We start from the raw sequence: 144179 nt of genomic DNA on the forward strand, positions 1-144179 counted from the left end.
TGGGGTGAGCACACCGCTGGCACAGGTAACTGGTTGTTTTCTTTAGTCAGCAGTTACAGCTTTTGTAGCTGCTGACTTATTTCTCTTCACAGCCCGGAGCTCCTCTTTATTTTCTGACTTAACTTTCCATATTTTGGCTGAGCAGAGAACAGTTTTCTGCCTCTATGGTCACTAAATGTGGTCCAGAAAGAGATCTGGGGGCAGTGACAAGCTGTGTGCTGCTAAATGCATCCACACAACACAAAATGGCCCCTGCTCTGCCCTGTGTGACAGGTCCTCTTTAATCACGTGTCTGCAGCATTCCCCACATGGGATGGAAGTATAACCATCTCTCGGGTGGATGTGTCCTTTAATATCACACGTTCAATGTTTTATTCCAGTCACACAGTCAGGAAATAGATTCGTCTGTTCTCCACACAGAGCTGTGGCAGCCATTTTGTAGACGAGACCTACATCCAGCCTATCGCTTCAACAGGAACGCGAGCTCTAAACCCTGCTGAAGCGGGCTGACTGAACGCTGCGGAACAAAATGGCTGCCGCCGCTTTTCCCTGTGAGCCTTGTAAGCGCACGTCTCGTCAATGAGCGGCACCGGGCCGCCGTAGCACGCCAGGCCCGCAGCCTTTCCACCGGTCTGCTCGTAGCGCGGGCCCGTCGCGGCTCTTCCTCCCGCTCATTGTCTGCGATAGTAAACACAGGGAGCGCGCACGTCACGCAAGCTTCACAGGAAGCCCGCGTAATAAGAGGGAAAAAAAATCCCCGGAAAAAGATGGACATGTGCCTCAGCCAATCAGAGGCGCCCGACGAACTAGCCGCCGCCAATAGCAGCGCGGAACGGGGGCGGACCTTCCGTACGTGTCGACGCGTCACGTCCCCCGTACTGGCCGCAAGCCCCACCTTTTGTGTTTCCCCGCACCGTCAATCAAAATAGGAAAAAAAAAACGCGCCTGGTTCTCTCCGTCCGCAGCGCGCCTGTGATTATTATACTCTAATCATGTCACGCGTCTAATAAAGCCACCGCGGCCTGCGCAGCCCTGCCCGGGCCTGTTGGCTTTTTTCCCTCTCTCTCTCCTTGGGGATTGTGTTCCTTTAATCCTGCCACAAACACAATGACTGGTACGTAAAAGGCGCCCGCCCGCGAGCCGGCGGAGGAAAACACAGCAGTACGACCGGGAGCGGAGTGTGTGTGTGAGTGTGAGAGAGGGAGAGAGCGGGGAGGGGGAAGGCTGTGAGGAGGGAGGGGAAGCCGGAGTCCGGGCGGAGAGGAGGGGGAAGCCCCAGCAATGGCGCTGACGGTGTCGTGTTTGTCTCTTTTGTCCCCTCAGCGCCCGAGCAGCCCGTCAAGAGAGAGGAAATGGCCGCCATGGAGGTGGACGGGCAGAGCGAGTATTTGCAGCACGGCAACAGCAGCGATGACAGCGAGCAAGGCGGCGGCCAGGTAAGAGCTAGGCCGCAGGCTCCGGGCCTAGGCCTCCTTCCTTCCTCCTCCGTCCTTCCGGGGCAGCGCGGAGTAGGCCGGAGCGGTGACGGGCGGGGGGTACAGGGGGGTCCCGGGCACAAAAATAAAAAGGCCACATGAAGCGTCCTTCCTGTGTCAGCCCCGGACTAACGGCCACCCACTTCTCTCCATGTGAACCCGCCCATTGTGGGTAGGACGCTCCGCCGTCAGCGCTCGTTCGGCTGGGAGCTGCGGGGATCGGCGGAGGGTGGCGGCGGTGCCGATGGCGGAGCGGTAAGTGATGAGCCGGGGCTGGATCGTAGACAACCCCCCTAGGGGGAGGGAGGGCAGATGTCCTCCTGAACCCCCCACCTCCTCCCCGGCTCACCCATCCCACCGCTCCTCCTCCCTGGTGGCCGGCTCTGGAGGGGGGTCACACTGCCAGGCCTGTGGGACTGCAAGGCCCAGCGTGCCTTTATTAGGTCTGCGGCAGGCGGGACAGGCCGAGGATTGAGGGTTTCTGGCAGCTGCAGAGCCCCAGGATGTCTGCCTCCGGGGATTGAATATCCGATCACTTGTGCCCATCTCTGCCCCCCCCCCCCCATCAGTCACTGTGCCCATCTCTGCCCCCCCCCCCCCGGGCAGTCACTGTGCCCATCTCTGCCCCCCCGGGCAGTCACTGTGCCCACCCCCCCCATCAGTCACTGTGCCCATCTCTGCCCCCCCCCATCAGTCACTGTGCCCATCTCTGCCCCCCCCCCATCAGTCACTGTGCCCATCTCTGCCCCCCCCCGGGCAGTCACTGTGCCCACCCCCCCCATCAGTCACTGTGCCCATCTCCCCCCCCCCCCATCAGTCACTGTGCCCATCTCTGCCCCCCCCCATCAGTCACTGTGCCCATCTCTGCCCCCCCCCCGGGCAGTCACTGTGCCCATCCCCCCATCAGTCACTGTGCCCATCTCCCTCCCCCCCATCAGTCACTGTGCCCATCTCTGCCCCCCCATCAGTCACTGTGCCCATCTCTGCCCCCCCCCCCCCCGGGCAGTCACTGTGCCCATCCCCCCCATCAGTCACTGTGCCCATCTCTGCCCCCCCCGGGCAGTCACTGTGCCCATCCCCCCCATCAGTCACTGTGCCCATCTCCCTCCCCCCCCCATCAGTCACTGTGCCCATCGCCCCCCCCCCCCCATCAGTCACCGTGCCCATCTCCCCCCCCCATCAGTCACTGTGCCCATCTCTGCCTCCCACCCTCCCCCGCAGTCACTGTGCCCATCTGTCCCCCCCCCCCGCAGTCACTGTGCCCATCTCTGCCTCCCGCCCCCCCCATCAGTCACTGTGCCCATCTCTGCCTCCTGCCCCCCCATCAGTCACTGTGCCCATCTCCCCCCCCCCCCATCAGTCACTGTGCCCATCTCCCCCCCCCCCCCATCAGTCACTGTGCCCATCTCTGCCTCCCGCCCTCCCCCGCAGTCACTGTGCCCATCTCCCCCCCCCCCCCCCGCAGTCACTGTGCCCATCTCCCCCCCCCCCCATCAGTCACTGTGCCCATCTCTGCCTCCCGCCCTCCCCCGCAGTCACTGTGCCCATCTCCCCCCCCCCCCCCCCGCAGTCACTGTGCCCATCCCCCCCCATCATTTACTGTGCCCACCCCCCCCCATCAGTCACTGTGCCCATCTCTGCCTCCCGCCCTCAACAGTCACTGTGCCCATCTCCCCCCCCCCCTGCAGTCACTGTGCCCATCTCTGCCTCTTCCCCCCCCCACCCCAGCAGTCACTGTGCCCATCTCCCCCCCCCCCCCATCAGTCACTGTGCCCATCTCTGCCTCTCCCCCCCCCCCCCATCAGTCACTGTGCCCATCTCTGCCTCCCGTCCTCCCCCGCAGTCACTGTGCCCATCTCCCCCCCCCAATCAGTCACTGTGCCCATCTCTGCCTCCCACCCTCAACAGTCACTGTGCCCATCTCTGCCTCCCGCCCTCCCCCGCAGTCACTGTGCCCATCTCCCCCCCCCCCCCCCCGCAGTCACTGTGCCCATCTCTGCCTCTTCTCTCCCCCCCCCCTCAGCAGTCACTGTGCCCATCTCCCCCCCCTCAGCAGTCACTGTGCCCATCTCCCCCCCCCCCGAAGTCACTGTGCCCATCTCTGCCTCTTCTCTCCCCCCCCCTCAGCAGTCACTGTGCCCATCTCCCCCCCCCCCTCAGCAGTCACTGTGCCCATCCCCCCCCCCCTCAGCAGTCACTGTGCCCATCCCCCCCCTCAGCAGTCACTGTGCCCATCCCCCCCCCCCCTCAGCAGTCACTGTGCCCATCTCCCCCCCCCCCCCCCTCAGCAGTCACTGTGCCCATCTCCCCCCCCCCCCCCCCCAGCAGTCACTGTGCCCATCTCCCCCCCAGCAGTCACTGTGCCCATCTCCCCCCCATCAGTCACTGTGCCCATCTCCCCCCCATCAGTCACTGTGCCCATCTCCCCCCCATCAGTCACTGTGCCCATCTCTGCCTCCCGCCCTCAACAGTCACTGTGCCCATCTCCCCCCCCCCCGCAGTCACTGTGCCCATCTCTGCCTCTCCCCCCCCCCCCCTCCATCAGTCACTGTGCCCATCTCTGCCTCCCACCCTCCCCCTCAGTCACTGTGCCCATCTCTGCCTCTTCTCTCCCCCCCCCCCCTCAGCAGTCACTGTGCCCATCTCCCCCCCCCCCCCCCTCAGCAGTCACTGTGCCCATCTCCCCCCCCCCTGCAGTTACTGTGCCCATCTCCCCCCCCCCCAATCAGTCACTGCGCTCATCTCTGCCTCCCGCCCTCAACAGTCACTGTGCCCATCTCTGCCTCCCGCCCTCAACAGTCACTGTGCCCATCTCTGCCTCTTCCCCCCCCCCCCCATCAGTCACTGTGCCCACCCCCCCCCCATCAGTCATTGTGCCCATCTCTGCCTCCCGCCCTCAACAGTCACTGTGCCCATCTCCCCCCCCCCCCCCCCGCAGTCACTGTACCCGTCTCTGCCTCTTCCGCCCCCCCCCCCCCCAATCAGTCACTGTGCCCATCTTCCCCCCCCCCCATCAGTCACTGTGCTCATCTCTGCCTCCCGCCCTCAACAGTCACTGTGCCCATCTCTGCCTCCCGCCCTCAACAGTCACTGTGCCCATCTCCCCCCCCCCCCCCCCGCAGTCACTGTGCCCATCTCTCTCCCCCCCCCCCCCCCATCCGTCACTGTGCCCATCTCTGCCTCCCGCCCTCAACAATCACTGTGCCCATCTCCCCCCCCCCCCCCCCCCGCAGTCACTGTGCCCATCTCCCCCCCCCCCCCAGCAGTCACTGTGCCCATCTCTGCCTCTCCCCCCCCCCAGCAGTCACTGTGCCCATCTCTCCCCCTCCCCCCTCCCTCAGCAGTCACTGTGCCCATCTCTCCCCCCCCTCCCTCAGCAGTCATTGTGCCCATCTCTGCCTCCCGCCCTCAGCAGTCACTGTGCCCATCTCTCCCCCCCCCTCCCTCAGCAGTCACTGTGCCCATCTTTGCCTCCCCCCCCCCCCCCAGCAGTCACTGTGCCCATCTCTCCCCCTCCCCCCTCCCCCAGCAGTCACTGTGCCCATCTCCCCCCCCCCCCCCCCAGCAGTCACTGTGCCCATCTCTGCCCCCCCCCCCACAGTCATTGTGCCCATCTCTGCCTCTCACACCCAGCAGTCACCTGGCCCATCTCTGTAGGATGACTGTTGGGTGTCTCAACAGTCCACAGCTGCAGAGCCCCAGGCTGCCTGTCCCAGCTTCATAAAATGCCCAATTACTGCTGGCAGTCCTCAGTCGCTGTGCCCATAAGCCTTTTATTCAATCTGAGGCTCGGGGTGTCCAGTTGCTTTGTAAGCGTAAGGCATGTCACCCTACCCTGCTTCATGTGCCCATTGATAATAGAGGCCTGGTGCTCGGAGCAGGCCCACGCACCTGTGACTTCCAGGCTGAGGATTTCCATTGGATGCTTATGGGCCCACAGCTGCAGAGTCTCAGGGTGGTGTACCCTACCTTAGGGTATAAACACTTGATGGCCTTTACCACCCTTCAGTGACTGTACCCATAGGCCTTCTATGTAGTCTGATGCTCAAGGGGATGTCCAGCTGCTGTGTAAACAACCATAAGGCATGTCGCCCTACCCTGCTTCATGTACCCATTGACAGAGTAGGTCCATGTACCTTTGACTTCTAGGCTGAGGATGACTGTTGGGTGCCTCTGGGTCCACAACTGCAGAGCCCCAGGATGGCTGTCCCAGCTTCAGCGTATTGAACACCTAATGACCACTGGCACCCCTCAGTCACTGTGCCCATAGTCCTTGTATGCAGTCTAAGGCTCAGGGGATGTCCAGCTGTTGTATAACCATAAGGCATGTCACCCTACCCTGCTTCATGTACTAATTGATTATAGTAGGAGCCTGGTGCTCAGTGTAGACTCATGCACCTGTCACTTCCAAGCTGATGACTATTGAGCGCAGCTGCAGAGCCTCAGGATGCCTGTCCCTACCTCAGGGTGTAGAAGACTTGATGACGTGGCACCTCTTAGTCACTGTGCCCATAGTTATTCCTACAGATCTGCATGCAGTGTTAGGATGGCTGAGCCTGCAGCACTGTATGCCATGGCTTTCCATATGGCCATCTTCACGATTATATTAGGAGTCTGGTATTTAGGGTAGTGTCAGCTGAGGCCCAAGATTCCGTAACCCCCCCCCCCCCCCCCCCCCCGGCTGTGTATTGGCTTTGGATACCTACAGTACCACAAATGCAGAGCCCCAGTGTGTAGAACACCTGATATCCTCTGCCACCCTGAGTCACTGTGCCCATAGGCTTTGTTTTGCAGTCTGAAGCTTTGGATGCCCAGCTGCTGTGTCCATAAGGCATGTCACCCTCCCTTTCTCCATGTGCCTATTGAATATTATAGGAGCTTGGTGTGCAAAATAGGCTCACATACAGTGTCTGGAGGGCTGAGACTGCATAACTGTAAGGAATGGCTTTCCACATAGCCTTGCTTCATGATTATAGTATGGGCCTGGTTTTCAGGGTAGTGTCAGCTGAGACCCAAGATCTTGTGCCCCCCTCATAGGCCTTGAATGCAGTCTGAAGCTAGAGATGTCCAGCCGCTGTGTAATCATAAGGCATGTTTCCCTCCCTGATTTATGTGCCCATTGACAGAGTAGACCCATGCAACTGTGACTGGATGACTATTGGGTGCTTATGGGTCCACAGTTGCAGAGCCCCAGGATTGCCTGTCCCTGCCTCAGGGTATAGATCACTTGATGACCTCTGGCACCCTTCAGTCACTGTGCCCATTTGCCTCTCGTGCAATGTCCAGCTCCAATCATAATGTGCCCATTGCCTATAATAAGAATCTGGTCAGGGTAGTGCCAGCTGAGGCCTAAGCACCTTACTCTTCCTGGCTGTGGATGCTAATTGGGTGCTTTATAGTTCCACAGCTGCAGAGCCCCAGGGTGCCTGTGTTTCCCCCAGGTATAGAACACACGGTGACCGCTGGCAGTCATTGAGCCCATAGTCCAGTGATGGTGAACCTTGGCACCCCAGATGTTTTGGAACTACATTTCCCATGATGCTCATGCACTCTGAAGTATAATTGAGCATCATGGGAAATGTAGTTCCAAAACATCTGGGGTGCTTTGGTTCGCCATCACTGCCATAGTCCTTTCTGTTGCTCTGCATTCAATGTAGTTATGGCTGTGGCTGGAGAACTGAAAGGCATGGCTTGTGTCGCCTCACTTAATGTACCCCTTGACTAGTGGATGACCATTGGGTGCTTATAATTCCACAGCTGCAGAGGTCCACTATGGCTGTCCTGTCTCAGCATAAGGAACACCTGATGACCATTGGCACTCCAATGTCGCTGTGCGCATAGGCTGCCTTATTGAGCTGCATGCAGTGTAGGAACAGCTGAGACTGAGGCTGTCAAGCTGCTGTGGAACCATAATGGCTTGCCACACCGCCCTGCTTCATGTACTCCTTGATATTTATGGAGCTCATGTTATCTCATGTAGGAGCCTGGTATTGATTGTAGTGCCAGCTGGGACCAAAGCGCCTGTGACTCCCTGGCTGGCTGAGGTTGCCACGTTGGAAGCTTATGGTCTCAGAGCTGCAGGCTGTCTTAGTGTGTATAAAACAATTGTCTGCTCTTTGTGTCTGTATCTCTTGTAATTGCTGTTGACACCAGTTACAGTAACCATGACTGTAACTGGAACCAACTTTCCCATAGCTGTTTTACTAGGCATTTGAGGAACATCAAAAGCCCTTTAAACACCTGTTTAGTATGCCAATTTAAAAAGGGCCTTGTGTGCCCATTCAGTAACAGGGATAATATCAGCGCAAAAAGATATTTAAAATTCACATAAAGCAGCTGCACTCTCAGGTCAACAAACAACACCCGTGTAAAATCTATAACATAAAATAGAGCAGCGCTAGTAGACATAAACTAAACACAAGAATGAGACAAAATAAATATTTGGTATTGGAGAAAAATGTCCATGCAAAAGCCCGTGGAAAGAACAAGTGTCAAACACTCTCTCATGAAGGACAGACAGGTGCGCTTGTGCACTACCGACCACCACCATGCGAAATGGCCTCTCACCTCCAGAGCACTGATTGTAAGCATATATCAAACGGGCAATCACTGGACGATCATCCACAAATGTAAGGGAAGACAGCTCTACTCCACCGCACCTTAAGCTATATATGTCCCTGGATAAGGCTCTGGACTGCTGCTCCACTCAGGACCATGTAATGGGGAACATAAAAGCAGACAAGCCCATAGTGCAATACTGACATATACTTTATTTGCTAGGTGCACACAAAGACAGCCTCTTACTTTGTAGTTGTGTAAAAACGGCAATAGTGATCATAGCGGTGCTGGCGGGTCATACAGACAACCGCGCCAGACTTCCAGATAGTAGCAGGTGACGTCAACGGCTCCGCCTTCCCCCCGAACGCGTGTCGTCCTCCTAGGGGTGGAGACTTCTTCAGCGGTATGAACATGTTCATACCGCTGAAGAAGTCTCCACCCCTAGGAGGACGACACGCGTTCGGGGGGAAGGCGGAGCCGTTGACGTCACCTGCTACTATCTGGAAGTCTGGCGCGGTTGTCTGTATGACCCGCCAGCACCGCTATGATCACTATTGCCGTTTTTACACAACTACAAAGTAAGAGGCTGTCTTTGTGTGCACCTAGCAAATAAAGTATATGTCAGTATTGCACTATGGGCTTGTCTGCTTTTATGTTCCCCATTACATGGTCCTGAGTGGAGCAGCAGTCCAGAGCCTTATCCAGGGACATATATAGCTTAAGGTGCGGTGGAGTAGAGCTGTCTTCCCTTACATTTGTGGATGATCGTCCAGTGATTGCCCGTTTGATATATGCTTACAATCAGTGCTCTGGAGGTGAGAGGCCATTTCGCATGGTGGTGGTCGGTAGTGCACAAGCGCACCTGTCTGTCCTTCATGAGAGAGTGTTTGACACTTGTTCTTTCCACGGGCTTGTGTGCCCATTAATTATAGTAGGAGCTTGGTGTTCAGGGTGGTGCCAGCGGAGGCCTTAGCAGCCGTAATTCTCAAGTAGGCTGATGATGCCAGTTGGTGCTTATGGTTCCAGAGCTGTAGATTCCCTAGGATGCCTTTCCTTACCTCCAGAATGTAGAAGCCTCAGGCGCTGCACCCATAGGCCTTACTGTGGACCCCCATTTAGTACCCGCATGTAGTGTGGGAACATTAGAGGCTCCGGCTGCTGTGCAGTCAGCATGGCTTGCCAAACTGCTGTTTTATGTGCCCATGGAGTTTAGTAGAAGCTCGGTGTTCAGGGTAGTGCATTCTTAGGCCCAAACACCTGTGACTGCTTGAGGGTGACCACTGGGTGATTATGGTTCCACAGCTAAGATTTTTCTAGGTATCAATTAAAGCTGCCATTTTATGTCTTTCCCACTTGTAGTCACTGTCGGTGAGTTAAATCTGAAATATCTGCTTCCTGTTCCTCCTGGGTTTGGCGAGATCATAGGGTTTTATAGGCTAGCATAAATTCTGATACTAGCTGAAAGTGGATAGGTTTGGAGCAATAACCTTTTGAGTGTAGAGGGTTGAAATCGTACACCCTGCAGTCCAAACTGGGCCTTGGCTACATGCCTAAGTTGAAGTCATTTAAAGTGGCAGGTGCTAGATTCTCCGAACTTTAGATATTTAATGGACTTAAAGCTACCTGTGGGGTATGGCTGATGTAAATAGTTTAAAAGACCTTTAGATCCGGTCAAAAATGTAGCCCTGAATACCTGAAGGAACAGTTAGAAATTGTTCAGTTTATGTATCAGCTGTTGATGTGGCTGCAATGTTAGGGCAGCCAAGGTTTTGGGCGGTAGTGCTCTGGAACCTCAAGACATGGCATGTTTTATGTTTACATTGACTGTAGTGGGAGCCTGGTTCTCGGTGTAGTGCCAGCTATTTCTTAAAGAGGAATTTAAGTCTGTAGGGTGTTTTTTTTTTTTTTTCTCTTCTTACCTGGAAAGTAAAGGCATAATGTGCTAGTATGCATCGCATACTAGCACATTATGTGACCATCCAAACGAAGACCTCGTCCTCACTGCTGGAGGCCGCATCGATCTTCACCTGCCTTCCTTCTGGGTCTGCTGACCCCGGCTGTGCTACTGGCAGGAGCCGCGTGACGTCACTCCCGCGCCTGCGTACGGGAGCTGCCAGTCACTGCACAGGGCTCTGAACAAATGGCATGGGCGGCCATTCCTTCAGAGCGCATGCGCCGATGACGTCATCGCTGTATAAGTAAGTATCTCCTAAACGGTTTAGGAGATATTTACAGTACCTATAGGTAAGCCTTATTATAGGCTTACCTATAGGTACTAATATTATAGGGGGGTTTACTACCTCCTTAAGCAGCTGTGACTTCCTGGCTGTGGGTGACCATTGGCTGCAGTGCTCATGGGACTATAAGGCATGGCTTTCCATACCACCATGTTTTATGTGCCCTCTGATTTTAGTATGTGCTTGGTCATCATGGTAGTGCCTGCTGATGTTCAGGCACTTGTGGCTCCCCAGCTGTCTGTGCATGACCATGGGACACTTATAGCTCCACAGCTAGAGAACTGCAGGTTGCCTTGCATCTTAACACTGCTAAGGATATAATTAGTTGTCTGCCCTGTATATGTTCATGCAGATTGTGTTTAACCACTTCAGCTCTAGGGGGTTTTCTTCCTGACCAGGCCATTTTTTGCGATATGTAACTGCGTTGCTTTAACTGACAATTGCGCGGATGTGCGACGATGTACCCAAATAAAATTGATGCCGTTTTTTTTCCCCCACAAATAGATTTCTTTTGGTGGTATTTGATCACCTGTGCTGTTTTTTTTTTTTTTTGCGCTATGAACAAAAAAGAACCACAATTTTGAAAAGAAAACAATATTTTTTACTTTTTTGCTATATAACATACCCAATAAAAATTTTAAAAAAATCAAATTTTTTCATCAACTTAGGCCAATATTTATTCTGCTACATATTTTTGGTAAAAATCCTAGTAAGTCTATATTGATTGGTTTGCGCTAAGTTGGTCTACAAACTTTTTGAGATACTTTTATGGACTTTTTTATTGTTTTTACTAGTAATGGCAATCAGCGATTTTTAGCGGGACTGCGGCAGACAAATTTGACACCAAGTCACACTTGTTGGGATCAGTGCTAAAAAAAAAAAAAAAAAAAAATGCACCATTACTGTATAAAGGTCACTGGCAGGGAATGGGTTAACAGCAGTGGCGATCAAGGGGTTAAGTGTGGTCCTAGGGGGGGCTTTCTAACTGGTGGGGGATGGTTGCAGTGAAGGAAAAGAAAAATCTGAGCTGAAACACAAGATCTTTTACTCTGACAGAACCGCGGTCTGCCTTGTTTACATAAGCAGACTGCCGTTCTTTCATTCCTCTGCACGACCGGTGGGTCCTAGCGGCTGCCAGTCCCACTGATTGATTCCCTCAGTGTCCAATCACAGCGGGGGAGGCGCATGCGCCCCCTAATTACCTGCACAAAATCATGTACATGCATGAATTTGCGCAGCCGATCCTCCCTGCCGTAGTGTGTGTGTGTGTATATATCAACTCCAAGGTGAGGAATTTTGAACCAAAACTGATGTGTTCGTTGGCAGTGACATTTATTGTACCTGTTGGCATCCAGACTACAGTGAGGTGTCAGAGTGCTGGGTTGACTGTATAATATAAATGGTAAGAGTGACAATTTGTGAAAGGCTCCTTATATCCCAGAATTCTTTGCATGCAGGCCCATGCCTTGCCTCGTGTTTAAAGAAAGTGCTGTGTTGTCAAACAAAGTCATTGACACTGAACTTGACCGTGTTATTCCAGGACATATTGACTAAAGAATGCACAACACGTTAAAGTTGCAAGTGTTAAGCTGGCCGTACACTAGTATGGTAGATTTTCATACGAGCATTCATATGAAAAGTCTTATCAGTACATTAGATGACATGACAAGCGTTCACAAGTACTTCAAAAAACTTTTGTTTTCAACATTTGATTTTGGATTGAATTGACGTCCTCGAACAAAAACAAAATACACCTAGAAATCGATTTGTGTGAGACTTTTTTCATCCTGCTTCTAGTAGCAAGCAAAGGTCAATTTTCCCCAGTCATGATTAGAAAATTGAACAAATATTCTCAAAATTAAAAGTTCCAATGCTATTCTACTAGTGTATGGCAGGCTTAAAGTGTTCGTATACCCATAACAGTAAAAATCAGTCTGTATATGCAGTAAAGCATGCTTTTATGCTCACTGTGGAACCTAAGGGGTTAATCCTCTGCATTGTGTAAAAAAGGCTGTTTGATCCTGTCTTCTCCGATCCTCCCCTTCTTCCACAGTCCCCAATCTATCTCCTGATCGAACAGAGCATTGGGGGCACACTTCACATGCTCAGTTTGATGTGTATTGCTAAGAGTTTTTTTTTTGTGAGGGTGCATGTGATCAGCAAGCTCCGTGTGTCTGAATGACCTACGAACCCTGACATCCTTAGCGGCAGTTGGCTTGTATCTCTCAAACAACTACCATGGTACTGTGGTAGTTCATTAGGGGTATTGGCTTACCTTTACGAGCACACTGATACACTGATAGTGTGCAGGAGACCTGCATGGCATCAGCAATCTGCTGATTGCTGGTGCAATGCTTTCCAGGCTCCTGCAACAAAAAAATAAAAAAAATGCACTTTGTTTTTTTTTTTTTTTTAACCTGCAAAAACTACATTTTTTTTTTTTTTTTTTAAGTGAATTAATTCTGTTTGAGATTACAGCTGGTCTTTTAGGCCTTATTCACATGGCATCAGCTTGGGTCTGAGACCAGTGTGTGACACGTTTTACAAATATTTGCAGAGCTTTCTGTGAGGTTTATTAAAGCAGTAGTAAAGTCACTTGAAAAAAAAATGGCCCATTCTGACAAGATTTCCCTGCAAACAAAGCCCTCCAGTGCTGCACTTTTGTGGCTCCCCTTGATCCCCAGAACTTTCATCTTTGACCAATCTTCATTTTAGGTTCCTTGTCTTCGGCAACTTGAATGGCCACGCCCCCGGTAATGTCATTCATGCACATGGGAGTCGCATTGCTGCGGCACACATTGAGGTGCTGTAAATTTGGTCTGAGGCGCACATATCCTAAAAAGTTGTGTATTTAAACACATCCAAAATAAGTGCAAATAAAATATAAAAATTTATATTGATCCTTGTGTATAAAATGAAATTTTCAATGATTATGTGTAGATGTTCCTGTGAGTCAAAACACCCCGTGCCTGCTCTTCTCATGCACAGTGACAATCCATCACTAGGTGATGCTAATCAACATACGCTCGTCTCTTTACAGCCCAGGTAGGATCTGCATTCCTCCTCTGTAAACGAATGACTCCAGTCTTCCCGACTGAGGGTTACCACAAACTCCACTCCTATATAAAGTAAGGCAGAAACATAGTGTGCTCCATATTGACACTTTATTGAAACCCCAATAAAATAATACTTACAAAAGGTAAAAAATACACGTGCTTTTCTAGATCATATCTCCTGGCTCACAACCTCACACGGTGCAACTCCGTTGTGACATCACTCGCTCGACTCCTCCCCTAGACACATTGCGCCATGTGATTTGGCTTCTTCAGACTTGTGTTTTAATGTGCCCAAGACCAGATGTACAGTGAGAATGACATCTGTCACGAATGCTCCACCGATGCAGCCCTCCGATGTGGAAATCTGGTAAAAACTACATTAAAAAAAAAAAAAAAAAAAAAATGGCCAAGAGGACCCAAAGGCCTAGTGCATTACCTGAGATTTATGTGGAACAGACAGAAGCAAATGGGTACTCAAAAATGGAAGAAAGGAAGGCATTAAAAACATGACGCACAATCTGGTGCAGAAATCGCATGAAGAAACAAGCAATGCTGCGGTTGATATGCTGATGCGTTTCAGCGGCGCACTGCATTCCTCAGAGCTAAGCCAACGCTCAGGTCAGAGAGGGCGAGATTCCTGCACCAGATTGTGCTTCATGTTTTTAATGCCTTTCTTTTTTAAATTTTTGAGTACTCATTTGCTCCTGTTTTTATTCTACATAACCTCAGGTAACCAGGCGTTTGCACCCTCGTGTGTGCGTGTTTTTTTTTTTTTTTTTTTTTGTAGTTTAACATTCCCATACCTCAAACTAAAGAGCTTTTTAAAGGCTTTAACGCAGCTTGCAGAAAGCGTGCTGCACATGATCATCTTATACAAGCTAAAGCTGTGTGAACAAGGGCTATATGGTTTTCTAACTGTTGGAATAACATTCATTTTAATGTTCAAAGAAATCTGATGGGTTATTTATGGTGGATGATTAGATAAAGCTGAAATATAATCTGTTTTATATGGCATCCCACTGGTTATCAACTCCACCACTCATGTCCATGACATAAAAAAAAAATTTTGTGTTCTTATTTTAAAGCCAGTGGCATCACTGAGTCTTTGTGCTTCTTTAGGCAGAGCAGGCAGATCATGGTTGGTTGCAGGGCCTGGCAGGGTAATGTACATGGTTTTCCTAAAATATCACACCCCCCCCCCTGCCTCAATGCTCCCAAAGAACTTCAGCCCTGATTCGAGCAGCAAGCTGGTTCTTAGGAGTTATGAAAATGCCACATGCCTTAATTGGCTGGGTGCAGGCTGTATTTGAATGCGCACCATGCTAGATAACACCCACATGTGATTCTGATCCTCTACATTTGGAAGAACTTAAATCCAAAGTAAAAAAAAATATCTTGAAAAAGGGACATAAATTCCACATTTAATTATGCTACCAAAAGTAGTGTATTCTGTAAATTGCCTCCAGCAGTGCTCCTGTTTCTTCTTGCTGGAGGCTGCCATTTTGCTGAAGCCCAAGTCCCCTTGAACAGCAGTTAGGCCTGGTTGATACCATGTGCAGAGATATGAATTTTTCTGTAAAACCCATTGTTCTCTATGTTCACTGTTCTCTGGTCACACTACAACATTAGTATCACATGCAGATTTTTTTCTGCGCAGGAATCTGCAACATGTATTCAGTTGTCTGCACAGGGCACATAACTGATGTCAACATGAATAAAAACTCACTGAAATGCGCATGTAAACTGTTGTGAAACTGATATAAACTCCTGTCTCTGAAAATTAATCATGTTTGGCTTTCCCTTAAATTTTCATGCACGTATGGTGTGAACGAGCCCTTAATCAAAAAGCAGAACTAAACCCATTGATTTAAAGATATATTCACCTTTACAAAAAAAAATGCATTTTTTTTTTTCAGATAAAAATTATGCATTTCTTCTTCTTTCTTTGTAATGGACCTGTAAACATTGAACCCATGAGCAGCAGATCGTTGGTGTAATGCCATGTTCATGCAGACTGACTGTCTCTGTATCTCTGTGGCTGCACCCCTGTTACGGGCAGGCAGTTACCCTGTGACAGGAAAACATAATGAACTGCCACAGCGTTTAACAGCACCGCGGTAGTTCTTTGAGAACATTGAGGCTGCTGGGCCTTGTAGTTTTCCCATTCAGAGAACATTGTGAATGGATGATGCATATTGTGACATTTGGGGGGAGATGGAAGATCCCCACCAGCTGTCAGAACGGGGGAGCAAGGCAAGTGCGTCTGTAACATGTTCAACCCTAAATATGTGTGTAACCTGTTACAAAAGGTGAACTTATCTTTTTAAGTCCTGGTTCACTCTGAATGAGACTTTGAAATCGTGCTACTTCACTTGAAGCCGCAGGTCAGTGCAATTTTAGGTGCGAAGTGCCTGTCAGCTGTGTGACTTCATGCACAGATGTCTATGCAAGTCACACCTGAAATTGGAAAAAATAGTGCAGGAACCTTTTTTGCCAATTGGTGCCGCACCGATTTGTACGGTTCCATTGCTGAAAATAGGGTATGACTTGCAATTTGGAGTTGTCAAATCACATAAGTCGCAACGGTGTGACGGGTGATAACTGTTTGAAAAACAGATACATTCCTTTAATGCCGGGATTAACTGTCACATTTGCTTCTGTTTTTAACCAAACTGTCAAACCATCAAATGGCTGGTGTCATAACTGATCACATGTGCAGCACCATGGAAGTTGCAGATCAAACAGAAGCAGCTTCCTTGGCTGTAAAAGATAGGAGGGTTTAATTATGCTTCAGGGCTGGCAGCAGATTGGACTCTAAAATAGAGAGCAACTGAGCATGGGAAGAGCAGGGTGAGACAGAGTATTACTGGATTTTAAACAGTATAGACACTTTTTTTCTTTTACTGAAATGTTAGTTTTCTAATCTAACCAGAAATCAAGCAATACAAAAACGAAATGTGCACTTAAAATGGCAGTACACATAGTACAAATGTTGCTCCGACGTGCAAAGTAAGAGCGACAACAGTCTGATACTGTAATAGAATATAGGTAGTACATAACTTACAGATCATCAGTTTGTAAGAGTTGCATGGTCACCTAAGGCTTTGGGATCATATGTGTGGAAAAAGATGTCAAAGAAGAAATTGCATCCAGACTATCGAGGCAGTATTGTGCATTCAAAACCACTGATGTCTCCATGATTCCCTAACATACAAGATATAGGGGGGGGGGCCTGGCCAAAAAATGTAAAAATCCAATTTAGGCAGCCATGGCCTACCCTGTTCTGTTGGAGCCTACATGAGCTCAGCAAGGAGAGAGGAAAGTGTCTAAGGGCGAACTGCAAGGAAAACTGAGCGTGCTGGAGGGGGGCAGGGAAGAAAAGCGAGATGGGTACCCCAGGGGTTTAGTAAGCTGTATCACATGGTAGACACTTTTAAATGTTTTTCATAGATATGCTTGCAAAAAAGGTCAGCCTGAAGTGATCTAGCAGGATCTCATTTTCTGAGTAAAGGTCCATTTTATGCCAGGTTCACACAAGTCCGGTGCAAATTTCCCCTCCCTCCCATTTTCATTACAAATTTTCAAAGCAGTGATTTAGCTGCAATTTGGATACAGTTTAGATGCAAATTTCTGGAGCTGATGGCCACTGGCATTTTTAACAATAGCTGGGTAAGGAGCAGGCTGGGAAACTGGCTGCTGCATCCTTAACGGATAAGTCATCAACTGTCAGCGGGGTTCCCCACTGACCGCTGAACGTAAAAAAAAAAAAAAAAATACATTCCTGGCAATAAAGTTGTAACTAGAGTGGCATGGGAGGTTCCCCCCCAATCCATGCCAAAACCTTTTTTGGCCCAAAACTACATGTTATGGGTGTCAGCCAATAGGAATTGTGCATCCCTGAATAGAGGAGCCTTTACATCTGTGCACAGCTGGGGGGGATGAGGCTGTAAAGTTCAGTTATAACAATGGCATCTGTACATTGGAATTTTTAGTGAAGGTTAAATAGTTTGGACCAAAGCACTTTCCTTCACGAACATTTGCACATTTAGAATCCCTTTAACCCGTTTCCGCACAGCCTATACTAAAATGGCGGCTGGGCGGGACTGTGATTAGCTGTGGCCTGCCACAGCTAACCATGGTAGTAAATTTCATTCAGTAAAAATGGTTGCTTGTAACTGAAATTTACTGGTTCACACAGAGCTTGCCAGCACTGTGTTGGTGCTGCCGCATCACTTTCAAGCTGGGAGCCAGCTAAACAAAACCCGCACAAGCTGATGGCTGCCACTGCTGTGTGTGTGTGTGGGACCCAGTTGTTTACTCAATATGTTCATATTTCACCATTAAAGAAGTACAGCCAAAGCTCGTTTGGCTGTACTACTCCTGTGGGTCACAGGAATGCAGTTTGTTCTGCACTTCTGTGACCTGTTTTCAGCAGACAGTGGGCGGAGGTCACAGAGAGGGTTCAGGCCTCAGGAAAGATGGTGATCATATGGTCGGGATCTGCCTGGACTGGCACCCCAGCTGAGCCTCTCAGCGAGATGCTGAGAGCCTGAGCCAGCCTCTTCTGCCCACTCCACAGCCAAGCGCTGGGAGGGCAGAGCAGAGACTGGTGACTGAGAGCCACCAGCTCTCTGCTCACGGAGCTGTGAGAACCAAATAATGGGCCATGTTTTATTATTCGGTGTTAGCTGGCGGGAGACAGATGCTGCATTCAGGTAGGTAAGTATGATAAAAAAAAAAGAAAATAGATCCCATACTTTTGGAGAATGTTGCACAGAACAGAAATCCGTTTACAAGTTTCTGCTGATCTACTCGGAAGTGTATTGAACCTGGTTGCTAGGAGTAAAAACTGTTGGCCTCCGTATAGAACAACATAAGTTAATCTTGAGAAACACTCAACTTTAACATTGCAGCACGGTTTCCTTAATGGTAGCAGATTAATGATATTGCAGGTTTCTTGGCATTACTATGCAAAAAAAAAAAAAAAAATTTGAGCTGCATTTTGACCAGATGTTAACAAAAAAAAGGCACCTACTGAATGCTAATTGATGATGGAGGGCTTATGAATGTAGTCCTAATCTTTTCACTTGTAGTACTGGTTGATCATACATTTAAGCAAAGGAAAAGGGTAAGGGATCTTTCACACGACCGCTCCGTGTGAAAGCTCTGCTGCGGTCCTTTTTTTTTTTTCACGGAGCGGATGACATTTCTGTCATCCGCTCTGTATGCCCTTACATAATGTAAGTCTATGGCATTGCGGATGTCAGCGGGTGACACCGCTGACATCCCATTTTCCTTCCTTTCAGTTTTTTGAACGGATGAAAAAATAGGGTTCTGTTCCATTCCAAAAAACGGAACAGAACTGAAAGGAGGAAAATCGGATGTCAGCAGATGGTATTCCGCTGACATCCGCAGTGCCATTGACATTCATTATGTCCGCAAATCATCTGCAAAAAAATAGGATGATTTGCGGACAAGCGGAGCGGCCGTGTGAAAGAGCCCTAAAGTTTTAACAGAGGTGAATAGGTGAACAGCTGTTCTAGCAAAGCAGGAAGATATTGCCAAAAACAAGCAGCTGAAACACCGTAACGTTTCTAGGTGTGGTGAACAAGCAGCATTTCTGTAGTGAGCAAATTGGAATCTGGTATAGTGTCTACTTAAAGTGGAACTTCACTCTCCCAATTAACATTGATTTCTAATCCTCATGCTGCTAGTATTAGTAAGTAAATAGGAAATATATCATTTAGGTGTGTGGTGTTTTTTTTTTACATTCCTTTAGAGGGTAGAAGAGGGGTTTTCTCAGCTAAGCACATCCTCATGACTGCATTCCTGAGCTAAGGGCAGATGGATTCCAGGAAGTAAAGGCTAATTGAATCATTTGCCCTTACTCAAGAGGGATATGGGCAAAAATGTTAGGGGGTGTTTTTCAAAGTGATTTTTTTTTAAACAAAAATACGAGACATGGATAGATGGGGGAGTTTGCTTTGAATATTAAAAATGAATTAAATATTTCTCTTTCGTTCATTGACGGGGACAGCTCCTGATTTTTTTTATTTTTTTTTTTTCCTGTGAGATCTTCAATCAGCTGCCGGGCTGGATAATCTAGATCCAGTGGTCACCCCAGTCTGGCCAGCGAGCGCGCACAGACCTCAGCTCCACGCTAGGTCGGCCGCGACATAGCACCACTGGACGGGGGCTGGCCTGCAAGTTTACATGCATACGACCGGTCGCAGTGTTCCTCCTGGCTGAAAGCCCCCCCCATTTAGATAGAGGAGGTTCTGTCTGGAGCGGTGCCCGCCTGGTTCCTGGTATGGTGAGTAGCTGCCCCCCCCCAGAGGGTTTTGGGGGGAAGTGGGCCTCTCCTTGGGACGGTCAGACCCCCGGGTTCCCCTGCTTCCCATCAGGTGCCCCTCTTCATCTGGCCCCCCCATCCTACCCCCCCCCCCCAAGCCACATCTGCTAAGGCTGTGTGGGTGCTGCAGGTGCTTGTTTCTGCTGGGTGGGGAGTCTCGTGGGGTTCTCTCCCTCTCTACTGAGGATCAATTGGTTCTCTGTGGCTGGCAATTGGATGGGCTGCCATAATGGTGGGGGTTGTCCCTTAGCAGTGTTTACACTTTTTGAGGGGTCCCGGTGACTCATCCCCACAAAATCCCCTCTAAGGCTGCGGGCCCTCCGGGTCCCAACCATCCATCGATGCACTGCCAGCAGTGGTGGGGGGGGGGGGGGGGGCTTTCGGGTGACGGTCTAGCAAAAAGTGCCCCGCCTTCCCCTGCCTCATCTGTCTCATCAGCTGAGCCGGGGTACGAAGGAGTCCCTGATATGGTGGCTTCGCTCTCCAGCGCTTTGGCTGGGCAAATCCTTCCTCCCCTCGTATTGCAAAGTGATCACCACGGATGCCAGCCTGTCCAGCTGGGGAGGCATCCTCGGCAAAAATTCTGCTCAGGGGATCTGGACCATGGGTCCAGGAACTCCGAGCGATCAGACTGTGCCTGGACCATTGCATGGATTGTTTTCAGGGATGTCCAGTGCGCAATCAATCGGACAATGCCACGACCGTGGCTTATGTCAATCACCAAGGGGGCACAAAAAGTCTCTTGGCGGCTCTGGAAGTAGCCGGCATTCTAAGGTGTGCAGAACAGTTCGTTCCAGCCCTCCCTGCCGTACACATTCCCAGGGGTGGAAAACTGGCAGGCGGATTACCTCAGTCGGCAGGCGTTGGAGGAAGGGAAGTGATCCCTTCATCTGGAAGTGTCATCAGTTGTGTCCCTGGTAGGGCATCCCCGAGGTGGATCTGTTGGCATCTCGGCTCAACAGAAAGGTACAGAGGTTTGTGGCTTGGTCACAGGATCCTCTGGTGGACGCCGCCGACTGGTTGGTGGCCTCGTGGGGTCGGTACCGTGCGATTTTACGCCTTCCCTCCTCCTCAAGCTTCTGCCAAGACTTCTACGCAGGATCGAGGCAGAAGGAAGTCCGGTCATCTTAGTGGCTCCGGACTAGCCTCGCCAGGCTTTTTGCGCCGATCTGGTGCTGCTGGTCACCGACGTTCTTCGGAAGCTTCCTCTCAGGGAGCATTTGTTGTCCCATGGACCAATCTTCCATCCTGCTTTAGTCGCTGGCTTTGACGGCTTGGCTGTTGAACGACTGGTGCTGAAGGAAAAGGGTTTATCTGAGTCGGTGATTCCAATGCTTTTAAAAGCTAGGAAATCAACTTTTAGGAAGTTCTAACATCGTATGTGGAAGAAATACATTGCGTGGTTTTGTCCTCGATGGCTCTGATCTTGACCTTCCTTCAACAGGGGGGGGAGGAGGGTTGAACAGACATTGGCCTTGAGTATCAAGGGCCAGATATCAGCTTTGGTGGTCTTCTTCCAGCGATCCTTGGCCACACTCTCCCCGGAGCGTACCTTTCTTCAGGAGGTTCGACATTTGGTTCCTCCAGTGCGATCTTCGTTGTCGCCTTGGTACCTCAGTTTGGTGAGTTCGGTCCTCCCTTGCTTACGCGGTTTTAGAAGGATGCTTTTTTGGTGACTATCACCTCTGTGCGCAGGGTGTTGGAACTGGCGGCGTTATCCTGTCGTTCACCTTGGTGATTCACAGAGAAGGTGGTTCTTCGCCCCTGTCCATCGTTTTGCTCAAAGGTTGCCTCTGATTTTCATTTGAATGAAGACATTGCGTTGCCTTCCCTGGGTCCCAGGGCAAAACATCTGAAGGAAATTGGCTTGCATGCTTTGGATGTGGTTCAGGCAGTTACGGTGTACCTGGCAGCCACAGTCTTTTAGGAAGTCAGACTCACTATTTGTGCTCATGGATGAGCCTTGGAAAGGGTTGTCCGCTTCCTCTGCAACCATTTTCAGATGGATCAGACAGATGGTTATTCAGGCCTATTCCATCAGGGGTCAGGTTCCACATTTCCCTGTCAAGGAGCACTCTACTTGTGCACTAAGTGTCTCCTGGGCCTTTCAGGCGTCAGTAATGCAGGTTTGTTTGTAAGGCGGCTACCTGGTTGTCAGTGCACACTTTCAGAGAGTTCTATAAAGTGGATGTGTTGGCATCTGTGGATGCTTCTTTTGGCTGCAAGATTTTGCAGGCTGCTGTTTAGAGCACCTGATCCTCTTTGAGGGTGTATTGTTTTTTCAGGTGGGCTCCAGTTGTTTTTGGTGGAGCTCCTGTTGCCTGGTTGGCTACGGTTAAGACTTGGGAATTTTTTTTCCTCTTACCACCCCTCATGTTTAACACTGCTTTGGGATGTCCCAATGGTCCTGAAGATCAGGACTGTCTGTCAATGAACGAAAGAGAAAATGGGATTTTTGACTTACCGTAAAATCCATTTCTCTGATGTTCATTGGCGGACACAGCACCCACCCCTCCGTGGAGTTGTAATTCTTCTGACACTGCTTGTAACAAAACTGAGTACCTATAGCAGAGAGAGGGAGTATACCCCCTAGGACTGCCCATAGGCGTAGCCAGATTCTTTTTCTGCCTAGAGTCCTACTCCTGTAGGGGGCAGTATAACCCAATGGTCATGAAGATCCGGAACTTTTCCTGTCAATGAACATCTGAGAAATTGATTTTACAGTAAGTCAAAAATACAATTTGATTTGTGGTGCTCAGATGCAGTGATAAAAACTGCTTCTACTGGAGTTTTGTCTGTAGAAGCAGCCCTTTATTCTGTGTGTCCATGCACATTAGGACATCTAGGCTAGGCTCACATCTGTGTTTTGCAGTGTGCTTTGAGAGTTGCAGAAATGCATTACAGTCCATTTAACATGATTTCTTATGGGTCATGTTTACATACACTGATCCCCGCTGAGCAGGCAGGTGACAGCTCCCTCTCCGCTCTGTGTGCGGAGGGGGAGGTGCCAGAGCCCCGCTGCTCTCTATGGGGGAATCAGATGAGAGCGGGACCGCCTGTCTGCTCTCATCCGATCTGATCCTCGGACGGATGGAAAATAGGGTCTCCATCTGTCTGGATTTCACGGACAGGATCGGATGCGAATGGCAGCAGGTGTCAGCGGACATGTCTCTGCTTACACCCTCTGCCCCATAGGGATGCATGGAGGATCCGATCAGATCCTCCTAAAAAAAAAAAAAAAACTGTCAGGCGGATCTGATCGGATCGTTCGTGTGAAAGAGGCCTTACAGTGTGAGATGCATCCATGAAACAGAGGGGCTGGCAGTGTGTGTTCTTTTTTTTTTTAACTTCATAGAGTACGCTGGCAGGGCTGAGTGCAGGGGGGGGGGGGCTGTGTAATGTGCAGGGGGTCTCCCGGGAGTGCAGGAGGGCTGTGTAATGTGCAGGGGGTCTCCCGGGAGTGCAGGAGGGCTGTGTAATGTGCAGGGGGTCTCCCGGGAGTGCAGGAGGGCTTTGTAATGTGCAGGGGGTCTCCCGGGAGTGCAGGGAGGGCTGCGTAATGTGCAGGGGGTCTCCCGGGAGTGGGGGGGGGGGGGCTGTGTGATTAGGAGGGGGTCTCCTGGGAATGCAGAAGGGCTGTGTAATGTGCAGGGGGTCTCGTGGGATGTAAGGTGGGATTGTGGAATGTAAATGGGGCTGTGCCAATTTAGTATTTACTGTTGTAAATCAATACTGTTGTCTGCTGGGTTCAGACTTTGCTACATGCAAGGCGTGTCCTTGTTCATTTTTTTTTTTTTTAAGAGCAGATAACATAAAAATTGTTCTTCTGACTGCTTAAATTTTTTGATGAAAACCATGGGCAGTAATCATGATGCATCGCAGAATCGAATCATGACAGGATAATCGTAATCTCATCGTGAGACTAGAGAAGATGCGCACCCTTACCATGTATGGCTGGTTTTAGTGGAGGTGTCCATCTTGGGTGCAGGGCTCTTGCTTCCTCTGTTGGAGCCTCCAGCAAGAACCGTGCTATCACAATATCTCTCCAAATATCGCGAGACTGTAGGTATGAGTTTCTAGGAACCCTCACATGCCAGCAAGTGCACTTCTGTTTTAGGAGAAATTCCAGTCAAAAGGTAAATTTTTCAGGGTACTGCTTAGGCACAATTAACACATTTTAAAATGTCTGCTTTTTTATTTCTGTTCTATTTTTTATATACCATTGTATTGAAAATCTGCCATGTCTGCATCCTTTCTCTTTCACACCACACTGAAAAGTGAAATGAAAATCCACGTGCGTTTGCATGCGTTTTTATGCAATAAACACTTGGCTACCAGTGCTGTTCACAAATAGATGGTAGACAGGATTTTAAACGCACCACTGGCTACTATGTTCACTCAAGGATGTGCAATTTGTATCGCCTGACAACTGGGACATGCAGTTCCGGGGAACCGGGCAGGTGATTTCTTTCTACATTTTGCCCTGCTGTGGGCAAGCAGCAGGGCTTGTGCCGGTAAAGTGCCCCCACCCCCGCTATGTATCCCAGGCTCCACTTGCCCATCTGCAGGCCCAGTGTGGGATGCATCCATGAAACAGAGGGGCTGGCAGCCTGCTTTGCCTCTGAAACATTTCCAAAGTTTTCCCTGTCTTAGAAAATGGCATCACAAAGTCTGTGCCTCATCTCTCGCCACAACTATTGCATCCCTTTCCTCATTGGCATACTTCTAGACAGGCTGTCCATCCTTCAGTCTATCATAAATGCTGCTGTCTGAATTATTTACCTTACCACAGTTTAGAGCCCTGCGGTAGTTCATGGATTCCTCCTGTCGGTGTAAAACTGCCTGTACGATGAAAAGGCAGACCGCTTACGTTGACAGTCTGCAGGAGTCCTGCTGATTGCTGGTGCAACGTTTTCTAGGTCCCCAAAAAAAAAGTAAATGCACATTTTTTTTTTTTTTTTTTTTTTTTTAAAGTTGATCTTATCCTTTATTGGAACAGACACTGGAGCTTGATTTGGCTGCACAGCATGCACCAAGTGCTTCCGTAAAGGTAGCCTAAAAAAAAAATAAAAAAATTACCCCCCCCCCCCCTCTCTCGGCGCTGCCACCTCATGTTCTCACTCAGCAGATGTGCTTCTGCTGAGCATTGAGAGCCCGACACTCCCCTTTCCTGATGAACATCCAAGGTCTCGCCCTTCCCTGCTAGTCCCCAGGTGCAGTCCTGGAGACAGGCAGGTGGGATATAAACAGCAAAATGTTAAAAATATTAAAAGTTTAAGTCGCCGAAAAGTTCCTTTTTGTTTTTAAAAGCTTCAGACATTCCTAAAAGCACCTCCGTTTAAATATGGTTTTGAATTTCTTTTTATCAGGATAAGTAGATTGTCAGAAGGGACAAGTAGATTGGGACCCCGATTTTGTCCTTGGACAAGTTTGTTTTGTGTTTTGTTTTTTTTTTTTTTTTTTAAATTCCACACCCCTGTAGCTGAAATACATTTGTTCAGCTGTTGATGCACTTTCAGGAGGAAGTGATTCAATGGCTGCTCCAAAGCCGCTTGATCACCTTTGCAACCTGAAGGGTACTGCCCCTGCCATTTATCCTGGGCACTACTGATCCCCCCCCCCCCCCCCTGAATGAACATGGAAGCAACAGGTATATTCCCTATTAGCTTAAGTGAAAGGCAGGGAAACCCGACAGGGCCCCCCTCTGTGATAAAAATAAAGTTGAAAAAAGTTTTTTTATCGCTCAATCTAGCCTTCCCTCCCCCCCCCCCCCCCCAGTTTTGGTCAGTAGGGCTATGGCTTTGTAGTGAAGATTTATTCTAATTTGTTTTGACCTCGTTGTCCACCCCTCATGTTCTGTACTTTGGGTTTTTTCCAAGTCATGAAAATAAAGAATCTGTGTCCTGTGAAGTATGACCCAAAAATGACCCATGCACACACACCCATTACAAGGAGACAGAAAAAAAAAATGTCCCCAGTAAGCTCCTGAACAACCCCCCCCCCCACTTTCATCTGTTTTGGAATGAGGAGTGCATGTTCGCTGTGATCATGCGCATTGCAGTCCATAATCTCTGAAGCAAGTAAGGGTGGCTACGTTCCTACCTACAATAGAACCGTGGAGAACAAACATTTCACCCTCCCAACAGGAATTTGGGAAGATTTTAGATTTTTCTTCACTTTTTGTCCCAAAGTCAGTGGTCCCCAGAACCAGTAGTGAAATGAAATCTCCCCAGCACGAACACTGTGATAAAACCCAACAGAGACTAACCTTTCCACATTTTGTCCTAAGCTTTAACCAAAAGCATTGGCTTTATACCCTTTAGGAACTCTTGTTCAGATAATTGGGACTGTATTAAGTGGTCCACATAACTTCTCAATTATGTGAAGTAATTTTGCTGTATGAAAATTGGCAGGCATTCTAAGATTGGCCTTAGACATTAGTAAAACAAGTGGCGCAGTGCTCACAAAAAGTAGGATAGGAACTGCAATAGTTTTCATATATTGAATGTTGTTACAGTGGAAGTAGAGTATAATTGCAGTCTTAGGCTCGATTCACGTTGGTGCGATGGAGGACATTGCATGTGATTCGCACTGCTGAATTCAGCCATACAGATTGTATGGCTGAATTGCATCACATTAGTACCAAAGTCCTGCAGGACCCTTTTTTGGTCTGCACCAGAATCGGATCACATGGCTGTTCACACCGATGCGATCTGATTCCTGCCTGAATTGACAGTTCACCCTGCTACATGTGAACCGATCTGGGGGTGTCATCAACTTTGTATTGACACTACCAGCGGTTCGCATATGGCAGTGTGAACTGCCTGCAAGTTGGGTGCGATGCGGGAACCTGCAGTGGATTCGCAGGGTTTACTGCATTGCACCAATGTGAACCGAGCCTTAAAGCTTAACTCCAGCTTTTGTTCTACTTGGCTCAAACGAACCATGTCCCTCTCTAATGTAAAGCCGCAGGATGTGCTGTGCAAATTGTATGTAGCTGAGGCTACATACAGCATACCACACGGTTTAGAACCTTCCTGTCTCCTACTCCCAAACACAAAAGTCATTCATAGAAAGCCATGAATTTAAGCAATGAATACAAAGTTTCCTCTGATTGGCTGAGTCGGAGAGACTGGCTGATGTCACAACCTCTGACTCGGGGAAGCTTTGTATTCATTGCTTGAATACAACGCTTTCTCTGAATGGTTGAGTGCTGCTCAGATAGACTTTAATGTGCTCTGGGTATGAGACAGGAAGTCTCGTCTCGCACCGGAACACAGTTCAGTATGCTGTATGTTGCCTCAGCTACATACAGTTTATACAGTGCATCCAGTGGCCTCGCATGTTAGGTACAGCTTGGCCCAAATGAACTATGTAAAGTTTACCAAAAGCTGCACTTAAGCTTTTAAATATCACCTAATATATTTTTTTGCAAAGTTTCTTTTGCTAGTGAATATAAAAAATGAATTCAGTAAAACTTAAAATGGTAAGCCACTGTTAGCAAAAAATAAAGATGTGTGAAACTGTATTTCGGCTACCCATTAACAACCTCTTCTTCTTCTTTTTATTTATTTTTTTAATCTCCATTTACAGCTAAGCTAGAAAAGCCCCTAAATTTAAATTTTCCTAAAGGATTAGTGCATTTTAGCTAATGCATTTAAGTGCAGAGGAGAGATTTGGGGTCGTTTGGACCCCAGATCCCTCCATAAAGAGTACTGTATTTTCTGGCGTAGAAGACTACTTTTGAACCTCAAAAAAATCCCCCAATCTTATACGCCGAGTATAATATCTCCAAGGTAACCTAAGTAGAAGTATTACCGGTAGATGTAATCTCTCAAGACGCTGGCTGTGTGGGAATCCTGTACCAGTATACCATATGTACCGTAGCTTCGGCTACATACAGTATACCGCACTGAGCCAATCAGGGATTCTATTATTGAATGCAAAGCCTGCTCGGATTGGTGGAGTAACATCAACCCGCCTCTCTGACTCTGCCAATCCGAGCAGGCTTTGCATTCAATAATAGAATACATCGCTCACTGTGATTGGCTCGCGCGGTATACTGTATGTAGCCAAAGCTACGGTATACCGGTACAGGATTCCCGCACAGCCAGCGTTTTGAGATTACATCTACTGGTAATACTTAGGGTACCTTGGAGATATTATGAGAGATTACATGTATTACAGTACTTGGGGTACCTTGGAGATCTATGAGAAATCTGATGTTTTTCAATGGTGTTGCTTTGCTTCGGAAGGGGGGTAGTCTTATATGGCGAGTATAGCCCAAAACCTATGTTTTAACTTGAAAATTAGAGGGGTCGTCTTATACGCCGGAAAATACGGTACCTGTCACCGCCTATTACTGTCACAAGGGATGTTTACATTCCTTGTAACAGTAATAAAAGTGATCGAAAAAAAAAAAAATAAATAAATTTCAGAGCTCCCCGTCTCTCCTTGCTCATGCGCAAAAGCCAAATGCATACGTAAGTCGCACCCGCATATGTAAACTGTGTTCAAACCGCAAGTGAGGCATCGCCACCATCATTAGAGCGAGAGCAATAGATCTAGCTCAAGACCTCTTCTGTAACTCTAAACAGGTAACCGTTAACATTTTTTAGTGTCCCCTAAGGAGATTAAGTGCTGTTTGTCGCCATTCTACGAGTGTGCACAATTTTAAAGCATGACACGTTTGGGTATCTTTTTACTCGGCGTTAACTCTTTACTTTCTACAAAAAAATTGGCCAAATTTTCTATTTTTTATTTTTTTTTAATTTATGAAAGTGTATCTCTTTAAAAAAAAAATGGCATTTGAAAGACCGCTGCAAAAATGCCGCGTGACATAAATTATTGCAACGATCGCCATTTTATACTCTAGAGTCTGCTAAAAATATATATACATTTTGGGGGTTCTAAGTAATTTCCTAGCAAAAAGGCTGGAGGAGGGCACTATGATGTAATAGAAGGGTGGGGGGGTTCTTGACATCTATTGTAATGATGATGGGGAGTAAGGTGCATGCTACGGACAACTAGCCTTACAGATACAACCAGCCCTTTGAGGGCAATTATATAATGCTTATGTGGCCTGCGATGAAATAGAGTTTGACACTCATGGCATAAACAGTGAAATGATTACACTGGAGACGACAATTTTAAAATGTTTTCATACCAGATTCATACAGGATTTGCATTTTTTAATTGAATCCAGTTAGCAGAATGTATGACTCTTGATTGAAGAAGTTTACAACTAGACCTCATTGTGTAAATTTTTAGCACCCTTGGCCGGTATGTCACCAAGGCTTACTGTAGTAAACCTAGGTGTTGTGGACGCTTCAATTTCACCTCAAGCTCTTTTCAGGCTTCCTGCATCACTGATATGGAACTAGTTTGCAGATCAGGTGGCTCTGTTTGCTGCAAAATTATTCCAGGTCAGTGACTAAAATTATAGACCTCAAAACTGCTTAAATGCCAGACACCTAGCATTTTAATAAGGAGGTCAGCCAACATTTTCTCTCAGGATAAGTGTCTTGTTAAAACAGTTTGATTAAAATAGCCTTATGTTTCTTACCATGTTGAACCTTTTCTTTTCTTTTGTCTTCCTACAGACAGAGGATTTGTCATCTGTGCAGTTATCAGGGGGTCCAAATAGATGGGAAGTTTTGACTCCAGCTCAAGCTGCTTTAAAAGATGAAGCGGGAAATATTGTTCAGCTCCCAAGTGGTGCTACTGTAACTTCAAGCGGACAGTATGTGTTACCCATTCAGACTCTTCAAAATCAACATTTGTTTTCTGTAGCTGGGTCAGACACAGCTAATGGAACGCTGTCCAATGTTCAATATCAAGTCATACCACAGATTCAGACATCTGATGGTCAGCAAGTTCAACTTGGCTTTGCCACTTCTGATAATGGTGGGTTAGACCAAGAATCTGGTCAGATTCAGATTATTCCTGGAAACCATTCTGCTAGCCTTTTGTCATCAAATCAAAATATACTTACACAAGCTGGTCAACTTCAGCAGATTCAAGGAGTTACATATGGAGGCCAAACCCTTGGTTTGCCTGGTAACATCACTTTTGTTCCCATTAACAGTGTTGACCTAGATTCATTGGGTCTGTCTGGCGGCTCTGAAGCCATGACTGGTATTACAGCAGATGGACACTTGATAAGTGCAGGGCAAGCCATAGACAGCTCTGATACTTCTGAAAGGACTGCAGAGCAAGAGCATATTTCTCCTGATGCTGGTGATACAAACTCTGAAACAGATTTGTTTGTGCCAACTTCTTCGTCATCTCAGCTTCCTGTTACCATAGACAGCACAGGAATGCTCCAGCAGAGTGCAAATAGTTTGTCTGACAGTCCATCTGGGCATGTGCAAACATCTGATCTTCAGGGAAACTACATCCAGAGTTCTATTTCCGATGAGTCGCAGAATATTCAGGGCTCCACATCGCAACAAATGGTACAGCAGATCCAACTTCAAGATGGCCAGCAGACAACCAGTGAAGCCCAGCTTGTCCAGAGTATAGCACAGCAGGCAATACAAGCAGTGCAGGCTGGGGGTCAAGCCATATCATCACAAGCTCTGCAAAACCTTCAGTTGCAGCTTAACCCTGGAACTTTCCTTATTCAAGCCCAAACAGTGACTCCTTCTGGTCAGATTGCCTGGCAGACATTTCAAGTTCAAGGAGTTCAGAACTTGCAAAACTTGCAGATTCAGAATTCGTCTCCTCAACAAATAACTTTGACGCCTGTGCAGACACTTACACTTGGCCAAGTTGCTGGAGGAGGTACTCCAGTAAGTTTAAGTACTGGGCAGTTGCCAAACCTGCAGACTGTTACAGTAAACTCTGTTGACGGTGTAGGTATTCATTTGCAGCACGGGGATCACTCTGACAGCCCAACAGGTATGTCTCATTGTTCATTGCTCACCATTTGAGCACTGATAAGTATCTTTAGACTGCATTATTTTTTGTAAATATATTCGTATTGGGTAGTTTTCTGTGTTTATTGCCTTTAACTAAGAGTAGATTAATACTATAAACTACGTTTTAAAAAATATGTGCCTACATGGAAAGGTTTAAATTAAACCACTATGAAATTTTTTCAACTTTGAATCAAAAGTGCTCTTCTAGTAGCATGAAGAAAAACACACCCCACCTCCCCTAGATCACCTTGCACTCAACAGCACCATTATGTCTTCAGTTAACTGGGTGTTTACACAGCCCTGCAGTTTATTCATGGGCTGTGGAAGGGTGTTGCCTTTAGTTTCATAACAAATCTAAAGTAGAGTGGAAGGATTTCCATTTAACGTTTCAGTTTAGATGAATGTAAAGCTTTCGTTTTTGGTAAATGGCTTAATCTACTCCGATCTAATAGTTTATATCTCTTTGGGGACTCTGGTGAAATCTCTACACTTGAGGTAACCAGGCTATTCGCCATTACATGTGGGTTCCACTTTCTCTGTTTATACTTTTAAATGTGTTTTCTGCTATGGAGAATGCGGTGGGAGGAGAGTTGTCTAAAACCTAGAAATCCTAGTAAAGAGTAGGATTCTTAAGGCACACAACCTGCCTTCCCAGGGCTTTTTTCCTTCCAGCCACAGCGGATTTTCAGTAGGATGAAGATGGGTAAGTCCAGCACTCAAGGTAGTCCTTTAATGTAAATTTGTGGCAAGTGCAAGGTTTTGTGCCATTTCATGCAGTGTAAAACCTTTGTGCACTTTGCCATTCTGCCCCTTTTAACACAGGTTGATGTGGGTAATATAGAATTTTGGAAATACAGAGTTAGAATTTTCATAGAATTGCCCATTTAATTAAATTTCTCACTGCTGCGATTATTCAGTGACTTAATTTGGAGTATAGGCTAGATAAGTACACATCTATAATTTGCCTGGTGTTTTAAGTGAGAAGAACCGATCACAGTTGGTATACAAGAAGAAAATGCAAGAATTTGTGAAGTGTCACTCATTTTAAAGGATGGCATTTGCTACCCCTTAAAGCATTCCCTATATCTTGTCACAATTTAAAAAAGTAAAACTTGCATATTAAACACTGAAAATATAAAACTATTTAATAATCCTTCCCAAAATCCAGTGAGCTTCTAACTTCCTTTTTTGGTATGACCTGCCATTGAAATTCCAATCAGCATTCCCAGCTCTGCCTTGGCTCTCTACTGCTGGACTACAAATTGCCTATGTCGATAGGAATTGATCTTGGGTACTCTGGTGATTATTTCTCCTAGCTGCTGGTCCTGCAATAAGTTTACACGCTTGGCAATAACCTCACATGAACTAATACAAGCTGTTTCTCTCAACATGTGAAAGGTACTGGAAACACTAGAAGGTTTGGGGTTGGTATAGGGGCAAGGCTAAACAAATTCTTTAAACTGCCTAACCTCACATGCAGTTTTCTGTATGCTTTTTAATTAGTTATTAGGCATACTCAGGAGCTGTCAGACAACTAGGTAAATAAAAAAATAAAATAAAGGCTGAATATTCAGATTTTATCAGCCTAATTATGACTGTCTTTGCAGCTATTTACCTGATAGTCATATATGATCGTGTATGATCTCTGGGAGAAGAAATATTTAAATTATATATTTAATATTATTTATTATTTAAATTAGTGGCAATTTTAGAGGTTTTGTAGCTTGTGTAATGGACTTCAGAAACCGTTTAACCACTTTACCCCCGCTCACTAGAGCTCTACTGCGGCAAAGTGGTTCGATAACGTCTGGCGACGTAGACCTACGTCGCCAGACATTCCCCTCTCTCGGCGGCGTGCGCTTGCCGCCGGAGGCTCGCTCCCGCTGTATTCAGTCGCAGCGAGAGTCGGGCCAGGGGAGGAGCAGCGGCGATCGCCGCTGCTCTTCCCCTATCGTCGGGGAATCGAGTCTGGAGATCCGCCCGCTTGTGTAAACAAAGCGGGCGGATCTCCTAAGTGACAGGCAGTGTCAGATCGCATCTGTCCCTGTGTCACTCAGTCACCTCCCCCCACACATGTCAGTAAGCACCAGGCATACATTAACCCCTCCCTCTACAATAAAATTAACCTCTTCCCTGCCAGTGTCATTTTTACAGTAACGGTGCATATGTATAGCACTGATTACTGTAGTAATGTCACTGGTACCCCCAAAAGTGTCAAAATGTCAGTCAAGGGTCTGATCTGTCCGCCGCAATGTCACAGTCCCGCAAAAAAAATCGCAGATCGCCGCCATTACTCGTTAAAAAAAAAAAAAAAACACCAAAAACGACAAATCTTTCCCTTAGTTAGTAAACGCAATAACCTTTGCGCAAACCAATCAAAATACGCTTATTGCGTTTTTTTTTTTTTTTTTTACCAAAAATATGTAGCAGAAAACAAATTGGACTAAAATGATAAAAAAAAAATTAGATTTTTACATTTTTTTAATTGTCGCTCTTTTTTTGTTTATAGCGCAAAAAGTAAAAATCGCACAGGTGATCAAATACCACCAAAAGAAAGCTCTGTTTGTGGGGGAAAAAAGGACATAAATTTCGTTTGGGTACGGCGTTGCATGACCGCGCAATTGTCAGTTAAATTCACAGTGCCGAATCGCAAAAAGTGGCCCAGATGCAAGACAGCAAAATCCTCCGGTGGTAAAGTGGTTAAAGTGTTACTAAACCCACAACAGTAAAATCAGTCTGTATATGCCGTATACAAACAAGTAAAACTTTGGAGTAATGCACCTGTCCCCTGCGCTCTGAGTGGAGATTAGACATATGCCGGTTTTCGGTAATTCGATATATCGCGGTATTGCATAGCCACGGTATTGTTATTGTGGCATTTTTAAAATACCGAGTTTCTCTGTCAAGTCTGCCTGACTTGTGAATTGATACATTTCAGTGAGCTGGATGACTCATTCACTCACACAGCTAACCCCTTTCAGCATTAAGTCTCCTAACTATAAACAAAAATGATTACATTTGTATCTTTTCCTTCCCTCTGCCAGGGAGAAAGGAAGTTTAACCTCTTAAAGACTGGATCTTTTTCTGACACTTGTTGCTTGCAAGTTAAAATCAGTTTTTTTTTTGCTAGAAAAGTACTTAGAACCCCCAAACATTTTATATATTTTTTTAGCAGAGAACCTACAGAATAAAATGGCGATTGTTGTAATATTTTGTCACACTGTATTTGCGCAGCAGTCTTTCAAACGCAATGATTAGACTTTAATGAATAAAAAAAAAAAAAAAAACGAAACAGTAAAGTTATCCCAATTTTTTTTTTTTTTTTGTTACACAGAGAATCGTGAGAGAATCGTGATCTTTATTCCAAGCTAAAAAAATCGTGATTCTCATTTTGGCCAGAATCGTGCAGGTCTAATATATATATATATATATATATATATATATATATATATATATATATATATATATATATATATATATATATATATATATATATATATATATATATATATATATATACACATATATATATATATATATACACATACACACATACACACATACATACACACACACACACACACACACACAGCAGCCCACATTACATTATTATATAGCCATCAAGCAGTGTCTGGCCTACCTGGTGATGACTGGTCCTGGCGCTCTGATCCGATGGCCTGGTCTTTAAAGGGGCAAATCCTTGCCGTCCAGAAGTGGTTAAACCTGCAGGAGGACCGGTGTTTTTATCTATTAATGACTTTACTATTGCTTTAGGCCTGGTTCACATGTATGCGGGTTGGCGGTTCACATGTATGCGGGTTGGCGGTTCACATGTATGCGGGTTGGCGGCCCACATTTGCACAGGCATAGCAGCCCATTGATTTGAACGGGCTGCTATGCCCTCATTTTCCGCAGAAAAAAGGTGCATGCAGCATTTTTTTAAAATTCAGTGGCCTTGAAATCCATCCTGCTTTTGCACCATGCGACTTACCTGCAGTTCCTGCTCTGGCAAGCTTTCTGCATTTTTTGTATACATGGGCACTGCATTTAAAAATAAACAGTTTGCGTGTGCAGCAACGGCAGGTAAGTCGCATGGTGCAAAAGAAGGATGGATTTCATGGCCACTGCATTTTTTTAAATTCTGCATGCACCTTTTTTCAGCTGAAAACGCAGGCATAGCAGCTCAAGCCCATTCACATCAATGGGCTGCTATGCCTGTGCAAATGTGGGCCCCCAACCCGCATACATGTGAACCAGGCCTAAAGCAATAGTAAAGTCATTAATAGATAAAAACACCGGTCCTCCTGCAGGTTTAACCAATTAATGACTTTACTATTGCTTTAGGCCTGGTTCACATGTATGCGGGTTGGGGGCCCACATTTGCACAGGCATAGCAGCCCATTGATGTGAATGGGCTTGAGCTGCTATGCCTGCGTTTTCAGCTGAAAAAAGGTGCATGCAGAATTTAAAAAAATGCAGTGGCCATGAAATCCATCCTTCTTTTGCACCATGCGACTTACCTGCCGTTGCTGCACACGCAAACTGTTTTTAAATGCTGTGCCCACGTATACAAAAAATGCAGAAAGCTTGCCAGAGCAGGAACTGCAGGTAAGTCGCATGGTGCAAAAGCAGGATGGATTTCAAGGCCACTGAATTTTAAAAAAATGCTGCATGCACCTTTTTTCTGCGGAAAATGAGGGCATAGCAGCCCGTTCAAATCAATGGGCTGCTATGCCTGTGCAAATGTGGGCCGCCAACCCGCATACATGTGAAGCACCAACCCGCATACATGTGAACCAGGCCTAAAGCAATAGTAAAGTCATTTATAAACAACACCTCCTTCAGGTTTAACCACTTCTTGACCACAAGGATTTGCCCTCTTAATGACCAGGCCATTGGATCGGAGCCGAGCGCCAGGACCAGTTATCACCAGTTAGGCCAGACACTGCTTGATGACCTATTTTAGGCTTGGTTCACAGAGTCTGTACTGACTGACTATATAATAATGTGCATAAGTGAACCAAAGCCCCTAAATTCAGCAATGAAATTGAAGTGAGGTGGAAATTTAATAATTTAAATTTAATAATAGAATACCGTGATAATACCGTATACCGTGGCAAAACCTTAATCAATTAATCGCAGCATGAAAATCTGATACCGTCACAAGCCTAGTGGAGATGTTTGAGAACTATTGACACACCAAATCTGAAAAGCTTCGGCCTTGCAGCCCCTTTCAAGACCAGGGTAGTCTGGGACCACTAAAAACGACAAACAAACACAAGGGCGCACTGGCCTAGTGCATTATCCTTCAAGTTTATCAAAAACTCGTTTGAGTATTTTTATTCCATTATTTTAATAAAGGCATATCAGACAAAATATAGAGTCCCCAGCATCGAGATCAAGATTGGATCGTCCCCCAAAGCTGTATAGGCTTACGCTTTTCAAGGCATTGCTTCTTCAGAGGCTCTGAAGAAGAGGCGATGCCTCAAAACGCGTAAGCCTACACAGCAACGGGGGACAATCCAATCTTGATCTCGATGCTGAGGACTCTATATTTTGTCTGATATGCCTTTATCAAGAACTTGTGTATTTTTGTTCCATTATTTTAATAAACTTTTTAAGGATAATGCACTAGGCTGGTACGCCCTTGTGTGTGTTGTATATGCCGTAAAGCATGCTTGCTATACTCACTCTGTAACCTAAGGGGTTAATTCTCTGCATTGTGTAAAAAGGCAGTTTTTGATCCTGTTTCCTCTGATCCTCCCCTTCTTCCAGAGTCCCCAAACCATCTCTGGGTAGTACAGAGGCTAGGGGACAAGCTGCACATGCTCAGCTTGGTGTGTATTGCTAGTTTTTTTTTTTTTTTTTTTGGGAGAGTGCATGTGATCAGCACAGTGCCAATCGGCACTGTCCATACAGAGGGTCAGGGGAACTGCAGCCTCATAGGACAATCATGGGAGAATGAAAACTCCTCCCAACAAGCTTTAACCAGACACGGATAGAAGTCGCAAGACTGCTATATACTGCTGAGAAAAGCTATTTAGCAGTTTATATTTACTAAAATAATTGCATTTCCGTGTTCTGTGTACTGTGAGAGACCAAATATAGTGAATGCAGGCTCCTGGGTTTAGTAACACTTCAACCACTTTAGGACCGGAAAGTTTTACCCCCTTAATGACCAGTTTTCTGCGATACGACGCTGTTACTTTAACTGACAACTGCACAGTCATGTGATGTTGTACCCAAATAAAATTGATATCTTTTCTGCAGGCTACTAAGGGCAAGGAACCTCGTCGTAGATGTGGGCCTTCCTTCTCAGCTCATAAGAAGTTTTTTCGTCCCTCAGGGTCGACTGCAAGGGCTCGAAGCCTTTCAGGGCCTCTTCAGAAGGATCCAATCAAACCTGGTCTGGCAAGCCAAGATCGGGCTTCTCCATACCCCTGGATAAGGCTTCTTCAGCATGAAGGAATGCCCCCACCCGTATTTGGGGTGGTAGGACGTCTTAGCTGGCTGGTTTCCGGGTCTGTGGACTTCCCCGGTGCAAAACAAGTGGGTCCACAAAGTCATTCGGTCCGGCTACAAGATCGAGTTTCGCTTTTGTCCCCGGCAAGGTTTTTTCCTTCCAACTTGCACCTGTCCCCAGACCGCTTACAGGGTCTGTTTGGGGCGGTACAAGAGCTTTTTCCTTCAAAGGGTGATTGGCCCGGTTCCGACTTCGGAGCGTTTTCAGGTTTTTTACTCAAACCTGTTTACAGTTCCCAGAAAGGAAGGCAAAGTGCGTCCAATCCTGGTCCTCAAGGCGCTTAACTGCTTTGTGCGGGTGCAGAAGTTATGAATGGAATCCATTCAAACGGTGGTGGCATCCCTGCATCAGGGAGATTTCCTTGCCTCTATCGGTATTAGGGATGCCTACCTTCACATTCCAATATGTGCCAGTCACCAGCATTTTCTCCGCTTTGCTGTGGGAGAGGAGCATTATCAGTTTGTGGCGTTACCCTTTGGGCTCGCCTCTGCTCCTTGGGTCTTCACAAAAGTGTTAGTCCTGGTGCTAGCTTTGCTACGCCAATGAGGGATCGCTGTACTGGGCTGATTGGACGATCTCCTTCTGTGAGTGGAGTCTCTTTCTGTTCTTGTGGAAAACCTGGAGATCACAATACAAACTCTGTGGGAGTTCGGCTGGATTCTGAATCTTCAGAAGTCTGCTTTAAGCTGGACTATCTGGGCCTTACTCTGGACTCTGCCTTAACTGGAGTGATCCTTCCTCTGGACAAACTCCAATTCGCCTCCTGCTGTCCAACAGATTGTCGTCCCTCTGGACTTGCATGTGGGTGCTGGGCCTGATGGTGTCCACCTTTTTTGAGGCTGTTCCGTTTGCACAGTTCCATATGAGGTCCCTGCGAAGGGAGATTCTGACCAAATGGGACAAGATTCCGCAATCTCTGGACCATCAGATCCGGCTGAGTTGAGGAACGAGGGAGTCCTTGATATGGTGGCTTTGTTCTCCGGCGCTTCAGCTGGGAAAATTCTTCCTCCCCCTTGTATTGGTTAGTGGTCACCACAGATGCCAGCCTGTCCGGCTGGGGAGGCGTCCTCGGCAAGCATTCTGCTCAGGGGATCTGGACGCTGGAAGGGTCCAGACTACCGATCAATGTATTGAAACTGAGCGATCAGACTGTGTCTGGATCATTGGACAAATTGTCTTCAGGGTTGTCTAGTGCTCATTCAATTGGACAATGGCATGGCCGTGGCTGATGTCAAATCAGCAAGGGGGCACAAGAAGTGTTCTGGCGGCTCTGGAAGTAGCCGATAATCTAAGGTGGGCAGAGCGGTTTGTTCCAGCCCTCTCCGCCGTACACATTCCCGGGGTGGAAAATTGGCAGGCGGATTACCTCGGTCGGCAGGCGTTGGACTAAGGGGAGTGGTCCCTTCATCCAGAGGCATTTCATCAGCTGTGTCTCCGGTTGGCGTACCCCCGAGGTGGATCTGTTGGCTTGGTCCCAGGACAGATCCTTGGGGGGACCCTACTTTCCACACCTGCCCAATCTGAGTGCTCCCCATTTATCACCACCCTCTGGACTCTCTTGGAGCCAGTTCTCTATCCAGGCTCTCGCCCTATGGTTCATATCTATGTACCTTAGTTTGTACAGTAAGCCTTTGTGGGGAACTGTGTCGTATGCCTTTGCAAAGTCCAGATACACCACATCCACAGGCCTTCTTTTATGTAGATGGCAGCTCACTTCATCGTAGAAGGTTAATAGATTGGTCTGGCAAGAACGATTTTTCATGAATCCATGCTGATTACTACTAATACCGTTTTCATTACTAAAGTCTTGTGTATAGTCCCTTAACATCCCCTCCAAAATCTTGCAGACTACTGATGTTAGGCTGACAGGTCTATAGTTACCTGGGATATATCTCGGCCCTTTTTTAAATATTGGTACCCCGTTGGCTTTTTTTACAATCAGCTGGCACCATTCCTGTCTGTAGACTATCCGTAAAGATCAAGAATAAAGGTCTGGCTATCACCTGGCTGAGTTCTTTAAGAACCCTCTGGTGCAAGCCATCCGGTCCCGGTGATTTATGTTCAGTTTCTCTAGCTTAGTTCTAAGTATCTTCTGTTAACCATGGGGGTACTTCTTGAGGTGTATTTAATTTAGCATTACAAGCTGGGTTAGTATAGCCCCCAATTCTTTTGTGAAGACTGAAGAGAAATTATTTAGCACTTTCGCCTTCTCTGTCCTCTGTGGCCAGATTCCCTTCATCGTTTTTCTTACTATTTATATACTTAAAGAATTTCTTGGTTTTTTTTTAACTCTCCTCCGCTATGTCTCTCGTGTTCTATTTTAGCTGCCTTGATTTCGCCTTTACATTTCTTATTGCACTCTATACTGTTGAAAAGCTGCCAATGACCCCTCAGCCTTGTATTATTTGAATGCCTTTTTCTTTGGTATTAATATGCCGTTTTATGTTGAGTTTAGCCGCCCAGGGTTTGCTTTTGCTCTTTTAAACTTATTCCCCTTCGGAAAGCACTGGCCAATCCCTTTTAGTATGCTTTTGAAGCACTCCCATTTTTCCTCCATGTTCTTTATTCCTAGGGTTTTATCCCATTTGATATTTTCTAGCAAAGAGCGCAGTTTAGGGAAGTTTGCTCTTTTGATATTCAGTGTCCTTGTATTACCCTTGTGTTTCCTATTACTATGATTTATACTGAAACGAATTGACCTGTGGTCACTGTTTCCTAAGTTGCCCCGTATTTCTATATCAGTGATTAGGTCTGTATTATTGGTAATCAGTAGGTCAAGTACCGCATTGTTTCTTGTCGGTGCATTCACCATCTGACCCATGAAATTATCCTGCAAAACATTTAGGAACTGCCGAGCCTTGGATGACTGCGCGGCTCCTTCTGCCCAGTCTATATCTGGATAATTAAAGTCCCCTCATTTATAATTACATTTCCCATCCTTGCTTCCAATCCAATCTGTGAAAGGAGGTCCGCCTCCCTCTGGTTAGGGGGGCCTATAGCATGCGCCCAGTATTACTTTCCCCATAGTGCCTTCCCTTTGAAGTTCTACCCATAGTGATTCTACCTCCTCCTTTGCTCCATTATCGTCCCTGCTATTTTCTTTAACAGAAATTGGCCTTGAGTACCATCAAGGGTCAGGTGTCGGCTTTGGCGGTCTTCTTCCAACGACCTTTGGCCATACCCTGGTGCGTACCTTTCTTCATGGTGTCCGACATTTTGGTCCCTCCAGTGCGTTCTCCGTGTCCGCCTTGGGATCTCAATTTGGTGCTTTCAGCTCTACAGAAGGCTCCCTTTAAAATATTTGGGAGATTCCCCTGCTTACGCTATGCCAGAAGGTGGCCTTTTTGGTGGCTATCACCTCTGCGCGCAGGGTGTCGGAACTGGCGGCAGTAACCTGTCCACCTTGTTGTTTTACAGGAATAAGGTGATTCTTCGCCCCTGTCTGTCTTTCTTTCCAAAGGTGGTCTCTGATTCAGTTGAATGAAGACATTGTGTTGCCTTCCCAGGCCTAAACATCCGAAGGAAATTGCCTTGCATGCCTTGGATGTGGCCTGGGCAATTAGGGTGTATCTGGCACCTACGGAGTCTTTCAGGAAGTCGGACTGTCTATTTGGGCTCAAGGAAGGACCACGAAAAAGGTTTGTTCAGTTCCTCTGCGACCATTTCGCGATGGATCTGACAGACGGGGGTTCAGGCCTATTTCATCAGGGTTCAGGTTCCTCCTTTCCCTGTCAAAGCACACTCCACTCTGGTTCTTAGTGCCTCCTTGGTCTTCCGTCATCAGGCGTTGGTGATGCAGGTTTGCAAGGCGGCCACCTGGTCGTCGGTGCACACTTTTACAAAGTTTTATAAAGTGGATGTGTTGGCATGTGCGGATGCTTCCTTTTGGCTGCAAGGTTTTGCAGGCTGCTTTTTGAGAGGACCTGTCCTCTTTGAGGGTGTATTGTGTTTTTCAGATGGGCTCTGGTTGTTTGGTTGAGCCCCTGTTGCCTGTTTAGCCTTGGGAATTTTTTGGCTGTTCCCACCCCTCATGTTTAACACAGCTTTGGGACGTCCCAATGGTTATGAATACCAATGGTTATGAATTCATCAATGAACGAAAGAAAATGGGCTTTTTGACTTGCCATAAAATCCTTTTCTCTGATATTTATTGACGGACACAGCACCCACCCCTATGTGGAGTTTTTTTTTTTTTCTCCTGACACTGCTTGTAACAAAATTGAGTGGCTATAGCAGAGAGAGGGAGTATACCCCCTGGGACTGCTCATGGGTGTAGCCAGAATGTTCTGCCTAGCGTCCTACTCCTATAGGGGGCAATATAACCCAATGGTTATGAATACCGGGAGCTGTGTCCGTCAATGAACATCAGAGAAATGTATTTTACAGCAAGTCAAAACTTTTTTTTCTACCATGTCGATATTTAGAAATCTTTCGCCACTCCCTGTCTTTAGGGCTTTCCAGCATCAAGCATCCCAGGGTTGCAAAGCCACCACCTTGTCTTTGTGTTCACATGTTCTCTCGGTTTACCAGTTGGATATTTAGGCTTCAGCTGATGCGAGCTTTGGCCTTACGGTGCATTAGTCTTTCAAGTAAGCACAGAACTAAGCACAGAACTCTCCCCTTTCTTGTGGTCACTCCTTAATGGTTGCTAAAAAACTTTAAAGTCAAAATTCCCTGTTTTGCACTTGCTTTTAAAACCTTTATTTTTTTTTTTTTGTGAGGGATACATGTGTTTATGGTTATGCTTTCTGTACTGTTTTTTCTACAAAACTGAGGCCAGCCTACAGGTTTTTTTATTTTTTGCTAGTATATTATCCCTCCTGTAAGTGACAGTATGACCTAAAAGTGAAACGCTTCTTGTGTTCCTTAATAGACTTCAAAATTTTACAATACAAAAATACTAATTGTTGTCGACTTGGGGACAGAGTTTTTTTAGTACGTTCTTGGACATGTGGCCTATACTGCCACCTTCAGGAGGTTTGGACAGTGCCAAACAAACATTAAGTCAGCTTGCGTATAACCCCTCCAATTCAGCCTCGTGTCCCAGGAGGTTGGAAGCCTTTTTTTCATGTCTGCTATAGAACACGGTTTATGTATGTTATACATTTTTGGCATTTTTTCCTCTTCAATCAGGATACTGACATTGGCAATTTTTTCTTCATTCACTTCAATCAAGACTTTGAGGCTGGGTAGGCTGGGTTCACAATTGTACTATGTGGGAACCAGTGATGGTTCCAGCATCGCATGTTACTCGCAGGCAGTTCACACTGCCCTCTGTGAACCGCTGCGGGTGTCAATGTAGCGTTAATGACACCCCCAGATCGTTTCGCAGTGCGAACTGTGAAATAATCCAGGTAATGCATCGCTTGGATGTCGGCACCCATGCAATCAGTTTCCAGTGCAGACCCAAAAAAAAGTCCTGTAACATTTTGGTATGAATGCGCTGCTAATTCAGCCATGCGAACTGGCTGAATTTGCATTGCACAGACATCGTATGTGATCTGCACAGCAATGTGGTGCGAACCAAATGTGCTGTCTGTGTTCGCACCAGTGTGAACCCAGCCTGATTGCTCTGCTAGTTTCTTTTGGATCTGCCTTTTTTTTTTTTTTTTTTTATTCCTCAGCTAGCTTGTACCTAGACCCTGCTGGCCTGAAGATTGCGGGACCTGTCTAGAACGTGACCTTTAGGCACTGAGCTCCACATGTGGTGCTTTTCAGACCTTTTTTTTGCTGCAGAGCTCTCTCCAGGTCCATAGTCATAGCATTGCCTCTGTGTGACCCAGGCTCTGAAGACAAGCCTTGTGAATAAGCCCATGAATTGGTTGAAGATTGCCTGAAATGTGACCTTTGGGTACTTGCCTCTGCATTGTGCTGCTTTCCAGACCCTTGTGTACTGTGAGCTTTAGAGAGCTTTCTAGGCCCAGAGCTGTCAGGTTTTTGACTCACTTGTAAGTATGCCTGTGGTGAAGATAGTGCATTGCGAAAGTATTTGGCCCCCTTGAACTTTTCGACCTTTTGCCACATTTCAGGCTTCAAACTTAAAGATAAAAAACTAAATTTTTTTTGAAGAATCAACAAGTGGGACACAAACGAAATTTATTGGATATTTCAAACTTTAACAAAAAACTGAAAAATTGGGCTTGGAAAATTATTCAGTCCCCTTAAGTTAATACTTTGTAGCGCCACCTTTTGCTGCGATTACAGCTGTAAGTCGCTTGGGGTTATGTCTCTTATCAGTTTTGCACATCGAGAGACTGAAATTTTTGCCCATTCCTCCTTTCAAAACAGCTCGAGCTCAGTGAGGTTGGATGGAGAGCGTTTATGAACAGCAGTTTTCAGTTCTTTCCACAGATTCTCGATTGGATTCAGGTCTGGACTTTGACTTGGCCATTCTAACACCTGGATATGTTTATTTGTGAACCATTCCATTGTAGATTTTGCTTTGTTTTGGGTCATTGTCTTGTTGGAAGACAAATCTCCGTCCCAGTCTCAGCTCTTTTGCAGACTCCATAAGGTTTTCTTCCAGAATGGTCCTGTATTTGGCTCCATCCATCCTCCCATCAATTTTAACCATCTTCCCTGTCCCTGCTGAAGAAAAGCAGGCCCAAACCATGATGCTGCCACCACCATGTTTGACAGTGGGGATGGTGTGTTCAGAGTTATGAGCTGTGTTGCTTTTACGCAAAACCTAACGTTTTGCATTGTTGCCAAAAAGTTCGATTTTGGTTTCATCTGACCAGAGCACCTTCTTCCACATGTTTGGTGTGTCTCCCAGTATCTCGGACCTGCCTGGCATGTTCCTTGTTCTTCATGATGCTCTCTGCACTTTAAATGGACCTCTGAGACTATCACAGTGCAGGTGCATTTATACAGAGACTTGATTACACACAGGTGGATTCTATTTATCATCATTAGTCATTTAGGTCAACATTGGATCATTCAGAGATCCTCACTGAACTTCTGGAGAGAGTTTGCTGCCCTGAAAGTAAAGGGGCTGAATAATTTTGCACGCACAATTTTTCAGTGTTTTATTTTTTAGTTTGAAATATCCAATAAATTTCGTTCCACTTCATGATTGTGTCCCACTTGTTGTTGTTGTTTCTTCACAAAAAATTAGTTTTATATCTTTGTTTGAACCCTGAAATGTGGCAAAAGGTCAAAGTTCAAGGGGGCAGAATACTTTCGCAATGCATTGTACCTGGGAAGTTGCTTTCAAACAAGTAACTCTAAATTTTGTGTCTTCCAGACCTGGGGTACTACGTCAGTTAGCCACGGTATTCTTAGGCCCCTTTCACACAGGGGAGTCTGTCGGCGGACTTCTTTTTTTTTCGATCCCTGCTGAGCAGGCGGGTGGCTGCTCTGTCTCCGCGCTATGTGCGGAGACAGAGCTGTCAGGTCCCCACTGTTCTCTATAGGGGAATCGGATGGGATAGACCGTCGGTCCGTTCTCATCCGATCCGCTGGATGGATGGAAAATGGGGTTTACATCCGTCCAAATTTGACGGATCGGATGTCAGTGGACATGTCTCCACTGACATCCGATGCCCCATAGAGATGCATGGGGCATCCGTTCAGATCTGCCAAAAAAACGGACAGGTGGATCTGAACGGGTCCACCTGTGTGAAAGGGGCCTTAAGCTGCAGAGCCTTGGCATAGTCTCTATTGTATCTTAGTCTCTGAAGTCTCACTTTGAGTAATGCCTTCATGCATATGCATTTTAATTCCTCAGCATATCTTTTGGAGTGTCTATTTCCACCTTGTTGAATTGGCAGCTGTGAGTTACTTTGGTTTGTAACCTTAAGTCACTGAGAGCTGCATTCTAGTTTTGTTCTGTTGAGCTTTCCTGTTACCCAGTGGGTTACCTTTCTGGTTCTGATAAGGTTCGTTTATCTGACCTTGGGTGCCCTTGGGTGCTTCGTTACCTTGAGACGGTTGCATTTCCCACCCCTCATGTCTACACTGCTTTGGGACATCCCATTGGTGAAGACTATATGAGGGGCGGCGGCTGTCCGAGGACGTAAGAGAAAACTGAATTTTTGTAAAATCTTACCGTAAAATTCCTTTCTCTGAGTCCTCTGACAGTCGCCGCCCCCACCCCTCTTTTGGGGTTCATGGACTATCTACTGCTTGCTACCGAAATGAATTGGGAATGAGGCTAGCCGTGGGTATTGGACCAGAGGGACAGCCCCCTGTAGGTGTCTATGCAAAGTTTTGTGTTTTTAACAAAATCTGCTTACTCCTGTGGATAAGAGGTCAATACCCATTGGTGAAGACTATATGAGGGGCGGCGAATGTCAGAGGACTCAGAGAAAGGAATGTTACGGTAAGATTGTACAAAAATTCCGTTATCTCCCCAAATTATTGCCTTTTAAAGACCGCTGCGCAAATACCGTGTGGCCAGAAATATTGCAACAACTGCTATTTTATTCGCCAGAGTCTTTGCTAAAAATATATATAAAATGTTTCTAGCAAAAAATACTGATTATAACTTGTAAACATGTGTCAGAAATAGGCTTGGTACTTAAGTGGTTAAGGGTGTTCTAACTAGGCCTCCAGATTTTAACCATTTGATCTGCTTTTATGGACACCTCTTGTCTGTCCTCACTTCCCTTCCTAAAGGCCCGTACACACGTACCGATCGTCGGCCGAAAAGCGTCGGCCGACGACCGATCTGCCGATTGTAGGCTTGTTAGTATGATGCCTCCGACAGCCGTCAGCGCACATTCTGCCGACAAGAATCTGTCATGCAAGCATTAAAATTTTTGAATGCCGACACCAGAGCGGCCGATTGTTCGCCAGTCAGTACAGAATTCGGCCGACAGACCGCAGATTTGCAAGACTGGGCATGCTCAGAAAAGAAAAAACACAGGGAAAGTTAACCATTACATGACATCACTTCTACAGTCGGCTGTAGTCGGCGGACAAAATTCTTGTGCTGTCTTTGCACTTTTCAACAGACACTGACAGCCCGGGGACAAAAGACGGCCGATCGTTCGCCGACGATCGGTACGTGTGTACAGGGCTTTAAAGTCAAGAATTTGTATGTTAGACTTTTGCCTTACTACAATAGGTTTCGATAGTTGACTATCTTGGCTGTTGGTCCAAGTATTCCCATATTCAGTTACTTGTTCTCCCACACATTTTTTCTTGCGGATGTTTGGTTGCCCGCCTATAGTTAAGGCCCATCATTGCTTCATGTTCCAGTTTTCCCTTCAGTAACTGTGTGCTCTATTGCACTACCAAATTGATCCTTGCTATTTTCTTGGCAGTGATCTTTACCTTTTCTGTACTGATAGCTTCCTCTGTTGAAGGAAAAAAAAAATATTTGTACAAGTACCAAACTTTTTTTTTTTTTTTTTTTTTTTTTTTAGAGATGCTCTTTACTAACTCCTGCGATGGGGTTTACAGGAGAGCATATTCAGTGTATGTGTAGTGCAGTAATCTCTAGTTGTAATTATGCCTTCACAGCCCTTTGGATTTAAGTGCACTTGTTCTTCAAGGCATTTAGATCTCATAAAAGCATGTTACAAAATAAATATGCATCTCCCTTTTTTTTTTAAGTTTGCCTTATGTTTTCATTGTCGTTAATTACAGTGCTTCATAGTATAAAACAAGGCTATGCACAGATTAATTTGTAGATTACCACTTATAAGTCTGATTATGAGAAGCACATATATCAAACTGAAGTGCATTTTAATTTCCAATTAAGTGGACATTGTCATATTGGCTGACTTAAAAAAAAAAAAAAAATCCAGCCTTGAGATCGGAAGGCTTTTTCTGTAAGTGAAGGAGCAGAATGTACTGAATCACATTAGCCAATTGGAATCAAAGCCCCCTATCTGAGATAGCGTTAACAGATAAGAGGCTAATTCCAGGTCCACTTCAGGTGCTTACATACTTACACTGGTTGCAATTAAAGGAGATGTTTGTAGTTAAAAAGAGAAAATCAACTCTGTGTGGCAGCATCGTTCCTCGCCACCTCCAACCACTGAGCATTCAGTTCATGGTCTGCTCTGCGAAGAGTATGTTATGGGGCTTGGTCGTCTCTCCAATTAGCTGAACTCTATATATATATATAATTACCTTATTGCACAGCCATGAACATACATTTACAGTTCAAGCAGGAGCAGTTGGATTTTGTATGTCATTCCCATAAAGTCACAGCAACCCATGCCTTTTCTAGAAGCATCATAGTGGAACTTCACGCTCAATGAACATTGATTTTTAATCCTTATGCTTCTAGCATTAGTAAATGGATGGGAAAGTATATCCTATTTACTTGTGCTTAAAGGTGTTTTTTTTTTTTTTTTTACATTTCTTTAGTTACTTCCTGGTTTCCAGGTTTAAGCAAATTTGTTTTCTCAGCGAAGCACACCCTCCTGCCTGTGTGCCTCAGCTAAGGGCAGATATATTCCAGGAATTAAATGCTACAGGAATCCTCTGCCCTTACTCAAGATGGCCACAGCGAGATAAGGGAGGTGTTTTTTTAAAAAATGATTGGCAAACAAAGCATGGAGGCATAGAAGGATGGCGTGGTTTTGAATTCTAAAAATGAACTCAACAGCGTGTAGCACTATCACTGCAGGAGCTGCTTGGCTTTGCTCATAAAAGTCTAACCAGTTTTTGATAGCCTTTTTCTCTACTTCATATTTGTCTTTGGATTCTTCTGTCAACCGCAATGAAATTCCTCAGTAAATTACTTCACGAGTCTCTACATAGCCGTTATAATTTTCGGGTATGGCCAACGTCTCAACGGAGTCAGCGATGAGCGAGTCAGCACTGTCATCTGCTGGGATAGTCCCGTGCACTATGCGCTCATACTTGACATTCATTGTAGAGGAAGCACAGTCCCACTGATGCCCCTGCAACAAGTGACCCCAGCCCTTAAGGGTACAGGCTCTTGAAAACTGGAATCCAGTGACCCTGTAGTTATTAGGGTTTACACCATCAGTGTCGCCGGATAGGGCAGAATTCCCTCACCTGTTGTCAAGGAGCTCTACTGCAACTCATGAATTTGTGACCACATTCACCCAGTTCCTCATGGATACTGACTGCACAATGTCAAAATGTGTTCCAGCATCATCACCTGCAGAATCTAAGTGTGCCCCAGCACAGTATCCTGTGGAATCTTGCTCTGACCTTCCCTGAGGCCTTAGAAAAAGCTGGTTAACTGATTACTGTGACCTTCAAGGAGTTAGATTCCGTGTCCTAACAGTCTGTTTCTGAAGAAATTTTACATTTTTTTTTTTTTTCCAAGTTACAAACAATTTACTATTTACACCATTCCACAATCAAAAAATCCTATACCTTCTGCAATCTCCCCACTGCCTCCACGTGGTACCACTTTTTAAATCATCAAATTATCCCACGCAGACTGATATACAAAATATAGAATTTGGCTTACATAAACACAGTATCTCACAAAAGTGAGTACACCCCTCACATTTTTGTAAAAATGTATTGTATCTTTTCATGTGACAACACTGAAGAAATGACACTTTGCTACAATGTAGTGAGTGTACAGCTTGTATAACAGTGTAAATTTGCTGTCCCCTCAAAATAACTCAACACACAGCCATTCAGGTCTAAACTGCTGGCAACAAAAGTGAGTACACCTCTAAGTGTGAATGTGCAAATTGGGCCCAAAGTGTCAATATTTTGTGTGGCTACCATAATTTTACAGCACTGCCTTAACCCTCTTTGTTGCCAGCGGTTTAGACATAATTGACAATTTTATTGATATTTATATTAAGACATAATAAACAGGCAAAAAATTTGGGGGAGCATACCCATGTATTTCTAAAGCTGCTGCAGCTATGAACCAAAAGACATGTATATTAAAAAAGAATAGCGCGCAAATGCAAAAGAAATAACTACCAAATCTGAAGACAATCCATAAATAAAAATGGGGGTTTTTAATATACATGTCTTTTGGTTCATAGCTGCAGCAGCTTTAGAAATACATGGGTATGCTCCCCCAAATTTTTTGCCTGTTATGTATTCGGTCTGACCAGACTATCGAGGTTGAGCAACCCTCCCCACCCCCCCACACACACCTGTACTCAATCAGTGTCCACCATCAAGTGGATATAGGAGGAGTCCCCTGTAGTGCATTTGCACATCCTTCCCAGCAAGGAGTATTATCTCCAAGGGTTAGAAAGGCTGGATTCATCTCTTTTTCATGGATAGTGTAGGACCCACTGATAATGGGGTACTTTGACGCAGTAGTGGGCTTGAGCACGATATGGCCATATGGTTGGACCAAACCCCCATTTTTATTTATATATTAAGACATACAGAGAAAAAGAGAGGATGAAAGATAAAACACAAGTTTAGATAAAAGAGCAATGAAAACAGCTCTAGCAAACATGCTTCCAAAAACAAGAAATATCCAGATCTGCAATGTATAAGCATACAATATTGTATCAAAAAATCGAAGTCCATGGAGCAAAAACAAGCGTCTTAGGAAATAAAGTGCATAGCAGTCATATAGTTTAATAGGAGGAGCATGTATGGTCGCTGATAGCAGCCCTCATCCTAGAAACGAGGAGAAGTTGTAAACAAAGTTATTGAGGGAAAGTAAAGTAAAGAAGAGAAGAGTGAAAAAAAAGGGGGAGGGGAAAAGATGGGAGAAAAGGAAGAAGGGGGAGGGGTTTTAGAGTATTGGCCCAGCACTCTGGACTCCACGGAGGTCAACAATCCAAAACAGGGTGGCTCACCTCCCCTCACCACTTGCAGACACGGGGTCAGGGAAGGTCTGTCGCCAGCTGCCAAGGCTCCCAAATCACGTGGTGGCGCTCTATTTTATGTCAGACGTGCTGTTGTGGCCTCCTTTCTTTCTACGTCTCATTCTAGTATAGAGGTCCAACAGGGAGGGGGGGGGGGTGGGGGAGACTGGCCTTTCCAATGAAGCGCTATCAGGCACCTGGCAGTGGTCAAGATGCGGCTAGCTAGTTTTTTGGCTTTGCCAGACAGCCCAGGAGGTAGTAAGCTCAGGAGATACGTTTTAGGGTCGAGGGGCACATTTACTTCGAATAAGCAGTAAAGGTCTTGGACTGAGCGCCAATAATGTTGTAGAAGTGGGCAATGCCAGTAAATATGGAGCAATGTGCCCCGATCTCCATGACACCTCCAGCAACGATCTGAGGCTGAAGGATGTATGGCGTGCAAGCGAGTGGGTGTCTTATACCAGAAGAAGCATTTTATAGGAGTTTTCTTCATATAACGTGCACATGGAGCTTTTAGCTGCTCTGAACCATATCCTCTGCCACTGTGCAATAGAGAGTTCTTCTCCCAGGGCTCCGCTCCCACCTGAGCATGTAGGGGTTTTTATTCTGGGAGTCAATATGTCTCTTATTCAATAATTTGTATATATCTGACGTTAAGCCTTTCGGTGAGGGGCCCGATTAAAATTAGTCGTTCAAACGGAGATAGTTTAGAAAACTGAAGGCGCGGTGCGAAAGACAAAGCGTAATGCCTGACTTGTAAGTAACCAAAGAAAGCGCTATGGGGCAGGTCAAATTTTGTCCTGGATTTCGTCAAAAGAAAGCAGCACGTTTGTTACAGGATTCGCCAGGTGGCCGTAGTGAAATGGATTCCGTTGTAACCAGGGGGCGATCATATGATGGGTGAGGCTATCTGGCAGTTTTGGGTTAAAAAGAAAAGCTGTTAGTAATGAAACTTCTGATTGAAGGGAGGTGACCCAACGTGTCACACGCCAAATGTTGCGTACTAGAGCCATGGTATGTAGCAGGGATGTCAGCGTCCGAGTTCCGCAGCAAGTTATTGGGGTGAACCAGAGCTAACCATAGCTTGTCTATTTGCGTCCAACAATTCTATGCCGACAGGGTTACCCAAGAGGCGATGGCCTTGAGTTGGGTGGCATGATAATAGTGCTGGAGGGTAGGGAAACCCAGTCCCCCCTCACTTCTGGAGGCAGAGATCGTGGTGTGAGATACCCTATGTTGTTTATAGTGCTATGCAGAGCTCAAGATGTCCGCTTGAAGCCCCTTGAGCTGAGCCTGGGGAACAGGTATCGGTAGGGTCGAGAAGTGATACAAAATCTTAGGTAAGATTGTCATTTTTATCGTAGCTATGCGACCCAACAAGGAGATTGGGAGAAGTTTCCATTTAGTCAGAAGCTGAATAGACGCGAATAGGGGCTTGAAGTTGGCCTCATATAGCAATTCATAACTAATTGTGATTATTTATTCCGAGGTATTTAAGCGCAGCCGTTTTTCCAGGCATAAGGGAAAGTCCCTAACAGGTAGGGATGTAACGATATCGAAGATATCGCGATATCGTATCGTCGTGGTCGTCTCAATATCGTCGTGGTCGTGTCTCGATATCGTCGTGGTTGGGTTACAATATTAAAAGGACAGGTGTCCATCAAAAAGCAAGAGGAATGGACAGTCCCGCAGAACAAATCATTGTTAACTACATAGACCAGAGTTTAAGGATTTTTTTTACTGTTTTTTTTTTTTTCTTGCAATGTAGATATTTTGATCTTTCTGATGAAAAACGTGAACATAAGCTAAATGATAGGTCAGTGTTTTTTTTTTTAAAGGCTTTTTGACTGACTATTTTATTTAAGTTTAAGTTATGTTCCTAAATACCAGTTTTAAAAGGCTGCCTTTATTTGCCTTGCACATTTAAACCTGACTTAACTTGATCTTTGTTTGCACTTAAAGGGAATTGCCTATTGTTTGTTTAGAATTGTTCTAGCTGCTTCTTAACTTGAACATTGCACAGAAGAATCAGTTATGCAACCAAATATTACTATACAGAATATTGATGTTCCTGACTACAACTTGCACTTTAAAAGCACTATGTGATCAGTGTTTTATGTTGTCATGGATCCATAAATACAACAATAAATTGCCTGTTGACTGATAAAAGCAGAATAAATGTCGGTATTTTTTCGCTATTATCATCACAAACACTATCATGAGCTATTTAACAATACCATGAGCTTTTCCACAATATCGCAATAAATATCGTACCGTGAGGTCAATATCGAAATTGTATCGTACCGTGAGATTTTGATATCGTTACATCCCTACTAACAGGTGGTGGACCTCTTAGGGGGTTAAGTTAAGCAGTAGGGCCTCCGATTTAGCAGAGTTGACCTTGTAGTCAGACAAGGAGCCATATTCAGTAAGCAATTTATGTAAATTAGGGAGAGCAGTTCGTGGTTTCATCAGGGTGAGGAGGACATCGTCAGCAAACAGCAAGATCTTAAATTCTTTCCCTCTGACCATAACCCCCTGCACATTCAGGTTAGAACGAATGTGGACTGCAAAGGGTTCGATACACAGAGCAAAAAGCAATGGCGAGAACGGGCAGCCCTGACGCGTCCCGATTAAAATAGTGAAGGAAGTAGAGGATGCAAAGGGAGTCTTTATCGAAGCGGAGGGGTTAGCAATATAGGTGCCTAATAGTCCTAAGGGGCCCCGGAAGCCCAAATGCTCTAAAGTCTCAAACATGAATGGCTGGCTGAGCCTATGAAAAGCTTTTTCTGCGTCTAGGCTCAACAGGAGTGCTTCTACTTTTTGCCGATTAACTAGATCTGTGAGGTTTATGACTCTTATTGTATTATCGCCTGCTTGTCTACATGGAACAAAACCCACCTGGTCTTTATGTATCAGTGAGGAAAAGAACGTGTTCAAAGGGATGGAGAGTAGTTTTGTGAGGATTTTCAGGTCCGAGTTCAATAATGCGATGGGCCTATAATTACCGCACAATGTATGATCTTTGTCTCGCTTGGGTATCGGGGTCAGATGCGAAGACTGCATGTCTTGGGATCTCTTCACCATGCATGAAGCCATTATACAGCTGGGCCATGTGTGGGAGAAGAATTGGGAGGAAAGTTCTGTAATACTCATAAGGGAGGCCATCGGGGCCCGGGGACTTATGATTCGGAAGGAGTTTTAGTGTTCATCTTCTGTTATTGGAGAATTAAGACTGCAGAGCCGTGTGTGGTAACTTGGGGACCCCACTAAGTTTGAGATAGGAGCGGACACGGTTTTGGAAGTTTACGGATGGTGGCTGGTGTGGTATGGAGGGATCATTATAAAGGTTAGAATAGTAGTCCCACGAAATAGCGGAGCCATACAATCAGGGTGTGAGTGTAGGGCCCCTGCGCCATCCCGAAGAGCCCAAGGGGTTGTCGAATAAGTTTGCTCTCTAAGTTTGCATGCAAGCAGGGTATGGACTTTATTACCTTTTATTGTAATAAGTTTGACACAGCCACAATAGGGCTTTCTCGGTTTTGCCCACCTCAATATTCTTTAAAATGGCACTTAGCCGAACAATCTCCCTGAGCAAACGGAGCGAGGCAGAAGATGAGAGCGGAGACTCCAAGCCCCTCAATCTTCAGTCTGTTGTCTCAGTAGCTTAGCATTTTCTTCCCAGGCTGTGGAGGTGGCTATACAGTGGCAGATCTCTGTCTTATGAGCCTCCCAGATGTTGACCATGGAGCTATTTTCTGCAAAATATAGATTTAGGTGTTTCTCCAACTGCTCCCTGGTGGATTCATTTTTCAGCAAAAAATCGTTGAGCTGCCAGTGGCACCGCTTGACCTGCTTGGCATCCAAAGAAAGGTCAAGGACATCGGGGCATGATCCAACCAGGACATAGAGAGAACCGCCGCTTTCACAATTGCCCGAAGAGTCGGGGCGTTAACAAAAAGTAGTCTAGCCTTGTGTGAGTCCAAAAGGGTGAGAGTAGTGAGTATATTGGCGCTCCGCCGGGTGCATGACTCTCCACGCATCAAACAGGGCTTGCCTGCGTGTAAGTTGGCGAAATAATTGGGTTTGACGAGATAGTCGTGACGGTGAACGGGGGGAGGTAGTAGTTCTGTCCTTAGAAAGTGAAAAGATTTGGTGCCATTTTCGGGCGCAATCTTGGATGTGGGCGGGCCGCTTTGTATGGGCAGCGGCTATTTTTCCCTGTGCTTCTCCTAATCTTTATTATGGCAGCATTTTCTTGTGGCTCAGGGGGAGTTCATCCTCTAGTGATCTGAGGTCACTTCCTCCCAGTAGTTTCACTTTCTGCTGAACAGCGTGGAGAGCGGCTGCTTACCCTGTTTCTCTGGACACAGTAAGGGGGGTTTTATTCCTTTTGGACATTCTTCAGACACATTTAGCCTTTGTCAGTGGGTCTGCCTGCTAAAGGGGAACTCCAGCAGTGCGATTTGGCGGTGCAGGCCGCTAGCCTGCATTTAAAGGGCCAGTGTACCTTTTTTTTGTCCTTTTTTTAAAATGGATCCCCAGAGTGAAAATTTCCCCACTGATCTTGTGTGCATCCGGTTCATCCAGATCTCATTTCCTAGCATCCCTGTCTGCAGTCGTGGAAGCTCTGGCATCCAAAGTTGATCTTGTCATGTCACAAGTTCCTATTAAAAAAAAAAAAAAACTGCTGATGCCCTCTCAATCTTCTGAATCTGAGCCTGAAGTGGTTGCCATGGACACTGCCCTCCCTGAGGGTTCCCTGTCCTCACACTTGGACAGCGAGGAGGAGTCGTCCTCCGCTGCAGCGCGGGAACGCGCTTTGGTGGAAGCACTGATTCGCTTTGTCAGGGAGACTTTGCATATTGATGATGAGCCCACACAGTCAAAGCGGATTATCTTCGGCTCCCACAAAGCCCAGAAGTCGGGTCAGGTTTTCCCTTGCCCCGAGGAGTTTCACGAGACTGAACAAGCAATGGCGGCGCATTAAGCACATGCTGGTAGTGCCTAAGCGGTTTCAACGTCGCTACCCCTTTGCAGACGCAGTTTCCACTCGTTGGACTGGGTCACCTAAAGTGGACCACACTGTGTCCTGGTTGAATAAATCCACGGTGGTTCCCGTGGAGGACTCCCCGGTGTTTAAGGACCCGGTGGACAGGCGCCTGGAATATCTTTTACTCCACCAGCACCTGCTCGCTCCTCAATCCTGTGTTCGTTTCCGTGCTGGTCTCTCAGACGGTCACGGAATGGATTAAGGTGCTTAAGAGCAACCTGCTGGCTGAGTCGGTCCCCCCCAACTCTCATCAAGCTCATGGACCAAATGGCGCATGCCATGGTGTATCTGTGTGACACGGCCCTGGATGAGGCTCCCCTGGTCACGAGATTAAGGATTTTGCTAACCGCCGCATGATCTGGCTGAAGAGCTGGTCGGCGGACCAAACCTCTAAAGACCGTGTCTGATCTCCCCTTTTTGGGGGCAACGCCTTTTTGGTGACTCTTTGGATGAGATGATCAAGGGTCTCACAGGGGGTAAGAGTACTCTTCTGCCCCAGTCCGCGAAGGGCAAGGCGCTCCGCGCTAAGTGGGGGTCCCTCCTTTTAAGGCTCACCGGGGGTTTTTTTTGTGCCTCAGGCACAGGAAAAAGGAAAACTGTTCAAAGCCTCCGGCGAAAACAAACAAGAAGGCTTGGTCAGGTAAGCCTAAGGCCAGTCGGTACGGTGCTGTGGCCAAGTCTTCCTCCGCATGAAGGGACGCCCTCACCCGGCTCAGGGGTGGGGGGACGTCTGCGTTACTTTCAGGAACCCTGGACGTGTCTGATTCAAGACAAATGGGTTCACAAACTGATTCGTACAGGGTACAAGATTGAATTTCGATCTTGTCCAGCAGACCGGTTCTTTCCATCGAATCTCCGTCTGTCCCCGGATCGTTTAAGGGATCTCAAGGGGGCTGTGCATGATCTTCTAGCACAGGGCGTCGTTCCTCAGCGGGACTTGTTTCGAGGCTTCTACTCGAACCTGTTCAAGGTACCCAGGAAGGAGGGCAAAGTGCGTCCTATCCTGGACCTCAAATATCTGAACCATTATGTACGGGTGCAGAAGTTCCGGATGGAATCTGGACGTTGGTGGTGTCTTTAAATCAAGGGGATTTTCTGGCTTCCATCAATTTAACCACTTTAGCCCCGGAAGATTTGTCTGCTCAAAGACCAGGCCCTATTTTGCGATTCGGCACTGCGTGACTTTAACAGACAATTGCGCGGACGTGTGACACTGTACCCAAACGAAATTGACGTCCTTTTTTTCCCACAAACAGAGCTTTCTTTTGGTGGTATTTGATCACCTGTGCTTTTTTTTTTTTTTTTTTTCTTTTTTTTTTTTTGCGCTATAAACAAAAAAAGAGCGACAATTTCAAAACAAAATTTCACATTTTTTTAATATGAAATTCTCAAAAAAAAATGTAAAAATCTATTTTTTTTTAACATTTTAGGCCAATTTGTTTTCTGCTACATATTTTTGGTAAAAAAAATTCAATAAGCGTATTTTGATTGGTTTGCGCAAAAGTTATTTTGTTTTACTAACTACGGGAAAGATTTGTCATTTTTTTTGTTTTTTTTTTTTCTTTTAACTAGTAGTGGCGGCAATCTGTTTTTTTTTTTTTTTTTCGGGACTGCGACATTGTGGCGGACAGATCGGACCCATAACTGACATTTTTTACACTTTTGGAAGTACCAGTGACATTACTACAGTAATCAGTGCTATAAATATGCACTGTTACTGTAAAAATGACACTGGCAGTAAAGGGGTTAACTGTACTGGTGATCAAGGGGTTAAGTGTGTCCCTAGGGGCGTGATTCTTACTGTCAGGGGGTGTGGCTTGTGATGTATTCAGAGACATGCGATCCTATATAGCAGGATCACATAGCCTCTGTGATCACTTCAGTGAGAATGACAGACAGCTGTGTTTACATCAGCCGCCAGTCCTCTCACTGCAGAGGAAGATCGCAAGTGTCCGGCGGCCATCGGAGCCGCCGGTCACACACGCTGACACCCCCGCTGACGAGCGGGGGCTGGAGCGCGCCTCAGGCGGCTCGCGATTGCCCCCTAGCTCCTCCCAGGCTAGTGCCCTAGCTCCTCCCAGGCTAGTGCCGTACATGTACGGCACTTTGCCTGGAAGCGCCAGACTGCCGCCATACTACTGCGGCGGGCGGCAAGCAGTTAAAGAATGCGTACCTGCTCCTCCCTATCTACGAAGGTCACCAGATGTTTCTCCGCTTTGCAGTAGCGACCTGGTCGTCGGTACACACTTTTACAAAATTCTACAAGATTGACATATTGGCATCCTCAGATCCTTCCTTTGGCTGCAACTTTTTTCAGGCTGCTGTTTGCTGAAGAGACTTGTTTTTTCTCTTCCTGGGGTGAATTTTCATTTTGGGGCTAGCTCCTGTTGGTTGAGCTTCTATTGCCCTGTTGGCCACGTTTTTCTCTGGCCTTGATGGATCTTTACCCTTTTAGAGGTTGCGTTTCTTCCCACCCCTCATGCCTACACTGCTTTGGGACATCCCATTTGTGAGGATACTATGAAGTGACTGCATCTGTCAGTGGACGTAAGAGAAAATAGAATTTTTGGAAGAACTTACCGTAAAATTATTTTCGGAGTCCTCTGACAGACGCAGCCCCGCCCCTCTATTTTGGGTTGGTTGTCTTTTTCCTTCACTGCTTGCTTCAAAACTGATTAGTAAGCTGGATGTGTCTGGGGGTAATATCTAAGGGGACACCCCCTAAGGGTGTGTCTAGTGAAAAGTTTTTGTAAATGTTTTCACTGCCTAGTCTACTCCTGTAGGTGGCGCATTACCCATTTGTGAGGAAACTATGAAGTGGCTGCGTCTGTCAGAGGACTCAGAGAAAATTATTTTATGGCAAGTTCTTACAAAAATCGTATTTTTCCCTAAGGACCCCCCCCCCCACTACCCTCTTCTCTAGAGGGAATCCCTTACCTAGTCGGTTGACTGGGGCCTCTCACTACCATACAAATTTTCTGCTGCAGGAATATTTTGCATGGGACAGAATACACCTTGATGACTTTTTGGAACATGTCCACTTGGGGATAGGTGGTCATTCCTTGGCAGATCTACAGCCTCTTGAGGGTGCCTTCCCTTTTCTGTCCTTAATTGGGTAACGCTCCTTGAGATACTGCTCGCATTCCTGTCCCTTGTTCCACAGGAAGCAGCACCCCCACACCCCCATAATATTTACCTGAGCTCCCTCTCGATCCAGTGATGTGCATGAGAGCATTGGCCAATCACAGCCAAAGAGCCAATGAGGGGGGTGGGTCTGAGCTTTGTGTCTGAATGGAAATGCAGAGCAGGGGCTTTGGAGTACGCCTGCTTGGGTGCCCCCATTGTGGGGAACCCAAAAATAAAGGATAGGGGCAACTCATTTTTGCCTGTTTAATATATCACTTATAATTCCTCAATGTGTTTTAAGTTGTACGTTTTATTGGTAGTGATTGCACTTTGCTATTCCTTTCTTTTGTTTTGAAAAATGGGTATTGTAATGGTGTGAATGCTTATTGCTTGCCTTTTGTTTCTTACCAGCTATCCGGATTAAAGAGGAAGAGCCAGATCCAGAGGAATGGCAGCTTACTGGTGATTCTACTGTTAACACCAATGATTTAACCCATCTGAGAGTACAAGTTGTTGATGATGAACTTGACCAATCAAATCAAGAGGGAAAAAGGCTAAGAAGAGTAGCATGCACTTGTCCTAACTGCAAAGATGGAGCTGGAAGGTACTTGTCATATATAGATGGTACTTGTCATATTTAGGTTTTGTTCTCACTAAGGTGGTCGGGTTCTGACACCACTTTCATTCCAGCTGAGCACTTTGTGCAATAGAAGCAATTGCGTTTTAGATGTTTATCTTTTTTAACCTTGATCTTTTCTCCCTTTTAAACTGGTATGAAGGGAAACATCAGCAAGTACTTTCATGTTTTATGCAAAAAATAAAATGGTGTTGAGAACTAATATAAGAAGCTTAACCCTTTTACAGCTTCAGTCACAAGTATTAGTATAGTTTGAAGTATATAGTATCAAAGCCACAAGTGTTCGGTTTCTTTCAGCTGGCCCCTGGCTTTCTAATAAGCTAGCCACCCAATCACTTCTACATGAGTGAAGAGATAGTGCACCCCCAAAACTGAAAACTTTAGTTCACCCTAAAGGCTAAGTTCACCTTTTGGCAATAAATGCACATTTTTGGTGAAATAAAAAAGTTGCTTTATTTTCTTCCCCTACCTCCGGTATGGATTGACTGTTTTACAAGTTGCAGGGATTGTAAATAAACTACGAGAGCGCTCGTCGGCTGAAATTTCTGATGTAGCTTGTAGGCCTCTTTTCACAGATCGCTATGAATAACACAGCTGTGTGGGCTGTTTCCAAAATGACAGTGGGTGCGGAGAGAAGAACCCCCATCAGCTGTTATGGGGGGGGGGGTGTTCGGGTGTATGGGGGGGGGCAGGTCTGGAGCATATTACGTCCGAATTATGTGTGTAACCTGCTCTGGAAGGTTAATTTATCCTTTAGGGCTTGTTTACACTTGCTTGAAAACATGGCTTTGGACACGCTTTTTAAAGCTCTCTGAACGCCAGTCAAAGCACCTGTCGCTAAATAAAATGGTCAGCTTACAGTCCTGTTTATACCTTGCATTTGTTTATCTTCAAAAATTATACCTTGTCGCTTTAGTGGTGCTTTAACCGCTTGCCGACCGCTGCATTTACATTTACTGCGGCAGTCAGCCCCCTCCTGGGCAAAGCGATGTAGTACTAGGTCGCTCGCCCAGGAGCCTGCAGGGGGCGAGCGCGCTCTCCCGCTCGTTCACGGCCATCCCCGCGCGACTCACCGGTGGCTCTGATGTCCGCCGGTCACTCGCGATCTCCCGCTGGAGAGGGAGAAAGGCAGGCGGCTCATGTAAACAAAGCCGCCTGTCATTCTCCCTGCTATGTAGGATCGTATGTCTCTGTGGTTACATCAAAAGCCATGCCCCTTGACAGAAGCACGCCCCTAGGGACACACTTAACCCCTGGATCTCTAATAAAGTTAACCCCTTTCCTGCCAGTGTCCTTTTTACTGTAACAGTGCATATGTATAGCACTGATTACTGTAGTAATGTCACTGGTACTCCAAAAATGTTAGTCAGGGGTCCGATCTGTCCACCACAATGTCGCAGTCCCGCAAAAAAAATCGCAGATCGCCGCCATTACTAGTTTAAAAAAAAAGACATTGATCTTTCCCTTAGTTAACGCAATAACTTTTGCACAAACCCAATCAAAATACGCTTATTGCGATTTTGGTAAAAAAAAAAAAAAAAATGTAGCAGAAAACAAATTGGTCTAAAATGTTAAATTTTGATTTTAACATTTTATTTTTTGGGAATTTCCTATAAAAAAAAGTGAAAAATATTGTTGTTTTTTCAAAATTGACGTTCTTTTTTTGTTTATAGCACAAAAAATAAAAATCGCACAGGTGATCAAATACCACCAAAAGAAAGCCCTGTTTGTGGGGAAAAAAGGACGTCAATTTCCTGTGGGTACAGCGTGGCCTGACCGCGCAATTGTCCATTAAAGTCACACAATGCCGAATCGCAAAATAGACCCTGGTCTTTGAGCAGCCAAATCCTCCGGGGCTTAAGTGGTTAAAGCGGAGTTCCACCCATTTTTAATAGGTTGGATTACATACATGTATGTAATCCCCTTTAAAACGACTTTTACCAATGGAAACTTTTTTTTTTTTGCTAGTAAATACCTTAATTTCTGCTTTATTCCTCCTCTCCTGACTTCCGGGTCCGAACGGCGATGACGTCATTCGGCGATTCGCAGCGTGTGCTGGGATGTATTCCATTCCAGAAATCTTGCCGTATCACCCAGGAGCTGAGCTGTATTGTGTGTATTCAGGCCGTGACCTGCCCCGCCTCCGCCCCGCCTCCTCTCAGTGAGTTGTACTGTATGCATTGTATTCAGGAGGTGCTCTGCCCCGCCTCCTCTCAGTGAGCGAGGACTGAAAGCATTATATCCTCACTGAGCTCACTGAGAGGAGGCGGGGCAGAGCACCTCCTGAATACAGTGCATACAGTACAACTCACTGAGGAGAGGCGGGGCAGGTCACGGCCTGAATACACACAGTACAGCTCAGCTCCTGGGTGATACTGCGAGATTTCTGGAATGGAATACATCCCAGCACACATTGTGTATCGCCGAATGACGTCATCGCCGATCGGACCCGGAAGTGAGGAGAGGAGGAATAAAGCAGAAATTAAGGTATTTACTAGCAAAAAAAAAAAGGTTTCCATTGGTAAGTCGTTTTAAAGGGGATTACATAGATCTAAAGCTACGAAAATTGGTGGAACTCCACTTTTAAGCGTCTTCAAAGCATCCATAGAAGTCTGACCAAGCTCACTTGAAGCACCTAAAGCTTTTGAGGCATTTTTTCAGCTTTAGTCTCACTTTGTTTTGGAGCAATTGCAGGAATGAAATACCAACACACACAGGGCATCTGCCCAGGCTTCATTGAAGCTTCAAAAAAACACACAAAGCATGTTAAAGCGGTAGACGCTTTAAGGTTGGTTGAAGTCGAAGCAAGTGTAAATGAGCCCTTAAACACCTGTGAACCAAGAATGTGCAAAAAGACGAAGTGTGTAGATTGAACAACTTGGTTTTCTGCTTTTCTCTGCAATGCCTGAGCCCAGAGCCACACCAGCCATAGGAGTTGATCTATCACTGTATTAGGAACCTTTACCAACTAGTAGTGAATTGCAGAAGGAAGCAAATAGATAAGCAAATGGCAACCATTTGATGGTGTTGCTGTCCTGAGTGTCCCTTTTGTTCTGGCTTAATATTAAATGCTGTTTTATTTATCCACAGGTTTACTTTAAGAAAAAAAGTATTTTTAAATTACCTAGGATAAAAAAAATGTAAGACCTAAAAGAAAATTAGATTTTTGGTTTGTGAGGTTTTGTTTCACCGCTATAATCGTTAAATATTTAAATAGGTCAGGCATCACTAAATGGCGGACTGTGGGCCAAGTCCAGGACTGTGTCCATGTTCCCTCTAGCACCGCAGCAGTCACGTCATTTAGGATCTGCTTTTTTTTTTTTTCTCCCTCAGCTGCTGCCCGCTAGCTCTGTTGTCTTTACAGAGCTGACATCGGAGCAGCAGCACAGTGATGTACGAAGGGCAGGGGCTGGCTCAGTTAACTGCTTGATTTCTAAAACCGCCCTGCATTCTAGCAACCAATCAGTTAACTGGGGCAGGTCCCGCCCTCCATCCATCCCTTTGCTGCACTTCTGATGTCGGCTGCTGTGCCCTGTGTAAGGTATGACAGGGAAGAGGGCACTGCTGATGTAAAGGGGTAAAGGGGATGATAAAAAGAGGCAGGGCAGGAATCTGAAGAATATGAAGGGGGAATGGGGTTCTACAAAGGGGATGAGGACAGAAATGTGAAGGGGGCTGCAGACTGTGGTGTGAGGGTGGGGGGGGGGGGCTTGGGACTGCAGTGTGAAGGGAGGTGCTATAAAAAGGGTGAGGTCAGGAATGTGAAGGGGGGTGCTATAAAGAGGGGCGGGGACAGCTGTGTAAAGGGGGGTAGGACAGTTATGTGACGGGGGGTGCTATAAAGAGGGGGGTACAGGAATGTGAAGGATGGGTACTATAAAGGGGGCATGGACAGGAATGTCAAAAGGTGGGGTGGGGGGGGGGGGTGAAATGAAAGGGGCTGGGAACTGCCATTTAACCACTTTACCACCGGAGGATTTTGCTGTCTTACGTCTGGGCCACTTTTTGCGATTCGGCGCTGTGCGACTTTAACTGACAATTGCGCGGTCGAGCGACGCCGTACCCAAACGAAATTTACGTCCTTTTTTTTCCCCACAAACAGAGCTTTCTTTTGGTGGTATTTGATCACCTGTGCGATTTTTACTTTTTGCGCTATAAACAAAAAAAGAACCTTTATTTTGAAAAAATAACAATATTTTTAACATTTTTTTTTTATATGAAACCCCCCCCCCCCCCAAAAAAAAATGTAAAAATCAATATTTTTTTAAATTTTTGGCCAATTTGTTTTCTGCTACCTATGTTTGGTAAAAAAAATCACAATAGTATTTTGATTGGTTTGCGCAAAAGTTATTGCGTTTACTAACTAAGGGAAAGATTTCTGTCATTTTTAGTGTTTTTTTTTTTTTAACGCGTAATGGCGGCGATCTGCGTTTTTTTTTTTTTTTTTTTTTTTTTTTTTGCGGGACTGCGACATTGCGGCAGACAGATCGGACCCTTGACTGACATTTTTGACACTTTTGGGGGTACCAGTGACATTACTGCAGTAACCGGTGCTATATATATGCACTGTTACTGTAAAAATGACACTGGCAGGGAAGGGGTTAATTTTATTGGAGAGGGAGGGGTTAATGTATGCCTGGTGCTTACTAACGTGTGGGGGGGGGGGGGAGATGACTGAGTGACACAGGGACAGATCGCATGTTCAGCTATGCTGAACACTGCAATCTGTCACTCGTCACTGAGGAGATCCGCCCGCTCTGTTTACACAAGCGGGCGGATCTCCAAACTAGATTCCCCGACAATCGGGGAAGAGCAGTGGCGATCGCCGCCGCTCCTCCCCTGGCCCGACTCCCGCTGTGACTGAAAACAGCAGGAGCGAGCCTCGGGCGGGGCGCGCACGTGCCGCCCACAAGGGGCGGAGTCCAGCGACGTAGGTCTACGTCACTGGACGATAACGAGCCGCAGTAGCAGCAATGTGAGCAGACGGCAAGTGGTTAAAGTAGGGGGGGGGGCCGCAGACAAAAATGTGAAGGGGGGCTGAGGACTGTAATGTGAAGGTGGGTGCAGAGGGACTGAGAACACTGATGTAATAAAAAGGATAGTGATGTGACTAATGTCACATTACTGCGTAACGCGTGTAGGTGGCCCATTTATTTCAGTGGGCTGCCTTACAAGCAGAAACAGTAGTCCCTAGACTTTTTTTTTTTCTCTTTTAATTGCCCCATACCAAGCTGTATGGTACTGTGGCACCATGCGATGTTGCACTCTTAAAGATGCATCACGTTTGTCCATTGTGCAGAGGTGCCATTGAGAGCCAAACATATGATTCAGACCTCGGATGGAAGAAAATTTTACTGACCTTCATGAATTTTAATTCAATACCCCTGAAATAGGTGGTTAATTAAATGGCACAGAGTGTAACAGTAATTATAGCAGAAATCAGCGGAATTCCTTTCAAACAGTCCTTAAACAAATCTATTATTTTAGGGGTACAAACCTTGGGAAGAAAAAACAACACATTTGTCACATCCCTGGATGCGCAAAAGTCTATGGCAAGACCTCACACCTAAGAGCTCATCTTCGTTGGCATTCGGGAGAGCGTCCTTTTGTCTGTACCTGGATGTTTTGTGGAAAAAGGTTTACCCGAAGTGATGAGCTGCAGCGACACAGAAGAACACATACTGGTAAAGAGATCCTCTTCCCTTTTGATTTATTTATTTTGTGTATGTATGTATATATATATGTGTGTGTGTGTGTATATGTATATATGTATATATATATATATAATATATTTGCAAACATTTCAAACAAACCTCTTTCACTTTGTCGGCATTATAGGGTATTGTTTGTGGAATTTTGAATAAAGTAATGAATTTAATCCATTTTGGAATAAGGCTGTAACATTTTTGTAAATAGTTTTATTATATCTTTTCAAGTGACAACACTTAGGCTCCGTTCACATGTAGGTGTTTTGGGGTGGTTTTGGGGAGTTTTTCTGCTCTAGGATCAGCTCTCAAAATGCCCAACAAGACAAATCCTATTCATTTCAATGGCCCCTGTTCACATCTGAGCATTTTGACGCTGTGAGCAAAACGCCCAACGCTCAAAGTACATGAGCTTCTTTTTGGCAGATTACAGGCGTTTTCCACTGGTCTCTAATCAATCTAAAAACGCCTGTAAATCGCGGTAAAATCGCGGTAAAAAAACGCTACGCTCAGGTGTGAATGTAGCCTGAAGAAATTACACTCTGCTACAATGTAAAGTAGTGAGTGTACAGCTTGTATAACAGTGTAAATTTACTGTCCCTTCAAAATAACTCCACACAGAGCCATTAATGTCTGAACCGCTGGCAACAAAAGTGAGTACACCCCTAAGTTAAAAATGTCCAAATTGGGGTCGGAGGTCCTCCGTATTATCCAAAAATTTACAGACCACACCCTTATGCCCCATACACACGTGCAGATTATCTGCAGACTTTTGTCTGCAGACTTACCTTTTCTATGTAGTGCAAGGGCCTGCCGGATTGCATACAAATTGTAAGTGTTTAGGTTTGACCTCGTATTATATGGTTTTGGTGAGTCTGCAGACAATCTGCACGTGTGTATGGGGCATTACCCTGCAACCTGCCTTGTTCCTTCTTCACCACCACAGCTTCCCAAGGGCGTCCTATCGGAAGTCGATCTTGCCGATACTGCTGACAGCGGCCAAGAGCTGTATCCCTCTCTTATGGAAGCAATCCCGCCCTCCTACTGTGGCGATGTGGTTGCGTAAAGTGGCATTTATTAACGAGATGGAGGACTTGCTGGCGGCCGACCGGGGTACGAGAGAGGAGTTCCTCAAGCGTTGGTTTTACTGGCATGAGTTCAGCTCGACCACTGAATACCGGGACCTTGTAGCATAGCAGACTCGCTCACACTGGGTGGCCTTCTCCCCTGTTGAACCCCCCCCATGTCCTCTTTTCAAGTGTTTGTCCTGTCTTCCCTTCCCCCCTTTTCCGATGTGGCACTTCCTGCTCTTTGTTCTATCCCTCCTCTACTTGTTTTTTTCGTTTCTTTTTCTTCTTTCTTTTTTTTTTTTTTCTTTTCTCTTCTTTGAACAATTTCTCCCGCTCTTGTAAAGCATACATGACACTAAGACCTCTTGTGGTTTCTTGGATTGGTGACCCTGTCGGATACCCTCCGCACTCCGGTTTGCCGGCCATGTGATAGATGCCGGTAGGAGCGTGGGTCTATCTGGGGATCTACCGTCCTGAGACATACTTTGATGCATTGTGTATTCTCATTTCTCACATACGGCTATGTTTATATGATTTACGCCTCATGTTACGCTGTTCTCTTGTTACTCGGCTGTATTTCAATTCACTGCCTTTGTTGGCTTGTATGCCTTTATCTCCTCAATAAACATTGAATTTGAAAAAAAAAAAAAAATGTCCAAATTGGGCCCAGTGTCAATATTTTCCAGCACTGCTTTAACCCTCTTAGGCATGGAGTTCACCAGAGCTTCACAGTTTGCCACTGGAGTCCTCTTCTACTTCTCCATGACGATATCACGGAGCCGGTTGATGTTAGAGCTTACACTCCTCCAACTTCTGTTTTGAGGACGCCCCACAGATGCTCAATAGGGTTTAGGTCTGGAGACATGTTTGGCCAGTCCATCACGTTTACCCTCAGCTTCTTTAGCATGGAACTGGTCATCTTGGAGGTGTGTTTGGGGTCATTATCATGTTGGAATACTGCCCTGTGGCCCAGTCTCCTGAAGGGAGGGGATCATGCTCTGCTTCAGTATGTCACAGTACATGTTGGCATTCATTGTTCCCTAAATGAACTGTAACTCCCCAGTGTCGGCAGCACTCATGCAGCCCCAGACCCAGACACTCCCACCACCATGTTTGACTTGTCTTTGTACTCACCTGGTTGCCCCCAGACGCGCTTGACGCCATCTGAACCAAATAAGTTTGGTCTCATCAGACCACAGGACATGGTTCCAGTAATCCCATGTCCTTAGTCGTCTTGTCTTCCGCAAACTGTTTGCAGGCTTTCTTGTGCATCCTCTTTAGAAGAGGCTTACTTCTGGGAACGACAGCCGTGCATACCTAGCTGATGCAGTGTGCGGCGTATGGTTTGAGCACGGACAGGCTGAACTCCCATCCCTTCAACCTCTGCAGCAATGCTGGCAGCACTCCAAAGACAACCTCTGGATATGACGCTGAGCACGTGCACTCAACTTCTTTGGTCGACCATGGCGAGGCCTGTTTTGAGTGGAACCTGTCCTGTTAAACTGTCTTGGCCACCTTGCTGCAGCTCAGTTTTAGGGTCTTGGCAATCTTCTTAAAGCCCCGGCCATCTTTATGTAGAGCAACAATTCTTTTTTCCAATCCTCAGAGTTTTTTGCTATGAGATGCCATGTTGAAATTCCAGTGACCAGTGTGAGAGTGATTAAAACTAGGGATAGACCGATTTTCGGCAAGGCCAATATGTATTTTCCCCGATATATCGACATCGGCCCTGGAACTCGCAGTGCAGATATTTTTGTGACGTCATTCTGCCTTTTCAGGCCGCCTCCCTCGCCTTGGACAGCCTCGTCTGGAGTCGGGACTAGTCTCGCCGGAGTGTATTACTGCCATACACCCACCCACAGCAGCTCGGTGCCAGCCACCCACATCCACAGGCCCTGTGCCAGCCACCCACAGGCCCTGTGCCAGCCACCCACAGGCCCTGTGCCAGCCACCCACAGGCCCTGTACCAGCCAGCCGGCCGCCCCCAGGCCCTGTACCAGCCAGCCGGCCGCCCCCAGGCCCTGTACCAGCCAGCCGGCCGCCCCCAGGCCCTGTACCAGCCAGCCGGCCGCCCCCAGGCCCTGTACCAGCCAGCCGGCCGCCCCCAGGCCCTGTACCAGCCAGCCGGCCGCCCCCAGGCCCTGGGCCAGCCGGCCGCCCCCAGGCCCTGGGCCAGCCGGCCGCCCCCAGGCCCTGGGCCAGCCGCTCATTAAGCTTTAAACAAAAATTAACATGTTCAGTACCAGATTTGTGTCAAATTTTCTTTATTTTTCAAAACTTTAAATGTACAAAATATCGGCTGATACCGATACGTTGTGATCAAAATATCGGTATCGGCCCTGCCCCCCACCCAACTAGCAGGGCTTCCCCCTGCCCAGGTCGCCCTCACCTAGCAAACCCCCCCCGGGGTGCACGGCTGTTGTGATGCATGGGGTGTCGTATGGTGATGGGTTGGAGGGGGGTGGGAGCATGCCGCCAGCAGCCCACATTCAGAGGTTACTGCGGCGAATGGCTGCATGGGGGGTCCCTGTGGAGGCCCCCCCTGGTGGACTATAGGTACCTGAAGGGCCGGTCTAGGCTCTTGGGTGCTGTGCGGTGCCACCTTTCTGTTGTGGGGGGCTGTTATGCAGCCACGGCGACCATGTTTGTGGAGTTTCCCATTGAAGTTAATGCATCGGCCATTTTCTTGTAGCCTGTTGAGCGGTGATACGGCGGTGGGCCTCTAGTGGCAGTAACATCGCTTCCTTTCTGATCGCAGCTTGGCACTCTGTATCCTGCTCTGAGTAGGTGGTGGTGATTCCCTGCAGGTATACAACTCTCTCTTCTACCATAGCAGCGCCACTTGTGCGCTGGGACGTGCAGTAGCGGTATGAGGGTGGTTTTTTGTGACAATTTTTTGCATATTAAGGGTGACCTCCGGACTAACCATCGAGTCCCTGGAGCAGGTATCACCACCTGACCCTCTCTCAGAAACTTCAGGACCCTCTGGGTCTCAGTCTACCCCGGCAGCCATGGCGACGGTCTTACAGTCACTTGTGTCAAAGGTTGGTTCGGCCTTTCAAAAGCGGCCTAGCAAGAAGTGCCCCCCCCCCCCGCCTTTCAACTGTATGCTCTGCAGTGATGTATAGTAACTAAGTAGAACTACTTCACTACTGTACTTAAGTACCGAAAGGCGGTATCTGTACTTTCCTGGAGTAGAATTTTTTTTCTCCTACTTCCACTTTTACTTCACTACATTTTTTTGATGATTTCAATACTTCTACTCCGATATTTTTTTTTTTTTTGTGCTGCATAGTTACTCGTTACTATTATAAAAATTACCACTGCCAGAACAGTAGATGGCAGGTTTTATGAAGCTCAAAACGTGTATTAGCGCATACGAAAATAAATGCTACTGTATGTATAAATAAAAGCTGCATTTGAAATAATAAAAAACAATATGATGTTCAAACGTTTGACTTCTTTCTTTAATAACTACATAACACAGTACTTGTACTTTTACTTTCAGTACTTGAGTAGCAATTTTTTTTTCAAAACTACTGGTACTTTTACTTTACTTTCAGTACTTGAGTAGCAAAATTTTTAAAAAAACTACTTGCAATACTTAAGTACAAAAAATGTTGAATACTTTAGTACTTCTACTCAAGTCACTTTTTGATCGAGCACTTCCACTTCTACTCAAGTCACTTTTTGATTGAGCACTTGTACTTTTACTCAAGTATGGGTTTCGAGTACTTTATACAACTCTGATCCTCTGCCTCCTCAGTCTAAGGTGGATTTGGCCGCCACGGACGCGAGTCAACCCACTGGGTCTGTATCCACACACCCTGAGTGCTTTGACAGGATGGTTTCTCTTCCACTATGGCTACGCATGAAAAGACTCTTGTGGAGGCACTGATTGTATCAGTGCTGGAAACGTTAAAATTGGAGGACACAGCTGTTGCTGCATCAGTTGCGCCGATGCAATTTGACACCTGTGGACCATCCAAGCTGACTAAGGTGTTCCCTTTTCCTACCTATTTTGACAAGATTGTCGCTTATCAGTGGGGATCACCGAAACGCATGACTGGAATACCTAAGCGTTTCGCTAGGAGTTATCTCTTTTGAGTAGTCTCTTTTGAAGAAGCGAACGGTTCCAGCAGCGGTCGACTCTCAGGTATCCAGATGAAATTAGGCCATGCTTTTTCCGGTGGAGGATTCCCCGTCTTTTAAGGACCCTGTGGACAAGAGAGCTGAGTCTCTGGTCCAATACCTTTTCACTGTGGCGGGTTTAATTTTGAGGCCAGTGTTTGCTATCACCTTGGTCTCCCAGACCTTAACGGAGTGGGCAAAACCCTTACGCCAGGATCTGGAAGGGGGTCAACATCCTACTGAGCTGGCTGATCAGTTGATACAGGGGCTACAGTACATCTGTGATGCATCCTTGGATGTGGCTCTTTTGGCTGGCAGAGTGTCTGTCACTGCGGCGATCCTACTTCGCATGATTTGGTTGAAGTACGGCTGACCAGGCTTCCAAAAAGATGCTGACTGATCTACCGTTTGCAGGAGACTGTTTGTTTAGTGCTTTATGGAAGAGATCAATAAAGATCCTACTGGAAGTAAGAGTAATCAGCTTCCACAGGTTGCCAAGAGCCTCGTCGTAAAAATAGTCCTTTCTTCTCGGCTCACAAACAGACCTTTTGTCCTGTGGGCTCTCAGGACAAGGGACAAAAGTCCACCTGTCCCTTCACAGGGGGTTCCAAGAGGCCCTGGGCTGGTAAATCAAAAGCGGGTTCCACTAGTTCAGGCAGAGGGGGGCTTGTCTGCAGAAGAGGTGCCCTCACCCGTATCTGGGGTGGGGGGACTTCTTCACTTCTTTCTCCAAACAATGGACTTATCTCATTCAAGACAAATGGATCCACGAGTTGATTTGGTCCAGTTACAAGATCGAGTTTTGGTCCTTGCTTCCAGCAAGGTTCTTTCCTTCCAACTTGCGCCTGTCCCTGGATCAGCTGCAGGGCCTTTACGGGGCGGTGCAGGATCTGCTATCACAGCGAGTATTTGTCCCGGTTCCAGAGTTGGAATATTTTCAGGGATTTTATTCAAATCGATTTACTGATCCCAGGAAGGAAGGCAAGGTCCGTCCGATCTTGGATCTCTAGGCCCTGAATTGTTTTGTTTGCGCTCATAAGTTTTGGATGTAGTCCATTCACACCGGGGTGGCATCCCTTCATCAAGGTGATTTTCTGGCCTCTCTTGATATAAAGGACGCTTACCTTCATATCCCAATATATGTAGGGCATCAGCTTTTTCTTCGTTTTGCTGTGGGAGAGGAACATTATCAATTCATGGCTTACCCTTTGGTCTCACCTCAGGTCCGTGGGTGTTCACAAAAGTGTTGGCCTGATGTTCGCTTTGCTCAGGCAGAGGGGGATCGCGGTACTGGGTTACCTGGACGACCTCTGTCTGTCTTGAGACGATCTGGACATCGCTGTGCGAACTCTGGAAGAGTTCGGCTTGATGTTGAATTTTCAAAAATCAGCCCTGATTCCGTCCAGCAACCTGGACTACCAGGGCCTGACTTGGAGTCAGCCTCAGCCAGGGTATTTCTTCCAGAGGCGAAACTGCTGAAGTTGCAGCATGCAATTCGGTTCCTGTTGTCCAACTGTCAGTCGTCTCTCAGGACTTGCATGCAAGGTCTCTACCTTTTGAGGTGGTTCCGTTTGCGCAGTTCCATACCAGGCCTCTGCAAAAGGAAATTCTTGCCAAATGGGCCAAGAATCCTCAATCGCTGGACAATCCTGATCCTGTTGAGCCGAGGTGCAAGGGGATCCTTGCTTTGATGGCTCAGTTCCCTGGCGTTTTGACAAGGGAAGTCCTTTCTCCCCCTGTACTGGACAGTGGTTACCACAGACACCCGCCTGTCGGGGTGGGGACGGATCTTGAGCACGGTTTGTACTCGGGAGAAATCCGGTTTGTCGATCAATATCCTGGAGATTTGGGCGATCAGGCTTTGCCCGTCCATGTGGACAGATCGTCTGCAGGGGTGTCCGGTAAGAATTCAGTTGGACAATGCCACGGCTGTGGCATATATCAATCAAGGGGGCACCAAAAGTGCCTTAGCGGCCAGAGAAGTAGACGGCATTTCAAGGTGGGCAGAACGATAAGTTCAGCCCTCTCTGCTGTGCACATTTCAGGGGTGGAAAATTGGTAGACGGACTACCTCAGGCTGCAGGCCCCGAGTCTGGGCGAATGATCTCTTCACCCGGAAGTGTTTCAACAACTGTCTCCGGTGGGGGACTCCGGATGTGGACCTGTTGGCCTCTCGTCTCAACCAGAAAGTTCAGAGGTTTGTGGCCAGATCTTGGGATCCTTTGGCCAACGTCACTCTGGTGGCCCCTTGGAGTCAGTATCGTCCTATTTACGCTTTTCCTCCACTGCAGCTTCTGCCGATGCTTCTGTGCAGAATTGAGGTAAGAAGGGATTCCAGTCATTCTGGTGGCTCCAGACTGGCCTCGCTGGTTTTTGTACACAGACCTTGTGAGGCTGGTAGCCCATGTTCCTTGGAGACTCCCTCTGAGAAGATCTTTTTGTCTCGAGGGCCAGCCTACCATCCTGCTTTACGGTCGCTGGCTTTAACAGCCTGGCTATTGAAAGACAGGTACTGAAGGCTAGAGGGTTGTTGGATTCAGTGATTCCTACACTGTTAAAAGCTAGAAAATCCATTTCTAGGAAGATTTTTCATAGAGTTTGGAGGGCGTGCATTTCTGGGTGTGAATCTTGGAAGTTTCTCCCCGTTCCTTTTCGGTGGTCCGTCTGCTGAAGTTTCTACAACAAGTTGTAGATACGGGTTTGGCTCTGGGCTCCATCAAGGGCCAGATTTCTACCTTGCCAATTTTTTTTTCCCAACGGCTGATGGCTGCAAATTCTTTGGTTCACACTTTCGTCCAGGGGGTTCGCCACTTGGCTCCTCTGTCTGGTAAGGTCTCTGGTACCTCCGTGGCACCTCAATTTGGTACTGTCGATTCTTCAAAAACTGCTTTTTGAAAATATTCGTTAACTTCCTCTGCTTACTCGGTCATAGAAGGTAGCCTTTTTGGTGGCTATTACTTCTGCACACAGGGTGTTGGAACTGGCTGTGTTGTCCTGTCGGTCACCTTACCTGGTGGTTCACAGGAACAAAGTGGTGCTACGTCCCGGTCAGTGGTTCCTTCCTAAGGTCATCTCGGGTTTTCACTTTAACCTCCCCGGCGATATTTCCGAGTGTGGCTCGGGGTTAATTTTCCGTAAGCGGGAACTCCGAGCCACACTCGGGATTACCCCAGAACGTGCTTTACCTTCCCTGCGCTCCCCCACCGTCCTCCCTGTCCTCAGTCTTTCCCCGCTCTGTGTACAGCCGATTGCCGTCACTTGCCTTCTGGTTCCCTCCCTGCGAGCGTTGCGACATGGGGGGTGGAACCGGCGGCAAATTCATAAGTGTAAAAACACTAAATGACATGATACAAAGCTGTGATCCTAACGGATCACACTGTATCATGCCATTTCAGCACAGGATTGCACCTGGTGACTTTTCCAGTGCCCTGCCTGTGCTTTTCCAGTGCTTTGTGCCTGGAAAATTTAGAAAGTCCATGGCATCCAAAAAACGTTTTTTTTTTTTTTTTGCGCTTTTAGACTAACTGCAAACAGCGACAACGAAACAGTTACTTGAAGAACTGAGCGATAGGGATTTGTGGGAAAATTCATCATCCGGTACGGAAAGTGGCGATGGCAACAATTCTGATGTCTTTCTGGCACATAGCTTGTGGAATTTGGAAAGTATATCAAATGATTGTTCACAATTTCCAACGGAGCGATGTGCCAGAAAGAGACATCCGAATCGTCGCTGTCACTTTCCGTACCTGATGACGAATTTTCCCACGAATCGCTATCGATCAGTTCTTCAAGTAACTCAGTTTCATTGTCGCTGTTTTCCAGTTAGATTAAAAGCGCTTTTGTGCAAAAATAATGCTTTTTGGATGCCATGGATCATTCTCTATTTTCCAGGCACAAAGAACTGGAAAAGCACAGGCAGGACACTGGAAAAATGACCAGGTGAAATCCTGTGGTGAAATGGCATGATGCAGTGTAATCCGTTAGGATTACAGCTTTGTATCATGTCATTTGGTGTATTTACACTTTTGAATTTGCCGCTGGTTCCACCCCCCTGTGTCGCAACGCTCGCAGGGAAGGGGAACCGGAAGACAGGTGCTGGCATTGGCCGAGTGGAGAGCGTGGGATCGCAGGGGGAAGGTGAGTTTTGAAATGTAAAACAGATTTCTATGCAAAACAATGTACCGCTTTCAGCACCTATAATCTGAAATATTCATACCGCTAGGGAGGTTAATGAAGACATTGTTTTGCCTTGTGCCCTAAGCTGACACATCCGAAAGAAATTGCTTTGCATTCCCTGCAATCAGGGTGTGCCTAGGGGCCCCTGAGTCGCTCAAAACTCAGATTCTTTGTCCTTACGAATGGATCTCAGAAGAGGCAGACCGCGTCTGCTGCGACCATTTCCAGATGGATCATGCAGACGGTGGTGCAGACATACTCCATTAAGGGTCAGGCTCCTCCTTTTCCTGTTACAAGAGCGCTTAGTGCCTCCTGGGCCTTCCAACAAACGTCAGTGGTTAAGATGTGCAAGGCGGCCACATGGTCCTCTGTGCATACATTCACCAAGTTTTACAAGGTGAATGCATTCGCATCTGCAGATGCTGCGTTCGGCCGCAAGGCTTTGCAGGCTGCTCTTGCAGAAGTTCCTGCCTCTTGAGGGTGTGTTCTTTCTGGTTGGTGAGCTCCTGGTTTATCTGGTTGGCTATGTTTAGCCCTTTTTGGAAATTATGTGCATTGCTGTGTTTTTCCCACCCCTCATGTTGACACGGCTTTGGGATGTCCCAAGGGTCAAAAAAGATATGGAGCTTTGTCAGTCAATGAACGAAAGAGAACTGAATTTTTGTCTTACCGTAAAATCCTTTTCTCTTATGTTCATTGAGGGACACAGCACCCACCCCTCTGTTGAGTTGGGTTATGTATTCTTCTGACACTGCTTGTTACAAACTGAAGTCCTATAGCAGGAAGTGGGAAGTATACCCCTTAAGACTGCCCCAGGGGCATAGTCAAGTTTATTTGTTTCCGTCTAGTCCTACTCCAGTGGAGAGCAGCATAACCCTAGGATTAAAGTAGATATGGAGCTGTCTGTCAATGAACATCAGAGAAAAGGATTTTACGGTAAGACAAAAATACATTTTTTGCCCTTTGAGTTTTTCCTGTACTAAGGTCCAACCCCCCCATGTGTCTTATGATCATTTTGGTACAACTTTTCCACCAAACTAAGGTATGCTTAGAGTAGGAAAGGTTATACCAGGTTGGTCACTGATTAGGTACTTCAATGCTCCCTGGTAATATTCAAGGTGGTATCTGATACTGGTTGACTGGTGGTGGGGAATAATGTAAAAGGGGGCAGGAGGGGATTTTTCAGCATGTCCACTTGCCTCCATTGAAGATGCATCCTTATTATCACTGTCCTGCTCTTTTCTGGGCCTCGATTTTACATGGCTTTGCGTTTGAAAGAGTGGAGTGACCTGAGTGTGAGGCTGGGTTGTCTTCCATTGTGGCAGGGTGTTGCAGATTTCCCTGTGTGGCGCCAGCTGTCAGCTCCCCTGCTAGAGGATCGAGGGCGGTGTTGTGGATCTTGTCTCCGCCGCTATTTTGTTAGAACCCCGCTCCAGCGGTGGGGGAAAAAAAACTCAGCGTTTTTAGGGGCATCATAACGGCTCTTCTCCTCCTCATCCCTTGTTGGTGTAGTCTATGTTCCGCTGTGTCGAGGGGCGATAAGTGGAATCAGTGGCAGGCTCGTAGTGCGTCATAGATGTAGGAGATTCTCAGGCAGTCACAGGAGCTCCTGGATCAAGCGGCCATCAGCTCCGTGGTCGCCACTCCTCTCCTTCCCCCCTGGTAATATTCCAAACCTGACATGTAAAGTGATCCTTTCTGTTCTCTATTCAGGATAAAGAAAAAGGGTCATGTAACTCTAGTTGCACCACTCTGTTAAATACCCAGGAGCTAAGTGCCATGCGCAATATCTCCCAGGTTTAAAAAGGTTTTTGACTTGCACACCTTTTTTTTGGGTTCGACAGTGTACGACTTACACAATGCTCTTTTCCCAGTCACAGTGTAGGAGTGAGGAAAAGGTGAGTATATGTTGCTTAGGGAATCGGTGTATGGAGTGTGATCCTGCCAGTCCCCCCCGTTCCTTCTGACCAAACTAAACCTGGAGACAAATCCATGCCATCGTACTCCGTTTGCATTGCATCCCTCAACATTCTGATGTGAGCAATAGGATATCATATGGACACTAGGACATTTACTCCCCTCAGAATCTGGTGCAGCTGTGCATAGTAACCAATTGGCTTCTAACTTCAGCTTGTTCAATTATGCTTTAACAATAAAACCTAGAAGTTAACTGGCTTGTATGCCCAGCTGCACCAGATTCTGTGTGCCCCAGTTTTATTAAATCTCCCCCACGTTGTGGCTCTAGTCCTGTAGTCTGCTTGGCTTACATGCCTTCCACCCAACCCTTCTCCTTTTGATTTGCAGAATCTCCCTGTCCAAACAGTATTGTGGAATGGCGTGTTTCTGGCTACTAATGTCATGCCACTACCCAGTCTATGAAACTTCCATCCCCACCCAAAAAAATCAGAAAATGGGGTCACTTGGAACTCTATGAATTGCAGAGACTTTTCCAGAAGGAAGACAATACTGTTAACCACAGATCCATACCTGAGTATGTGGGGCAGAAAACTAATTTACAAAACGTACTGCCTATGACAATATAGCTTGGAGAAACAAAAAAAACTTGCACCTGCTGAATGCTTGCTTGCAGAAGTTATGCTTTTAAAGTGTCTTTTTTTTTGTTTTTTGTCCAGTTAATAGAAGTGTGAAAATGCTTTGTGGTCACGGGTTTTTTGGGGTTATTTTGTTTAATGAAAATACATTCTACAGCTTTAGCTTAAAAAGAAATGTGTATATCAATTTAAAAAATACAATGTTTTTAATCCAACAGGTGAAAAGAAGTTTGTGTGTCCAGAGTGTTCCAAACGATTTATGCGAAGCGATCACCTTGCCAAACACATTAAAACCCATCAGAATAAGAAAGGCATGCATGCCAGTAGTGCTGTACTGGCATCCATAGAAGCAAAGCCTGATGAAACATTGATAACTGCCGAAGGTACAACCCTTATCCTTGCAAATATTCAGCAGGGAGCTGTATCCGGCATAGGGACTGTAAATACCAGCAACCAAGATCTCCTCTCCAATTCTGAGATTCCCTTACAACTCGTCACAGTTTCTGGAAATGAGACAATTGAGTAAATATCATGCAACACCTATTAATTGTGGTTATTTTTATACAGTAGTGGAAGAAAAAGCAAATCCTTGTTCTTGAGTTCTTAGATATCTTTTTATTGATGTGCAAACTTTTTTGGATTGACAGTAACTTGGTTATACATGACACTGAAATGCCTTACTTTGTATGCTATTCCATACGTATGATCAATTGGTAAAATTGCATGGCTTTTGTAGGTACTTTTGGAAATCTAGAACTGATGAAATTTTACCATGATACATACAAGTATAAATAACATTGACAGATGGAAATGGTAGTCTAACCAAATGCATCAGTCCTGTGTGGTTTAGTGTAAAAAAAAATAAATGTCAAAAACAAATAAAAAATAAAAATAAAAAAAAAATAAGAACATGTTGGTATTTATCTATTGTAAGATAACAAAGTTGATGGGTCACGAAAAAATTATGTTATGAGAATGACATTTTGTAATTTTCTTGATGACTGGAATTTTTATTATGCATAACTGACAAATCACATTGATCAGCACTCATAACCCGGCTCCCTTTTTACCATTCCTCTGCTTACAAGATAACAACCAATTTGTTTTAATTAGGTGATCCTATGTACACATTTTAAGCATTTCTCTTGTAAAGAACTATAAGAAAAATAAATTCTATACGTTTTAATCTGACAATAGCCACTGTCGAGACTGTGTTTAATAAAAAGCCATGCACATAAAATGTATTTGCCAAATTCTTCTTAATGTTTGAGTCATGAAGGCAATATAACCAATGTTGAAAATCTTGTAGGTTGAAACATTTTTTTCAATGGTTACATGCAATGAAAAAAGCACCCACTCTCTTGAACACTGGTGGACCAAAAAATAGTGAATTGTTTGTCATTAAGCACATCTTTCGATCTCCAATATTCTGACATCAAATACCATTATTGTAAATTTAAGTAGGCTAGCATATGCAAACATGATTTCAGTCGGTCATTTCCATAGTGAGGCAAACAAGGCATACAAATCCTAGTCATGGGGAAACAGGAAAATTATACAAGGGTGTTTGTTTTTTTTTTTTTTTCCCCCCCTTTTTTTTTTGTTTTCTTTTTTTGTTTTCTTTTTAACTTAGTTGTTGAATCAGCATTTAAACCTATCTGCTTCTACCCATTAAAATTGTATGTATCGAATACATGTACCTGATAAATATGTATATGTTTTTTTTATTATGTTACTGTATTTTGTTTTATTTTTTAACAATTGTTTATATTTCAACTATAGAACGTGTACAAATACATAAGTGAAATTGCAGGTATGTAAGGTCTATACCATTTTTCTAAGACGTAGTGAAATAAAATGAATAGAGACTGCAGCACCTACAACAGTTCACCTATTTACAGGCTTTTGTTTGAGTCTTTCTTATTGTTATGACACCTCAAATTTAAAAGCTACCTTTAAAGTGTATGTTTAAAGTGTATTATAACAGTGTGGTAGTTTAATAAAACACTATTTTCTTTCTTTCGACTTTGTTGTTTTCATATTCGTTACTTGGCGAGTCAGTATGTCGGTCATAAATTCATTCAGCGGCCGTACGTTTTTTTAGCAGATTTTTTTTTTCCTTCTTGCATATGTCACAACAGTTTAAATGCCTTTTAAATCACTGAATGTATGCATTATATTTATGGACAAAGTGATATTTTATATTGGCACTTTTCCTCCTTTAGCACAGGGGATGAGTGGTGGTGTTCAGAGTTTTATTTTCGTTTATGTAAGTTATAGCAGAACAGAACACCTAACGCAATGCCAGCGGAATGTTATTTAAGTTGTTTACATTCAAAAAGTAAAGGAAGCTTTATTGACTGATGCAGCAACTGGTGAAGTACGTCATTAGGGTTCTAAATTTATTGGCTGTATTTTTTATTTCAGCCAATGAAATGTAATCCATTCAAGTGTTGTTCCACGCCATAAATGTCCGCTTGTAGAGTGCTTTGTAAGAGTCAGGCTCGAAGTAGGTTATTGTACGGTGTCAAATTTTTTTTCTCTCACTACGGCTTAGCTGAAAATTTGTTTCATTGTGGGTTTGTACATATGGTCTACCAAGTTAAATCTTGTCCAGAGGAAAGTCAGATGTCCCATTACCAATTTTTTATCATTGCATATATATTTTCCTTTTCTATTTTTTTAAAGTTTGTATTATTGGAAGAATGAGACAGTGGCCTGTAAATTTTATGTTGTAGTTGTGTTTTGCTTCTAAAGATATATATATATATAAATATATAAATAAATATACTCCCCCCCTCCCCCCCTACCACAACTGTCACCAGTTATCAGCGCACTTTGCAATCAGATATCCTCACCAAATTAAACTGTATCACAGCTGTATATGATGTGAAACACTGCGTCTTGTACACAGAACAGAATCTGGCAGTTTTTTTCCTTTTTATTCCATGTGTTATTATTTGGCTTAAAATTATACTCCATGATTTTTGCTACCATGATATAGGTTAAATTTTTGTCTTTGTTTAAACATACTGCATTTTTATACCTGCTCCTATGTGTTTTGTTATGGTATATTTCTGTAATATGCATGTAGGTGGAATTTTGCTGCATAGGTAGATTTTAAGAAAAAAATAAAGTTAAAATATCTTTAAATGTTTTACTTTCAGTATTTGAGTTTTATATTTTATTTATTGTTGGTTTTGATTAGTTGCTTTAGCTGTAATGTATTTTCCTGTTTTTAGCTTCTGTATATCAGAACTAAAATATTGAGCTTGCATCCAGTGGTATAAATAAATAAAAACTGCTGCTGCCCATATTTAGGCGACTCAAAAAGAATTTTAATTAAAAAAAAAAAAAAAAAATCCCTGCAAAAGGCTATCTGTCCTGCTGCCCATGTCTCTATTTACTTTTAAGAGTTAAACCTGCTGAAAATCACTACCAGAAATGTCAATTTAATACATCAAAGTGCCACGCTATAGATTTATAGATTGTTGTGCCAGCTGTTTGTATGCTTTTCAGTGTGTTTTCACTTTTAGATTTACAGAAATTGCCACTGCCTGGTCGCCTGTGGTTCCACCTGCAAGCTGCTGTGTCACTAGTGTGTCTATAGCAGTCTGTGGGTGGAACCAAAAAGTACAGAGGGGACCAGGGATCCAATACGCAAGAAGTATGCCAGATTCTGAAGATCAGATGCATGCATGTGCTGCAAGATGTGTGAAGAGGGAGCTCCTTTTTTTTTTTTTTTTTTTCTCCTCAGAGTTGCTTTAACAATATTACATTTTACTTTCATGCTTTACTGCTTAATGTAGATCCAGACCCTAAATGGACAAAATTAAATTTGGTGCTTAAAGCACTACACATAATCAGTTGCTGTTTTTTACCCTTTTTCATCCTGATCTTAGTGCTTTTTAAAAATCTCACAAATTCAGCACGCTCCATAATACAGAGATCTGAATTAATTAGAACAATAATGCTGTGGCTAATGGCACCAGGTCCCAATCGAAGCGATCAGTATGCAATGTTCAAACAAGAGACACTCTTTATTGTTGCCAATAGTATTTTTTTTTCCCTAAGCTGCAAAGACACTTTTCTCAAGCAGCAGTGACCCTGCTATCTTGAATCAGTGCTGCAGATTCTGATATCCTTCCAGACTTTGGTTACATATCACTGCTCAGGAACGGCTTCCCAATAGGATTAATGATAGAACATGTCTGCATAATGTGTTGACAGTGTCTAACAAGGGCTCATGTGACTGGGTGACAATCTGGGTGACAATTGTGAGACAGATGCCACCCCGTAGCAGCGAATGTCTGAATAAGATCCTTAAAGTGGTAGTAAAATTACCATTGTAAATTTGTACCTACAGGTAAGCTTTACAATAAGGCTAACAGAAGGTCCAGTGAAAATCTCCTAAACGTGTGCCACTTAGTAGATATTCACATCAGCTCTAGCCAATGACATCACGGCACATGCGCAGTGTGCCCTGAATGCAGGGAGCATGGTGACTCGTGCAGATATGGTTATGTCATCGTGGCCTGGCCATTCAAACGTCCCGAGTGTGCAAACTTGAAGATGTAAGTGCAAGCAGTGGTGACAGCTCAGCACCAGAGGGCCCTGTTTTAAAAGGCAAGTCTGCCATAATTTGTTAGTATTGAGTGCATACTGGCATAACAGTGAAAGGACCCATTAGAAAAAAAGTTGCGTTTCTACTGCTTTAATGGTATGATCACCATATGTTTTAATCAAGGCTGCAAATTTAAAGACTGAAAACACCTTTTGGTATCACAGTAACCTTTGAAGTCTCTTATGCAACATTGCCATTGGGATTAGATCTACTTAAAAAAAAAATTAAACAAGGTTCTGCATAGCAGCAAAATGTGTAAATAACTTCCATGACATTAATTTAAATTGTATTCAGTTTTCTACACCTGGGGACACCATTTTCAACAAGCCATTCAAATATTGCAGACATTGTTTTTAAGATTCATTGAATATTAGAACAATGGATCTTTAAAGTGGTTGTACACCTCAGTCATGGAATCTGAGCATAGCACATACTCTCACCCAGCCACTTTATTAGGTAAACCTTGCAAATAGCGGGTTGGACTAACCCCCCCCCCCCCCCCTTTTGCCTTCACAACTGCCTTAATTCTTTGTGCCATAGATTCAATAAGGTGTTGGAAACATTCCTCAGAGATTTTGGTCCATATTGACATGATGGCATTGCACAGAGGCTGCAGTTTTTTCTGTTCCACCACATCCCATAGGTTCTCTATTGGATTGAGATCTGGTCACTATGGAGGTCATTGGCGTACAATGAATTCATTGTCATGTCCAAAAAACTAGTTTGAAATTATTTGAGCTTTGTGACATGGCGCATTAGCCTGCTGGAAGGAGCCATCAGAAGATGGGTACACTGTGGCCCTAAAGGGATGGACATGGTCAGCAACAATACTCAGGTAGGCTGTGGCGTTTAAGCGATGCTCAGTTTGTACTAAGGGGTCCAAAGTGTGCCAAGAAAATATCCCCAACACCTTTACACCACCAGCAGCCTGAACTGTTGATACAAGGCAGGATGGATCCATGCTTTCATGTTTACGCCAAATTCTGACTCTACCATCTGAATGTCACAGCTGAAATTGACACATCGGATCAGGCAACAAGCTTCTGTTGTCCAATTTGAGTCTGAATTGTAGCCTCAGTTTCCTGTTCTTAGCTTACAGGAGTGGCGCCCTGTGTGGTCTTCTGCTGCTGTAGCCCATCGATGTGTTTGAAGTGTTGTGCGTTCAGAGATGGTATTCTGCATATCTTGGTTGTAACGATTGTTTTTGAGTTACTGTTGCCTTTCTATCATCTCAAACCAGTTTGTCCATTCTCCTCTGACCTCAACAATGCATTTTTGTCCACACAACAGCCGTTAATTGGATATTTTCTCTTTTTTTCCGGACCATTCTTTGCAAACCCTAGCATTGGTTGTGTGTGAAAATCCCAGTAGATCAGCAGTTTTTGAAATACTCAGCCCAGCCCATCTGGAACCAACAACCATGCCATGTTCGAAGCTACTTAAATCCCCCCCTCCCCCCCCCCCCCCCCCCATTCTGATGCTCAGTTTGAACTTCAGCAAGTCACCTTCACCACGTCTAAATGCATTGAGTTGCTGCCATGTGATTGGCTGATTAGCAATTTGTATTACCAAGCCATTGAACAGGTGTACCTAATAAAGTGGCAGGTGAGTGTATATCTGTTTCCTTATCTCTCTCTCCAGTGCTCTAAGTGTTGCTCTCTGATGCTTTGTTCCTCTGTTATCAGAGTCACTTCTGAGAGGTTTCACGACACATGACATAAATTTGTGTCAGGAATGAGCTCAGAACGGAGTCTGTCTATTCACAACATCGTTCTGTGTAGGGGGGGGGGGTGTTTCTTCCGATCAGTGCTCTCACACTATAACTGCAATCTCTCCGCCCCCCTCCTCTCGTACACTGACATATGAAGAAAACTTTTAACACTTTTCTGCCCCTTTGAAGAGGTGCAGGGTAGAGAAAACTGCAGATAAACAAGTAAAACCTATGTAGGAGGATTTGTTTAATCTTTTTGTATCATCTGATAATGATCATTTCACTGGGTATATGTGAGGGTGTACAAACCCTTTAAAAGAAATCGGGACATAAAAGACCACTACACATCACAACTATGGATGTAAAAGTACTCACGTGCTGCATGTGTACATTGGTGTCTGGAATGAATTTACATGTGTCACACAGTTAAAAGATTAGCTGTTTTAAGTGTGTGTGAAGAGTATCTAACCACACCTTGAGAAAACCTGTTCTGAGATACATCAGATGCCATTGCTAACCTCTCCTGCTCTGTTTGCCTTAGATCAAGGGTTCACTTCACTGGTTGCATACTTGTCTCGGGTCAGTATTTTCTACCACTGAAGCCAGAGACAGATGAGCAACTAGCATTTCTCTTACGTCCTCCGACAGTCGCCGCCTCTTCATATTCGTCACATATGGGGTATTAGACTTTGCTCCGAAGGAGTAGCTAGGCAACAGAATATGTTAACAATAAAGCTTTTAACATATCCCACCCTCAAGGGGTGGTCCCCTCAGTCAATACCCTCCTACTTCCTGCAACCATATCTCAGTTTTAATGTCTAGCTTGTCAGGAGTGGCTGGCTCTCTCTGTGCTGGGACTTTCTGTCCCAGACTCTTTCTTCTTTTTAAAATTTTGTTTGAGTTTTCTCTCTACCTTTACTTAGCTGTTATTTTGTCAGCGTTAGTTAGTTCTTCGGATGAAGAGGATCATGCGGACTGGGTCTCGGGCTGATCCCCCTGGTCGCAGGTCGTGGGTCAGTGGCTTCCCAGTCTGCCATCGAGCGTTCAGCCAGGTAACGCTCCTGGCACAGTGAACGACCCATCCCTGTTCGGTGCAGGGATGATTGGTGAGGTGGCTACCTCACTGGACGCTGTGCGGTTTCTTAACCCCCATTGTGTGCGTCTTGAATGCGACTCTCCCTGCCTCATGTGCAGCGGCTTGTTCGCCTGTGCGGGTCCCCCACGCCATGTGAGGTAAGTGTATTTATGTGGGGACCTGTCTGTCTGGGGCGGTGTCAGTCTGGGACTGTGTAACCTGCCTCTATTCACACTGCTTGTCTCCCTATCTCTCGGCTGCATGCTGTGGGCTGCAAGGGGGGGGGGGGGGGGAGCTGTATGACACTGTGTGTGTCAGACTGGTCAGTGTGAGAAGCTGTGTGCTGTGGGGCATGTTTTTTTGGCATGTTTGGGCATATACAGCGATCGCTGCGGCGATCTGACATGTATTCTGATTTTGGAATGTAATGTGTGTTTTAATGCACTGTGGAGCGGCGGTTTCGGCGCCAAACGATGCCATTTTGCCTACACTCGCTCCGGCCGCGTGTTTTACATGCATGGCGGCCATTTTCTTGTAGCCTCCATAGGCTTACATAGAGCGCCCTGGCAGCATCACTTCCTCTTTCCAGGAACACCGATCGAGGCAGCAGCAGCGGCGAGGGTCTCCTCAGGTTTTATCCTTCTGTTCTTGCTATCCATTGCCTGTGTTCAGTTTGCATATTCCCTGTGGGGGTCTTATTGTGCTTGAGTGTGGTGCGGTGGGCTGCGCTTGCCGCGCTTGCTTAAAAGGGGCAGTTAACCCTTTGTTGTCTGGCATTACAGGGGCAATGGATTCTCAGGAGGGCAAATTTCCTACAGCATTGGTGGAAAGCCAGGGGACCGCTGTTTCCCCCCCAGGGGGGGATTTAGCCACTATTGTGGCTGGCCTTGCTGCTCAGGTGCAGATGCTGGTGGCTGCTCAATCTACTAAAAGGCCCAGAGTTGCTCTTTCCTCTGATTCTGAGGGTGAAGGTGATGGGGCTGTTATGGCGGGGGCCTCCTTATCGGGGTCCCGCTCCTCTCTTGATCTAGTGGGGTCTGAGGTGGAGGCTGAAGTTGAGGGGGTTGATAATTCTCCCCCTGGCTCACCTGAAGAGCTTGCAATCATGGATGAGTTGATTGCTTCCATTAAGCAAACGCTGCGTTTGCAGGACGAAGTGTGTCCCCCCGCTGCCTTGGCGGCTTATGGGACGCAGAGAAAACGCAGGACGCCGCAGGTTTTTCCCTGCAATGATGATTTTCAGCGCGCTGTTAAGGATCAATGGCGCAATCTGCGCAAACCTTTTGCGGTACCAAGTAGATTCAAGCTGCGTTATCCTTTTTCGCCTTCCACTGATGAAAGGTGGTGTGTGCCTCCCCCAGTGGATCACGCAATTGCGGTTTTGAACAAAGCCACTGCGATTCCTGCAGAGGATTCCCCTGTGTTCCGTGATGCCACGGATAGGAGACGAGTCTCTTGCCCGTCATACTTATTCTGTTACGGGTTCTATGCTTAAGGCTCTGTTTGCTTCTCTCATGGCGGCCCAGGCGATCGCAAGTTGGACGCAGATGCTTAGGCGCGTCCTAGTGGCCGACTCGGCCTCGCCGGCGACCCTGGATATGGTGGATCAAATCCACCAGGGTGTCATGTATCTGTGTGATGCGGACCTGGACCTGGTTCCGTTGGCTGCACGTGTGCACAGCGTGGCGGTGTTGTCTCGCCGCCTGGTTTGGTTAAAATGTTGGTCGGTGGACCAATCTTCACGTAAGACCTTAGCCAATCTACCTTATGATGGGTCTCGCCTTTTTGGGGAGTCCCTGGATGTGTTGATTAAGGGGATCACCGGGGGTAAGAGCACTCTCTTGCCCCATTTCCCCAAGGCTAAGGGGGCTTCTGGGAAGAAGCATGCTAATTTTCGGCCCCCTCAGGGGTCCTTTTCGTGCCTTTCGGCCGCACTACAAGGGCAAACCGTTCAAAGGTCAAGGCTCTCAGAAGAAGCCCTGGTCTGGTAAACAGAAGTCCGGCCAATCCGGATCTGCAGCCCATAACAGTTCGGCCTGAAGGGGCGCCCTCACCCAGTTTTGGGGTGGGGGGACGCTTGCTCGGTTTTCTTCAGCCCTGGTTGGCCCGTGTGCGGGACAGATGGGTTCAGGAAATCGTTCGATCTGGTTACAAGATCGAGTTTCTCTCTCGGCCGGAGAGCAGATTTTTTCCCTCAAATCTTCAACTGTCTCCAGAGCGCTTGCGGGACCTGCACCTGGCGGTGCGGGACCTGAGGGCTCAGGGAGTGGTGGTTCCGGTGCCTCATCGGGACAGGTTTCGGGGGTTTTATTCCAATCTGTTCACCGTGCCCAGAAAGGAGGGCAAGGTTCGTCCAATTCTGGACTTGAAGGCTCTGAACCGCTCTGTGCGGGTTCGCAAGTTCCGCATGGAATCCCTGCGGTCGGTGGTGGCTGCCCTGGTTCCGGGGGAATTCATGGCCTCCATCGATTTGAAGGATGCGTATCTTCACATCCCCATTTTCGAGGGTCACCAGAGATACCTTCGATTTGCCATTGCGGAGGATCACTACCAGTTGGTGGCGTTGCCCTTTGGTCTCGCCTCGGCTCCGCGGGTCTTCACCAAGGTGCTTGCACCGGTTCTGGCATTATTGAGGGCCCAGGGCGTTTCTGTCCTGGGGTATCTGGACGACATTCTGGTTCGGTCTGCGACCAGCCAGGGTCTGGAGAAGGACCTGTCTGTCACGATGCAAACTCTGCAGGAGTTTGGTTGGACGATAAATTTTCCAAAGTCGACACTGAGTCCGTCGGTTCGTCTTCCCTATCTGGGAATGATTCTGGACTCGGTGCAGGCGAAGGTCTTCCTGCCGGAAGACAAACTCGGGACTCTCCAGGAGGAAGTCAGGTCCCTCAGGGACGTTCCGCACTCGTCTCTGCGGACGTGTATGAGATGTCTGGGATTGATGGTCTCGGCCTTCGAGGCGATTCCATTCGCCCAGTTTCACACGCGGGGTCTCCAAGCGGAGATCCTGTCCAGGTGGGACGGGCGACCTCAATCTCTGGATCTTCAAATCTCGTTGAGTCATCGCACCAGAGAAAACCTTCTGTGGTGGCTCCAGTCCCCGTTGGTGTCCGGGGGCAAGTCGTTTCGTCCGATCTCGTGGACGGTAATCACCACGGATGCCAGCCTGTCGGGCTGGGGTGGAGTTCTGGGCGTTCTGTCCGCCCAGGGGACTTGGTCGGAGGGGGAGTCTTCCCTTCCGATCAACATTCTGGAATTGCGTGCGATAAGTCTCTGTCTTCATCGCTGGACGGACCGGCTGCAGGGCTGCCCGGTTCGGGTGCAGACGGACAATGCCACGGCGGTGGCCTACATCAACCACCAAGGGGGCACCAGGAGTGCCCGAGCGGCTCGAGAAGTGGCCGACATTCTGTCTTGGGCCGAGACTCATGTCCCGGCGATAACGGCGGTTCACATTCCGGGGGTGGAGAACTGGCAGGCGGACTATCTGAGTCGCCAGACCCTGGATCAGGGGGAATGGTCTCTCCACCCGGCTGTCTTCCAGATGTTGTGCGCGAAGTGGGGTCTTCCAGATGTGGACCTGTTCGCGTCTCGTCTCAACAACAAGGTGAAGAGGTTCGTGGCAAGGACGCGCGACCCTCGGGCAGACGCGTCGGACGCGTTAGTGGCCCCGTGGCATCAGTACAGGCTGATGTACGCGTTTCCACCGATTCAGTTGCTGTCCAGGTTCCTTCGCAGGTTACACTCGGAACGCAGCACGGTGATTCTTGTGGCACCGGACTGGCCTCGCCGGTCCTGGTACGCAGACCTCGTGAATCTGGCGGTCGACGCCCCGTGGCGTCTGCCTCTTCGAGACGATCTACTGTCTCAAGGACCGATATACCATCCTGCTTTACAGTCGCTGGCTTTGACGGCCTGGCTGTTGAGACCGAGGTCCTGAAGGAGAGGGGTCTCTCTCCAGAGGTCGTTCATACTTTAATCAACGCGAGGAAGTCTTCCTCGGGGAAGGTTTATTACCGTACTTGGAAGGCCTATTTTGCCTGGTGTGAGTCCAGGGGGTTTTCACCCCGCACGTACTCGGTTTCCCGTGTGCTGTCTTTCCTTCAAACGGGTGTTGATCAGCGTTTGGCGCTGGCTACGATAAAGGGTCAGGTGTCTGCACTGGCCGTTCTGTTTCAACGTCCCGTGGCTTCCAACTCCTTGGTTGGCACCTTTGTTCAGGGTGTGCGGCATCTGGTCCCCCCTAGGCGGGATCCTCTGCCCCCTTGGGACTTGAATCTCGTTCTATCTGTGTTACAACGTGCTCCTTTTTGAACAGATCAGGGAGATCTCGTTGTCTATGTTGTCCAAAAAAGGTCGCCTTTTTGGTGGCGATCACTTCGGCTCGCAGAGTGTCGGAGCTGGCGGCTTTGTCCTGCAAGTCTCCCTACCTGGTTATTCATTTGGATAAGGTGGTCTTGCGACCTAATCCTTCGTTTCTTCCGAAACGAGTTTCGGAATTCCATCTTAATGAGGATATTGTCTTGCCTTCGTTGTGCGCGAAGCCTAAACATCCAAAGGAGGTGAGATTGCATTCTCTGGATGTTGTTCGGGCGATAAGGGTTTACCTTAAATCGACTGAGTCTTTTCGAAAGACTGACTCCTTGTTTGTTCTTCCAGAGGGTCCTCGGAAGGGCATGGCGGCTTCGGCCTCTACCATCGCCAAATGGATCAGGCAGACCATTGAACAGGCCTATGCTTTGCAGGGGAAGGTTCCCCCTGTGCCTGTGAAGGCGCACTCTACTAGATCTCTGAGTACGTCTTGGGCCTGTCGTCATGGGGCTTCTGTAGCCCAGGTGTGTAAGGCGGCGACTTGGTCGACCGTGCACACTTTCACAAAATTCTACAAAGTAGATGTTCAGGCATCGGCGGATGCTTCCTTTGGCCGCAAGGTTCTTAGTGCGGCTGTTCCCTAGGGTCCCTTGTTGGGGACTCCTGGCTGTTGGGATAAGTTTTGTATCCCCTGGTTTTTTTGTCTTTTCCTGGGTTGTTGCTCCTGTTGAGCACTTGTTTTTTGCTGTTGCCCAGCTGGTTTCCTTCCTTTGGTAAGGTTCCTTTCTTTGATGCGGAGACTGCGTTGCCTTTCGGCGCGGATGCGTTTCCCACCCCTCATGTTTGCACTGCTTTGGGACGTCCCCATATGTGACGAATATGAAGAGGCGGCGGCTGTCGGAGGACGTAAGAGAAAACGGAATTTTTGTAAAATCTTACCTGTAAAATTCCTTTCTCTGAGTCCTCCGACAGTCGCCGCCCCCGCCCCTCTTTTGGGGTTTGGTTGTATACTCTACTGCTATTCCACTAAAACTGAGATATGGTTGCAGGAAGTAGGAGGGTATTGACTGAGGGGACCACCCCTTGAGGGTGGGATATGTTAAAAGCTTTATTGTTAACATATTCTGTTGCCTAGCTACTCCTTCGGAGCAAAGTCTAATACCCCATATGTGACGAATATGAAGAGGCGGCGACTGTCGGAGGACTCAGAGAAAGGAATTTTACAGGTAAGATTTTACAAAAATTCCGTTTTTCTGGAAGTTTCCATGTGATAAGTACACTTAAAATTTGCTGCTTCTATTCAAATGTGTGCACTTAAAGCATAATTGTCTGTGGACTGACCAAAGGCAAATTTGGCAAAATATCAGTACAGGTACCCTAACTTTGCAAAATAATCTAGTTCTTTGATGTCATGGTGTGGTCACAGGTGGCACCCAAAAAAAATAATTAAATTACGGAAGAGGACTTTTACTGTGTGTAGATGCTTCTCCACACCGTAACAAATGAGTTGAACATTTCTTCTCTGGTAATCTGACATTACCTGTTGAACCATGAACATTAAAGGATTAGTGAGCCGTTAAAATAAATACATACAAATTATGCATGTTTTAAGCTTTTAATTCTAAGCTTTTTTTTTTTTTTTTTTTTTTTTACTCTTTAACTGCCTCTTATTTGAGAGCCATTCTCAAGAGCCTGTCCAATTCAAATAAAGGAGGGGGGGGGGTGGGGTGATACCACAGACACCTTGAAAAAGGGCCTGCATCCCAACTATTTTGACAGAAAAAATTACAACATACACCCTCTAGGAGGTGGGACTTTGAAGGGCCAAAATAATTACAATAAGTATAATAAAAAAAAAAGTTCATTACATATCAATAAGACCAATGGTAAAAATCATGTGGAAAGTGAAGCATAAACAGTGGTTGAATATGAATAACCCAATTCCTGTATAATACAGTGAAGAGGCACCCACCATGTTTTGAAAATTTAACAGTTTTCTCTTCATCAGGGGTGAAGGGTTATGGGTACAGTAGTATCTATAAGAATACATACATATCTCAATAGTGCATATTATAACACGCAGTTAACTGAGGATACAATAAAAGTACACGTATACTGATCCATGAAGACTGTTCAAGCAACACGACACACTGAATGCACTAATAAAAAAACAAAATATTTGGATGGTTGGTTTGGATGCTCAGACACACACGATTGTCACGGACAAAGCCCAAGCAGCCCAGAGAAGCAAAGCTTTACCAAAAGGGCCAAGGTTAACCGAAGTATAATACAAAGTAAATAATAATAAAGAGACATGCCATATATATTTAATGCAAAAAAAGAGAACACCTACCTACCAGGTGGCTGCAAAAAACCAATAGGGGACCCAAAGGAAAACAAATATCAAAAGCACATATGCAGAATAAAAAGGTTACACCAATCGATGGGTAATAGGCAGGCCAAGAAGGGGGCCCAAAGGATGCTGGTGGATGTGTGTTAATTAAAAAACTCCATACTGAATTCCGGTAATTTGGAAAACAAGGGAGATCCGTTTTATTTTCATGCGCATGGAGATAAGTACAGAGATCAGACAGAGCAGTCTTGTCACATGCCCAAAATCTAATAAAACAATAGAACTTGAACTTTTTATAGTAATGAATATGTATGATGCATAGGTGTGTTCTGGGCTGTAACCGAGGTGTAACAGTATATTTTCATCCAATCAATGTCCACTTCTTATGGTAAATTAATGGTTAACTAGGCGTTTACACCACATGACTGGCCCAAATGTGAGGCTGATGGCAATCTCACTGGTAAGAACTGGTTTGGTCATGTCCCACTGTATTCGGCATGTGGAAGTCTTGTCCTGCTATTTCTCAAGGTCTGCCTTCTGCAGAAACAAGAAACACAAACTCCCCTTTCATGCAAGGGGGGGGGGTGTAAGCCTCAAACAAGAATATTCACTTGATATAGGTTAATCATAAAGCATCACTCTACTGCGATTTACATAAAGTATTACTTCTAGCTACATTTATAGAATCACATATACATTACTTCAGCTACATTTAGTGCAAGATTCCTGACTCAGCCCATTCTTCCAACATCTCCCTCCTGTTGAGCCTATAAATGTAGATTCCTACTCGAGCGCCCACCCCAGAAGTCTTTGTCTGTTTTGGTTGGGGCCTTTATAAAAACAGCATCACTCGCTCATACAGGCAATGAGGCTGAACTTGATCTATCATGTAAGTCAGGGTCCTGCATGGACAGAACTGTATACATTACATCGCTTGCAGCTCTAGCCACCACTCTTGAGAGGAGTCCCTTCATGCATGGTACCAGACGGCAGCCTGCACATAATAATACTGACAGCACCACTGCAACCGCAGTGACTAAGGTGGCATATACTTGCCCCGTGTGCCGAACCAGCATCTATCCATCCATCCATCCGGTGAAGGGGTCCTTGATCCCGCTATTTTCCGCCAACTCTTGAGAACACATCTCCAAGCCCTTCAATGCTCGGGAGACGCTGCCATCTGGGGCAGTATTATTGGAAATGAACGTACAAAACGTGGTACCGAACATTGCACCGACCCCTCCCCTCTCGGACAGGAGCATGTCCAAGGAGATTCTGTTCTGCAGGCTGTCAGTGAGGTGGCATCAAGCTGCTCGGCAAGGCCCTTGACTGCATCCCGTGTGTAGTTGACAAAGCGTTGCTGATTGTAATATATATTGTAATATATATAGTTTATCCACTCAGTGTTTTTATTTACAGATATAAACAGAAAAATTGATTCAAAACCTGCAGCTACTTGGTTTCTTGCTTTAAATTTATCTGGGACACCTCTTGGTACTCCTATAGCATCTATGTATTCTGAGCTATCAAAACTTCCCCCTGGAATATCTCGCTTGGTTAGCTTATTTAATTTCCTGCTTAGGGCCTTATCCCATATAGGAACACCTCCTAGTCTGGCGGGGAAGATTAACCACTTAAGCCCCAGCCCTATTTCGGACACTTTTTGTTTACAAGTTAAAATCTGTATTTTTTCCTAGAAAACTACTTAGAACCCCCAAACATTATATATATATATATTATTTTAGCAAAGACTCTGGAGAATCAAATGGCAGTCATTGCAAAATTTTTTGTCACGCTGTATTTGCGCATCGGTCTTTAAAACGCCATTTTTTGGGAAAAATGTAGAAAAATCACATTTCACTGCATTTAAAAAATACTAAACAGTAAAGTTAGCCCATTTTTTTGTATATTGTGAAAGATGATGTCACGCCGAGTAAATGGATACCCAACATGTTACGGTTTAAAATTGCGCGCACCCGTGGAATGGCGACAAATTACGGTCAATAGAAATCTCAATAGGCGACGCTTTAACTTTTTTTAACGGTTACCAGTTTAGAGTTAGAGTGTAGCTTTTTTTTTTTAATTATTGCTCACACTCTGTCGATCGCGGCGATACCTCACGTGTGGTTTGAACAGCAATTTAATTTGCGGCTCGACTTCCATATAAGTTTTTTTTTGTGCGCGAGCTAACGGTGGCGGCGGCTAACATTTTTTTTTTTCCTATTTATTTTATTTTTTTTTAACTTTATTACAGGTTTTAAAAAATAAATAAAAATCTGATCACTTTTATTGCTGTCACAAGCAATGTAAACATCTCTTGTGACACCAATATGCAGTGACAGGTACTCTTTATGGAGGGATCAAGGGTCTAAAAGACCCTCGACCCCTCCACTACACTTCCATGTATGCAAAACGCCGAAAACGGCGTTTTTGCATACAGACGTTTTTTAAATTTGCCGCCTTTTGCAGCACAGTAACCCGGAAGTGATGTCATGGACGCCGCCTCTGGGTTACGTCATCGGAGACCCGATCGAAGCCGTTTCTGGCTTTGATCGGGACTCCAGCCGGCGGATGTGCCGGCTGGGTGCTCGGGTCTCCCAGTGGGACGGGAGGCCCGTTACAAGTCACAGAAGGGGGTGTGTCCCCCCCCCCCGCTCACCCGGGTAACGATCGAGCGGCTCCCGAGCCGCATCGGTCTTTACCGACGGAAAGCCGACCGTTGGCACTAAACCACGGTACCGAGATGATGCCTCTAGCTAGAGGCATCATCCCCGTATAACCCCGCAAAGTTACCCGACGTACCCCTACGTCACTTTGCGGTAAGTGCCTAAAAAGGGTTGAACTACTTTCACTAGCGTGCATGTCCCATCCCAGTTTGAGCTCAATAAAGGCCTTCGTTTATTATCTCAGCACAACCACCAGGTGTCTGCTAAGGCTTGCGTTTGATTGGTAAACAGTGATTCTGGGAAGCTTCTATCATTCCTGACCTGATATATAGTTGTACAATACCTAAATTCTTGTGAAGCCGGTCTAAGAGTATTATTAAAACAAGGGAATTATCCCCTTATAAACTGTCACGCCTACTGGCTTAGTTTTCATTTTAGTCACAGGAAATTTATCATTTCTGTTTTGCAAATCTCATTGTCTGCTTTTCCTTGCATCATCAATAAAATACATGTCATATTAAAAGCTGAGGGAATTAGAATGGTCGCTAGCCTTGGTCTTCCGCTGGCGCACACTACACAGTCAGAGGCATTAGTAGAATTGGCTGTAAACTTCATCCATTCTAACCATTCATTCTTGTCAGATTAACCAGTCTCTATGCTCAATCTATCTTCCGGATGTATCACTACCCCAACTACCTCGTTGTCCTGTCTATCTCCAACCTCAGGGACTGAGCTACCTGTAGCGCTGACAGGGACACTTTGGGAAGGGTTTACATGGAGTTTGACTTCAGCTCATGGATCCGTTCCTGACATAGTTATTCCCAGCCTATATACCCCGCTGTCTTTGACCTCTGGGTTCTTCATTGTGAAGATAATGCTTCCTTGACTTTCCTTTGCTAAAGAGATCCTTTGATAGGTATGTATGTCATCTGGACGAATCCTAGCTGAACTGGTCTCCCACTTGTTGTCCACCATACATCTTCCCAGTCACCACATGTCTTATCCTTCCCACATGTGTGTATATATATATATATATATATATATATATATATATATATATATATATATAAGGTACAAGCAATAAGCAGAAACTTTCCTTGAGGGGTTTTGTGGTACCCCAGGGACAGCAGACAAATCATGGTCACCTCCTATCTACCTATTCCTATGTGTTGAGTTCCCAGTGTTACTTTCACCTCTTGTAGGTGGGAGGTGGTCTCTCCTTCCAGGATGTGAATCCCTTTATTTAGAAAAAGAGATGTGCTCCATTCACAACACTCACTCACATAGATTTGTTTTCTACTCTAATGATTTTGGGGACACTGCTGTCTTTAGAAATGTCAGGGTCTATATTTTCACTTACTGTCAGGCCTAAGGCCTTCCTATACCATGTGATGTGTATCCAAGTGCACCTCTGTGCCCAAAAATATTTTTTTGAGTAATTCGAGAATCCAAACACCGCAAATGACTAAATGTCTTCTCCATTAGGGATACCATCCCTCCTGTTAAGACATGGTTCACCCCATGGCTCAAAAGAGCCGCATACCAGAAAATAACCGCTAGACAAGATTGGTCCAGAATTTGGGCCTATTCCCACAAAATTGCAACCTCCTGTCTGTGTTTCGGTATTATCTCATAATAATCAGGGATTTAAAAAATCAGTGTTATGTATGTATGTGTAACATTTATAATCAGTAGCAGATTCACACAGCCAAGTTGATACTACATCCATTTGTCCTATTTCCATCTCATTTATTAGCACCTGTGTACTCAATGTCCATAATTCAATTGGCCAGAAAACCCACCTTTAGCTGTGTTTCATTTCTAATCTGATAATTGTGTATACTTTACTTCAGTTCCATTCCCCACCCAACTTACCTTAAATGAAAAATGGGGGATCTGAAATATATCTAATCTAATGTGTAGATACCTACTTTCCTTTTCTCTGGTTGATTTACCAACTCAGACAATCTTATTCTGCTATGTTAGGGTTGAAAATATAAAAATATCAAGGCAGGTGTGTTACCAAGACTGGCAGCCAAACATTCCATAACTAATAATAATGCCCATATAGCCTCTCATAGATTTCTGAACAGTTAAATCCACAATCCCTAGTGACCTGGCCTAACACTAAAAGAAAAAAAATCAGCTTTCCCATTCAGGGTAAAATATTGGTACAAAAACACTTCCACCCATCTCCCAACTAAACTTCTACATAACTTTGTATCTAAACTAAACAATGTTCAATCATAGGCCTATCTTCTAACCACTTAATGTGTGCATTTTCTCTATATATATTCCTGGCTCCTCTCACAATCTAAAGACATTCTGGAAACAAATTCGCTTTTATCTATATTTACCCTAGTTTCTGTGTACATATTATTCATACATATATGTGTAATCACACTCTGCATGTCTGACCCAAACCTAGGTAATCAAAGAGAATTGGAGAAACCCATATGTGGGAACCTATCTAATTTCATAATCAATTATCAAGAAAATGTAATCAAGTGTATCAAATGTGGTCAAAAGATTGATAAGTGTCAGATGTAACTATATATCCCCCCCCCCCGGGTCGGCCAGAGAACGCGTTGCTATGTCTGCGCTCATTAGCTCTGTTAAAGACACGATACATTTAGTAGATGAGCCCCACCCGCCGGGTAAGCGGTCCTCCTTTGGGACCCGCAGATCCCAGAAGTCGGTTCAGGTGGTTCCCTGTCCCGCTGAATTTCACGATACAGTGAACGAACAATGGCGCAATTTAGAGAACAATTTTGTGGTACCCGAGCGGTTTCAGTACCATTATCCCTTTGCGTCTCCGGTGGATTCGCGCGGGACTGTGGCCCCTAAGGTGGACCACAGGGTATCCAGGTTAAACAAAGCCACTCTGATGCCCGCAGGGGATTCCCCGGTGTTTAGGGACCCGGCGGATAAGCGGGTGGAGTCTCTTGCCCGCCAGTCCTATATGGTGGCAGGCTCCTTGATGAAACCCATGTTCGCCTCAGTAATGGTCTCTCAGGCTGTGGTGGAGTGGACTAAGGTGCTAAGACGCACCCTTGTGGCTGATTCCGCCCCTCCTGCTACTCTGGAGATGGTGGACCAAATTATTCAGGCTGTTTTATACCTGTGTGACGCGGCCTTGGATGAGGCCCCTTTAGTCTCCCGCTTATCTGCGGTCACAGTGACGATCCGTCGCATCGTGTGGTTGAACAGCTGGTCGGCCGACCAGACTTCCAAGAAGACGGGTCTGACATACCTTATGCAGGGAATCGCCTTTTTGAGGACTCCCTGGACGAATTGGTTAAGGGGGTCACTGGAGGTAAAAGCACACTGCTACCCCAGGTGTCCAGGGGCAAGTCTTTCCGCGGTAAGCGGGGCCCTTCCTTTAAAACCCAACCAGGGGTCCTTTCCTGCCTTCAAGGCACAAGACAAGGGCAAATCCTTCAAGGCCTCCGATGGCCAGAAGAAGCCTTGGGCGGGCAAGCCAAAAGCCGCCCACACTGGCACGGCGGCCCAGTCCGCCTCGCCCTGAAGGGGCGCCCTCACCCGCTTCCGGGGTGGGGGGACGTCTGCGCTGTTTTTTCCAGGCTTGGCTGGGCAAGATTCAGGACAGACGGGTTCAGGAACTCATTCGCTCAGGGTACAAGATCGAATTTCGATCGCACCCAGCAGACAGATTCTTTCCCTCAAATCTTCTTTTGACCCCAGATCATTTCCAAGATCTCCAACGGGCGGTTCAGGATCTCCTCGCCCAGGGGGTGTACGTCCCGGTGCCACATCGGGACAGGTTTCGGGGTTTCTACTCCAATCTGTTCACCGTGCCCAGAAAGGAGGGCAAGGTGCGTCCGATTCTCGACTTACAGTTTCTGAACCGCTTTGTGCGGGTTTAAAAGTTCTGCATGGAATCCCTCCGATCGGTGGTGGTCTCCTTGAGCCCGGGAGTTTTCCTGGCTTCCATCGACCTCAAGGATGCGTGTTTACACATCCCTATTTCCGAAGGTCATCAGAGGTACCTCCGATTCGCAATAGCAGTGGAGCACTGTCAGTTCGTGGCGTTGCCTTTCGGTCTCGCTTCGGCTCCAAAGATGTTTACCAAAGTGTTGGCTCCTGTCCTGGCCCTGTTGCGTAAGGTTCACCTTGGCCCTTTTGGTAAGGCTTTGCTTCTGTGGGCTACTTCGGCTTCGTCCTGGCCCTGTTGCGTAAGGTTCACCTTGGCCCTTTTGGTAAGGCTTTGCTTCTGTGGGCTACTTCGGCTTCGTCCGTGCCGGTCGTTAACTGTTAAGTTCTCGAAACGCGTTGGGTGCCTCTTCACTGTATTATACAGGAATTGGGTTATTCATGTTCAACCGATGTTTATGCTTCACTTTCCACATGATTTTTACCATTTGTCTTATTGATGAGTATAATAAAAATAGAAAGTTTATTACATATTGTATTTATTTTGGCCCTTCAAAGTCCCACCTCCAAGGGGGTGTATGTTGTTGTTTTTTCTATCCAATTCAGATTTTCTTCTGTTTACATTGCCCTTTGCTCCAAACCAGGATTCTCTCTATGAAGTTAATATTAAAATAACCAATACCTTTCATACTGGGAAAAGTTACAGGTCTACTAAAGGAAATTTTCTTGCCTTGAATTGTCTACCTGGGTCTGAATGATGCTGTTCTTTGGTGCTGATATTTACCCAGGGAAGTGTGCAAATGCCTGTGTAAGTTTGGACGTGTTCACCAAGTGGTAACTTGCACGAAGAGTAGTGGGGGGAGTAAAAAGTGAGTCAATACTATTAAGGCCGGCCATACACTGTTCAAATCTTGGCCGGTTCAGAGGAACCAACTGAGATTTGAACAGCTAATGGGCAGGCTGAATGTACCGAGTTGATTGATTAACTTGGGTTCAACCAACCTGCCGTATTCTCTTGCGATTTATCGCTAGTGACTGCTATAGCTGCTAGCGATGATCACTGTCTTCTGCCAGCGGTGATGGCTTCCCCTTCCCGCCCCCTCCGGGAGCAGACAATGTCTTGGCAGGAGAGATTCCCATCAGCACTGTCTGTGTTGATGGGGGAAGTCGTGCAAATTTCTTTCTTGCAACCTGTGGTTTCAGGAAAGACATTTGCACAGTGTATTGCTGGCCTAAGGGTGTAAATCTGAACTTTAATGCTTTGCTTAGTATAGGAACTACACATGTAGTGAGGACCCATTATGTCTTGAATCACACAGGAATGCGTCCCTGTGGGATTTTCATCTGATTAATTTAAATGGGCTGAAATTGCGCTGAATAGCACCAAAAGTGCTCTGCTCAGAATTGCCTGGTACTGCAGTGCCATGCAGTCTGGTGCAGGCAAATGCTCTGCATTTGCAGTCTGTGTTTGGGATTTTATTAGTAATATTTTGGCACATATAGCAAATTGTACACCCAGTATGTTTTGAACGCACACAGAACTTGGGTTTCGCATCGTGTAGGAATGAGCCCTGAAAGAAATACGAGGTCTGCTATCGCTAGTCTTAATAAAAATGCTGTTTGGCAGGTTATGCTAACCAACTAGCCCATTCACACTTGTTTTTATACACTAAAACATATGCATTCTGCTGCATAAATACGCATTTTAGGTAGAATCCCATTCTTTTCCATGGGGTTGGTTAACATCCAAGTGCTGAGGTTTAGTCTAAAAGGGAAGCTTCTTTTTACCCCAATTCCAAAAAAATTTGGGATGTTGTGTAAAATGTACATAAATACCAATTGCAATGATTTGCAAATATAAACCGATATTTTATTCACAATAGAAAACACATCAAATGTTTGACCTCTGTAATGTTACCCTCTTCATGACCAGGCCATTTTTTTACTATTCAGCTACTTTAACTGGCAACTGTGTGGCCATGCAACACTGTACACAAATTAAATGTATTTCATTTTTTTTCACACAAATCGCTTTCTTTTTGTGGTATTTGATCACCACTGGGTTTTTTATTTTATGCTATAGAAAGGAAAAAAGACCAAAAATGTTCCAGTTTCTTTTATAAAACATATCCAATAAAATTACATGTCTTTGGTACAAAAAAAATGCCAATAAGTGTATATTAAATGGTTTGCGTGAAAGTTATAGTGTCTGCAAACGATGGTATATATTTAAAAATTGATCATTCCTCATGTACTGGCAGCCTATCGCCTTTCTTGAAGCCCTTAAAAGGCCAGGACAGTACAAATTTCCCTCAAATGACCCTTTTTGGAAAGTAGACAGTCTGAAGTATTTAATAAGAGGCAGGACAATTTTTTTGAAGTTGTAACTTTTTGTCACAATTGCTTGAAAAATGAAGAAACTTAAGATTTTTATTTATTTATTTATTTTACATACTGTCACCAGTGCAGTACAGTGTCATCATATGACTAGTGTGGTGGTGATCAGAGACTGACTGGTGACAGAATGGTTTTTTTTAAAAAAACAAACAAAACAAAAACATTTTTTAAATCAGTGGTTTTTTTTTGTTTTGTTTTTTAACCTTTTATCAGAATAGTTCAGTGTCACCACAGTGACACTGTACTACTCGGGGATGTCTTTGATATCAGGATTTTTCTTTTTACACTTTGCTGTTAAAATTATTTTCACTGTAATGGCAATGTTTTAAACTGTCATGAATGGGTTACATTCATAACAGCTGTGCTTACTATTGTATGCTGTGGTTGGCCCTCCACTATCACATGGTACAGGGTGCTGTGATTGGCCCAGGTACCATATGATACCTGAGGGCTAATTACAGCATCACATTGCTAAGCATAGCTGTTATGAATGGAACCCATTCATAACAGTTGTGTTTACAATGTGATCGTGTGCTTGCATAGCGATCACGTGATACCCCCGGCTGCAATCAGCTGTGTCCACTGCGTGGCCCATCAGCTGGTGACATACAGGTACATGATCAATCCTGTCCATGCTGCCCGCCTGCAGTAAATGTACTGTAGGCAGGCGGGAACATGTTACATTAAGAAAACCAACCATTTAGGACAAAAAAAAAATAATGGTAATTTTGAAATGGATGACAGCAACAAGTCTCAAAGTTGGGATAGGGCCATGTTTACTAGGGTGTACCATCGGTTTTCCAACCCTCTCTAAAGGTTTGAGAACTGAGGAGACCAGTTGCTAGAGTTTTGGGAGAGGAACGTTGTCCTATTCTTGTCTGATATAGGATTCTAACCGCTCAACCGTCATCTTTGTCATATTTTTAGTTTCAAGATGCCCCATATATTTTCAATTGGTTAAAGATCTGGACTGCAGGCAAGCCAGTAAGCACCTGACTCTTCATCTATGAAGCCATGCTGTTGTCATAGATGTAGTATCTGGTTGAGCATTGCCCTGCTGAAATATGCAAAGCCTTCCCCCAAAAAAAAAGACATCGTCTGGATGGGATCATATGCTGCTCTAAAACCTGGATCTACCTTTCAGCATTGATGGTGCCTTTCTAGATGTGCAAGCTGCCCATTCCATATGCACTTATACACCCCCATACTATGCAGGCATTTGAACTGGGCGCTGTTAAGCCCAGAGCATGGGGTGCCAATTATTACCAAAAAAAAGTCACATTTTGATTCGTCTTACCACAGAACAGTTTTCCATTTTGCAATAGACCATTTTAAATGAGCTTTGGCCTTGGGAAGATGGTGACATTTTTTGAAGTAATGTCCAATACAGAATCATAGATAAGAAATCCTCACATTACAAGAAAGAACCAAAACATAATATAGATAAAGAAAGCAGCTACCAACCAACTGTGCTAATTCACTACACCATATACAAATAGTGAAGCTTTTTCAATGTCTTAACACATACAATTCCTAAAATGACATATACAATTGCTATAATTCAAAATTTATTAAAAAAAAATATGTCCTCAGTGACATATATACAGTCATTGACAAAAATATTGGCACCCCATGCATTTCTTTCAGATAATGCACCACTTTGCCAAGAAAATCGTTGCAATTACAAGGATTTAGGCATTCTCATGTTTATTTCTAATCCAAATCTGACACATTCCACGCAAAACAAAAATGCACTGGACAAAATGATTGACATCTTCTCAAAATTGAAAGACATTATTGCATTCCAAGTTTGTGATGCTCCTGTAATTTGTAATTAAACTCACCTGTATCAATTAACGGGTGCTGACAATATAGAAATCACACCGGCAAGCAGTCAAAATAGTGAATAATTGACTCAACCTTTCAGTTTTGTGTCTCTGTGTGCCACACGGAGCATGGAGAAGAGAAAGAGCAGCTAAGAATTGTCTAAGGATTTGAGAACAAAAATTGTGGAAAAGCATGGACAATCTCAAAGGTACAGTATCTCACAAAAGTGAGTACACCCCTCACATTTTTGTAAATTTTTATTCTATCTTTTCATGTGACAATACTGAAGAAATGACACTGCTACAATGTAAAGTAGTGAGTGTACAGCTTGTATAACAGTGTAAATTTGCTGTCCCTTCAAAATAACTCAACACACAGCCATTAATGTCTAAACCGCTGGCAACAAAAGTGAGTACACCCCAAAATGTCCATATTTTGTGTGGCCACCATTATTTTCCAGCACTGCCTTAACCCTCTTGAGGATGCCCCACAGATGTTCAATGGGGCTTAGTTCTGGAGACATGCTTGGCCAGTCCATTACATTTACCCTCAGCTTCTTTAGCAAGGCAGTGGTCATCTTGGAGGTGTGTTTGGGGCCGTTATCATGTTGGAATACTGCCCTTGCTGCCCAGTCTCTGAAGCTAGGGGATCATGCTCTGCGTCAGTATGTCATAGTACACGTTGGCATTCATGGTTCCCTCAATGAACTGTAGCTCCCCAGTGGTGGCAGCATTCATGTGGCCCCAGACCATGATACTCCCACTACCATGCTTGACTGTAGGCAAGACACACTTGTCTTTGTACTCCTCACCTGGTTGCCCCCACACACGCTTGATACCATCTGAACCAAATATGTTTATCTTGGTCTTATCAGACCACAGGACATGGTTCCAGTAATCCATGTCCTTAGTCAGCTTGTCTTCAGCAAACTGTTTGTGGGCTTTTTTGTGCATCATCTTTAGAAGAGGCTTCCTTCTGGCATGACAGCCATGCAGGCCAATTCGATGCAGTGTGCGGCGTATGGTCTGAGCACTGACAGGCTGACCCCCCCATCCCTTTAACCTTTGCAGCAATGCTGGCAGCACTCAAAAGTCTATTTCCCAAAGACAACCTCTGGATATGATGCTGAGCACGTACTCTCAACTTCTTTGGTGGACCATGGCAATGCCTGTTCTGAGTGGAACCTGTCCTGTTAATCCACTGTATGGTCTTGGCCACCATTCTGCAGCTCAGTTTCAGGGTCTTGGAAATCTTCTTATAGCCTAGGCCATCTTTATGTAGGGCAACAATTCTTTTTTTTTTCAGTTACTCAGAGAGTTCTTTGCCATGAGGTGCCATGTTGAACTTCCAGTGACCAGTATGAAAGACTGAGAGTGATAACACCAAATTTAACCTGCTCCCCATTCACACCTGAGACCTTGTAACACTAATGACTCGCATGACACCGGGGAGGGGAAATGGCTAATAGGGCCCAATTTGGACATTGTAACTTAGGGGTGTACTCACTTTTGTTGCCAGCGGTTTAGACATTAATAGCTGTGTGTTGAGTTATTTTGAGGGGACAGCAAATTTACACTGTTATACAAACTGTACACTCACTACTTTACATTGTAGCAAAGTGTAATTTCTTCAGTGTTGTCACATGAAAAGATAGAATAAAATATTTACAAAAGTGTGAGGGGTGTACTTACTTCTGTGAGATACCGTATAAGTCCATCTCCAGAGATCCTATGTTCCTGTGTCCACTGTGCGCAACATTGTCAAGAAGTTTACAGCCAATGACACTGTAGCTGATCTCCCTGGATGTGGATGAAAGAGAAAAATTGATTTAAGATTGCAAGGAAGGATTGTTCGCATGGTGGATAAAGAACCTCAATCAACTTCTAGACAAATTCAAGCTGACCTTCAGGCACATTTGTACAACTGTGTCAGCTCGCACTATACTTCGCCATCTGAACGAAAATGGATGCTATGGTAGGAGACCCAGGACCCCACCGCTGACACAGGAACAAAAAAAAGCCAGATTGGAGTTTGCTAAAACTTACCTGAGGAAGCCAAAATCCTTTTTGTAGAATGTGCTGTGGACAGACAAAACAAAATTACAGATTTTTGGTAAATGTATAACGGAAAAGAACCCCGCGCTTGAGGTATGTTTAAATAAATAATTAATAAATAAATAAATTAATTAACAATCTGTGAATAAATAGTGAATTAAAATATGAGTATATAAAATATATCATGAGCTGCTAGCTGCAAATAAAGTGCATGTGCCTTTAAAAATGTGAAACCAGTGTTGCAGCGCTGCTTAAAATTAATACCAAAAATATGTGCAAATATAGCAATACATGTGTAAACATATGCGAACCAGGGACATGCAAATTTCTCAAGTTGCTAAACCACTGATCACATAAAATACATAAATAAATAATCATCAATCATGATCATCAAAGTGCTAGTGACTTGTGCATAATGTGCAAAAAACAATTCATAAATGTCCATTCAAATGCTGATAAATTCTCTGTGATGATCACTGAGGGTGTGCTCCCCCTTGTGGTAATGTACTCACCACAAAACGCTAGGTCATCAGCAGTTTAATAATCCATGGCAGCTTTCCTCGCCAGTGCTGTAGAAACAGATCCCTTCTATGGTCCTGCTTGCTTCATATGTCCTACAGAGGAAGCCGTGATTGGACGGCGAAACGCGTCTAGCGATTGGCTGAGCGGACCTGATGTCACTTCCGGCAGGTGAGGCGCACGCTGCGAGAGCAGCAACCACCAAGCCGAGTCTCCATGCTGCTTTTATTCTATGTTTGTTTGTAAGTATCAGTTCGTTTGCCTAATAAAACTTAGTGGAACGTACTTCACCATGTTTGGCCTCTATTTTATATCTGAGGACATATGAAGCAAGCAGGACCATAGAAGGGATCTGTTTCTACAGCACTGGCGAGGAAAGCTGCCATGGATTATTAAACTGCTGATGACCTAGCGTTTTGTGGTGAGTACATTACCACAAGGGGGAGCACACCCTCAGTGATCATCACAGAGAATTTATCAGCATTTGAATGGACATTTATGAATTGTTTTTTGCACATTATGCACAAGTCACTAGCACTTTGATGATCATGATTGATGATTATTTATTTATGTATTTTATGTGATCAGTGGTTTAGCAACTTGAGAAATTTGCATGTCCCTGGTTCGCATATGTTTACACATGTATTGCTATATTTGCACATATTTTTGGTATTAATTTTAAGCAGCTGTAAGAATATTTAATAATAATATCTCGCGCTCGTACTTCATTATGTCAGAATATTTATACTGCTCTGATATAGCAGTGTCTATTTATGGTTAATAAGCAAAGATCTATGAGAAAGGAGAATCTTCACCTATTTCCATAATCAATATGTCGTGAATTCTTTTTAATTGATTAATTTCTTTTTAAAAGCATATACCAATCTTAGTGAGTACAGTCTACAGTATGGAATATATAAAAATATTTATTCACCAGACATGTAATCACAATATATGATCAAAAATGGAAGTGACATAAAGATAACTTCTACAGAAAATACTAACTTCAAACAATCAATGCAATGTGATGTTTAGCTCAATAATGAAAGTGAAACTGAAACAAAGTGAAAGCGAAAGCAAGATTACCATTTCTCCAGGTATATATAAACCATATATGAATGTTCTATATAATCAGACCACAATTGTCTGCGCAATGCACAGTCTAAAGTCACTTCACTGCAGATGGAGCGAGAATAAGCCATGCAAAACGGAAGACTTAAAATTGCAAATAATGCACTAAATCTGATATTAATAAAAATGTATAAAAACAAAAATCAGCTTTTTAGAGAAAAATCTACCATGGTTTATACGGCTGGGATTGTAATCTTATTACCCTTAAATATGCAATATAAAACATATAAGGAAGGAAATAAACAATATTGAATAAAATCAAATAACACAGCAAGGCATATTTACCACACTTAAGATGGCCGTTAGCTTCAAATGGTCGTTACCGGAGTCTTAAGATGGATGCCAGTGAGGGAGGAGTTTCGTTTGGCATCCCTCAAAGTTTCAGATGAATGATGGAGCAAGATGGAGTATGTCTGGATGAGTCTATAAATGGATGTAGTAGTGTGTGTGATGTATGTGTATTGTATGATGGGCAGTGTAATGTCATGTCTCTCATCTGGGCTGTTCTTTTATATGGTATGAACAAAGGGCTATAAAAATTACCATAATTTAAACCCAGAGGGATGAAACATTATCCCCATTGGTTGGGATATTCTATACCTTAACTGGTGAGGTCAGAGCCACACCTCTCCTGATAATTCAATACTTTGTATGATAATAAAATTAAAGGATGATTCCTCTATATTTAAGATTAATCATATAACACAACATAAAACTTTGTCCATATTCCCAGTACATACATAAATGTCCATCTGTATCTCCATCAATCACCTTGGCAAGTAATGCCATTTCAATAATTATTATTTTTAATACAATATAATATTTCTATATGGGAAATATCTAAAATACCCCAAGACTACATCTGGTATTATCTCCACAGGAGGCAGTATTGCACTGTTCATTAAATTTCGTGCTTAGAATACGTCACAACATACAATGGCCTACTATTTAAAAGTGACCTTATTGACCTATGGCCAGTGAAAGTCCATTACTTATTTGAATTCTGACATAACAGTCAGACATAGCGTCTAGGACTGGAAGATCTATGATACCTTTGAACACTTAAACACAAACTTCTCTGAAATGAGGTAATTAGTGACGAGATACATATGTTCTTACACTTATTAGAAAAAGAATTCTAAGTAAGATTACTACTGTAAGAATATAAACCCAAAATATAATATAACATTCCTAAATATATATGTATATGCCTTACATAATATAATGACATAATTATGGCTAATATCTTCACACACATAATGATGTATCTATAAAAACTTATATAGTTCATCTTTAAAATACAGAAAATTAAGGAGATATCACCCCCTTAACATAGCATCAGGCTGACTGAGTCTTATCTAAAAGAACGGCAGTTTTCCACTTATTTATGCCCAAAGAAAACAGAGACATCTGCTGAAAGTATAAGACCCTATTGTAAGCCTGTAAGAGACATTTTGTTTAACAAGTACATATGAACTCTCCTTCACCTTAAAAACAAGATGGAAACTATACCATTCAGAATCTTATATGCATAAGATGAAATATACATGGCTTTTTAAATCCATTTTTTTTTTACCTATTATTATTTTAATCACCCCAAATAATCCCGACACAGCGTTGCAACACTGGTTTCACAGATTTTTGGTAAAGCCCATCATTCGACTGTTTTCAAAAAAATAAATGAGGTCTTTAAAGCAAACAATCCCTAGAGTCAAACATGGTAGATGTTCACTGATGTTTGGGGGGTTGCTTTGCTTCTCCAGCCACTGGATGTCTTGAATGTGTGCATGGCATTATAAAATCTGAAGACTACCAAAGAATTTTGCGGTGCAATGTAGGGCCCAGTGTCACAAAGTTGGGTCTCCGTCAGAGGTCATGGGTCTTACAGCAGGACAATGACCCAAAGCATATGTCAAAAAGCACTCAGAAATGGTTTAAGACAAAGCCCTGGAGAGTACTGAACTTGCCAGCAATGAGACCAGATCTAAATCCCATAGAGCAGTGGTGGAGAGATCTTAAAACAGAAGTTGGGGACAGGAACCCTTCCAATATGAGAGACCTGGAGCAGTTGACAAAATAAGAGTGGTTCAAAATTCAACTAGAGAGGTGTAAGAAACTGATGGTTACAGGAAGTGATTGATTTCAGTTATTTTTTCTAAGGGGTGTGCTACCAAATATTAAGTTTAGGGTGCATTTTTGGAGTTTTGCATGGAATGTGCCAGATTTGGCTTTTTGTTTCTCCACTTTTTTGTGTCATATCAATACAAACAAAAGAAAAAAAAATGAGAATGCCTAAACATTTGTAATTGCAACAATTTACTGGGTGAAGTGGTGCATTGTCTGACAAATGCAGGGGTGCCAATATTTTTGGCCTTGACTGTATCAATCTGTGAAACAGTATACATAAAAAAATATATATAAAACCATTAGTCCAAAAATAAAGTGTCCCATACACCATCCAAACTTTGTGCAATCAATAGACGCTTTCCAAATTCTTGCTAAAACAAATATAATTCCTTCAGTGTGAGTAAACACCATAGTGCCTTTTAACAGACCTCATGGGTATCTTCTCACCAGATAATGAGGACTCCACTATCATATAGGATGTCAATTGCACTTTCTTTACATATACAGAATCCCACTCCTCTCCATGTGCTGGAAATCAATGGCAAACGATTTCCCAGGAGTAGATGAACCAAAAAGAAAGCATGAAAACCAAATGGTGCAGACTTCAGCCCACTCTCTGCTGAAAACGAGTCACAGGAGTGCCGAACAGACTGCACTCCTGTGATCCATAGGAGATGTACAGTCAAAGGAGCTTAAAAAAAAAAAAAAAAAGCTCAGATTACACTTACATGCAAAAAAATATCACAGGCATATCACAAAGTATACACAAACTCGACTTCCTAAAATTTGTTAATATGAGTTTAATTATATGTTTAAGGCACTTTACTGTGTTTCTTATGAGATGTATTAATTTGTATAAGGACAGCGCACTTTGGAATGTTGTTTTTATTGCAGTTTATTACACATCCTACCCAAATTGGTGGTTTAGATTAGGAAGTCCTTTTAATTAATTTTAAAAAATATTTTTGTTCTTAGTTTTTTCATTAATGGTGATCTAAATATTTTTTAGCAAGTGCACAAGTATTGTTTGAGTTTAATGATTTAAAGATATCACAGGCATATCACAAAGTATAGGCAAACTCGACTTCCCAAAATGGCTTCCTGTCCAGCGTGATGATGTCACCGCCCGCCTGACGTGTTGCGCCTGGATTAGTATTTTCAAACACTAAGGTTAGTCATTCGCATCGCGGTCTATATATCTCTCTTGCAGTTTGGTTGTCATAGCAGTCGTAACAAACATAATGCCACTGCCATGTTACGGGAGAGCAATACAATGCTCAGAGACTCACTTCCATCTCAGGATAGAATTTAGCAAGCCTACAGAGCGACATAACAAAAACAGTCCCCAGTCTCTATAATAATAACATGGGAAACCCTAGCGCACCGCCATATTCTTACAGATCATACATAAATTATAAAAAAAACAGAGAAAAATAGCAGCTTGACTGAAATAAATATAAAACAGATATTCTTGCCTTGTATATGGGAAATCACCTCTATGAAAAATAATATTGACCTCTGCATGACGGCGCCTCCCAACTCTTTAAGAGGTTTAGGATGCTGGGAGGTGGGGTGAGGCTTAAGATCGTGGGGTGTGGCTTTTGATTAGACGCTGGTCAGTGTGGCGGGAGCGCACAGGGTGCGCGCTCTCAGCACTGAGCTTAACAACCACAAAAAATAAAAAGTTACATCCGAAGAGCTTATAATGCATAAATGCATCTGATGAAATGCATCCAATAAAATTAATTTAAAAATTCAAATGACTAAATTATATCTTAATCAAAACAAAAAAAGGAGAATAAGAAGAGGAAAGGAGGAACCAGAAACGCTTAAATTGAGGAATTACTAATAAAGCAGTTAAAATCAAACTATTGTATATTAAGTCCCCTTGGGTTTAAGACCTTAGTTTTAGGAATCCACCAGAATTCTCTTTAGCTTAATTTTCTAATGAAATTTGCCCCTCTCCAATGTTTATTGACCTTTTCCAATACATTTCTACAATTATGCATCAATTTGAAATGTTTAGAAACACTATGTTTAGCATATTCTTTTTTAATATTTTGTACAAGTTCCCAAATTTTTGTGGCCAGACTCCTTAATGTCCGACCTACAAATTGCAAGGTAGGTCAAACTTTACCATCATACTACCTTACCCACTTACTGACCGCAATACATATACACTGCTCAAAAAGGAAACACTTTGAAAACACATCAGATCTCACTGGTGAAAAAATATCATGCTGGATACCTATTCTGATATGGACTGGGTAATGTGTTAGGAATGAAAGGATGCCACATCGTTTGATGGAAATGAAAATGATCAACCTACAGAGGACTGAATTCAAAGATAAAAATCAAACCCCGAAAACGAAAGTGAAAAAATGATGCAGCAGGCTAGTACTCAGTAGTTTGTATAGCCCCCACATGCTTGTATGCATGCATGCCTGACAAAGTCGGGGTATGCTCCTAATGAGACAACGGATGGTGTCCTGGGGTATTTCCTCAGATCTGGACCAGGGCACCACTGAGCTCCTGAACAGACTGAGATGCAATCTGGTGGCATCAGATGGCCCGAAACATAATGTCCCAGAGATGTTCTATTGGATTTAGGTCAGACGAGCATGGGGCCCATTCAGTGGTATCAATTCCTTGATTCTCCAGGAACTGCCTGCATACTCTCACCACATGAGGCCAGGCATTGTCATGCACCAGGAGAAACCCAGGACTCACTGTACTAGTGTAGGGTCTGACAATGGGTCCAAGAGTTTCATCCCTATACCTAATGGTAGTCAGGGTGCCATTGTCTAGCCTGTAGAGGTCTGTGCATCCCTCTATGGATACGCCTCCCCAGATCATCACTGACCCACCACCAAACCTGTCATGCTAAACAATGTTACAAGCAGCATAATGTTCTCCACGGCTTTCACGGCATATTCCTTTCACGTCTGTCACATGTGCTCAGGGTGAACCTGCTCTCATATGTGAAAAGCACAGGGCACCAGTGGTGGGCCTGCCAATTCTGGTGTTCAATGGCAAATGCCAATCAAGCTCCATGGTCCCAGGCAGTGAGCACAGGGTCCACTAGAGGACATCGGCCCTCAGGCCACCCTCAGTGTGTTTCTTAATGTTTGGTTAGAGACATTCAGACCGGTGGCCTGCTGGAGGTCATTTTGTAGGGCTCTGGCAGCGCTCACCCTGTTCTTGCACAAAGGAGCAGACACCGGCCCTCCTGATGGGTTAAGGACTTTCTAGGGCCCTGTCCAGCTCTCCTAGAGTAACTGCCTATCTCCTGGAATCTCCTCTATGCTCTTGAGATTGTGCTGGGAAGCACAGCAAACCTCCTGGCAATGGCACGTATTGATGTGCCATCCTGGAGTAGTTGGACTGCCTGTGCAACCTCTATAGGGTCCAGGTATCGCCTCATGCTACCAGTAGTGACACCGACCCTAGCCAAATACAAAACTAGTGAAAAACAGTCAGAAAAGATGAGTAGGGAAAAAAATTCAGTGGCATCCACCTGTAAAATCATTCCTGTTTTGGAGGTCTTCTCATTGTTGCCCATCTAGTGCAGCTGTTGTTAAATCCATTAACACAAAAGTAGCTGAAACGGATTACCAAACCCCCTCCACTACTTAACTGACCAGATCAATATCCCAGGAGTTTAATTGACTTGATGCTGTACTCTGATTAAAAAGTGTTCCTTTAATTTTTTTGAGCAGTGTATATACAAACCCGATTCCAAAGAAGTTGGGACACTGTACAAATTGTGAATAAAAACAGAATGTAATGATGTGGAAGTTTCAAATTTCAATATTTTATTCAGAATACAACATAGATGACATATCAAATGTTTAAACTGAGAAAATGTATCATTCTAAGGGAAAAATAAATTGATTTTAAATTTTATGGCATCAACACATCTCAAAAATGTTGGGACAAGGCCATGTTTACCACTGTGTGGCATCCCCTCTTCATTTTGTAACAGTCTGCAAACGTCTGGGGACTGAGGAGACAAGTTGCCTAAGTTTAGCAATCGGAATGTTGTCCCATTCATGTCTAATACATGTTTTTAGTTGCTCAACTGTCTTAGGTCTTCTTTGTTGCATCTTCCTCTTTATGATGCGCCAAATTTTTCTATGGGTGAAAGATCTGGACTGCAGGTTGGCCATTTTAGTACCCGGATCCTTCTTCTACGCAGCCATGATGTTGTAATTGATGCAGTATGTGGTCTGGCATTGTCATGTTAGAAAATGCAAGGTCTTCCCTGCAAGAGACAACATCTGGATGGGAGCATATGTTGTTCTAGAACTTGGATATACCTTTCAGCATTGATGGCGCCTTTCCAGATGTGTAAGCTGCCCATGCCACACGCACTCATGCAACCCCATACCATCAGAGATGCAGGCTTCTGAACTGAGCGCTGAGAACAACTTGGGTTGTCCTTGTCCTCTTTAGTCCATATGACATGGCGTCCCAGTTTTTCAAAAAGAACTTCAAATTTTGATTCGTCTGACCACAGAACAGTTTTCCACTTTGCCACAGTCTTTTTTAAATGAGCCTTGGCCCAGAGAAAACACCTGCGCTTCTGGATCATGTTTAGATTTGGCTTCTTTTTTGGCCTATAGAGTTTTAGCCGGCAACGGCGAATGGCACGGTGGATTGTGTTCACCGACAATGTTTTCTGGAAGTATTCCTGAGCCCATGTTGTGATTTCCATTACAGTAGCATTCCTGTATGTGATGCAGTGCCGTCTAAGGGCCTGAAGATCACGGGCATCCAATATGGTTTTTCGGCCTTGACCCTTAAGCACAGAGATTGTTCCAAATTCCCTGAATCTTTGGATGATATTATGTACTGTAACTCCTTTCTGATATTGCTCCACTATTTTTCGCAGCAGCATTGGGGGAATTGGGGATCCTCTGCACATCTTGACTTCTGAGGGACACTGCCACTCTGAGAGGCTCTTTTTATACCCAATCATGTTGCCAATTGACCGAATAAGTTGCAAATTGGTCCTCCAGCTGTTCCTTATATGAACATTTACATTTTCCGGCCTCTTATTGCTAGCTGTCCCAACTTTTTTGGAATGTGTAGCTCTCATGAAATCCAAAAAGAGCCAATATTTGGCATGACATTTCAAAATGTCTCACTTTCAACATTTGATATGTTATCTATATTATATTGTGAATAAATAATACGTTTATGAGATTTGTAAATTAGTCCATTCCTTTTTTACTCACAATTTGTGCAGTGTCCCAACTTTTTTGGAATTGGGTTTGTACATTGCAGTTTGCAAGTGGTTTATTTGGATTATTTCTGAAGATATCAGCCATAACCCCAGTATTGTTTTTTGCAGCGGGTAGCTGGCTTTCTCATACAACTGTTCTGAGCGGCTCTTGAGTCCTATGGCATCGGAGGACTGGGGCGACGTCATGAGGTCACTTCTGGTCCAGGGTGGAAGTAAATAATGTTTGTATTTTCTTTATCTTTAAGGGTAAAATAGAGATTTGGGGTATTTTTGACCCCAGATCTCTCCATAAAGAGAACCTGTCATCCTTATTTATATTACAAGGGATGTTTACATTCCTTGTAATAGGAATAAAAGTGATAAAAAAAAATGTAAATGAACAGTGTCAAAATAAAAAGTCTTTTAAAATTGGTTTCTGGTAACATGGTGACTGCATTGTTTGTTAGGACTGCAATGACAACTGAACTGCAGGAGAGATATATAGAACTTAATGTTGATGACTGACCTTAGCCTTTGAGAAAGCCACAACGCGTCATGGCTTCCAGCAAAACTCACTGTGTAGCCAGACAGCTGTTGATCCCATAGCAGTCACACATAGGCGGCTCTCTAATTAAGCAAATTAGGTGGTCGCCTAAGGCCTCGCACTTACAGGGGCCTCGTGGCCAGTGGCGGAGCGACAACATATAGAAGGGCGCAGTCAGGGAAATCTCCCAAGTAAAAGATTGCTTTAAATCCTCGGATATAAAAGTTGCAGCAGTGTGAGAAGGAGAAGGAGATGGCCCCTGGGTGGCTGGGGGAAAAGGAGATAGCCCCTGGGTGGCTGGGGGAGAAGGAGATGGCCCCTGGGTGGCTGGGGGAGAAGGAGATGGCCCCTGGGTGGCTGAGGGAAAAGGAGATGGCCCCTGGGTGGCTGAGGGAAAAGGAGAGGGCCCCTGGGTGGCTGGGGGAGAGGGCCCCTGGGTGGCTGGGGGAGAGGGCCCCTGGGTAGTTGGGGGAGAGGGTCCCTGGGTAGTTGGGGGAGAGGGAGAGGGCCCCTGGGTGGCTGGCAGAGAAGGTGAGGGCCCCTGGGTGGCTGGGGGAGAAGGAGAGGGCCCCTGGGTGGCTGAGGGAGAGGGCCCCTGGGTAGTTGGGGGAGAGGGCCCCTGGGTAGTTGGGGGAGAGGGCCCCTGGGTGGCTGGCAGAGAAGGTGAGGGCCCCTGGGTACCTGGGGGAGAAGGAGAGGGCCCCTGGGTGGCTGAGCGAGAAGAAAAGGGCCCCTGGGTGGCTGAGGGAGAGGGCCCCTGCGTAGTTGGGGGAGAGGGCCCCTGGGTAGTTGGGGGAGAGGGAGAGGGCCCCTGGGTGGCTGGCAGAGAAGGTGAGGGCCCCTGGGTGGCTGGGGGAGAAGGAGAGGGCCCCTGGGTGGCTGAGCGAGAAGGAAAGGGCCCCTGGGTGGCTGAGCGAGAAGGAAAGGGCCCCTGGGTGGCTGAGGGAGAAGGGAAGGGTCCTTGGGTGGCTAGGGGAAAAGGAGAGGGTCCCTGGGTGGCTAGGGGAAAAGGAGATGGCCCCTGGGTGGCTGGAGGAGAAGAATAGAGCCCCTGAGTGGCTGGGAGAGAGGGCCCCTGGGTGGCTGGGGGAGAGGGAGAGGGCCTCTGGGTGGCTGGGGGAGAAGATGAGGGCCCCTGGGTGGCTGGGGGAGAAGGAGGGAGCCCCTGGGTAGCTGGGGGAGAAGGAGAGGGCCCCTGGGTGTCTGAGGGAGAAGGAAAGGGCCCCTGGGTGGCTGAGGGAGAAGGAAAAGTCCCCTGGGTGGCTGAGGGAGATGGAGAGGGCCCCTGGGTGGCTGGGGGAGAAGGAGAGAGCCCCTGGATGGCTGGGGGAGAAGGAGAGAGCCCCTGGGTGGCTGGGGGAGAAGGAGAGAGCCCCTGGGTGGCTGGGGGAGAAGGAGAGGGCCCCTGGGTGGCTGGGCTGGAGGAAAAGGAGAGGGCCCCTGGGTGGCTTGGGGAGAAGGAGAGGGCCCCTGGGTAGCTGGGGGAGAAGGAGAGAGCCCCTGGATGGCTGGGGGAGAAGGAGAGAGCCCCTGGGTGGCTGGGGGAGAAGGAGAGAGCCCCTGGGTGGCTGGGGGAGAAGGAGAGGGCCCCTGGGTGGCTGGGCTGGAGGAAAAGGAGAGGGCCCCTGGGTGGCTTGGGGAGAAGGAGAGGGCCCCTGGGTGGCTGGGGGAGAAGGAGAGGGCCCCTGTGTGGCTGGAGGAGAAGGAGAGGGACCCTCGGTGGCTGGAGGAGGAGAAGGAGAGGGACCCTGGGTGGCTGGAGGAGGAGAAGGAGAGGGACCCTGGGTGGCTGGAGGAGGAGAAGGAGAGGGACCCTGTGTGGCTGGAGGAGGAGAAGGAGAGGGACCCTGGGTGGCTGGAGGAGAAGGAGAGGGCCCCTGGGTGGCTGGGGAAGAAGGAGAGGGCCCCTGGGTGGCTGGGGAAGAAGGAGAGGGTCCCTGGGTGGCTGGGGGAGAAGGAAATAGCCCCTGGGTGGCTGGAGGAGGAGGAGAGGGCCCCAGTGACGCCAGAGTCAGTTGCCAGGGAAGAAAGTGGAGCTGAGCCAGTCCTGCATATCTGACATCAAAGCCAAACATGGTGGAGCTGGAGCCTTTTGCCCTACACAATGACAGCACCCGAGGTGGAAGGTGAGGGGTAGTGGGGCTGTGACATTATATAGCATATTGGTAGTTTTGTTTGGAGTTGTCCTTTAGATGTTTAACTCTGTGTTGTTTTTCCCCTCAGCTGTGAGGGACTGAGGAATGACAGCCCACTATGCTGGGACTTATAGTGCCCTAGAATGTGGAGGACTGAGGAATCCTCAGTTCCTCACAGAGGGCACTACAAGTTCCAGAATAGCAGGCTGCCATGCCTTAGTCCCCACCAAGGGCACTACAAGTCTTAGCATAGCAGGCAGTAGTTCCTCAGTCCCCTACAGAGAGCAGTACAAGTCCAAGCATAGCAGGCTTCCATTCCTCAGGGAGGAATGGCAGTGCACTATACTGGAATTGACAGTGCCCTCTGTGGATACTCAGGTATGGCAGCCTTCTGCAGTGGGACTTGTCATGCCCTAGACTGTGGCGGACTGAGGAAGGGAAGTGTAAGGGGGACTCTGGAAACTCTGATGCAAGGGGGAGCTTTGGTGACCACAGAATTCACTTTTACCCAGTTTTCCCCCTCAAATCAGGGTTCCTAAAACTCTCCTTACATCAGAGTCTCCAGCATCCCCCCTTAAATCAGGGTTCCCAGAACTCCCCTTACTTCAGAGTCCCCAAAATTCCCCCTAGTGTAAGGGGGAAACTCTGGAGACTCTGATGTAAAGGGGGCTCTGTGAAATTTGATTTAAGAGGGGGACTCTAATGTAAATAGGAATTCTGTGGACTCTGATGTAAGGAGGAGATGCTGGGGGGGGGGGGGGGTCTGATTTAAAGGAGAACTCTTATGTAAGGGGGGACACTGAACTCTGATGTAAGGAGGGACTCAGGGAATCATGACCTATAGGGAAATGCTGGGGACTGTGATTTAAGAGCAGATATACACATACATACATACTCAATGTGTAATGATCTTTGATTAAAGAAGAATTGGTTAGAGAAAATTCTAGAAACTGTGAATTCATAGTACAAAGGTTAAGGCTCTTAATATATGCAATTTGTACAGTTAATTTTTATCGCTTGAATTATTTTTCCCATTATGGGCGTGAGTGGGGCCTCATGTCCAAGTTTTGCCTTAGGCCTCACAAAGCCTAGAGCCGCCTCTGAGTCACATGATCTGCTATGGCTATAACCTTTGAACATTGATTAGGATCCATGCAAATTATTCATGACAATTCCTAATGGTTAGTTATCTCCACCTGACACGTTTTCCAGATTGGACTTTTAACCTATGATATATACAGTATCTCACAAAAGTAAATACACCCCTCACATTTGTGTAAATATTTTATTATATCTTTTCATGTGACAACACTGAAGAAATTACACTTTGCTACAATGTAAAGTAGTGAGTGCACACTGCACAGCTTGTTTAACAGTGTAAATTTGCTGTCCACTCAAAATAACTCAACGCAGCCATTAACCACTTCTGGACAGGAAGGTTTTACCCCCTTAATGACCGGGCATTTTTTTGCGATTTGGCACTGCGTTACTTTAACGGACAATTGCGCGGTCGTGCGACGCTGTACCCAAATAAAATTGATGTCCTTTTTTCCCACAGTTAGAGCTTTCTTTTGGTGGTATTCGATCAACTGCGCAATTTTAATTTTTTGCGCTATAAACAAAAAAACAATATTTTTTACATTCTGCTATATAACATTCCCAATATAAAAAAAATGTAAAAATCTTTTTTTTTTTTTTTTTTAACCTTCCTAGCGGTATTCCCGAGCGTGGCTCGGGGTTAAATTTCAAAGCCAAGAGCGGTAACCCCCGAGCCACACTCGGGGTACTGCTAGGAAGATCGCTGGATCCTGAAAGCAGGGTTACTTACCTTGTCACCGGGATCCAGCGATGTATCTCGGCGGTGTCTGGCGGCGGATCTTCCTCCCGATCCTCTCCGTGCCCCGGCTTCCGTCTCCTGCAACGTGACGTTCGCAGGGGGGTGGAACCGGCGGCAAATTCAAATGTAAAACACACCAAACACACTGATACAATGCAAAATAAAAAAAAAATCACATTAGTTTGCCCCCCATTGCCCTTTCCTGCAGTTTTACTGTACTTTTTATGTATATATATATATATATATATATATATACTTATACTTTAACTTATTTATAGTTTTTTATTATATTATAATTTATGATTTTGTGTTTCAAACTTTATCATACCCGAGATGTTATAAAGAAGAACGCACAGTAAAAAAAAATGATATGTAAATAGTTGGTTTGGGCTGCTCATTCTTAAGAATTACTAGCAAAATAATGGTACCACTTTCAGCACCTAAAATCCGAAAGAATCATACCGCCAGGGAGGTTAAAAATTTGACCAATTTGTACTCTGCTACATATTTTTGTTAAAATAAATCCCAATAAGCGTATTTTGATTGGTTTGCACAAGAGTTATCGCGTCTACAAACTAGGGGAAAGATTTATGTAATTTCTATTTATTTAATTTTTTTTAATAGTAATGGCGGTGATCAGCGGTTTTTAGCGGGACTGCGACATTGTGGTGGACAGATCGAACCCCTAATTAATATTTTATTGGGGACCAGTGACATTACTACAGTACAGGCATACCCCACTTTTAAGTACACAATGGGACCAGAGCATGTATGTAAAACGAAATTGTACTTAAAGTGAAGCAATACCTTTTTTAATTTTTCAATGCATGTAAATACACTAGCTCCATAGGAAATCTTGGTCAGCTTGACATGGCATTGCTCCCAAACCATGTGACAAGGACACCAAGCTTGGGGAGCATGTTAAGGGGATCCAGGACTATGACATAGTAGATTACCTAGGCAAGCTGGCCAGCCACAAACAGGATATGTTGTAGTCCTGGGTCCTCTCTCGGTGCTCCCTAAGTTTGGTATCCCTGTCACTTATGGTTTGGGAGCAGTGCCATGTCAAGCTGATCAATATTTCCTATAGACGCCAATGTTAAAAACCGGGAGTAGTGTCATGCCAAGCTGAACAAGCTGTGTCCTTACTCGCGAGTGTACTTAAAGTGAGTGTACTTAAAGCGGGGTATGCCTGTAGTCAGTGCTAAAAATATGCACTGTAATGACACTGGCAGGGAAGGGGTTAACTCAGGGGTGAACAAAGGGTTAAATGTATTCCTAGGGGGTGTTTTCTAACCGTGAGGGGGATGGGCTTGTGGAATCAACACAGAGACCTGTGATCCTAAATTGGAGGATCGCTCCCGAGTTTTGCCGTACAGGTAAGGCGATTCGCGCAGCCAAGCTAGCCTGCCACAGTGTTAATGTCTAAACCGCTGTCAACAAAAATGAGTACACCCCTAAGTGAAAATGTCCAAATTGGGCCCAAAGTGTCAATATTTTGTGTGGCCACCATTATTTTCCTGCACTGCCTTAACCCTCTTTGGCATGGAGTTCACCAGAGCTTCACAGGTTGCCACTGGAGTCCTCTTGCACTCCTCCATGACAACATCACGGAGCTGGTGAATGTTAAAGACCTTGCGCTCCTCCACCTTCCGTTTGAAGATGCCCCACAGATGCTTAAGAGGGTTTAGGTCTGGAGACATGCTTGGCCAATCCATCACCTTTACCCTCAGCTTCTTGAGCAAGGCAGTGTGTTTGGGGTCATTATCATGTTGGAATACTGTTCAGCATCTGTGGGGCATCCTCAAATGGAAGGTGGAGGAGCGCAAGGTCTCTAACATCCACCAGCTCCGTGATGTCGTCATGGAGGAGTGGAAGAGGACTTCAATGGCAACCTGTGAAACTCTGGTGAACTCCATGCCCAAGAGGGTTAAAATATTGGAGGCCACACAAAATATTGACAATTTGGGCTAAATTTGGACATTTTCACTTAGGGGTTTACTCACTTTTGTTGGCAACGGTTTAGACATTAATAACAATATTTTGTGTGGCTATCATTATTTTCCAGCACTCCCTTAACCCTCTTTGTTGCCAGCGGTTTAGACATGGCTGTGTGTTGAGTTATTTTGAGGGGACAGAAAATGTACACTGTTATACAAGCTGTACACTCACTAATTTACATTGTAGCAAAGTGTTATTTTTTTCAGTGTTGTCACATAAAAAGATATAATAAAATATTTACAAAAATGTGAGTGGTGTACTCACTTTTGTGGGATACTGTATGTTTCAACATCCTTTAGGAATTGCCCCTAAGTTTAAATATACGATCAAATATGCATGCATATGAGTATGCACATATATATTTATATACAAGTATAAGGTTTTGGCCAATTATTTTTATTTTATAACTGATAACCACAGATTTCTAAGTCAGCTTTACCACTCCAACACTGTGGCATCCACATTCACTGTTGCTCTCCAGGTATAGATGGGCCAAATGATATGCACCCTATTTTGTATATACTTTCTACTTCATATGTATACCCTATACCAGTGATGGCAAACCTTGGCTCCCCAGATGCTTTGGAACTACATTTCCCATGATGCTCATGCACTCTGTAGTGTAGTTGAGCATGGAAAATGTAGTTCCAAAACATCTGGGGTGCCAAGGTTCACCATCACTGCCCTATACATACAAATATCTTTGAACACTCTCTTACTATAGGATCAAGTCGTTCAGGCCTCAGTGTTCCCTACCTTCCTCTCTTGGGTACAGTGCTCTATGGCGCTTCCTTGCGTCACCTTTGGCCTTCCACTTTATATTACCTTGATGATTGAGCAGATCAGCAGAACTATAAAACTTTGTTTTTATTAAAACATGGAATGTTCATTTATAGGACCCTTTGTTTGGATGTAACTCTTTGATTTCGATGTAATACCGTTTACAACGTATAGTCCTCTAAACGAGGCAAGTTTTTTTGATCCATATATTTGTATTATAGATGTAACTTACCTCTAGCACCCCTGATGAAGGAGATATTCAATCTCTGAAATGCATCGGCTGAAGGAAGTCATATCACATCAATGTAATTCCCACAGGTATATTTAAAAGACTGTTCATTCATACCATGTTGCTTATATGTATTTTATTCAGTGATGTAGTAATAAAATGATGATGTTTTATAAAATTCTTTATTATGTTTTTTACTTGATACAAAATCAGTGCCCTTTAATTGGGATGATCGAACTTTTGAAAAGTTTGGTTTGGCCAGAACACCCGAAGTTCCCGAAAGTTCGGGTCCGGATTCCAGAAGCCCATTGAAATCAATGGGACCCGAACTTCGGTAATCAAAAAACACCATTTTGAAGCCCTAACACCCAATAAATGCCCCTAAAAAGTGCCTAGGGTTCTGGGTCATGCCCCAGGGTCTATTATTCACACAAACAAAAGTTCTTAAAAATTGTCATTTTTGATAGAGAGCCAATTATTGAAAAAATTATTGAAAGAAAAAAATGAGATTTCTTTGGATTTAGTGTCTGGGGGGTCTAAAAAGTGTACCTGTGAAGTTTCAGCTCTGTAGCATGTTCAGAACCAGAAAAACAAGATCATTTTTCTTAGAATTTCAATAGCGCAGGGATGGGGCTACGCTCCTTTCACACCTGGGCGTTTTTGATTCAGGCGTTTATTGGGCATTTTTTTGGGCGTCTTTGGAGGCAGGCATGACATCTGAACTTCTGTATAGGGGTATATATATATATATATGTGTGTGTGTGTGTATATATATATATATATATATATATATATATATATATATATATATAAAATATATGTGTGTGTGTGTATATACAGTGGGTACGGAAAGTATTCAGACCCCCTTAAATTTTTCACTCTTTGTTATATTGCAGCCATTTGCTAAAATCATTTAAGTTCATTCTTCTTCCTCATGAATGTACACACAGCTTACCATATTGACGGAAAAACACAGAATTGTTGACATTGTTGCAGATTTATTAAAAAAGAAAAACTGAAATATCACATGGTCCTAAGTATTCAGACCCTTTGCTGTGACACTCATATATTTAACTCAGGTGCTTTCCATTTCTTCTAATCATCCTTGAGATGGTTCTACACCTTCATTTGAGTCCAGCTGTGTTTGATTATACTGATTGGACTTGATGAGGAAAGCCACACACATGTCTATATAAGACCTTCCAGATCACAATGCATGTCAGAGCAAATGAGAATCATGAGGTCAAAGGAACTGCCTGAAGAGCTCAGAGACAGAATTGTGGCAAGGCACAGATCTGGCCAAGGTTACAGAAAGATTTCTGCTGCACTTAAGGTTCCTAAGAGCACAGTGGCCTCCATTATCCTCAAATGGAAGACGTTTGGGATGACCAGAACCCTTCCTAGAGCTGGCCGTCCGGGCAAACTGAGCTATCGGGGGAGAAGAGCCTTGGTGAGAGAGGTAAAGAAGAACCCAAAGATCACTGTGGCTGAGCTCCAGAGATGCAGTCAGGAGATGGGAGAAAGTTGTAGAAAGTCAACCATCACTGCAGCCCTCCACCAGTCGGGGCTTTATGGCAGAGTGGCCCGACGGAAGCCTCTCCTCAGTGTAAGACACATGAAAGCCTGCATGGAGTTTGCTAAAAAACACTTGAAGGACTCCAAGATGGTGAGAAATAAGATTCTCTGGTCTGATGAGACCAAAATAGAACTTTTTGGCCTTAATTCTAAGCGGTATGTGTGGAGAAAACCAGGCACTGCTCATCACCTGTCCAATACAGTCCCAACAGTGAAGCATGGTGGTGGCAGCATCATGCTGTGGGGGTGTTTTTCAGCTGCAGGGACAGGACGACTGGTTGCAATCGAGCGAAAGATGAATGCGGCCAAGTACAGGGATATCCTGGACAAAAACCTTCTCCAGAGTGCTCTGGACCTCAGACTGGGCCGAAGGTTTACCTTCCAACAAGACAATGACCCTAAGCACACAGCTAAAATAACGAAGGAGTGGCTTCACAACAACTCCGTGACTGTTCTTGAATGGCCCAGCCAGAGCCCTGACTTAAACCCAATTGAGCATCTCTGGAGAGACCTAAAAATGGCTGTCCACCAACGTTTACCATCCAACCTGACAGAACTGGAGAGGATCTGCAAGGAGGAATGGCAGAGGATCCCCAAATCCAGGTGTGAAAGACTTGTTGCATCTTTCCAAAAAGACTCCTGGCTGTATTAGATCAAAAGGGGGCTTCTACTAAATACTGAGCAAAGGGTCTGAATACTTAGGACCATGTGATATTTCAGTTTTTCTTTTTTAATAAATCTGCAACAATGTCAACAATTCTGTGTTTTTCTGTCAGTATGGGGTGCTATGTGTACATTCATGAGGAAGAAGAATGAACCTAAATGATTTTTGCAAATGGCTGCAATATAACAAAGAGTGAAAAATTTAAGGGGGTCTGAATACTTTCCGTACCCACTGTATATATATATATATATATATATATGAATCAAAAAACATAATTTTGAAGCAATAACACCCAATAAATGCCCCTAAAAAGTGCCTAGGGTTCTGGGTCATGCCCCAGGGTCTATTATTCACACAAACAAAAGTTCTTAAAAATTGTCGTTTATGATATGATTTATGAGAGACAATTATTGAAAAAATTATTGAAAAAAGAAAAAAGAGATTTCTTTGGATTTAGTGTCTGGGGGGTCTACAAAGTGTACCTGTGAAGTTTCAGCTCTGTAGAATGTCCAGAACCAGAAAAAAAAAGATCATTTTTATTAGCGCAGGGATGGGGTTCCGCTCCTTTCACACCTGGGGGTTTTTGTTTCAGGCGTTTATTGGGCATTTTTTGGGCATCTTTGGAGGCAGGCATGACATCTGAACTTCTGTATAGGGGTATATGTACACACACACACATATATATATATATATATATATATATATATATATACACATACACACATATAGGTGTGAAGGGAGTGGAACACCATCCCTGCAAATAATTTCATTAGCGCAGGGATGGGGTTCCGCTCCTTTCACACCTATATGTGTGTATGTGTATATATACATCTATGTGTGTGTGTATATATACCCCTATACAGAAGTTCAGATGTCATGCCTGCCTCCAAAGACGCCCAAAAAATGCCCAATAAACGCCTGCAACAAAAACGCCCAGGTGTGTTGTTTAAGGTGTTTATTGGGCATTTTTTGGCGTCTTTGGAGGCAGGTATGACATCTAAACTTCTGTATAGGGGTATATGTACACACATACATATATATACACATACACACAAATAGGTGTGAAAGGAGCGGAACCCCATCCCTGCAAATAATTTCATTAGCGCAGGGATGGGGTTCCGCTCCTTTCACACCTATATGTGTGTATGTGTATATATACAGTGCCTTGCGAAAGTATTCGGTCCCCTTGAACTTTGCGACCTTTTGCCACATTTCAGGCTTCAAACATAAAGATATAAAACTGTAATTTTTTGTGAAGAATCAACAACAAGTGGGACACAATCATGAAGTGGAACGAAATTTATTGGCTATTTCAAACTTTTTTAACAAATAAAAAACTGAAAAATTGGGCGTGCAAAATTATTCAGCCCCCTTAAGTTATTACTTTGTAGCGCCACCTTTTTCTGCGATTACAGCTGTAAGTCGCTTGGGGTATGTCTCTATCAGTTTTGCACATCGAGAGACTGAAATTTTTGCCCATTCCTCTTTGCAAAACAGCACGAGCTCGGTGAGGTTGGATGGAGAGCGTTTGTGAACAGCAGTTTTCGGTTCTTTCCACAAATTCTCCATTGGATTCAGGTCTGGACTTTGACTTGGCCATTCTAACACCTGTATATGTTTATTTGTGAGCCATTCAATTGTATATTTAGCTTTATGTTTTGGATCATTGTCTTGTTGGAAGACAAATCTCCGTCCCAGTCTCAGGTCCTTTGCAGACTCCATCAGCTTTTCTTCCAGAATGGTCCTGTATTTGGCTCCATCCATCTTCCCATCAATTTTAAACATCTTCCCTGTCCCTGCTGAAGAAAAGCAGGCCCAAACCATGATGCTGCCACCACCATGTTTGACAGTGTGTTCAGGGTGATGAGCTGTGTTGCTTTTACGCCAAACATAACGTTTTGCATTGTTGCCAAAAAGTTAGATTTTGGTTTCATCTGACCAGAGCACCTTCTTCCACATGTTTGGTGTGTCTCCCAGGTGGCTTGTGGCAAACTTTAAACAACACTTTTTATGGATATCTTTAAGAAATGTCTTTCTTCTTGCCACTCTTCCATAAAGGCCAGATTTGTGCAGTATACGACTGATTGTTGTCCTATGGACAGAGTCTCCCACCTCAGCTGTAGATCTCTGCAGTTCATCCAGAGTGATCATGGGCCTCTTGGCTGCATCTCTGATCAGTCTTCTCCTTGTATGAGCTGAAAGTTTAGAGGGACGGCCAGGTCTACGTAGATTTGCAGTGGTCTGATATTATCCCTTGCACAGTGCTCCTTGGGATGTTTAAAGCTTGGGAAATCTTTTTGTATCCAAATCCAGCTTTAAACTTCTCCACAACAGTATCTCGGACCTGCCTGTGTGTTCCTTGTTCTTCATGATGCTCTCTGCGCTTTAAACTGACCTCTGAGACTATCACAGTGCAGGTGCATTTATACGGAGACTTGATTACACACAGGTGGATTCTATTTATCATCATTAGTCATTTAGGTCAACATTGGATCATTCAGAGATCCTCACTGAACTTCTGGAGAGAGTTTGATGCACTGAAAGTAAAGGGGCTGAATAATTTTGCACGCCAATTTTTTAGTTTTTTATTTGTTAACAAAGTTTGAAATATCCACTTCATGATTGTGTCCCACTTGTTGTTGATTCTTCACAAATATTTACAGTTTTATATCTTTATGTTTGAAGCCTGAAATGTGGCAAAAGGTCGCAAAGTTCAAGGGGGCCGAATACTTTTGCAAGGCACTATACATATATGTGTGTGTGTATATATACCCCTATACAGAAGTTCAGATGTCATGCCTGCCTCTAAGACGCCCCAAAAAAGCCCAATAAATGCCTGCAACAAAAACGCCCAGGTGTGTTGTTTCAGGTGTTTATTGGGCATTTTTTAAGCGTCTTTGGAGGCAGGCATGACATCTGAACTTCTGTATAGGGGTATATATACACACATATATATATATATATATATATATATATACATATACACATGCACACATATAGGTGTGAAAGGAGCGGAACCCCATCCCTGCAAATAATTTCATTAGCGCAGGGATGGGGTTCCGCTCCTTTCACACCTATATGTGTGTATGTGTATATATACATATATGTGTGTGTGTGTATATATACCCCTATACAGAAGTTCAGATGTCATGCCTGCCTCCAAAGACGCCCACAAAATGCCCAATAAACGCCTGCAACAAAAACGCCCAGGTGTGTTGTTTCAGGCATTTATTGGGCATTTTTTGGACATCTTTGGAGGCAGGCATGACATCTGAACTTCTGTATAGGGGTATATATACACACACACACACACACACACACATACACACACACACATCTATATATATATATATATATATATATATATATATATATATACATATATATATATATATATATATATATACACATACACACATATAGGTGTGAAAGGAGCGGAACCCCATCCCTGCAAATAATTTCATTAGCGCAGGGATGGGGTTCCGCTCCTTTCACACCTATATGTGTGTATGTGTATATATATATACATGTGTGTGTGTGTGTATATATACCCCTACACAGAAGTTCAGATGTCATGCCTGCCTCCAAAGACGTCCACAAAAAAGCCCAATAAACGTCTGAAACAAAAACGCCCAGGTGTGAAAGGAGCGGAACCCCATCCCTGCTCTACTAAAAATTCTAAGAAAAATGATCTTTTTTCTCTGACGGGCACCCTAACATGGATGAGTTCGGTCACCCTGGCATAGCAGTCAGAGTCAGTTCACCCTAAACTACACTACGGTCACCCTGACACTTAACACTTTCCCTACAGAAACTAGATTATTGAATCTAACTATAGTGGTATATAGTACCCTAACTACACTGCATATCCCTTTCCTCACACTAATAATTGCTAAATGACACTTTTGCAACAGGAGTAACAGAACTGCTTCCACTCTCTTCCACAGCCCCTGTATTACAGTGCTAGAGATTTGGCGGGGCTATGTTATATACTGGGGGGCGTATTCACTACTGATTGGCCTCTGGACCCCCTACTCACTCCAATCACATTCCTAGCATCCTCCTGCCCCCTCAATTGGCTTTTACTCATGTTTCTGGTCCAATCACGGGGCTTTTAAAGCCCAGTTCCTGTCCCATTGCATTTTGGGCGGTTCTGGTGCCGAATTCCGAACTTTTACCGTAAAAAGTTTGGAATTCGACCGAATTTCGAACAGTCAAGGGTTCGTTCGATCATCCCTACCCTTTAAGTCCCAAAAATAGGGGAACTCCCACTTTGTTTGTATGAGATAGATAGATAGATAGATAGATAGATAGATAGATAGATAGATAGATAGATAGATAGATAGATAGATAGATAGATAGATAGATAGATAGATAGATAGATAGATAGATAGATAGATAGATAGATAGATAGATAGATAGATAGATAGATAGATAGATGGATTTTTTTTTTTGGGATATTGGGAAATAGGGAAGTTATAGGGAAAATATGCAAACTCCATGCAGATGGGAACCGAATCCAAGACCTTAGAACTGCAAAGCTATAGCACCAACCATTTATCTGCTTTGCTCAGCCATTAAATGTCATCTCTCCTGTACAGTAGTCCAAAACCGACTCAAAGTAAGGGGCTATAGTGTAAAAACAATAGCTAGAAGCAAAAATATAGCTCTTCATAGAGATCAGGCGGAGATGATACGGAATAGCAGTACAAAGAAACACAAGCATTGTAGCAATTATAACAAAAATAGAGTTAACTTTGTTACTACATTTTCTTTAGAATACAACAAAATTGTTGCAATTCTTAAAGAACTTTTTCCCATTCTGTATGCCGATAAAGATCTGCATAGTATTTAAAGAGAAAGTAAACCCTCATGAAAAAAAAACCTGTAAAGACAAAGGCATAATGAGCTAGTATACATCGCATACTAGCTCATTAAGAAATACTTACCTTAAAACGAAGCCCCCGCAGTGCTGCCCGCTCAGCGACAGGGCGGCCGACATGTCCGGCCGTCCTGCTTCCTCGTTCATGTCCTCCGGCCATCTGATTGGCCGGGGGCGCGATTACATCACTCCTGCGCATGCACACGGGAGCCCCCGTTCACAGCATAGGGCTCTGAAGGAACAACACGTGTGGCCGTTCCTTCAGAGCGCATGTGCCGATGACGTCATCGGCTGCATGCAATGTAAATATCTCCTAAACTGTGTAAGTTTAGGAGATATTTATAGCACCTATAGGTAAGCCTTAATATAGGCTTACCTATAGGTTAAAGACTTTAAGGTGAGTTTACAACCTCTTTAAGACTGGATGCAATTTTTCATGTAGAAGGGCCCCTAGCTTAGGCAGAATGTTGTCACCTAGCTTGTTTTGCTCACGGAAGCCAAACAAGTCGCAGACTTGGCTTTCCACCACAGGATCCTATATGTGTGGCCTAAATACTTTCAAGCAGTACCATAAACACAAAAAAGCACCTTAGTGACTTATTTTATAACTAATAAAACATATACAATTAAGTATATATATATATACTGTATATATATACCATTGTAGCTCTAAATCGGTGGTTTATGTAAATCAATGCAGTGCCTGTAATTTGCAATATGTTGGGTGTACTATACGCCTACTGAGAATTCGAATCTCGGAACATGTGAATGACACTACTAATATTGCCGAAAATATTTCAAATATGTCAAAACATTTCTGAGAAGTGCACCGCTGCAATCGTGACACTTTTTCTTTTCTTGGTGCTGAACAGGTTAAAAAAACCCCAAGAGGAGACGATAGTCATTGTATTTTGCTCAAACGTGAGGTTTGGTGGATTCACACCCTCAATAATAGAAAACCATATGGCTTGAATTATAGGATGGACATAAATCATTTTTTAACATGAATCTTATTGTTTTGCTATATTAGTTGGAATAATATGAAAACATGTTCTAAAGGCCCGTACACACGTACCGATCGTCGGCCGACGGAACGTCCTACAAATGTTCGCGGCTGGTGTGTTTGTTGTTTGTCTGTTGAAAAGTGCTCCAAACTTGCCCAGGACATTTGTCTTCCGACAGAAAATGACGTCACTACGTTCCACGCACGTTCGCCGCTACAAAAGAGGAAGTGAGTGTTTGGCCGTGACCCTTCTGGGCATCTCGCGCTGATTTCGGTAGCATTTGTTTGGTTGACGACATTTCGCTATTTTCCGAGACATCGTTCGAGAATTTATTATGGCGACCGTGAATTCGTCCGTTGCTGTCGTTAGTGTTGGAGTTTTGGCTCTGAGACGACGTACGAGCAATAGGAAGAAGAAGCGGACCTCCTGGACGAAAAATTGGTTGCTTAACCGTGATCAATTTTCTCATATGTCCTTGCTGAGGGAGCTCCAGGAAAATAATCCTGATGACTTCAGGAATTATTTGAGGATGACGGATCCCATCTTTTACCGTCTTCTTGCCCTGGTGTCCCCCTATATTCTGAAGCAGGATACTTGTATGCGGCTTGCAATTACTCCTGAGCAAAGGTTAATTGCGACGTTGAGGTATCTTGCAACAGGGAGAAGCCTGCAGGATCTGAAGTTCACCACAGGCATCTCCCCCCAAGCTCTTGGAGTCATCATCCCTGAGACCTGCTCTGCCATCATCAAGGTCTTGCAGAAGGACTATATCAAGGTATGTTTGATTTTTTACATTACATTACATGTATTACTAGTTTCACCCGAATTATGATGTTTTTGGATGTACAGCAATTGACACAGGCCATTATTTGTAAACTACCCTCTGTCCGCATGCACATAGTAGTAAAGATGTAGATTATCTTTAACCATTTGTAAAATTACCCACTAACCACCCCACCATTCTCTCCTATGTGTCCCTAAACGCATTGCCTGTTAACAGTATTTTGAATTTGGGTCATTTTATTGCTTTCCCTCAAACAATTATTCCTTGGCCAATGTTTTAGTACCTAGTTAATGATTTATCTAAAATACATCAGTCCATCCATTCCCACCTATGATTCTGTATGTTTATGTAATGATGTTAAAACCTTCACTGACCACAAGCCCTAATTGATGTATAAATGCCCAGTTTTACTTACCCATCCCCCCACCCACATGCTAAATCTCAAAGTCAGCATATACCAAAGCTCAAGTTCAGAGGTCTTCAAACTATGGCCCACCAGTTGTTCACGAACTTCAATTTCCATCATGCCTAGTCATGTCTGTGAATGTCAGAGAATTACAAGGCCTCATGGGATGTGTAGTTCTGCAACAGCTGGAGGGCCGTAGTTTGTAAATCTCAGCTCTAGCTGGTGAGTATAATGGGCCATACACACTAGAAGATTGTCAGAACAATTTATCCTTCCGATTTACCAAAACCAAATAATATGAGGTCCAACAAACACTTTCAAATCCTATGCAATCTGGTAGGCCCTTGCACTACATAGAAAAGTTAAATCTGCACGAAAAAGTCTTCAGAGAATCTTCTAGTGTGTATGGCCCTTTACAATATAAGAACAATAGGAGGTTGAAAAGAAATGTATGTAGATGTTACATCCCCATATCCAAACCTTTGCCTTCCTGTTGTATATTTTTTTAGCAAGTTGCATAAGCATTTAACAGACAACTGTGTGTGTAATTAATAATGTGATGTGCTCAAGCACTAATTTTATTTATTTTTTTTTTTTTTTATTTTTTCCCCACAGTTTCCTTCAAACGCAGAGCAATGGCTGGAGATTTCTGATCAATTTCTGGAGAAGTGGAATTTTCCCAATTGTGGGGGTGCTATTGATGGGAAGCACGTCCGCATTGTCCCCCCTCCGAATTCCGGCACATTTTATTATAATTATAAAGGTTTTTTTAGTATAGTCATGCTAGCCATAGTTAATGCAAACTATGAGTTTATTTTTTTGGATATTGGCAAAAATGGCCGCAATTCGGATGGGGGAGTTATTGATCAGACGGAGTTCGCTCGTCGTCTAAAGAACGGCACTCTGAACCTGCCATCCAGGGAGCAAACTGTTGAGGGTATGAGCTTTGTGTTTATCGCAGATGAGGCTTTTGCGCTTGGGGAGCATCTCATGAAGCCCTACCCTCAGAGGAACCTCACCCCAGACCAAAGGATTTACAACTACCGGTTGTCCAGAGCTCGCAGAGTTGTGGAGAATGCCTTCGGGATAATGGCCAACCGGTTCCGGATATTCCTGACGTCCATAAACCTGGCACTGTACAAAGTGGATAATGTGGTCTTGTGTTGCTGCATTTTGCACAACTTCCTACGCAGGAATGCACAAAATTATGTCTTGCAGCAACTGGATACTGACCCTGCTATGCCAGGTACAAGTGGAGAGGCCCAACCTTCTAACCAAGTGGAGTCCATGACGTCAATGGAAGTTGGACGGTCAGCATTGGCATCACACAGGGCCCGTCAGATCCGCCAGGAATATCTGGACTATTTCGTGGGGAGAGGAGCTGTGTCCTGGCAGCAATCACTGTCACACACCCATTAATCTTGTTAAAGATTGGACACACAAGATAAATGTCAGAGATATATTATTTTTCAACACATTAAACAAAAATTGCAATGATTCTGTATTGTGGATTATAATCATTTGGGCACATATGCCAAACACAATTATTTGGGTTAATCATGTGTTATATATGTGTGACTTTGGAAGGGTTAATACATTCATCAGTGTGTTTCTTGACTGTAGTCTCTCACCAGCTGATCCAAAGTGATGATGGCCATGTGTTATTTTTTAGCCAGTGGTGTAAATACAAGGGCCTTCTGCACCCCACAAAATGTACACAAACCCTGTCACATTGAGAACTAGGTCACACCCAAGGTTCATCTAATGTCACCTTACATTGGTGTTCATTGTCCAGAAGTTGCCCATACTATATATTTCATATAATACATTAGGGTATTAACAAAGTACCTACACCTGTTATGTTGTGTTCATTTATGACATCCTTCTCACTGCCCACCAATGTTAGGATATGTCAGTGTTATGTGAAACTTGATCATTGTTCATCTCAAAGTGTTATATATATAGGTAATGGAAAGTGAACTAGAGCAACGAACAAGCAATACACTATAGATTACACTGATCTCCCTACACTGATTGCTACTGGCAATATCAATGCCATATTGAATCCTAGGACTGCTAGTACCTTGAGTGTTGAGTCACACTTATGCGATGCGGGAAGTCTGCGACTTTGCAGCCTTCCAGCATTGCATAAGGGTGACCCGCCACTTACTTTTTGCACAGGATTGTATTCCACAAGTGTTAAGCACTGTGCGATCCAATCCAGATACATCAGAAATAAAGGGTCATGTGCGACTTGTATGCGTGTTCAGTGCGAATGTAGCCATACAAAGTGTATGTCTCAATTCACACTGCACATCTGATGGCATGTAATATCGTAGCGCACTGCTCCTTTATTACATGCGATCAGATGTTCATGCGAAAATCAGCTATACAGTTTGTATGGCTCAATTCGCACTGCACTCGCACAAAAGTCGCACATGATGCATTTATTCAGCCACATCAGGATAGGATCGCACAATCGTTCAAACTTGTGTGATCCGATCCTGTGTGAAATGTCAGATCGCACTGTGATATGCGTTAAAACTGGGGGTATCTTTAACATTTCATTGACACCTCCAGCAACTCGCATATGGCAGTGACCAAAATGCTTTCATTAACATGTAAATATGGGAATAGGACAGCCATCATACATTTAGTGCTTCTTTACACAGCTTTAGACCTCGACCCCCCAACTAAAGTCTAATAAAGAATTGAACACACATTGTTGAATGTAAAAACGTTTTAGTATCAAACATTCACAGGGTTAGGGTTAGGGTTAGGGTTAGGGTTAGGGTTAGGGTTAGGGTTAGGGTGTTGTAAAGTGCTTTTCCCAAACTTGGGTACACTCTTTAACATCTGAGTGTAATTAAAATGCCCTAAAACATTCTAAAAAAATTGTAACATCAGGAACATCCCAATACAAACATTAAAAACCTAGTAAAATTGTGGCTTAAAATTTGCCAATCATGTCCACAAAATTGCGCATTTTGATTTGTAATGCCGTTGCAGTCTCCTTTATTTGTTCCAGGTCTGCGCAGCATTGGAGAGCCTCACGGGTCAATTTGGCTAATGTGCAACTATGTAAAACATGGTCTGTAAAAATTAAAAAAAAATGAGTCAATGTGAATCACCTACATGAGGTCATAATAATAGAGAAACATTTGGTGTCCAGGTAATCTTAAATTCCTCTCGAGTTAATACCTACCCTGTTCTTATGCTCTTTTGCCCTAGGCTCTTCTTCTTCCTCCTGTCCTCCTCCGATGCTGTTGCTGATGATTCTGCCGGTCTCCTGAGCTTACTATATATTCATTAGGGGTGTGAACGCATGATGACGTCATTGTGAGGGCATGGTTGTAATGTATATATATTAAGATGCAGAGACCAGAGACGGGCAGAATGCACGGCAACAGCATTGGAGGAGGACAGGAGGAAGAAGAAGAGCCTAGGGCAAAAGAGCAGACAACATAAGAGCAGAAGATTGGACAGCAGAAGAGTGGAGAGGAGAAGATCCAAAGAGCAGAGTGGAGAAGACCGGATGAAGATATTTAAGAACATTTCATAAACGTCTCCTGTCGTTATTCACATACACTTCCATTTATGTGGTTAATGTGTAGGGGTACTATGTACCCCATACCCATTCACATAGTGATTGGGGTCTGGGATCTGGGGGCCACCCTTTGTTAAAGGTTGCTTCCAAAGTCCTAGGAACCCCCTGGCCGCATGACCCCCCAAAACCACCAGACAGGGTTGTGGGGATGAGGCTCTTGTCCTCCTCTACATGGGAGTAAGGTGCTTTTGGGTGTGCGGTGCAGAGGCCCCCTGGCCCAAAGCAACAAAACCCCCCCATGTTGAGGGCATGTGTCCTGCTGTGGTCCAGGGGGTGTTTGGTCCGCTTGCTCGTTCTCTTTCCTGGCCTGACAAGCTGCATGCTTGTATAAGGGTCTGGTAGGGGTTTTGGGGGTAACCCACGCTGTCTTTTTGTTGTGGGCATACCCTCAAACTCAATACCACACACAAAAGGCCTGGTTGTGAACTTGGGGGGACACCCACGGTGGGTTGTTCAATTTTTGGGTGTAGTTCCCCCTCAAAAATCTTCACAACGCAAGTGGCCCCGCAAGTCAGAGCATCCTGATCCGACTTACGGTGCGACTTCCATTCAAATAAAGAGGCTCCCATAGGGAACTAGTGTTGTAAATTGGAGGCTAAAAATAACACTGATAAAAATCATTCTGAAAAAACCTACGTGGGCACACAATTGGCTCTTGGACACTTGGTCCTGGTTCCTCCACAGTTTCTGAAGTGGCTTCCATGCTGCTTGGCAAGTTGCCAGGAGATATTGGTTCAGACCTGGCTGGGGATGCCACATCCTGGCATGACGCAACATCTGCAATGTAAATTTGTAAGGGAATACAAGAATATAAGGTTAAACAATCATTGCAAATACACATATTTCTATGATCCCACTACACAAAAATCTGTGACTACCAACCTTCTTGTTGCTCTGGTGTCTGGTCACTTGTAGGCTCCACCAGAATCACCTCAGGCATAATGTCTTCATCTACATAATACAAAACATTGGCCATATCATAAAAGTCACAAGAGGTACATTTGTTAGGACATGGTGCCCTGCTTGATAGCTCTTTTAGTAACAAATATGAAGACATGTACATGGTTATCTACGAAAAATATGGTACATTAATGTTTGACAGTGCATAGGAACCAATTACCTTTAGTGGAATCTGTGCCACCATCTGGGCCCATGTCCTCCTCTTCTTCCACAACTGCCGATGGAGCTGCCAAACCTCTCCTCCTCCTTTCCCATTGTTTGGCACGGAGTTTACGTTTTTCTCCTATTTAAAGGTTTGAATAATAATCTGTGATTAATAGGAATGTTTGCTGAGAAGATTCGTGCAGGAAAGAACGTTCGTTGCAACACAATACATATATTTTTAACTATGGCTTCCTGACTTTTAATGTCATATACTAAAACATCAACAATAGATCGATCAAATCACGACATGACAACTAAAATGAGTAATCTAACTTTTTACATAGACATTATAATCTAGACATGTTAATACAACATACACAAAATTATAAAAAACATATTGCATGATTAAAAAAAAAAAAAAAATAAAACTTACTTTTTTTCAAAATCCGATGGATTTGGGAAAGCTGATCCTGCTCACGGTGTTTGAGGTCAGACCACCGTTTCCGAATCTGATCTTTCGATCGCTCGACACCGAATTTTTTGACCAAACAGGCCACCACCTTGTCCATGATGCCATCTTTCCTGGCATTGGGCCGATCGTAATTTGCCAACTTTCCATCGTAATCCATTTTTTCTAAAATGGAGACCATCTCCACCATTTCTGGCTTTGACATGGGTGTAGCCCTTGATTTTCGGGTGGCCCAATCACTTCGGCCCCCACTAATTGAGCTCCCAGATTGTTGAGACATGGTTCCTAATTAAACAATGATTATTCCACTGCCTCAGGTGTGAGTGTCGCATGTAGGCCTGATCTTCGGCACGTACACACCCCTGCACAAGCCCGCCACTGGAGGAGGAGTTGACGCCTGCGCTGTATTTAAAGGACGCCAGATCGTTCGGCCGACGATTCGCTAGCGGACATATCGAGAGTTGGAGCACGATCGAGCGGCGAATCACGACTTTTCCACACAAACAAAGGTACGACTCTTTTAATAGAAAGTGTGTGTTTTGGGCCCTATACAGCTTTTATTAGGAATATCTTTATTATGTGCCAAAATACATGCTATTTTAATATGTTTTGTGTTGTTTTGTGTCTTGCAGGCATATACTGTCCTGCAATATGGTGGACAATTTCACCACCCACAACTTTTTAATAAGTTTTATTGATGAGTTCAGGCAACTGCCCTGTTTGTGGCAAGTCAAGTCCGCAGATTATAAAAATCGAAAACTCAGAAAACAGGCCATGGAACATTTGGTGGCCTTCTACAAGCCCGTCTGTCCTGGGGCAAATTTTGATTATATCCGCAAAAAAATAAACAGTATTCGCACTGCCTACAGGCGGGAGTTAAAAAAAATAGAAGATTCCACCCAGTCTGGAGCAGGGGCACGGAATGTATATGTACCACGGCTGTGGTACTATGATAACATGCGGTTCCTGGCAGACACCATGGAATCCAGGCCGTCAATTTCTACACTGCCTTCTACTTCGGCAGAGGGCTCAGTGTCGGTAGATCCAAGCCAGGATGAGGATTTCCTGGAGGAGAGTTTTACTCAGGTATGGCATTTCACAATATATTGTCTGCTAAAATGTAATCATGTAACAAAATTATAAGCTAAACCATAATTGACCCTTTATGTAAACGGGCATAGCAAGGGGTTGGCATGACAGGCAACCGCCAGGGGCGCAGGCCAAGGGGGGTGGGTCACAAAAACATTGGCATTGTTTTATTGTTTATTTTAACAATCCACTCAGCCTGCACACCCCAGAACCCCCAGTTTGCAGGCGGATTCATGCAGGTGTAAAACATTGAGAGCAGCTTCATGCAGGTGTAAAACATTGAGAGCAGCTTCATGCAGGTGTAAAACATTGAGAGCTGCTTCATGCAGGTGTAAAACATTGAGAGCAGCTTCATGCAGGTGTAAAACATTGAGAGCTGCTTCATGCAGGTGTAAAACATTGAGAGCAGCTGAGCCAAAAGACCAGGAGACTGAGACTGCCTCTCACTGCATCCCCAGCACACCTCTGGTCTTACAAACACTGCTGCATCCCCAGCACACCTCTGGTCCTAAGAAACACTGCTGTAGCCTCAGCATTCCTCTGGCTCAACCTTTTTTAATACAAAACTAACAGCTCCTGCAAATGATCCATCCATCCTTGCTTCCATGTCTCTGGTCTCTCACTCTGGGTCAGCAAGGCAGGTGGCTTCCTTATTCATGTTTCCCTGCACTGCTTCACCCTCAATGCCCTACATCAAGTCCTCTGCAAGTTCAGGCCCCTCTCTCTCTGCAACCCCCTCCTCTCTCTCTCACACCCCCTCTTTCTCTCCCTCTCTCTAGCTCTCAACCCTCTCTTTCTTTTTCACACCTGAGACAATGATTGCCCACTAGAGAGCTCTACACTGGGCAAACAAGGGGCAAATTAGAAACTTTTAATGCCCTTTAATTTTTTTTTGGGGGGGTGGGTTACAGTTTTACATTGATCTTGGGGGGGGGGGGGGTTGTTGCCAAATACAGCTCCTCAACAAGGGCACTGGAGACCCTAGATATGCCACTGTATGTAAAGTCTGCTATTTGTTCACAATAATATAACAAACATGCATTTTTATATACACTATAACATTCTAATCAATTGTTCATTTCATCAACAGGGAAGTGTCACTGAGGAGGAGCCAGGTTGCAGCCAGGAGCCTGGGGAGCCTGTGGAGCCTGAGGAGCCTGCGGAACTCTTTCCACCACCACCTCCTCCTGCCAAACGGAGGCAAAAGAGGAAGCACGTGGATGACATCACCGACGAGTTTATCCAGGAGGCCACCATAGCCCTACGTCGGAAACCGGAGGCCAATGAGTCCTTCGGGAATATGACTGCCAAAATCCTGGATAAGGTGGACCTCAGGCAGTGTCAGTATGCCAGAAAAATTATTCTGGATGTGCTGCAAAACGCTGAAAACGGCATACTTACTGAGCACAGCCACGCATGCCAGGAGCACCCGTGCCCTCCACCTCCACCTCCACCTCCACCTCCACAACACCCACCACCTCGCCAAATGCCACATGGCCAGTGGCAATATGGCCAGCAGGATCCAAACCTGCCCTCATGGCAACCTGATTACAGTTACCAGCAACTTTAATTTGTGTAACCCCCTATTATTTATTTTACCCCTGTTTGCCAGTTTCTAGTTTAATTTTGTCCAAATGGAACTTTTTTATGTTTAGTTTATTATACGGAAAGTATTGATGTTTGCTTTGTTTTTTTTTTGCTGAGATCCAAAAAATAAAGAAAATTGAAAATAAAAAATGGCCTATCTGAATTTGTTAACATGTTTAATATTGTGCATAACCTGAAAAATATGTTTTAGACATTAATTCATAAAAGAATAAAGGGTCATATCAATAGTTAGATCTTTGGTGTGAAAATACAAAAATAATGGTGAAGAGTTCAAATTATTTAATTCTAAAATTTGATAGAACAGATAGAATAGACAAACATTATCTTCATCATAACAGAACACATGCCTTTTTATTAGAAAAGTATGGCATTATGAGCAGCATCTTCCTTCTTCTCACATTTATCAAGATGAGCATGTGCTCCGCATTTCACCTATTTCTTGGACTTCCGCGAGCCGAAAGTTCTTTCTGAATAAAATGTTGAGTTTACTAGAGAAAATTCTTCCGGGAACTCATTTGGTTTGATCATGCGTGTTGGGATTTGTAGCTGTGTGTCGGCAGAATTGTGTACTGACAGGCGAACAATCGTCCGTTCTGGTGTCGGCATACAAATATTTTCATGTTTGCAAGAAAGACTTTTGTCCGCGGATTGTGCGCAGACATCTGTCGGAGGCACCATACTAACACGCGTACAATCGGCAGATCCTTCGTCCACCGACGTTTGTATGCCGACGATCGGTACGTGTGTACGGGCCTTAAATGTTCATGATATGTCTCTTATATGTCTGCTGTGTCTCTTCCCTTTTTTTCTCCATGTGTTTTTAATTGACTTGATTGTATCTAATTAGGATATACCTGCCCCTCTTTTTTGGGCTTGTTTTGCTATAAATATCAGTTTTTAGATGAAATATTAATGCTTTGATGAAGGCTCCGTAGCCGAAACGTGTCAGCATATAGCCTGTGCCTGTGTACCCATGTAACAAATAAAGTATTTTTGTTCAAGATCAAGAACATCAGAGTTGCCAGCCTTCCTGATTCAACAATCTTATTTGCTCTGCTGTCTGTTTAATTACACATGTGATGTATCTAATTACTGCAGCAGGTGCAAAGCGAGCCAGGCTGTAAGTTATGATACACAGATATATCATGTTTCTACTGCTATAAGCGTTACTTTTTATGCAGCTTTATATGATCTTAGAAGTTCTACACATCATAATTGGTTAATTAGGCTGCTGGAGCGAGCACTGCCAATTTAAAGATGAATACTAAAATATTTTCATAAGATTTTAGACATTTTATTTGTGGTATAAATCTTTCAGAAGCTATAAAAAAAGATAATCATAAGGTTGCCGGAATCCAGATGTCAGAATTAAACATCCCCAAAATCACGAGGAAAGCATAAACTAGGGTCACCTGTTGCAGCATGACCATCCTGGTCCATGTTGCAATTGCGTGGCGATGATGCAACAAGCTCAGGGTATGAAGCAAGGCATCAGGTACTCACAAACTCAGGCAGCTTGTAGCTAAAGAGGATCTGAAGGTCAGAGGTTACCAAGGTCACTGTCGACTGGCAGTAGGAACAGACTAGAGATCAGAGTTTCAAGAGCTTCCTCTTGCTGAATGGTGGGAAAGAGAGTTCAGAGTGCACATATGACACTGCATCCAATACATGACATAAGTGCGCAGTCCCTCAGCATGGACCCCTTCCACAGCAAACTAGCAGAAAGAGGCAAATTTGAAGGCACCCAGTGGTGTACATGGCACACTTCTGGACCTGAAAGGTGCTCCGTGGCTAACTTGTTAGCAAAACATGAACTGCAAAGCACTTATTATGGAACCCAGTGCTAGCTCTGCAACAATCAGTCCAGAAACCAGAGACCAACACAAGCAGGGATGCAGGAGGGAATCTTAATAAAAAAAACAAAAAAAAAAATAAGAACAAGAATTAAAATGGACTTTCACTTGCAGAGCTGAAGAAAAGATATCCATCTTTCAAGGACACTCGCATGTTGATTAAAGGAGGAGTAATCCTGGTCTACCCTAAAGACTTTGTGTGTCCGACATATACCCAACATTATATGATTTCCTGTGTTCTTCAATGGACAAGCAAGAGACATTGCTGTTATACAAACTTATACAGATCATTTAGTGAGGGCCCATTCAGACCTTGATATCCTTGTGTGCTGTGTTAAAACACCAAAACATCTAAAAAACAAAAAACATGCACCATTATTGGAAACACAGCGCACCACAGCACACAGTAGTGTGTCACAATGTACTGTGGTGAGCTGCAATGCATGTGCCTTACTTTAGTGCTTCAGGGTGCCTTTCAAAATGAATGGCATTACAACGCATTAACACAAATAATGTGTGTTGTTGTAGTGAAAAAGTGTGTTTGGCACAAAGGCATCATGAAAATGATGATATGCAAAGGTTAGTAGCCAAAGTAAACTGATTTAAGGTGCTTTTAAATTAGATCAATAAGGCTAGTGCTACAATTGTGATTTTAATCTCTCACTATTAAGATGTTTAAATATTTGCTGTCAGTCATCAGAATAAACTCATTCATAGGTAGGTGGATGCAGGATGTCCCCTGCTGGCTCTAAGACTGAGAACCGATCGATCAAAGACCACTGATTGCTCGGTTCTCAGAGCACCGTGAGCAGAGAGCTATTGACTGTCAGTCACTCAGTCACCGCTCTCTGCTTTGCACCCCCAACCCCCCACGCTTACTGGAGAGCTGGTTTATGGAGTCTGCTGGAGCGGCTGGCTCCGGCTCCCAGTGACTTGCCGAGAGGCTAAGCCAGGTGCTGGTCCAGGCATGTGATTGGCTCCCGACTTTATTGTCACAATCTTGACAGAGCCTGAACCCACTATGTGATATCAGCGGACAGCGAGCTTCAGTATGGCGAAAATGGGTCACAGGAGAAGTGCAGCCAAACCAGCTTTGGCTGTACTTCTCCTTTAAGTAACTCAATTCTGCTAGTGAGTAAACTTCTAGGTGTAGAAAATGATCGCTAAGCAAATAGCCTATGGAGAAGGCTAAATAGTTAGCATGCAGTGGCATTTTACAGTGATTAATCGCACATGAATTGGAGCATTGTGCAATAATACAAGATTGATTGCTACAACGTGTCTCTTGTGTAGCCTGCTCCAAAGGGAGCCATGTTTTCCATTTGTTAAGCAAAAAGTTAATCTCCTAGCAAGAGACCATTTTATCAAGACAGAATATAAGGGGAATTTTTCCAATAGGCCCAAATGTTCTGCTGACAACTGTCTACGAAAAGATTACCCCTCACTTTGGGGAGATTTCCTCTCAATTCCTGTTTCATTTCCTGGTCATGAAGTAAAGGGAAATCTCCCCAGCAGGGCACAGATAGGGATTTTAGGTCTTCCATACTCTCCTACTTTATCCCCCAAAAAAAGTTTTGGGTGATACATACACTTTAGGAGTTTTAGATTGGTTGCTGTGAATGTCTACATTTTGTGCATGAAATTTATCCTTGGCACTACCTATATCTATAGTGGCCGCACACTGGTCTAATTATAAGCCGCATCAATATAAAACAACGGCGTACCATTTTGGTATGGAGAATATTTGAACTGGTTTAAGTCAACTTCCAGCATGCTAAAAATTCAAATACAAAGTCACTAAAATCATGGTGTGCAGCAATCTTTTCTCTATACAGATATAACAGTAAAGTTAGGCTTGTTTCACACTGCCAGCAGTTCCAAATTTACATTCAAATGCCTGACTCAAATTTGTGGCACGTTAGCCCCATTGTAAAGTTCCATTCATCAAAAACGAGAAATAATAAAAAAAAAAAAACAGGCATTCAGGAGCTGGCAGGATCGTCTCCTGAACACCTTACAGCGGCTTACTGTGGATCGCTTTCACAGTGCGGGCTAGTGTGAACACAAAACCATGTGTATGGCACCTGGTCCGACAGAAGCCAGCCGCTTTGGCCTGCTTCTGTTGGACAAGCATACAGGAAAACCAGCAGCCGAAGGCTCCCGATCAGCGTTCTCAGCCAATGGCAGAGTGTTTTGGCAGGGGGGCCATCCCCCTGTCAGAACACAATAGAGCAGTAAGGGAGATCGCTGTACTAACATTGGATTGTAAGTACAGTGGCTCCGACCAGAGGTGTCATTTTATTTTTTGTTTAACCCCCTGTGGTTTGTACTAGGCTTTATTGAAATATTACAAAGTGACATTTCTTTTATTTTATTCACAGCAGAGCACTGTGATGTGTTGTACTGCATTGTAACAAGCTGCAGTGAAAAAAACGCAGTGCGTATTCTACTTTTTTTCAGGACATACCACTGCAGAGCAATGGTGTGAACTGTACACATAGGACACAAAGCAATTTGCCATGTCTGTGCCTTAGGAGAGAATTGGGCAAGGCTGTCCAGCCCAGCGTAGTGCATATGGTGTGAACAGGCCCTTATTTTTTACCACCACCTGCCTAACCTAGACCAACTGGGGGCAGTAGCTATTGTTAAAGAATAAAATGAAAAGTGTAACTTTCATTTTTTGCTCCAGGGTACGTGCGCAGTATTTTGACTGTACAATATGACATTTATCAGAAGATGTGGGGGCTGCTTTCATTTGCATACGTTACATTACACTTGATCTGTGTAGGTACAAATCTAAAAACGAATTTTTGAAATCTAGTTGCATTTTTTTATTTTTCTCTTCCCTCTCATGTCTCATTAATGCCCATGCTTTCAGACATATGAGAATTCCAAAGTTATCAGTTTCTTTACTGTCTTTTGTTTTATGGCTATTGATGAGAGGGCTGTGTTTCTGGGAAGAGATTGGGTTACTAGAGTAGCACTGCTGGTAGCATCTGAGAAGTAAGAATAAAATTACCTCTGGACCTGAGCTGTGGACGCTTCCTATATAATTCATTTATAGCTGCGCTGACAGCCAGAACAACAGCAAGAACAGTGAAGTCTGCCGTAGAAACTGCATTATGTCCTCTAGGTTGTCTCAGCTAAGGGAGAGGTAGGTGGAGTATTACTTAAGATGCTTAAAGTATAACTCCAGCTTTCAAAACATTTTGATAATTTAAGGAATGCCAATGTTTAATGATAAATATGTGAACTTTACATGTTGTTGGGAGAAATCGTTGTCAAGTGTGTGCTTGGTTTATGGAAAATGCTTTATCCCAAATTGCTGCATTCCTCACATATCAATGAAAAAAATATGGACTTTTTCCAAAGAATGTACTTTATTTTGAACCAGGAGATGTATATACATAGATTGGCTTTTGGCAAATTTTGATGTTACTTCATTGGACTGGCTGTACACCTGCTGTATTATGCATCTTCTACAGTGTATACCTAAAGCCAACCATAGACTACCTGATTCCACTAAACCACCTACAGTATCATGGCAGTTACATTTTTCTGTAAGTCATTGTTTCGGCTTAGCAAAAGTAAGGTTTTTTTTTTTTTTTATTAGATTCGATTTTAGAATCTGGCTCATATAGTGACACTGGTTGGGGACCTCTGCTTTGATAGCTTGTACATGCATACAAAAATAAGATACAATTGAAAAAGAAAGCTTGTATTACCATTTGGAACTCCTTTTGTGGTCTCCTTATTAAAAGACAACTTTTACGAATGTTAGATATTAAAGCCAATCTGAACTTTCAGTTTAAATGATCTAAATACATCTTAGATGCCTCAAAACAAAAAGTGCAAAATCTTACAATTTAATATTTTGTAGAAATCGGCCACAGCATGATTAGCAAAGCCTGTCCCCTGAGAGAATGCTGTAGAGAAATACCCTGTGACTGTGACACACAGTCTGCTGGGTCAGAACTGGAAATCTCCAATCAGTAGAGAGCATGTGTTTTTCTCATTGCACAGCTATGAGTCTTACTTTTAAGGGGTCGTGCTTAACCCAATCACAATGGAGGGTAAAACAAATCCGCCGGAACACAGTTTTGCAAAATTGACATGTGTTAGTAAAACTGTACATATCATCACAACTACTCAGTGTACCCAGGTGAATTATACCTTGTTTTTGGCTTTCATTTGGTGGATAATGGTAATGGATATCTCCTGATATTTTGTATTATCAAAGAATAACTGGTACAAAATAGTAAAAATAATATATATTTTTAAAATGTACCTGTATATTTCTTGCTATTACTGTAACCTACCACCAAAGAACAACCCAAAATAAATTCCCCTACTCCTGATCATCACAGCAATACCACATATGTCAGTGATGGCGAACCTTGGCACCCCAGATGTTTTGGAACTACATTTCCCATGATGCTCTTGCATTCTACAGTGTAATTGAGAATCATGGGAAATATAGTTCCAAAACATCTGGGGTGCCAAGGATAACCATCACTGACATATGTGTATGTTATTTGTTGTTTGTACCCATAGTGGGGTCTAGAACCAATGGCATGCATTTTGCTGTTTTCCCTACCTAAAACACAGTGACACTAACTGACACTGATACTAATTTAAAAAATATTTTTATATTCCTTCTTAAAATACTCTGCCCCTGACCTTTGACCCTGAACCTTTGATTCCCAAGCCCGGTCTCTGTGCTGAAAGCATGCTGTTAGCATCTGAGTGTGAGCCTGCATATATGTGTACAGGCGGCGGCAAGGGGTAATTTTTGCAGAGAGATCAACATTTCCACACAGAGAGCAAAGGTTCTTCTCTGCAGTATGTTTGCAGGGATCAGGCTTTTCTACTCATGCTGTGGCTGCTTTTTGAACAAAAGAACTGCAAGAATTTGCACAAATGCACCTGGCATGTATTTAGTTACTTAACCTCTTCACGACCGTGCATTAACCAAGAGAAGAGCTGATAAGCAGCAATCCACACAGGGGACATCTACACTGATAATCAAGGCACTGATCATCAGTGTCCTGATGATCAATGAAGCCCCACCAGTGCTGCCAATAAGTGCCCACCAGTGCTGCCTGTCAGTGCCCATCAGTGATGCCTATCAGTGCCACATATTAGTACTGCCTATCAGTGCCCATCAGTGCAGCCTAATGAGTGAACATCAGTGAAGGAGAAAAGTTACTTATTTACAAAATGTTATAACTAAGAAAAACTTTTTTTTCTTAAAAAGTTTTTTAAATTTTCTAAAAAGTGGCGATTAAATATCATCAATAGAAAGCTCTATCGGTCTCGAAAAAAAAAAAAAAAAGATAAAACTTTTGTTTGGTAGCAATGTTGCATGACCGAGTAATTGTCATTCAAAGT

At 44.6% G+C, this 144179-nt stretch overlaps 1 protein-coding gene across 1 annotated transcript; it reads left to right on the forward strand.

The window, feature by feature from the left end:
* The first annotated feature begins 836 nt into the window (after positions 1-836).
* On the forward strand, positions 837-78326 carry SP3 (Sp3 transcription factor). Its single transcript, XM_082262050.1, has 6 exons — positions 837-1114; positions 1324-1436; positions 29281-30580; positions 58442-58634; positions 64155-64351; positions 76520-78326. The coding sequence occupies exons 1-6, from the start codon at positions 1108-1110 to the stop codon at positions 76825-76827; spliced, it is 2118 nt and encodes a 705-aa protein (XP_082118176.1). The 5' UTR covers positions 837-1107; the 3' UTR covers positions 76828-78326.
* The last annotated feature ends 65853 nt before the right edge of the window (positions 78327-144179 follow it).

Source organism: Pelophylax lessonae (genome assembly GCF_965119305.1).
Source record: "Pelophylax lessonae genome assembly, chromosome: 6".
Taxonomy (NCBI): domain Eukaryota; kingdom Metazoa; phylum Chordata; class Amphibia; order Anura; family Ranidae; genus Pelophylax; species Pelophylax lessonae.

Coding starts and splice junctions, on each gene's coding strand:
- SP3 (XM_082262050.1), top strand. Junction 30,581..58,441: donor TCACTCTGACAGCCCAACAG/GTATGTCTCATT, acceptor GTTTCTTACCAG/CTATCCGGATTAAAGAGGAA. Junction 58,635..64,154: donor TGCAAAGATGGAGCTGGAAG/GTACTTGTCATA, acceptor CTATTATTTTAG/GGGTACAAACCTTGGGAAGA.